The sequence below is a fragment of the Camelina sativa genome, chromosome 7 (genome assembly GCF_030686135.1).
Source record: "Camelina sativa cultivar CO46 ecotype springtype chromosome 7, ASM3068613v1".
Taxonomy (NCBI): domain Eukaryota; kingdom Viridiplantae; phylum Streptophyta; class Magnoliopsida; order Brassicales; family Brassicaceae; genus Camelina; species Camelina sativa.
The window spans coordinates 22,428,235-22,530,271 of record NC_141886.1 but is presented as its reverse complement, the minus strand read 5'-3'; the positions used below and the strand labels follow the sequence as shown (position 1 = coordinate 22,530,271).

The 102,037-nt window shown below is 36.9% G+C and overlaps 7 protein-coding genes, 3 long non-coding RNA genes, 2 other non-coding genes and 4 pseudogenes across 23 annotated transcripts; 7 read left to right on the top strand and 9 right to left on the bottom strand.

Moving 5' to 3' along the window:
• The first annotated feature begins 29,879 nt into the window (after positions 1-29,879).
• On the top strand, positions 29,880-30,846 carry LOC147941586 (uncharacterized). 2 transcript variants are annotated; one of them, XR_015561027.1, is made up of 2 exons: positions 29,880-30,544; positions 30,633-30,846. It is a non-coding gene; the product is annotated as an uncharacterized LOC147941586 (long non-coding RNA). The 2 variants fall into 2 exon arrangements; XR_015561026.1 differs by having other exon boundaries at positions 29,904-30,501.
• Positions 30,847-42,144: 11,298 nt separating this feature from the next.
• Positions 42,145-47,142, bottom strand: LOC104701649 (protein HEAT INTOLERANT 4). Its single transcript, XR_015562232.1, has 6 exons — positions 43,859-47,142; positions 43,475-43,510; positions 43,342-43,385; positions 43,176-43,239; positions 42,912-43,075; positions 42,145-42,681 (listed from the first exon to the last, which is right to left on the bottom strand). It is a non-coding gene; the product is annotated as a protein HEAT INTOLERANT 4 (transcript).
• Positions 45,470-47,137, top strand: LOC104704790 (putative L-type lectin-domain containing receptor kinase V.1; annotated as a pseudogene).
• Positions 47,143-47,149: 7 nt separating the features above from the next.
• On the bottom strand, positions 47,150-50,623 carry LOC104701651 (uncharacterized). 4 transcript variants are annotated; one of them, XM_010417380.3, is made up of 8 exons: positions 50,138-50,530; positions 49,659-49,721; positions 48,708-49,466; positions 48,188-48,625; positions 48,042-48,100; positions 47,840-47,939; positions 47,676-47,732; positions 47,150-47,565 (listed from the first exon to the last, which is right to left on the bottom strand). In XM_010417380.3, exons 2-8 carry the CDS (start codon positions 49,698-49,700, stop codon positions 47,464-47,466), a joined length of 1,557 nt encoding a protein of 518 aa, XP_010415682.1. In that variant the 5' UTR covers positions 49,701-49,721; positions 50,138-50,530; the 3' UTR covers positions 47,150-47,463. The 4 variants fall into 4 exon arrangements, with proteins under 4 accessions (XP_010415682.1, XP_010415683.1, XP_010415684.1 ...); XM_010417381.3 differs by having other exon boundaries at positions 49,822-50,139; XM_010417382.3 differs by lacking the exon at positions 50,138-50,530 and adding an exon at positions 49,818-50,065.
• A 676-nt stretch (positions 50,624-51,299) lies between these two features.
• On the bottom strand, positions 51,300-53,155 carry LOC104701652 (putative galacturonosyltransferase-like 9). The gene has a single exon (XM_010417384.3). The coding sequence runs from the start codon at positions 52,806-52,808 to the stop codon at positions 51,636-51,638; it is 1,173 nt and encodes a 390-aa protein (XP_010415686.1). The 5' UTR covers positions 52,809-53,155; the 3' UTR covers positions 51,300-51,635.
• Positions 53,156-54,797: 1,642 nt separating this feature from the next.
• LOC104701653 (uncharacterized) lies at positions 54,798-55,546 on the bottom strand. Its single transcript, XR_753858.3, has 3 exons — positions 55,355-55,546; positions 55,135-55,254; positions 54,798-55,029 (listed from the first exon to the last, which is right to left on the bottom strand). It is a non-coding gene; the product is annotated as an uncharacterized LOC104701653 (long non-coding RNA).
• Positions 55,547-60,930: 5,384 nt separating this feature from the next.
• On the top strand, positions 60,931-67,903 carry LOC104701654 (uncharacterized). 8 transcript variants are annotated; one of them, XR_015560709.1, is made up of 10 exons: positions 60,931-61,148; positions 61,454-61,487; positions 61,977-62,044; positions 65,185-65,281; positions 66,135-66,215; positions 66,308-66,383; positions 66,970-67,035; positions 67,118-67,206; positions 67,310-67,397; positions 67,547-67,903. It is a non-coding gene; the product is annotated as an uncharacterized LOC104701654 (long non-coding RNA). The 8 variants fall into 8 exon arrangements; XR_015560704.1 differs by lacking the exon at positions 67,547-67,903 and adding an exon at positions 62,285-62,463 and having other exon boundaries at positions 67,310-67,517; XR_015560705.1 differs by lacking the exon at positions 67,547-67,903 and adding an exon at positions 62,285-62,382 and having other exon boundaries at positions 67,310-67,450.
• Positions 67,904-68,673: 770 nt separating this feature from the next.
• LOC147941585 (uncharacterized) lies at positions 68,674-69,967 on the bottom strand (annotated as a pseudogene).
• A 1,605-nt stretch (positions 69,968-71,572) lies between these two features.
• On the bottom strand, positions 71,573-75,377 carry LOC147941584 (uncharacterized). Its single transcript, XM_087456404.1, has 8 exons — positions 73,548-75,377; positions 73,347-73,468; positions 73,168-73,249; positions 72,954-73,071; positions 72,643-72,806; positions 72,427-72,541; positions 72,133-72,318; positions 71,573-72,050 (listed from the first exon to the last, which is right to left on the bottom strand). Exons 5-8 carry the CDS (start codon positions 72,714-72,716, stop codon positions 71,865-71,867), a joined length of 561 nt encoding a protein of 186 aa, XP_087312530.1. The 5' UTR covers positions 72,717-72,806; positions 72,954-73,071; positions 73,168-73,249; positions 73,347-73,468; positions 73,548-75,377; the 3' UTR covers positions 71,573-71,864.
• LOC104704789 (dolabella-3,7-dien-18-ol synthase TPS06-like) lies at positions 73,625-75,419 on the top strand. Its single transcript, XM_010420820.2, has 5 exons — positions 73,625-73,701; positions 73,778-73,999; positions 74,223-74,361; positions 74,645-74,887; positions 74,993-75,419. Exons 1-5 carry the CDS (start codon positions 73,625-73,627, stop codon positions 75,287-75,289), a joined length of 978 nt encoding a protein of 325 aa, XP_010419122.2. The 3' UTR covers positions 75,290-75,419.
• Positions 75,420-75,581: 162 nt separating this feature from the next.
• Positions 75,582-80,130, top strand: LOC104704787 (DExH-box ATP-dependent RNA helicase DExH15 chloroplastic). The gene is made up of 7 exons (XM_087459138.1): positions 75,582-76,193; positions 76,277-76,566; positions 76,648-76,756; positions 76,853-76,939; positions 77,202-77,320; positions 77,414-77,594; positions 77,716-80,130. The coding sequence occupies exons 1-7, from the start codon at positions 75,693-75,695 to the stop codon at positions 79,966-79,968; spliced, it is 3,540 nt and encodes a 1,179-aa protein (XP_087315264.1). The 5' UTR covers positions 75,582-75,692; the 3' UTR covers positions 79,969-80,130.
• LOC104704786 (paired amphipathic helix protein Sin3-like 4) lies at positions 80,039-87,067 on the bottom strand. The gene is made up of 22 exons (XM_087459137.1): positions 86,791-87,067; positions 86,127-86,286; positions 85,846-86,032; positions 85,677-85,775; positions 85,433-85,594; positions 85,062-85,344; positions 84,809-84,939; positions 84,618-84,693; positions 84,502-84,531; positions 84,192-84,412; positions 83,943-84,097; positions 83,685-83,812; positions 83,325-83,579; positions 82,585-83,217; positions 82,402-82,493; positions 81,742-82,302; positions 81,553-81,653; positions 81,330-81,468; positions 81,104-81,256; positions 80,841-81,007; positions 80,653-80,752; positions 80,039-80,568 (listed from the first exon to the last, which is right to left on the bottom strand). The coding sequence occupies exons 2-22, from the start codon at positions 86,264-86,266 to the stop codon at positions 80,407-80,409; spliced, it is 3,975 nt and encodes a 1,324-aa protein (XP_087315263.1). The 5' UTR covers positions 86,267-86,286; positions 86,791-87,067; the 3' UTR covers positions 80,039-80,406.
• Positions 87,068-87,619: 552 nt separating this feature from the next.
• On the top strand, positions 87,620-87,691 carry TRNAP-AGG (transfer RNA proline (anticodon AGG)). Its single transcript has one exon. It is a non-coding gene; the product is annotated as a tRNA-Pro (tRNA).
• A 648-nt stretch (positions 87,692-88,339) lies between these two features.
• On the bottom strand, positions 88,340-88,925 carry LOC147941583 (uncharacterized; annotated as a pseudogene).
• Positions 88,926-88,987: 62 nt separating this feature from the next.
• LOC147941582 (uncharacterized) lies at positions 88,988-90,739 on the top strand (annotated as a pseudogene).
• Positions 90,740-93,167: 2,428 nt separating this feature from the next.
• LOC104704785 (uncharacterized) lies at positions 93,168-93,939 on the bottom strand. Its single transcript, XM_010420817.2, has 2 exons — positions 93,567-93,939; positions 93,168-93,450 (listed from the first exon to the last, which is right to left on the bottom strand). Exons 1-2 carry the CDS (start codon positions 93,878-93,880, stop codon positions 93,168-93,170), a joined length of 597 nt encoding a protein of 198 aa, XP_010419119.1. The 5' UTR covers positions 93,881-93,939.
• Positions 93,940-102,037: the final 8,098 nt, after the last annotated feature.

Below are 102,037 nucleotides of genomic sequence, written 5' to 3'. Positions count from 1 at the left end.
TGTAGGACTGTTAATTATTTGCATTAGGGATCTATGATGAGTTTTGCCTTGTTAGCTTGTTTAATTCACTAAACTAGGATCAATGCCCAAGTTAAAAGTACTTTGATGCTAGTTGAGTAGTTAGAAGCATAAGATTGAACCAAGCCTTGAATTCCTGCATTGCATTTGGTCTAAATTGAAGCATGTTGTGATTTGATGCCATTTCCTATTTATATGAACCTAATATTGACTTGTAATTATCAGTTTGTGCATTGCTTTAAACTCATGGATACCATATACATATTTGGATCATCTTTCTCCTTTTTACCACTCTTGTTGATCCAAGTAGCTGATTGAATCATTAAAATCAGTTTCCAATACCCTTAACCAACCCTTCTTTCAAGCCATGTTTATTCTTGAGTGTGTAAGGCCTATTTTGGGATTGAGTTTGGTAGAAAGTGTTAGGTTTGAACTGACAAGAATATTGCCTTGTGTAGTTCTAGTTTGCAATTTTCAAACTAGATAGGACTAGGTGGTTTAAATTGTTGGGTTTGGGACTTGGCTGTTGTAAAAAAGAAAAGAAGAGGAAAAAAAAAAAAGAAAAGATTAAAGTCTTTAGGAGGGAATGTGTTTCAGTAAAGTTCTAGTGAAAGAATGGAAAGTATAAGATTTGTGAAAAAATGGTTCTAGTCAAAGAAAAGAAAGAAAGAAAAGAGGAGTATAGCAAAATGCTTTTATGTCTTAAGAAATAAGAAGAAAAGGGAACCATAGCAATAAGAAAGAAAGCCCCATTCCACTAGTTGATTCAAATAAGAAACCTCTCCTAAGGCTTGAAAACAAAAGAGAAAAGAGTATTTGAGAAGAGAAGAAGATAAATGGTAGAACTAGGATCATTTGGGTTTAGAATGATAGGATCAAACACTTGGGTTACTTTTGGGTAGACAAGGTTTTGTTCTTGTATGTGTCTAAGTGTTCTTACCTTTAGCATTCTTCTAAAGCTCAATCCATTTTTTATGAGAGTGAAACTAACTCTTTTTGTGATTGGGTGAATGGTGTATGGAATGATGATGTATGGAATGAATAGATGTCAGGGTGTTTCAATTCCCCTTATGCAATTGTAGTATAAGAGGTGTCAATCCAATCTGAGTTCTTGTGAACAATCAAGATGTGCATATGAGTCTAAGTCAAGCCAATTGTAAAGATTGTTTGTCACTTACAATCCTATAATGAGATATGCAATGCAGAAAGTAAAACCAACTAGAACAAGATACTAAATGCAAACAGAACAGACAAATTAAAGCTATAATGAAACTAGAACAGTAATAGACACTATGCTGATGAACTAATGCAAGACAAGTAATGAACAGAAAACTAAGTGAATGCAATGGAAATGAAACAGGAATGAAACAAGACAATCACAAATCATAAACACAAGTTCTAGGGACGAACTCGAGCAGCACTCGACCGAGTGTAGGTCGAGTACAGGGTCGAGCTAGACTAAACGTGAAAACAGAGCAACACAAGAAAAACAGAGCAATGCAAAAACGAATCAAACAACAAGCAAGCAATGATATTTAGACTAAGATATTAATAAACAAAGAAGGCCTTGAGGAGGGATTCATGGGCTGAACTAATCATTGTGGTTATCTAACTTGGTCAACAAATCTCAAGCAAACTTTGAGCTGATCTCTAGACATACTATTCTAAGACATGTTTAATCCACTCTCATGGCAAGAAACAATCAAACCTATGCATTTCTAGACTTGTTCTCACAAAGTAAAGAATCTACACGCAGGCATTAAGCAATACATCTCAAACCAAACAAGACCTCTAATCTCTTAGCAAGCCTAATGGTAAGCTTTAGATCTAGCCTTATCTATGCTCCTTAGACATTGGTGTGATGCTAAGATGCTTGAAATCAAACCCTACCTTCTCAGATATAGGATCAGCATTAAGAACATCTAGCCTAGAAGAGATCTACAACAATCAAGCTTAACCAAATCAAATAAACCACAAGATCAACCCAGCCTAACCCATCCTCAAGGTCCTAAACAAACTACTCACAAGAACACATGGTGAAATAAGTCAAAAACCCAGAAAATATTGAAACTTGCATCATTAGAAAGATGAAACAGAGATCTACAATATTGATGAAGAAATAAAACTCAAAATCTTAATATTTTGAAAGTTGTGAAACAAAAAAAATACAAGAATCTAGTCTTTCTTTCTTAAACAAGTACAAAATCTAGAAATAAAAGAAAGTGCAAAATGAATAAATCTAAAAAAGGTAAAAACTAGGTTCTAGACTCTCTAAAAAGCTGGACTCTTTGGTGGCTGCAGGTACAATGGCCTTATATAGGAGGTGAGGTGGAAGCCCTAAAAATACAAAAAGTCAAAGCAGTCAACGGCTCGGTCAACTCGACCAGTGCTCGGTCGAGTGGCTGGTCGAGCTGGCTTCTCTCGTGCATTCTCCACTCGGTCGAGTCCTTCTCAGCACACGGTCGAGTGCCTGGTCGAGTGTGCGGTCGAGTTGGACTCCGGACCTTGATTCTACAGCCTTAACTCTCTTGTTTTCTCCTCTGGATTGCTTCACTTCTCCTCAGCATTGCTTCCATGCTCCTTAAGCTCCAAAATCACCTGTTTATGCATGAAAAGATGCAAATGCAATGCAACTATACTCTAATGCATGATTAGTCCTAAAGCTACACAATAATGGCCTAAATGGATAGCAAAAGATGCAAAAGTTGTGAATAAACTAAGGGAAAACAAGGTAAAATATATGAACATCAACACCCCCAAACTTAGTCTTTGCTTGCCCTCAAGCAAATAATCAAGACAAAAGAAGGTAGGTGAGGTTTGAAAGTGGGATCTCAGCTCCTAAAGCTTGCAAATAGACTATCTAGAATCAATGTCCAAGTTACTAGTACTATGATGCAAGTTGAATGAGCTATACTTAAAGACTTTAGACAAGCATATCACAACCTTTACTGATTTGAGCCTTAGATGTCCACATGCATTCAAATCAACCATTTCCTTTAACATTCATTAATCAAGAACATGAATCAATTATATGCAATGCTTAAACTCATTTGGCTTGGCAGTAAAAGGTTTAGAGACAATGATGGTCTCTTTTTAGGGTAGGGCTTATCAATACCAAGGTTCTCTCATGAAAATGGATTGAGCTTTAGAAGAATGCTAAAGGTAAGAACACCTAGACACATACAAGAACAAAACCTTGTCTACCCAAAGGCTCCCAAAGTGTTTATCCTATCAATCTAAACCCAATTGATCCTAGTGCTACCCTTTAACTTCTTATCTTCTCTTTCACCCTTTTCTCTTTTGATTTTCAAGTCTTAGGAGATGTTTCTTATTTGATCTTTCTAGTGGGATGGGGGATTCTTACTTATTTGCTATGATTCTCATTTCTTCTTATTCTTAAGACATATAAGCATTTTGCTAGACTTTCCTTTTCTTTCTTTTCTTTTCTTTAATTAGAACCATTCTCAACATTTTTTTACTTCCCATCCTTTCACTAGACTTTTACTTAAACAAATTCTCCTCTTAAAGACTCTACCCTCTTTTCTTTCTCTTTTTCCTCTTTTCTTTTCATAACAGCCAAGTCCCAAACCCAACAAGTGAACCACCTAGTCCTATCTAGTTTGAAAAATGCAAACTAGAACTACACAAGGCTTTACTCTCGTCAGTTCAAACCTAACACTTTCTACCAAGCTCAATCCCAAAAAATAGGCCTCACACACACAAGAACAAACAAGGCTTGAAAGAAGGTTTGGTTTAGGGGTAGGGGAACTGATTTTAATGTCTTAATCAGCTACTTGGATCAACAAGAGTGATAAAAAGAGAAAGATGATCCAAGTATATAGTATCCATGAGTTTAAAGCAATGCACATATTGATAATTGAAAGTCAATATTAGGTTCTTATAAATAGGAAATGGTTTCAAATCTCAACATGCTTCAATTTAGACCAAATGCAATGTAGGAATTCAAGGCTTGGTTCAATCTTATGCTTCTAACCACTCAACTAGCATCAAAGTACTATTAACTTGGGCATTGATCCTAGTCTAGTGAATAAACAAGCTAACAAGGGAATACTCATCATAGATCCCTAATGCAAATACTATACAATCCTACATGAAACATGCTAAACAAGATCCTAATGTGCAGTGCAAACTACATGAACACACTTTTTTTTTTATAAAGAATTTTGCAAAAAATTTCAAATTTTTAGGGTTTTTCTATGCCTTAGGTGCTATGCAAGTATTAACATGATGATGCTAAAAATTTGAAATAAGAATCACAAAACACAATGTCAAATGCTATCTCAAACCCTCCCCCAAACTTAAATCACACAGTCCCTGTGTGAAAGAAATTTGATTGAGGATTCAAGATTAAAAACACACAAAACACAAAACACAATGTCAAATGCAATGATATCTACAAGTGAAGGTGATAGTGGTACCTTCGGGATTGTGGAAGTAGTTGTCCACATCCATCTGCATGCTGTCATAGGAGTAGTTGGGGTCTTGCTGGTTACTTGGAGGTGGAGATTGGGGCAGCTCGACGATAGGAATCGACCGGGACTCGGTCGAGTACGTGCTCGAGTGGGGGGGTCGAGCTGGTTGCCGAGTCTTCTTTTCCTCTTCTATATGGCCTCCCTTGCTTCCCTGATCATGAAAATACCAAAACAAAAATCAAAATACCAAAAACCTTAAACAATATGTACATGGATACCTTAGGGACTTCCTCCCTAGTGAGCTTGTTTAGAGTCACTAAGCTTGACTTTTGATGCCTGTTCAGGCTTGGTTTGGATTCCAAGGTGGTGATGAAATCCCCCTGGTTCTATTTGATAACCTTAGTGCTGTTTCTTGATCACTACCTCCTTAACTTTTGAGCTTTGATTTTTCTTAAACTTGAGTCTTGGTCTTGCCTTCTTCAAAGACCTCTTGTTGAGCTGAACTTGAAGATCCTTCACCAGATCAGTCAGCTCTTGAACTGAACCCTTAAGATGTTGAACTGATTCCTCATGAGATGTGACCTTAGCTGTTGAAGTCTCTTCTTCTCTCAAAACCCCAAAATCAGCCTTATCTTCAATCTTAAATGGTTGACCTCCAATGGTTGGTAGGTTAGATGGATTTGTAATATCAAAGTTCATGGTCAAACCTTCAGATATGTTCAACCTTATCAGCCCCTCCTTAACATCAATGATTGCTCCTGCTGTGGCAAGGAAAGGTCTCCCAAGCAAGATTGGATCCTCTACCTCCTTGTCCATCTTTATTATGATGAAATCAGTGGGAATTCTTGCCTTGCCTATCTTGACTAGGAGGCTCTCCAATTTACCAACTACATCTTTGTGTGAACCATCAGCTAGACTTATGTAGAGATTGCTTGGCTTGAATTCACTGTGTCCAAGCTTTTCTGCTATAGAGTAGGGCATGATACTAACAGATGCTCCAAGATCACACAAGCATTTGTTGAAGTGAAGGTATCTGATGGAGCAAGGTAGATTGAATGGACCTGGATCTTCAAGTTTTGTTGGTACAATAGCTGTCCCAATCTCTTCTTGATCTCTCCTGCTTTGATTCTGAGCTTTCTGCTTGGATATGTCAAGTAACATGCCTTTGTAGAGAGGATATGGGGCATATTGTTCCAAAGCTGGTCCTCTCTCCTCTTCCTTCTCTTCAATGACAACCTCACTTCCTTCTTTTCAATCACAACCTCTTCCTTCAAAGCCATGACTTCTTCCTTCTCAATGACTTCCCCTTGTTGTAAAGCTAACTCCTTCTCTTGTTGCAAAGCCAACTTTTCCCTTTTCTCAATAATTTCTCTGAGTTCTTTCAGCTTTTGTGTTTTGAAACGTCCTGGGAATGGTAGAGGTGGTTTATAAGCAGGAGGAATGTACTTAGCAGGCTTAACAGCTTCTGGGACATCAACTCGACTGGAAACTCGATCAGTCACTCGATCGTGTGTGTGTTCGAGTGGGGGGTCGAGTTCTTTGTCAAGTTCAGCTTGTTTTGCACAATCTTCACTTTGAGCTTCAAGAAATGACCAATCCTCCCCAATTTTAACTTCACTGTCCTCAGTGACAACTGCCTCATTGAGATGAAGGGCCTTAGCAGTGCATTCCCTTGGGTGTTGAAGTTGGTTTGGTGTAGGAGATGAAGTAGAAGCCATGCAACTCTCCATGTTCGTGATTGTAGAGCTCAGTCTCTCCAACTGGTTATTCAGTCCAGTAGAATAAGAATTCAACGTTTGGTGCAGCTCAGCAAACTGCCTTGCTTCCTCAATCTGCTTAGTGGCTTGCCCAAGCAACATTTGTTGCAGCATAGCTCTTAAGTCAGGTTCTTGAGCTTGTGAGGTCTGGAACCATGGAGAGGGATACAATTCAGCCTGGTATACTGGTTGATGTTGCATGGGTATGTAATTGAACATACTGTTGTGGTACATCATTACTGACTCGAACAGGTACTTGGTCGAGCACAGGCTCGAGTTGAAGGTCGGGCTGACTGAGATGAGAAGACAAATGTATTCGAGTTGTGACTCGATCAGGTACTCGATCAGCACTCGGTCGAGTGCTAGCTCGAGTTGATGGTCGAGTTGGTACCTGAAACTCAACACAGACAAGCAGAAGAAGAATCAAGATTAGTAGTGATCAAGGTAGCAATAGAACTTAATCTTTGACTAATAATGACCCTAATTGTCACAAATAAACACTCAAATGGGCAACGACGCCAAATTGAAACTAACTCTTTTTGTGATTGGGTGAATGATGTATGGAATGATGATGTATGGAATGAATAGATGTCAGGGTGTTTCAATTCCCCTTATGCAATTGTATTATAAGAGGTGTCAATCCAATCTGAGTGCTTGTGAACAATCAAGATGTGCATATGAGTCTAAGTCAAGCCAATTGTAAAGATTGTTTGTCACTTACAATCCTATAATGAGATATGAAATGCAGAAAGTAAAACCAACTAGAACAAGATACTAAATGCAAACAGAACAGACAAATTAAAGCTATAATGAAACTAGAACAGTAATAGACACTATGCTGATGAACTAATGCAAGACAAGTAATGAACAGAAAACTAAGTGAATGCAATGGAAATGAAACAGGAATGAAACAAGACAATTACAAATCATAAACACAAGACAAGTAACGAACTCGAGCAGTACTCGACCGAGTGTAGGTCGAGTACAGGGTCGAGCTAGACTAAACGTGAAAACAGAGCAACACAAGAAAAACAGAGCAATGCAAAAACGAATCAAACAACAAGCAAGCAATGATATTTAGACTAAGATATTAATAAACAAAGAAGGCCTTGAGGAGGGATTCATGGGCTGAACTAATCATTGTGGTTATCTAACTTGGTCAACAAATCTCAAGCAAACTTTGAGCTGATCTCTAGACATACTATTCTAAGACATGTTTAATCCACTCTCATGGCAAGAAACAATCAAACCTATGCATTTCTAGACTTGTTCTCACAAAGTAAAGAATCTACACAAGCAGGCATTAAGCACTACATCTCAAACCAAACAAGACCTCTAATCTCTTAGCAAGCCTAATGGTAAGCTCTAGATCTAGCCTTATCTATGCTCCTTAGACATTGGTGTGATGCTAAGATGCTTGAAATCAAACCCTACCTTCTCAGATATAGGATCAGCATTAAGAACATCTAGCCTAGAAGAGATCTACAACAATCAAGCTTAACCAAATCAAATAAACCACAAGATCAATCCAGCCTAACCCATCCTCAAGGTCCTAAACAAACTACTCACAAGAACACATGGTGAAATAAGTCAAAAACCCAGAAAATATTGAAACTTGCATCATTAGAAAGATGAAACAGAGATCTACAATATTGATGAAGAAATAAAACTCGAAATCTTAATATTTTGAAAGTTGTGAAACAAACAAAATACAAGAATCTAGTCTTTCTTTCTTAAACAAGTACAAAATCTAGAAATAAAAGAAAGTGCAAAAGGAATAAATCTAAAAAAGGTAAAAACTAGGTTCTAGACTCTCTAAAAAGCTGGACTTTTTGGTGGCTGCAGGTACAAGGGCCTTATATAGGAGGTGAGGTAGAAGCCCTAAAAATACAAAAAGTCAAAGTAGTCAACGGCTCGGTCAACTCGACCAGTGCTCGGTCGAGTGGCTGGTCGAGCTGGCTTCTCTCGTGCATTCTCCACTCGGTCGAGTCCTTCTCAGCACACGGTCGAGTGCCTGGTCGAGTGTGCGGTCGAGTTGGACTCCGGACCTTGATTCTACAGCCTTAACTCTCTTGTTTTCTCCTCAGGATTGCTTCACTTCTCCTCAGCATTGCTTCCATGCTCCTTAAGCTCCAAAATCACCTGTTTATACATGAAAAGATGCAAATGCAATGCAACTATACTCTAATGCATGATTAGTCCTAAAGCTATACAATAATGGTCTAAATGGATAGCAAAAGATGCAAAAGTTGTGAATAAACTAAGGGAAAACAAGGTAAAATATATGAACATCAGAGAGAACCTTGATATTGATAAGCCCCACTCTAAACAGAGACCATCATTGTCTCTAAACCTTTATTTCCAAGCCAAATGAGTTTAAAGCATTGCATAAGATTGATCCATGTTCTTGATTAAATGAATGTTAAAGGAAATGGTTGATTTGAATGCATGTGGACATCGAAGGCTCAAATTAGTAAAGGTTGTGATAGGTTTGTCTAAAATCTTTAAGTACAGCTCATTCAACTTGCATCATAGTACTAGTAACTTGGACATTGATTCTAGCTGGTTTATTTGCAAGCTTTAGAAGCTGAGATCCCACTTTCAACCCTCACCTACCTTCTTATGTCTTGTTTATTTGCTTGAGGGCAAGCAAAGACTAAGTTTGGGGGTGTTGATGTTCATATATTTTACCCTGTTTTCCCTTAATATATTCACATCTTTTTCATCCTTTGCTATCCTTTTTGACCATTATTACATAGTTTTAGGATTGTTCTTGCATTAGAGTGTAGTTGCATTGCATTTGCATCTTTTCTTGCATAAACAGGTGATTTTGGAGCCTAAGGAGCATGGAAGCAATGATGAGGAGAAGTGAAGCAATCATGAGGAGAAAGCAAAGGAGTTAAGGCTGGAGAACCAAGGTCCGGAGTCCCACTCGACTGCCCACTCGACCAGACACTCGACCGTGTGCTGAGAGAGACTCGACCGAGTGGAAGGAGCACAAGAAAACCCAACTCAACCGGTCACTCGACCGAGCACCGGGTCGAGTTGGCCGAGCAGCCTGGCTATTTTGTCTTTTAGCATTTTTAGGGCTTCCCCTCCTTTTTCCTATTTAAGGACCTTGTACCCTGCAGCCACAAGGGGACAGCTTTTTTAGATATCTTCAAACCTAGTATTTTACCCTTTTTGGGAATTTATGCTTTTTGCACTTTTATTTTCTTAGATCTTGTACTTCTTTTGAAGGAAAAAAACACAAGATTCTTCATACTTGTTTGTTTCATAACTTTCAAAGTATCAAGAATTCGAGTTTGATTCCTTCTCCAATATTGTAGATTTCTGTTTTATCTTTCTAATCGTGCAAGTTTCGTGTTTTTCTGGGTTTATGACTTTGATGTTCATCATGTGTGATTGTGAGTAGTTTCCTTAGCTCTTAGGGATGGTTTAGGCTGGATGGATGTTGTGGTTATTTGATTTGGTCAAGCTTGATTGTTGTAGATCTCTTCTAGGCTAGATGTTCTTAATGCTGATCCTATAACTGAGAGGGTAGGGTTTGATCTCAAGCTTCTTAGAATCACACCAATGTCTAAGGTGCATAGATAAGGCTAGATCTAGAGATTATCATTAGGCTTGCTAAGAGATTAGAAGTCTTGTTTGATTCTTGACATATTGCTTAATGCTTGCTTGTATAGATTATTTACTTTGTGAGAACAAGTCTAGAAATATATTAGCTTGATTGTTTTTGCCATGAGAGTGGATTAACATGTTCTTAGAGATTATTGTCTAGAGATTAGCTCATATTGATTGAGGTTTATTGATCAAGTTAGATAACCACAATCTATGTTCAGCCCATGAATCCATCCCTAAGACCTTCCTTGTCTATTGATTTCCTAGTCTAAATCCTGTTGTTTGATCGTTGTTTGATTTACTTTTGTCTTGCTCTGTTTTACGTTTTTGTCCAGCTCGATCCTGCACTCGATCTACACTCGATCGAGTGCTTGCTCGAGTTCATTCCCAGAACTCTTGTTTATGATTTGTGTTTGTCCTGTCTCGTTTCTTATTTCATTCTAGTTGCATTTCTGTTGCATTCATTTAGTTTCTGTTCATTACTTTCCTTGCATTAGTTCATTACCTGCATTACTATAGTTTGATCTCTGTTCTAGTTTCATTATTGCCATAATCATTATGTTCCATTACATTTAGTATCTTGTCCATTCAGCTTTTACATTCTGCATTTTACATTCTGCAATAGGTTGTTAGTGACAAACACCCTCTATAATTGGCTTAACTTAGACAAGTATTGCACACCTTGATTGCTTGCATTCACTCATTTAGGATTGATACCTCTTATACTACAATTGCATAAGGGGAATTGAAACACCCTGCTTTCACCATTGTTCATCATCATCATCACATCATTCATTCACATTCCACATCATCACCCACCATAAAAAGCCTCGTTTCAATTTGGCGTCGTTGCCCATTTGAGTGTTTATTTGTGACAATTAGGGTCAATATTAGACTAAGATTAAGTTCTTTCAATCACTTGTTCATTACTAATCTCGAATTTTTCCTCTGCTTGTCTGTGTTGCATTTCAGGTACCACTCGACCATCAACTCGAGCTCACACCCGACCGAGTGCTGATCGAGTGATGGGAGGACCGCCTCACTGGGTATTTCTGGTGGTATTTCTGGTAATACTCACGCATCTCATTGTGTTTGTGGTACAGGTAATGTGTAGCGTGGAGTCATGTCGATGATTAGGAGGATGATCTAGGGTCTCTGTTTTGTGATGTTGGTTTTTAGTGTCTGTGTTGTTGGAACCTGGTTTATAAACATTTTAGGTTGATGGTTTTAATCGGTTATAATTGATATGATATTTATATTAAATTAGAGTTGGTTTGATATGTCTTCTGTTGTGTATGTTGGTTATTGATAGTTTGTTGGTTGGTTATAATTAAATATTATGGGATATTTAATTATATTTTTTATTATATATATTTTTATTAAAAAAAACGGATCGGGTTGTTTCAAAAGAAAGTTTGGTAAAGATGTTATAACGATATGATATATATCTACCTTTCACTAAGTAATGGTCATGAGATTCGGTATATTCAGATTTTATACAAAATAGTGTTATGTTAGTATCAACATCTAACCATAAATGGTATATACAATTAGGTCAATAATCGATAATCAATATCAAACCCTTTAAAGAATATTTTTCATGAAATATGAATAAGAAAGAAATTCTCTTAAAGATAAAAATCATGAGGTAGTCATCAATGCCCTTTATTCATCTTGCAAATTTTTAAGGTGATCTTTTTTTAACGTGATATATATCAAATTTTTTTTTGTCAAAAAAACGTTATCGTCAGCAACATATATGTTGTATCTATATTAACATTTAATCCTAGTACAAAAATAGGGTAAATATACTAGTTTGATACAAAATTTGCAATTAATTACTAGATTAACACTCCATCCTATCCAATAACTAGAATGACACAAATTTTAGATAAAATACTAAAAACCCAGATTTTTAAAAGTTTAAAAAAAAAAAACGAAAATACAATATATCATGTAATATTTGGATTTAAAAATATGATTAATGAAAAATATAAAATGATTAAAAATAGACTAAAACCACATAAAATTTGTTTTTTTTTTCGTTTTTTTTTTCAAAACGAAAATACAATATAGCACTTAATATTTTGATTTAAAAATATGATTAATGAAAATTATAAAATGATTAAAAAATATGATATTTATTTTTTCAATATAATTTTTAAAAATAAAGTATGATTTAAGGGGCATTCACAAAAATGGCCCTTTCTCCATGCCTCTTTTTTAAAATATCTCTCCATGTTGACCATTTTTGTACAAAATGACCAAATTATCTTTTTTTGAGTGACAGCAAGAATACAGTTATCAAAATAGAAAATATTTTCCCTCCAAAAATAAAAACAATTCCCGCCAAAAAAAAAATTTCCGTCAAAATCGAAAATTTTACAAGTCAAAATTATTTTTTCCCGCCAAAATCGAAAATTTTTCCCGCCAAATTTTTTGAAATTTATACCTTATAAAAACATTGTAAACACTTTTAAAAACCTTGTAAATGCTTTTAAAAAGCTTTTAAAAGCGTTTACAAGGTGTTTAAAAACCTTTTAAAAACCTTATAAAAACCTTGTTAAAATGTTTACAATGTGTTTAAAAACATTGTAAAAGCGTGTACAAGGTGTTTAAAAACCATTTGAAAACCTTTTAAAAACCTTATTAAAACCTTGTAAAAGTGTTTATAAGGTGTTTAAAAAACCTTATAAAACTCTTTAAAAAATCTTATAAAAGCCTTTACAAGGTGTTTATAAGGCTTTTATAAGGTTTCTACCTTATAAAACCTTTTAAAAACCTTGTAATTATTCCGCGCACATCCAATGTTCGGACTGATTGTCTTGCTCGCTCTTCGAGATTGTTAATTTATGCATCTTCTTTTGTAAACTCTTTCCCTACAGCTTGGGCAACCAACCTTGGAGTTATCTTTTAATTTAATGTTTGGTTGACAAAAAAAAAAAAAAAACCTTGTAATTTTTTTTGGCGGGAAAAATTTTGACGGGAAATTTGTTTTGTTGAAAAATTTGATAGAAATATTTTTTTGAAAATTTTTTGGCGGGACAATATGTCGGAAATTTTTTTTGGGCGAAAAATTTGTTTTTCTTTTTATTGATTAAAAATGTTTTTCATTTAAGGGTAAAATGGTTGTTATAAATTAAAGATGGGCAAAAATAATAATGGGCAAAAAAGAGGGTATTTTTGAAAGGGTATATCAAAAAGGGTATTTTTAACAAATTCTCATGATTTAAATATAATGTATAAAAATAATATTCAAAAAATTGTTTATAAAAATATTATGTATAAAAATATAAAGTTTAAGATATATAGGTTAAATAAGTTTTGTTTAAAAATATAATGTATGAAATTATAACTAAAAAATAATGCATATAAGAATTATTAAAATAAGATTTATGAAAATATAATATAATGTGATTTTAAAATATGATGTTAATTTTTTTAATATGATTTAGAAAAACTAAAATGTATAAAATATGCTTTAAAAATATGAGTTTAAAAATATGATTCATAATATGATTTATAAAAAATATGACTGAAAAAATATAACTTAAAACAAATCTGTTGTCACTATATTTACATTTTACATCTAAAAAATATGTTATCAAACACCATATTTTTGGAAGCAAATAAAAAAACTGTCATAGCGTAAAAAAACCTGCCATAATATATGGTATTCACATAGGTCATTTTAGCAATTTTTTTAAAATGTTATAATTCTGTTATCAAATGACAAATTTTTGGTTAAATTAAAAAAACTATCATAACTTAAAACAAATCTGTTATCACTAGAGGTCAACCTAATAATTATTTTTCTGTAAAAAAATATGTCATGTTACGACAGACTTTTAATCAAGAAAATAAATCTGAAATAACTGTGGAAAATAAACCTGCCAGACGTTTTATATTGTGAAAATCTGTGATGTCTTTATAAATAAGTCTGTCATGAAAAATAAATCTGTCATCAATTATAAATCTGTCATAAGTGTTGTTAAAAAAATTGTCATCCAAAATAAGTCTGTCATACAAAAACTGTCATACAAAAATAAATCGGTGGTGCCAAAACAAATCTGTCATACACAAATAAATCTGTCACAACTAGTCCAACAGTCTTTTGACAAAATTTAGATTTTCTTAAAAAAAATTCTGGGAGGGTAATTTTTTTTTCTTATCGTTTGGATTTATTATTGATTGCAAATTATGAGAACAATTACATATGATTCTACAATGGGCAATTCCTTCCGATACTATTAGATTCCCTACTAACACTCTTGCTCTCCTTTGCTCCATGCTGTTGATGGTCACCTTCCTTCTCTATGCTCACCTTCATGTGTACGTAGAATCATGGCGAACGACGATAATTGTGCATCATTGGAGATTGCCTGTAAATTTGCCTCCATTAATCTGCACAATTAATAAATCATATTATCTAGAGCTCGAACCCCATACCTCTTGGTGTAGAAGCATTAATGAATCCTAGGCCAACCACTGGGTCAAGAGGCTTCCACATGAGGGTAAATTTGACTTTATGTTTATTCCTAATAAAGAAAAAAATGGTATTTTAGACCAAAAAAAATAACTAATCTAACTCTCACATTTTATGAGTTAGTTTAGTAATTAAACTCTTAATTTGGATCAATCTAGTTTTTCTCCCATAAAAATAAAATGTCGTTTTGATCTATCTAGATAACTAGAATTGAGATGAACATTGTTAAAGGAGAGACGTTGGAGATTTTTTTTTTTTGAGTTTAAATTCAAGATACTAAACGCAATAATGGTTGAACAATTAAGAAATTAAGAGTTGAAGTGAATTTAGTGCGGTGATCAATGGTAAGTCCTAGAAGACACCATCACATCAGAGATCGAATCCGTTGTGGCGCAATGGTTAACAAAAAAAACTAAATATTTTGACAAAATATATACTGAATATTTGTGAGAAGATATATACATATATAAATGTATTTCTTGTTGCTAACGTGTTAAAAATTTGTGTGTGAATATCGATTTTAAGAGGGAAAAATTGGGTTGTGGATTTTAGGTACAGTTGATTTTGTAGAGATACATTACAGAGAGTTTAATAATTTTATTAAGATGATAGTGATTTTTTTAGGAAATCGGTTGTATCATTGATGTTGAGAGATTATAGCAAACTTACAGATATTATGGAGATTTTATGGCAGTAAACTTTAATGATTTTGGTCGATTTTATATATTTTACTAACTGAGTGTTATGGATTTTTTTAGGGATTAAAATTGTAAAGAAAATTTTAAATAACCATAAATAAAAGGGTAGAACTCAAAATATATTTAGAAAATGTTAATGTTAAAAAAAAAATTCAATTAACATAATAACTTAACCTTAAGAAAAAAATCAATATATATATATATATTTTTGAAGTACATTTTGGGTTCTACCCTTTTATTTGTACTTATTAAAAAACTTATTTACAAAGTTAATTCCATAAAATATTTCTAAAAATAGCATTATTTCAGATTTTTTTCCTAATTATTTTACGTACCATTCCAACTAATAAAAATACAGCATAATCAATATGAAAATTTTCCCTGGGCGTTCGGCGAATTCGGGTTTTTGGGGTCGGGTTGTTCGGTTAGCCCAATATTCGGTTATTGAAAATCTTAACCGAATAGAACCGAAATCGAAATCGGTTCGGGTCGGTCGGTAGTCGGGTTAAACTGGTCGGTTACCCGAATTTATTTGTCTTCCAAGAACAACCAAACCCTGTAGCAAATTCGGTTAATTTAACCCGAATAAGACATTTTCCTAAGTATAACCATACATAAACTGTTAAATTTCTGTACTGGTAGTTTAATGCTGTGTTGTGAGCTTAAAGCTACTAGTATAAACCAGTACAGACCATTACACACAATTATAGAAGTTGCTAAGCTAGTTTAATAATTAGCATTACATCAAGTCAACAACAAAAGGCTGTTAATCTGCATCAAAAGGTTCTCAAAAGGGCGGCTTTAAGGTCAATATTGTTACGGCTGCTTTCCGCATCAAAAAGGACAAAAACACAGCTTCAAAGTATGTACTATCCGATCCATTGTTATGGCTGCTTTCCACATCAAAAAGGACAAAAGTGCAGCTTCCTACCTACCTATGAACATCATAAGAAAGACTTGACAATATAAATCAAAAACAGAATCAAACCTTGACAATATAAATCAAAAACAGAATCAAACCTTGACAATATATAAATTTTTATGTAACAAATTATACCTGCCATGATATGAAGAATCATGAAGTTGCGACCATTGAATTTCGAGAATCTACACAAAAAAACAAAAGGGAAGAAATTAGTTATAGACTTATAGTTATGAAAAGATTTGAAATGAGTAATAAAGAGTAAAAAGAAAAGATAAGCTTACCAAGAGACTCAAAAAATTCAACTTCTTCCGACATTTGGGCCAAGGTTGCTACTGCTGCTTCAACTTTATAGGAACACTTTAACCATTGTTGGGTAAACAGCAAAACCTCAACCATCTAAGGAGTTAAAGAACTCCGATAAGAATCCAACACCCTCCCTGAAACGACCCGACCCGTTTTTTTAATTAATAAATAATAAATAATAAACTACAGCTAGTGGTCCCATATCCACTAGCCACCTAACCACAATCACAATCAACAGCGGAATTAACCAATAACAATATCCAATAATACTCCAATAATCATAGTATAACAATATCCAAAATTCAACCAACAAGAATCATAGAACCAGCAACCTAACAATGTTTCTAATGACCCAACTCTAGCAACCTAGCAATGTCAGACAACACCCAATCGAGTCCCTAGAACATCCTCCTCTTCATTGCCTTGATTCCACGGTCACATTTTGCATTTACCTGTACCACAAACACATATTGCAATGCATGAGTATTTAATAAACACTAAGTAAGGCAATCCTCCCATCTACTGGGCTATACACACAAGCAATAGAGACAACTCTAACCATCAACCAACAATCAACAAATAACAATAAACAAACAGGACTCTGCACCGACCGACACCACATGGGAATGCATCGAACGACACAAGGTTGCATCGACCGATACAAGTCACACTTGCATCGACCGACGCATGCTCGACATCACACGAAAACCCTAAGGTTTTACGTGTCGTCCTCACACTTGCATCGACCGATGCAACATGCCGAGCATCGTGTTTCCCCGAAGCTTCTCGCCGGATCTTTGTTCCTACAACCATAAAACTCGATCCCAAGCCACAAGAAAGATTTCTAACGTTCCAAATGACAATCTAACAAGCCTAACAATACATAAAAAAGCAGATCAAAGAAATCTCTAGCTTAGATAAGCCATGGTCTTGCAATTACCTTTGCCACAGAAGAATCTGAACCTCAAACAAGCAATAGAACACTCCTAGCAAGCTCCTACAACGTTCTAAGCCTCATATCTCACCAGGAAACGCCACAAATTCACAGAAATCACCAAGAACACCAAGAACACTCTTTCTCTCTTTTGTTTCTCTCAAAAACGGCCAAAGTCGACTAATGAGACAAAAGAATCGATTTAAGGGTTTTCCTTTTCCCTTTGCCCAAAATGCAGCGTTTCAATTAAGTCCAAACGCAGAAAGTCAACCCTGCATCGACCGATGCAATCCCTAAACCGGGATTCCGGTTTGCGGGTGTTATAATTCTCCCCCACCAATATAGATTTGTCCTCGAATCTCGAACAACCATCAGCCAAGGACTGTCGTGCAACCGTCTCCACGGCCCGCACTCCTCCGACTGATCTACAAAAAGTCACCTCTGGGCGATAGACTCATGCTCCAGGAATTATTTGCTCTCGACTTTTGGACTTTTCTTTATTCATAGGCCTAAACCTTGAGTTTTTTATTGGCTCTTCATCAGACCTAAGTCTGCATGCCATAATGTTGGCTCCTAATCAGGCCTAAGCCTGCATGCCATAACATATAAGGAAAATCCAATACTCGTCTCTCGGGTTGCCACCCTACAGCGCGCCCATGGATCGTCATCCGAAGTTGATATACCAACCATACTCCCAAGCCACAAAGTCTCAGAATATGGCAGTACTAGGACTCTAAAGTCTCAAAAGACCGCCACACACGGGCACAATGACTCTAAAGTCCGTCACTAAGGCCACACAAGCCTCTCCAAGGCTCTCCGCCATAAAAATGGACAAATTCTAACTCACATAAAACTTTCCATTTTTAGGACTTTCCATTTTTTGAAACTTCTTTTTGAGGAAACTTTCCTCCAAAACGCCGCTTCAAGGAAATTTTGTACCCCGAGCACCACCTCATCTTGTTACTGAGTCGCACAACCAACCACCCCAAGCGACCAAGTAAACAAGAGAGATGGGCTGGAATACTCCATTCCCGCTCCAGCCACAAATTACAGATGAAACCAGGCTAGACAAGCTCAAGTCGCGGCTTGCTTCTCATACCACTTCTTAAACCTTGCCTTCATCTTTGCCTCAGCCTCCAAAGTCTGCTCCTCAACACCATCAATGTCCCAAAGGACTCTCATCAAAGGAACCTTCTTCTTCCGAAGTTCCTTGATCCTCCTCTCGAGAACCCTCACTGGTCTCGCCTCCAAAGTCATGTTAGGCTAAAGATCTTCAAGAATCTTAGCCAACAACTGATCATCCTCACGGAAACACTTCCTCAACATAGAAACATGGAAAACCTTGTGGAACGCACGTATAACCTCAGGCAACTCCAGCCTATATGTTGCCGGTCCCACCCGCTCAATCACTCTAAACGAACCCATATACCTCGGACTCAACTTAGTCTTTGTCAATGACCTGTTCAGAATTCGAAACATGGCCATCTTGAGGTACACTCTGTCTCTAACCTGAAACTCAAGATCTCTTCTCGTCTTATCATCATAACACCTCTGCCTATCCTGAGTCTCCTTCATGTTCAGCTTGAGGACCCGAATCTTTGCTGAGGTCTCCTGAACAAAATCTGCCCCGAACATGCACCTCTCCCCCACCGAAGTCCAGCATAACGGTGTACGGCACGACCTCCCATACAAAGCATCATATGGAGCCATCTTAATACTCGCCTGATAGCTGTTGTTGTAAGCAAACTCTACCAGGTTCAGGTGATCTGCCCAATGGCCACCCCAATCCAACACACACATCCTCAAAATCGTTCTCTCTGACTGTCCATCTGTTTGGGGATGATAAGCTGTACTCATATGCACCTTAGTGCCCATCTCTGCTTGAAATGCCCTCCAGAACACCGAATTGAACTTAGAATCCCTATCAGACACAATACTCGCTGGTACCCCATGCAATCTGATTATCTCCCTCACATACTTCTTGGCCAAGACCGCTGCTCCATCAGTCTTCTTAATGGCTAGAAAATGTGCTGACTTGGTCAATTGGTCCACAATGACCCAAATAACATCAAACGTTCGCGACACTGGTAATCCTACCACGAAATCCATCGTGATCATATCCCACTTCCACTCTGGAATGGGTAAACTCCTCAGTAACCCGCCTGGAACTTGATGCTCAGCCTTCACTAGCTGACACACATCACACCTCGCGACCGAACTAGCTACATCCTTCTTCATCCCGACCCAGTGATAGTACATCTTAGTCGCTCCTGGATGAATAGAAAACTTGCTCACATGAGCCTCTTTCAGGATCTCCTGCCTCAACTCTTCATCTTTGGGCACACAAATTCGACCGTGCACCAAGATAGTACCATTATCTGAGACCTGATACTCTGAATCTACATCCTTTGAGGCATTCACCAGCCCCAAATCCTTCTCCTGAGCCAAACGCACCCTGCTCAGAAGATCTGCTCTATCAACCGCCTCCCTTCCCAACGGTTCCTGAGACACAACACACAAACTCAACGCATTGATCTCTCCTACCAGAGACTCCATCTTCTGCTCCTGAGCCGAAGCTACCCTCATCCGACTCAGAGCATCTGCAACCAAGTTAGCCTTACCAGGATGATAGGCTATCTCCAAATCATAGTCTGCCACAAGTTCCATCCACCGCCTCTGCCTCAAATTCAGCTCAGGCTGAGTGAATATATATTTCAGACTCTTATGATTTGTAAACACTTGTACCTTTGCACCATAAAGATAAGATCTGCAAATCTTCAGGGCAAAAACAACAGCACCCATCTCCAAATCATGAGTAGGATAGTTGTCCTCATGCTTCTGCAACTGCCGCGAAGCATAGGCAATCACCTTCCCATGCTGCATCAACACACATCCCAAACCAACTCTAGATGCATCAGTATAAACCACATAGGATTCTCCCTGCTCAGGCAAAGCCAACATTGGCATAGTAGACAACATCTCCTTGAGGCTTGCAAAGCCCTCCTCACATTCCTGTGACTACACAAAAGGAACATACTTCCCTGTCAACTCAGTCATAGGGCGTGCCTTACTCGCAAAATCCTGCTCAAATCTCCTGTAGTATCCTGCCAATCCAAGGAAACTCCTGATCTATGTGGCATTCTGCGGTCTAGGCTAATCCCTGATAGCCTGAAGCTTCTCCGGATCTACAGAAACCCCCTCTGCAGAAACAATGTGACCTAGAAAACCCTTCTCACGCTGCCAAAAAAACTGCACTTGCTCAACTTAGCAAACAATCTTGATCCTGCAGCTTCTCCAGAACTGCCCTCAAATGCACTGCATGTTCTTCAGGATTTTTAGAATATACCAGGATATCGTCGATGAAAATGATGACAGACACATACAGAACTCCTGAAACACGATGTTCATCAATCTCATAAACGCTGATGGCACGTTAGTCAACCCAAAAAGCCATTACCACGAACTCATAAACCCCCTACCTCGTCCATCAACTTGACAAACAACACTGACGCTCCCCAAGGTGAAATGATAAGTTGAATGAATCCCCTGCTCAACAAATCCTCTACTCACTTCCTCAACTATACTAGACTAATAATCAAGTATGCTGACATCAACTCGCCACCACCTTAATATCAACCCTCTTGTTCGTCCAAGAACCTCTAATAACTTGCCTCTTAGGGAAACTCCCACAAGATAGCTTATTCCAGAAATAGCTTTTCCGCTTGGCAATTCTTTACAGAAAATCATCAATACGAGTGTAATAAAACAAACAAATACCATATGTTAGCATATTCTGATTCACCACATCAAATGCTATGCAGGCCGCTAACTCAAACCACTTGACTTATTCCCTCCAACAAGCTTACCAGAACCTTGAATCTAGCAACCCTGTCCATTTCCAATGTACTTCATCCAACATCATCGCAACGATTAGTTTATCCTGCCATGAAGGCTTCTTGTGAACTTATGTATCTGGCAAACATGCTTTTCCCGGCTCATACCTGCTGCAACTCCCCTTCCCGGGACTCCAGCACCATCGGCTGCACAATCCTAGCACAATAGTCACACATTCATGACCGCTCCGGTCATAAAACCCTGACCCACTGGTCAACACATCCAAAACCCTAGATTAAACCACCAGCATTTCTCAAGGTCTACATTCAGTCGTTGTGTTTATACTCACGTCCTAGGCATTGCTTGCTCCCAACTCTTCCACCCTTAGGTCGCAACCTTCGAGTCATACCGATCTCACTCTCAAACCAGCGTCTTCAAGTTATATCGTCTCCCTCTTGGACCATAATACCCATGATCTCGGTATCATAGGAACTAATCATCCCCTCAGGAGAACATCATCCCCTCTGCCACTCTTGGAGCCCACAGACCCTCGAGCTATCGGTACTCTGGGAAAACCACCATCCCCTCAGCAACAACAATCCTTAAAAACTATAAACATCTTTCGAACAAAGATACTTCCCGTGGTACGAGTATAACATTACAACATTACACCTACCCACTCAACTTCTAATATTCAACTGGATTACCCACCAAATAGAGAAACATCTGCTCTAACTATAGATGTCCATTTATTCGCCTCTCTAGGCTCGGTACCTCTCGCGAAGAATCTCGCACCGGTCATCTACCACTGCTCCATCCTCCTAACATAAGATGGAAATTCCTCAACATCTGCAGCCCTCGGCTGCACCCCGCCTCATGCGGCACAACTGGAGCCTGCACTGGTACCCCTCTCGGTAACCGCTCCAATAGTACGCCAACAGATCCGCCAAGCGATCATCTCGATCCTGGGCTCCACCTGCTGCAAACCCACACATGGGTTCTCAGCACCCCCGGCACGCTCACCGGATAACCCTCTCTGGTCCCTCCTGATATGCTTGCGATTGCCTGACGTACCTCCTCGTGGAACTCTGAACCACACATTCGCTAGCCTCGGGACCCACCCGACAATGACCACGACCACGTCCCAGTCCACGACCAATAACTCAAACACCTTTATCCACTGCACTTCCAAAAACAGTGGCTAACAAGCAATCTTAACATAACACAAAAACACAAAAAGAACATAACTCACCATGGAATCACACAGTAGGCTCGAATAGGATGTTCTAGGACTCCATGCCACACACAATTAACTAACTCACATAATCAATCAAAGCATGCAAATCCCAAACATCTACAACAGAAACCTAGTGAACATAAACCTAGAACCGTAAGGGCTTTGATACCAAACTGAAACGATCCGACCCATTTTTTTATTTTAATTAATAAATAATAAATAATAAATTACAGCTAGTGGTCCCATACCCACTAGCCACCTAACCATAATCACAACCAACAGCGGAATTAACCAATAACAATATCTAATAATACTCCAATAATCATAGTATAACAATATCCATAATTCAACCAACATGAATCATAGAACCAGCAACCTAGCAATGTTTCTAATGACCCAACTCTCGCAACCTAGCAATGCCAGATAACACCCAATCGAGTCCCTAGAACATTCTCCTCTTCATTGTCTTGATTCCACGATCACACTTTACCTTTACCTGCACCACAAACACATATTACAATGCATGAGTATTTAATAAACACTTAGTAAGGCAATCCTCCCATCTACTGGGTTATACACACAAGCAATAGATACAACTCTAACCATCAACCAACAATCAACAAACAACAATAAACAAACCAGGACTCTGCATCGACCGACACCACATGGGAATGCATCGACCGACACAAGGTTGCATCGACTGATACAAGTCACACTTGCATCGACCGATACTTGCACTGCAACGACCGACGCATGCTCGACATAACACGAAACCCTAAGGTTTTACGTGTCGTCCTCGCACTTGCATCGACCGATGCAACATGCCAAGCATTGTGTTTCCCCAAAGCTTCTCGCCGGATCTTTGTTCCTTCAACCATAAAACTCGATCCCAAGCCACAAGAAAGCTTTCTAACGTTCCAAATGACAATCTAACAAGCCTAACAACACATAAACAAGCAGATCAAAGAAATCTCTAGCTTAGATAAGCCATGGTCTTGCACTTACCTTTGCCACAAAAGAATCTGAACCTCAAACAAGCAATAGAACACTCCTAGCAAGCTCCTACAACGTTCTAAGCCTCAGATCTCACCAGGAAACGCTGATAGACAAGTTTTCACCCAGGGTATCAATTCCCTATGCAGTTGTAGTACAAAGGGTTATCAATCCAAATGGTTGTCTATTGCTAGCAGGAAGGATATGATCAGAACGTTACAAGTCAAGCCAAGAAGATAGGGTTTTGATCTAACAGTCCTAGAATAAATGAAAGACAAGAATATAAACAAAGAAACCACACGACCTAAGCACTCGATGCAAGCAATCGAGTACAGGATTGTGTGGGGTGATCGAGTAAGCAATTAGGATATGAATAGCTCGAGGTATTACTCGATACAGGTTATCGTGTACCTGATCGGGTAAGTGCTCGAGTAATGAAAGAAAATGCAAACAATTAAAATACGAAAGCTTCTAAGGATGGGGTGATTGAATCCTAAGTATTCTTGACCAGTACAGATGCCTTACATGCCTCAAGCAGTTATTTCCTAGACAATGAATCTCTAAAACTTTGTCACCACACTCTCGCACTAGCAACAATCAACCTTGATCACTTCCCTACCCAACTCCCGTTGGAGAAACATGACCAAGCAGGCAATAAGATCGATTCATTATTGTCAGTAAACCCTAACTCATCTAATCTCTTAGTCAGAGCGAGTGAACCTCTAGCATTGGCTGATTCAAGCATCTCATCTACACCTCTCGGTGGTAAAACACCCTAGATCTAATCTCAACCTCTCAGTCTGTTAACAGCATTAAGAACACCAACCTAGAAGGAAATCTATCAAACATTTACAATCAAACTAAGGCATCCTAACCGATCAAGAACACAAAATCATCTATCCGATCCCTAGAAACTTTACTACACTACTGGGACCTAATAACAAGAAACATAACAACGAATAAGAATGAAAATTGCATTATATTAAACGGTAGAGTAAAATATAAAGAGTACAAGATAGAAATTTATGAAAAACGATAAAAACTATGAAAGAAAATGTAAAAACAAAAGGAAAAGTGTTTGAGTCGCTCAGTTCCCTCACAGAAGCTCTCCCTCTCTGGTTTGAGGGTCTGCGGCGTGCTCATTTGCGAGCTAGGAGAGGAGGGGGTTTATATATGGAAACCCTTTTGACCTAGCTTCCCAGACCTGCCCGATGGTCTACTCGATGGGGTACACGAGGATGAAGTCGGGTTAATCCTCGGGTGGATCTTCGGGTTGTTCTTCATGCTCTTGGATCCTCCTCGATCGTGTTGGGGTTCGGACTTGTTCTTCCAGCTCGATGGCTCCTTCGGGTACATGTTCGAGTTTGTCCTTGTCTTTCCCCATTTTAGGCTCTTTAGCACCTTTTTTCATCCAAAACATGCAAATGCAAAAATGCAACACCCTAAATGGTCTAAAAGTGAATTCCTACAGTTAATGACCTAAAAATGCTAAGTTAAGGTTATGAACAATGCAAAATAAGGACAAAAAAAGGATGCTAAAAACATGTAAATTAGAGAGTTATCAAACTTCATCTTGTTTCGAGGATCGAATACACTGGCCATAATCACTAAAGGATTCATGTTGTTTAGTCCATCCCAATACTTCTCAAACTTATCTCTCATGACATGAGCTTGCTTTTTGATCTCCTCGTCTGGACTGGTACACTTACTCATGAGATTCCTCTCAATGTCAACAATTTTATTGTAACATAAAGAGGAAGTTACTGAATTAGAAGCACTGAATGTCAGAGTACACCGGTAAAATATTTTTAAACTTCACTAACCGTGATATTTCCTTCCAGTCATAAGAAGTTGGTGGCCCAACTCGTTTCATCTTTGTCTTCTCATCCTCTTCTTCAAAGTAATCGCAATACAACTTATCCTCAGCTTCCATCTTTTCAAAAGCTTTCCTCAGCTTCAAAGCAGAATTCAACATCAGATATATTGAGTGCCAGCGTGTGAACATCTAATGGCACACTGCCTCTACACAAATTTCTTGTGTCACATCTCAATGCAAAAGATTTAAGCCTAGTGAAGGATGAGCGGACATACTTCATTGCATTTCTAACAGCAACAACATGATGCTTTACTTTCTTCAAACCACTCCAACAATCAGATTGAGGATATGTGCACAGCAACGCATATGTAAATACTCACCATCTGCAACTAATGATTCTCCTTCTCTTAGCCTAATGCATCCTTAAAGAACTCCAAAGCCTTGTCATTGTTCTTTGCATTATCAACAGTAACCGTAAATACCTTCTCAATTCCCCAATCATCTAAGCAGTCCATCAACTGCCCTGCAATGGTATCTCCTTTATGATATGTGATTGGTTTAAAGCTAAGGATTCTCTTCTGTAACTCCCACTCAGTATTGATCCAGTGACCTGTGAACACCATGTAGCTGTAGGAAGTTGTAAGACACGTCCATATATCTGTCGTTAGTGAAACCCTTTGTTTCTCTACAGCAAACAAGTGCTTCAACGCTGCCTTCTCTTCCAGATACATCCCAACAATGTCTTTACTGCAAGTCCTTCTAGAAAATGGCTTATACATCGGCAAGATATTGAAGCAAAACCGCTTCCAACCCTCAGATTCTACAAATGACAAAGGAAACTCATTGACGACTACCATCTCATTAACTGATTTCCTAAACAGATGCGGATCATAGTTAATCACCTTCAAGTTCCCCTTGTTATCACTACTTAGAACCTGCTGCTTCTCTTTTTCTACTCAATCTTTGTACTGTTTGCATCTACTAATATGGCCTATCATCGGGCTAGTACCCACTGTCTTTGAATCACAAGCAATCTCTGCTCCACAATACTTACAATAACTCTTAGTAAATTCTTCATCTCTTTGAATTAAATGTTCCCAAACTAGAGCTCTCTTTGCATACTTCTTCTGTGGCTTGGGTGTCTTATCAGCACTAGAGGGAGGTCTCAGACGTTTCTTCACAGTTTCAACATTTGTGCCATGTTGTTCATGTTGAAGTGTAGGTTCCCTCTCGTTGTACTCGTCATACATCTACAATTCATTACAAAAAACCTCACATTAGCTCAGCTTCACATTCAAGTATTCAACACTTGAAGTTTACAATTAAACCAAACCGTAACCTAGATAGTAAAATGTCCCAATATCGATTCAACTTAACTACTAAAACAACCAGTAAACCACACTAACCCTAAACGAATCAAACAAATTACAAGAACCCTAAACAAAGTATAACAATTGAAACCTAAACCCTAAATTTATGAAATCTCACATATTTTTGACTCCGAAATAGATTAATAAATAATCAAACAATTAGCATTAACCCTAAACAAAGTATAACAATTTGATTTCATAAATTTAGGGTTGAGGTTTCAATTTCTCTTCACATATTTTCGACTCCAAAACAGATTGAAAAAGAATCAAACAAATCCTAGAAGAACAGAGAAAGAGGAAAGAAAGATCTGACCTCTATGGTTGCGGTTAATTGAGGTTGTAATCGGTGAGTTTAAGCCTGAGAAGATGTAGAATTGAACAAGGAGAAGAAACGCAATGAGAAAATTGATCGGAAAAGATGGCTGAACTGATGAACTGTTACAACTTTGTCGGAATCGTCATTGTCGGGATCGAATGAGGCAGAGACGAAGGAGAAAAAGTGAGACAAAACACGGGTTAAACTTAGGGTTAGGTTATTTATATATGGCTGCGGTATAGCTGAGGATAAACCGATCGGTCCGATTACCAAACTGAACTGAACCGATATCCGAATCACCAAATCAATTGCGCCATTCGGTTTGACAAGATCACTTCGGTTCTCACCGATAACCGTAAAAGTCGGGTTAATCAATTCGGTTTGAACGGTTTCTGCCGTTAACCCAAGGCGAATGGAAACAGAAACTATGATATGTTTAACCACACTTTCTATTGTGTATTGAAATATTTTTTTTTTTCACACGTATTGAAGATATTCTATCTCTAAATCCTTTGCAAACAAAGAAAACAACAATTTTATTCATAGTTTGTTTTCCAAAACCTGTGAGCTTTGATTCTTAACATAAGAAGAACGTCAATTCACATTTATTTAAATATTATAATTAATATAGATAAACTTAATAAATTTTTAAAATATTACGAATATGTAAAATTAAAAAATAAAATACTATGTAATATGGTTATATAATAGATGGGTTATAAAGAGGACATGTTGATATTAATAAAATATCATTAAAGTTATCCTAATACGGGTTAAATCTCATTTTATTATTTGTCAACTCTATTAATATTAAAATATTTGACATATAAAAATTAAGTTGATTTAACTAAGATTGTATAAAATAATTAAATCATTAGGAAAAATGTGACTTAATCATAGCGTATAAATGACTTACTATGTATTTAGATCCCTTATTTTTTTTGAAAATCAATATTGAATCTCAAACACTAAACAAAATAAACTTAATATAACAAACAAATGGTCATGAAATATATTGCACAAACGATCGTGAATAATTAGTTATTTCTCTATTTGGAAAGTATACAATATTTAACAAACAAATCTATACTAATAAAAAGTATGAGTTATAAACTCCTAAGGCCGTCCACATAGGATTTTAAACAACCAATAAAAATTTGACATATCACTTATTAACATTTTATACAATTTCCAGAATTTTCTATATTAAGAATTATTTTAAACAACCTATCATGATTTGACATGTCATTCATTAACATTTTTTAAATTTACAGAATTTTTAGAAAAAGGAAATTTTTAAATTTATGGAAATCAAAAAACTAAGCACAATATCCCACATCGGCTAGAAAATTTTTTAGACAATGGTTCAGAACCAGTATAAATAAGATTAATATGCTTCCAACAACGAATGAGAAGGAAAGCTTGATTTATCAGGCTTCCAAGTTTAAAAGTTTTATTTGGTTTGATCTGGTTTTTTACTTGATCAAATTAAAACTTTAAACAGTTTCAAAAAAATATTATAATATTTAAAAAATTTAAAAGTTTTGAATATTATAAATATTGAAACTTTTAAAAGTTCTTAACTTTTAAAAAGTTTTTATATATTATAAGTTTTAAATTTTAAAAGTTTAAAATATTATAAATATTAAAAAAATTTAAAAGGTTCAAATTTTATATATCGAAACCTTTTAAAAGTTTAAAATATTATAAATATTGATGCAAAACATAAATTATCTTATTTATCTAGATTTGTGCTTTTTATTTCTTATAAGCTGTAAAACATATTTTTGTGTATGATTTTATAGATGAGTTGATATTCTTTCATTAATTTTTTATTTTTGGGTCTAAGGAGAAGGATTGACATTGCAAGAGTCAAATTTTGAGGTTTAAAGAAGAAAGATGGACGACAAACACACATGTTTTATTAGCTATACATAGGCATGACCAGGGTTACGGTTGTCACGGTTAAAGTTTATTAACCATCGGTTATGGTTAGAAATTTTTGTAATCTTAACCAGAACCGTTTAACAAACGGTTAAACGGTTACGTTTAAATACGGTTACAGTTCAAGCGGTTACTGTTATACGTATATGGTTACGGTTATTTGATTATATGATATGGTTGATATTATTTGATGATATAATATAATTGATATTATTTAGTTATAATTAATATGTTCTTATAGTGTACTCATATTTCTATATATCATATGATTCATATTAAATAAATAATTATTAGTATATTTTATTATGTTTTAAAAATATTATAAACCAAGTAAAGGTTTTGGTGTGAGAAGTTTCTAAACGCGTGGATCTAAAACCAAATAAGTATATGGATAAAATTGTCAATAATTGGGTGCATGTGTTGACTATCCTGGTAATCATGAATTTCAAAAATTTTATGAGAAAAAAAATGATTTTGTTCTTGGAGTTTGATGGGTTAACAAGTTGTGTGGTAATCTAAAAAAGGTTTTTCAATGGAAGAATATAAAGAAGTTGACGAGGAAGAAGAAGAAAAATAGTATAACGAAGAACCAAACGGTAAAAGTTACGATGACAATTAACACAAAATTTGACAATGAAAATGACAATAAAGAATATGAAGAATAAGAAAACATTGAATAAAAACACGAAAACATAGGTGGCAGCGATCAATTTAATATGAAAACGAATTAAATTCATGATTATAAAATTATTTCGTTTTTCTGGTGGTGAAAGAAAATGGTTTAGGATATGTGAGGTCATCAGTTTGATTTGCTTCGCCTCGACGTCAAGTTAAATTTATGACTTTTTTATCAGATTTGATTTTATAATATAACTAATTTTTATATTTAAAAAAATTGTGTATCTGAAATTTAATTTTTTTACTTAATAGTAATTTTCATTTTTTTATGAGTTAATATTTTATTACTATAATCAATCATATATAATTTTTATCAAAATATATTAAATAAACTCACATAGCTGAGTTCAAAACCTAATATAATATAAAATACCTTTGTAAATGACTTTTTCCCAATTGGCTCTCATAAACTAATTTGTTAAAAATAAAGAAATACCCTATAATACTATTTTAAGTTTTTAGGACACAATTAGCATACACGCTCAAAACTTCCAAAACTAGCACTTTTATTACATTAATAATATTACTCTAAAATTAATTATTAAATTTATGACATAAAGAAGAAGAAATTATAATCACAAGAATCTTACAATTTTGATTTATGTGAAGCTTTCAATCTCAGATCTTCAATTTCAGTCTCTCTTTTTCTTCTTCTTCTTCACAAATCATATTTGGAATTAACGACGAATATGTCGGAGATTCAGTTTAGGCTTGTGTTAAATCGACAAAATCTTCGACGAATCCACAAGCTCTGTTTTTGAGGAAAGGGCATGTGTTTGGAGCTCGGGTTTTCACAACGATAATGAATTTGATAAGCTCATTCTCTCTCGATCTCCTCTGTAATCAAATGGTGTGTGAGCATTCTGGATCGATAGATCGTGACGATGTGGAAGACAAAAAGATAAACGATTTTGAGCCACCGTTTATTAGATCAAGTGATGGATGAGGAGCTTATCAGATCTGGATTTGAATCAATGAAGGTGAGATTCAATAGCAAAGAGTGATTCAATAGATGAGGAGCTTGTCAGATGAGGCGTTGTTGACTTGTTTTACGAAGTGAGAGTGAGAATAACCACGTCGAGTACAAAAAGAAGTTATAGAGTTCATAGATCCTAATTTTTAACATCCTTCATTCCAGGTATGTTCCGTTGAAACGGAACCAAGTCGTAGTTCTGGGAAATGTGAGAGCATGGATAAGCTTGTAAAACATACCTATGTAAAACTTATCATTCTCTCTCTCACCTCTGTAAAACGTTTTTGGTGGTACAGGAGAAGAAACTAGAAGACTAGAAGATTCAGCTTTTGAAACTTCAACCATGGGTCTCAAGTTAATGGTAGAAGGATAAAGAAGCAACAGATTAACTCCGTAAGACGAGGTGGAGTTTACGAATACGACATGTAGCTAGAGTGTCTTGATGTAGAATTGGATCATCTTGTTTAGTATAGTTTATTTATCAATAAAACTTGCTTTGTTTATCAAAAATAATGATGTTAGTATTATAATTCCATATCAGTCAACTAAGACTCTTAAGCTAGTAACAAGACTTAAACTAGATTCAGATTCTGAAAAAAATGGTAAGAGAAAAGTGGGATCTGAGTGATGATCACCTTCTAGGCTTCTACTGCTTAGCTCTTCCAAGATTTATAACTTGTAGTGGATTTAGAGGAACGAGCGATTGTGGAGAATAATTGTCATAACAAACGTCTTTTAATGTTCCCTTCCTTACAACTCCTAGCTTTTGTAGCCACATTGGTTCTTTTTCCTCTGTCTTGTGTTGACGGATCACCTCCTGAATTGAAGTTACTGATGAGGTAAAAGTGGAGTTAACTGTGAAAGTCTACAACTTAAAATAGAACTTTTTTCTTTTATGAAAGGCAACCTGTTCCTTCCTAAACATCATTCAATCATTCCAAAATAATATTGTTTGCATCCAACCTTCTTTTACCTATATTAATGTTTATTGTTAACCAGTTTGACTTATTTGTTACACTCTTTTAGTGCCAAACAACTCATTTTCTTTTAATGAAAACCATCTTAAATTTCAAAGAATCATTCCTAAACATCACTGAATTTATGTTTATGAAAGCTACTTGGAATTTCAAGATGTCATTCATAAATATTATTGAATTCTTTCTAAATTTAAATAAATGTGTTTCTAACTCTCTTTTTTGGAGTTTGCCTTCATATGTCAAAAATTACTCCATTAGTAAGGAGATTTGTGCATATCTTGATGTTTACCGATATCCAGAACTTTTATGAAAGTCATCATGAAATCCGAACATTTTATGAAGGTTATCCTAAAGTTCAAGAAATATTTCCTGATTTTCCTGGAATCCTTCCTGAATTAAATTATTCTCAATTTGATCGACACATAGTGATGATTTGTTAGATCATCTATAGACCGAACATAATGTGAGATTAGAAGTCTTGTTTGATTTTTGACATATTGCTTAATGCCTGCTTGTGTAGATTATTTACTTTGTGAGAACAAGTCTAGAGATGCATGAGTTTGATTGTTTCTTGCCATGAGAGTGGATTAAACATGTCTTAGAAATATATGTCTAGAGATTAGCTCAAGTTGTTTGAGATTTGTTGACCAAGTTAGATGACCTCAATCATAGTCCAACCCATGAATCCCTCCTCAAGACCTTCCTTGTTTATTGATTTCTTAGCTTAAATCCCGTTGTTTGATTGTTGTTTGATTTGCTTTTGGTATTGCTCTGTTTTTCTTGTGTTGCTTTGTTTTGCATATTTGTCCAGCTCGACCCTGCACTCGATCAGCACTCGATCGAGTGCTTGCTCGAGTTCCAACCCAGAACTTGTGTTTATGATTTGTGTTTGTCATGTTTCACTCTAGTTGCATTTCTGTTGCATTCATTTAGTATCCTGTTCATAACTTACCTTGCATTAGTTCAATACTTGCATTATCATAGTTTCTATTTCTGTTTTAGCTTCATAATTGTCATAATCATTCTGTTCCATTTGCATTTAGCTCCTAATTCTTGTAGTTTTACTTTCTGCATTTTACATTTCATCATAGGATTGTTAGTGACAAACAACCTTTACATCTGGCTTGACTTAGACTCATATGCACATCTTGATTGATCACAAACACTCAGATTGGATTGACACCTCTTATACTACAATTGCATAAGGGGAATTGAAACACCCTGACAACCATTCATTCATAAGTCATCATTCCATACATTATTCACCACAACCACAAAAATAATGTGTTTCACTTACTCGACCACTTACCCGATCAGGTACACGATAACCTGCATCGAGTACTACCTCGAGTTGTTCATATCTCATTTGCTTACTCGATCACCCCACTCGATCCTGTACTCGATTGCTTGCTTCGAGTGCTTAGGTCGTGTGGTTTTTTTGTTTACATTCTTTTCTTTTATTTATTTTAGGACTGATAGAATAAAAACCCTATCTGTTTGGCTTGACTTGTATTGTTCTGATCATATCCTTCCTGCTAGCAATAGACAATCATTTGGATTGATAACCCTTTGTACTACAACTGCATAGGGAATTGATACCCTGGGTGAAAACTTGCTTATCAGCTATGTGCAACGGTAGACAAAGAAACTCTTCTCCCTTTTCATTCATTGTATAGCCATGTTACAGTGGAGGTGGGTTTCTCTTTAAAACCCTTGAACTGCTTTGTTGTGTCATCCTTTCAGAATTCTTAAATACTTATGTGCAAGATTGTTTTTTTTTACTTTGGTGGGTTTTTCTCATATCAAGTGTCAGCTATTTTGGTTGACTCTTGTATGGCTGGTTATGGTACATGTTAGTGTTTATTTGCCTTAGTCTCTTGTATCTTCAGACTCTTTAATTTTTGATGTGTTCATAAGGTTATTGGGGCAGTAGGTGGCTTAAAGAACTCAAGGCTCAACTCGGCTCTCCTTAGTGTCACCGCAGGTACTCAAAACAAGCTCTCTAAAAGCATATCACTTTGCTATATCATTTTATGTAAATTTAGACTATTAATACTTCTTTGGTCTTCATGTGTTTGTGTTGCTCTGTTTATGTATATTCTAATCTTCAAGAAGGCGAAGGAGAAGGTTATGTTCAAGAAAAAAGTTGGAGTTCCTGAAAGTTTTAACACGTCTTCTCATGAACTTTTCTTCTCTCTCTCACTTTTTGTGCATGTATTGTGTGTTTTGGTTATCTCTGCTTCGCGTTGCTTAAGGGTTGGGATTTGCAGGTCTGAGTTTTGATTGTGAAGTTAGGTTCTTTAATCCGTTGGTTTTGTCTGATTCTAATTCGAGCTCACCGTTGACCTTTAAATCTCAGTGTTTCGTTTAAAGATCAGTTCTTTATTGTTTGATTGCTTTGTATTTGCTATAACATGAGATGGGTTTTGACTTTTTGATCACTTTAGTTGATTTTTCATCTCTGTTTTTGAATCTGATCAAGTGATTAACTAATGTACTTGGATCTGCATTTGATTGCTCAAAGTGTCTGTTAAAGTTTTGATCACTTTGTTTCGTGCCTCCTACAGTTCAAGTCAATATTCTCATTCTTCGACCCTATGATGTCAAAGTGATCAAGTTTGACCCTATGATGATTATGGAGGCTGTAATTGATAGAGAAGAGTATAAGTCGCTTGTTGTGGTTGACTGATAAAAAAAATTGTACTTACTTTTAATAGTTTACTCAAACCCAAACGATTCGAAACATTAAGCAAAAACCAACAAAGAAATAATGTCAAATTACTTCATTATGCTAAATTCTTAATTGTTGAGCACAGCCCCGAGTAATCAGCGAAACAAACCCAAGTCTACTACGTTCATTGTTCAAGTAATCAGCAAAAAAAACAACCAATCAACACTTAAGTTGTTTTTATATTAAACAAATTTGCACTCAGATGACTCAGTTGTGATGCCTGCGAAAGCTTGCTTCATAACAGCTCTTATATATAGGATCCTTTTTTTCTCTTCGCCATCAATCATTTGGGGAGAAAAATCCAGTGAAAAATTGGTGAATCAAGGATGGTAGAACTTTTCTTACTTTTTTTGATAAATCAATTACACATTTTATAAAAAAACATATATACAAATTAAATTATTCAAACTCTAAAAATGTATTCAAACTCTAAAAATATAAAAAAAATTCAATTAAAGACTTTTTCAATTATACAGACTTCACACAGAACTCCAACACGTTGACTTCCAAAATAAGTCTAAGTTAATGACCTAACTACCTTCGAAAACCAAAAACTTGATTTCTCCATATGAATAATATATAATCATGTCAAAAACATATAGAAGCAAGTACATAACATATATCAAAAAATACAACAAAAAAATCTTAAAAATTATTTACCAATTTGCAATAAATTAGTTTACAAATTTTGCCGACTTCATGTTGATGTCAAACGAGTAGACATCAACAAGCCTCTACGCAGAGACTTTAACTCGAAGTCTATTTTATGTGGTCTATTTTTGCAATTACAATTTAATAAAGCAGACACCGGACGAAGTCTACTAGGATAGTTAACTTCTTTTGTTGTCTTCCTTTGTTAATTTTTTGGTCAGTTTTGCAATTAAAAACATAGAATAGAGTGGACTTCTTAGGAAGCTTCAACAAGTTAACTTCGATTACAGTCTACTCTGGTTATTTTTGCAATTGATCATACCATTGACTTGGTAGTAGACTTCTAGCTGACAAGTAGACTTCATCTATCCGTCAACTAGAAAAAGTAAACTTCGTTGTGGTTAGTTTTGCAATTGACCAAGTTTGACTTTCGCCAAGTAGACTACGTACGAAGTCTCCAGGAATGATGACTTCGTTTGCAGTCTGCCGTGGTCATTTTTGGGGTTGACCAACATTTTTATTTTTTTACTAGTAGACTTCTTTTGCAGTCAACTAATTATTTTAATATCAATAATATTACGGTCAATGCTTAAATATTTTGGTCAATGCCAAAAATAGTCACTATAGAAGTCTACTCGTTTATTATCGTAAGAAGACTTCGTCCGGCAGTCATAACTAAAAAGTCAAAAATTTGGTCAATTGCAAAAATACACCTTAGTAGACTGCAAATGAAGTATCTGACGGAAAGATTATAATGCAGTCTAAACCATATTTTTTGTTTTCAAATGAAATTAAGGAGACTGAAATTTCAGTCTACAGGCTCGAAACTCGATAAATTTTTAATTGCAAAATTGACCATAGAGTAGACTTTACATGATAATATGACGGTTAGACTAACAAATGAAGTCTAATTTCGTAAAAAAATCAAGGAAAATCATGAAATCTACCGGAAAATAACTTTATCGGTGGTTGTTTCGCAATGACAAGCACCGAGGACGTCGTCTTTAGTCACCACGGAAGAAACCCAGCACCAATTTAATCACTATCCAAGAATCATGACATATAACAAGATAAATGCACTTGCAAATTTTCTTGGATTAAAATAGAGAGAAGATGGAAGAAAATGAAGTTCTCATAGCATTGGGTGTTATTTAAGCTTACAAATTCAGGTTGTTGAAGCTTTAAGAGCTTCAAATTTGGTTGTACATGGTTGTTGGAAAATTGATGGCGGTGGCACAACCGTAAATAAAAAAGAAGATGAGGATATGGATGTAATAAACATTTTCGCAAGAAATTCAAATAAATCAGAAATAATGGCATTTTTGTGAATACAATGAATGACCAAAGATTTAATAGGGAGAAAGTAGCAAATGTTGGAGAGAGAAAAAGAGATAGTCAGTTTTACAATTGACTCAAGTTAGGGGTATAGTTTTGGAAGTACCCTTTTTTTTTCAGCAAAACTCATTTAACCTTTTTACCAAAAAAAAAAAAAACCCCTCATATGTTTGGGACTTTTTTTTTTAGTTCTTATGTGCTTAATGGACATTGAACGGTAACAATGGAATAGAATTATAACTAGAGAGACGAAAGGGTTTTTCTTAACCAAAAACAAAAGAGGTGAATTTTAAAGCTGCAACAAAATAAATCGAAAAATGTTGAATACATACCTTAATTTTAGTAGGAAATTTGAAATTTATATTAAATTGTATAAGTCTTTGAAATGTACCTTATATATTGCACAAAATAACTATTTTGTCCTTAGTTAAAAAATTAAAAATAAATCTAATATAACTAAATTAATTTATTTGACAAATTTATTTCTAATAACATTTCGTAAATTAGATATTCGAAATTTTTGTTAATCTTTTTTTAGAAAATGATGAATTATTTTATTATATATAATATTAATCAATAACTAAAATATTAAAATTCAGATAAAATAAATAAAATATGCCCCTAAGTAATAATTAAAATATCTGGTATTATTTAGTAATTTAATTTCAAAATTTATTATATAAAACTAAAATAAAATTAATTAAAATTATTTTTTTTGGATTTATATTTAGTAAAATTTCAGATAATAATAGTTTAAATATATATATATATATATATATAATTCACTAATATATTCTTTATTTTTTTCAATCAATAAAATTTTTTGAAAAATAAATATATTTTGATATATTAAATATGTTACTGAAATTTGAGTATAAGTTACATAATTTTAATTTATTTTAAAAATTATTAAGTTTAATAAAATAATCAAATATTGTGAGCTTTTAAAAAATAAATCAACAGTTCAAATAAATCGACTATGTAACAAATCAATTAATAGAAAAAAGAAGTCGGCTTTTTTAATATAAAGTCTTTTAAAAAAAAAAAAAACAGAACATAGCTTTCAGAATTTGTTTGTGAACCGGAACCAACACGTCCGTTGATTCTCAGATCATACATTAATGGGAACACAACACGTAACACTGCAAATAGAGTCGCTTGATTCTTCTCAAAACCATTGGTAAGTCATTGTAACTATTTGCTTATTGTGTACGTAAGAGAGTGAATAAAGTAATCTAAGAAAGGAAGATACAATATGCGCATTTGAAAGTTCTTAGAGGGATACTTCATACTTGATATAGAAAGAATGGTTCAATGGCAAATCGAAATTTTATACTGTTTTATAAAGCAATACCTTTGACTCTTTGCACTCCCTTTCAGTGTTGCTGGTTCAATGATATTAAATAGCATGATTTGACTATTCCATGATGTTTAACACCCTTATTGAATTCTTCTGTGTATTATTTGACTCACCTTATAGAATTATTCTTGGTAATTGGCATTGAAAATTTTGGTTGTGTTATCAGAATTAACCAATCATGTTTCAGCTAATCATGTTGTCCTTGCTGCTGTTCTTCTTGCCCAAGAACGTAGTAGGTGGAGGAAATGAGTTCTCGGTAGCGGTTTAGTCAGTGCATCCGCTAATTGATCTCTAGTGTTGACGTGAGCAACACGTAGTATCCCTTGCTGAACCTGTCCACGAATGAAGTGATAATCGATGGCGATGTGTTTCACCGGATTGGCACACAAGAATGTGGCTCCTACATTGTCACAGTAGACAACAGGAGCAGCGGGAAGAGGAATGCCTAGTTCAGTCAGTAAGCTGCAGATCCACCGTATCTCTTTGCTGCTTGCCAATGAGCTTCAATAGGACGGTGCATAAACTGTGATAACCGATTAACTGCATATGCAATGTCCAGTCTCGTGAACGCCAGATATTGGAGACTTCCCACAAGGCGACGGAACACGGTTGGATCAGGAAGGGGATTGCCGGATGTGAGAGTGAGTTTCGGAGAGGTTGCCATCGGTGTACAGACGGGATTGGCATTGATCATGTTATGACGATGGAGCAGGTCTAAAATGTATTTGCGTTGTGACAAGTGAAGACCATGTGACGTGCGATGAGCCTCAAGGCCTAAAAAATAATTGAGATCTTCTGGGTCCTTGATTGAAAAACGATCAGCAAGGAGACGGAGGATGTGTTGAATTGTGGAGCGTTGATTGCCTGTTATCAAGATATCATCGACATATACCAATAGATAGACCCAATCCATACCATGATGAAGAACAAACAATGATGTATCGGCCAATGAGTTTTTGAATCCAAGTGAGAGAAAAGGTCAGTCTTCAATTCAGTGTACCAGGCTCGTGGAGCTTGTTTGAGGCCATATATCGCCTTATTCAACCGACATACGTAATTTGGTTTGTCTGGATCAACAAACCCCGGAGGTTGCTCCATGTACACCTCTTCGTTTAATGTCCCCTGAAGAAACGCATTATTCACATCGAGTTGTTGGATTGGCCACGAACGTTGAACAGCAACATCAAGGACCAAGCGAAGTGTTGTAGATTTGATCACGGGGCTGAAAGTTTCGGTGTAGTCACGGCCAAACTGTTGGTTGTAGCCTTTGGCGACGAGACGAGACTTACACCTGCCAAGAGAACCATTAGGGAGAAATTTATTTTTATAGACCCACTTACATCCGACAATGTTCTTATTTGAAGGGCGAGGAACCAAATCAAGGGTTTGATTGCGAGCAAACGCATCAATTTCTTCAGACATAGACCCTCTCCATCGTTTGTCTTTTAGGGCCTGGTTCACGGTCAATGGTTGTGAGGGCAGCGGAAAGATTGAGCTTAGATTTGGGCTTGGTGATGTTATTTTTGGCACGGGTCGTCATAGTGTGGCGATTTTGAGGAGGTGGCTGTGGAGCAGGTTCCGGTGACAGGGAGGGAGACGGTTGCGGGGATTCAGTATGGTGAGAAGAATGAGGTGACGTGGATGGTGATGTTTGTTGGGCCTGGGAAGAAGAGGTTGAGTGTGGGCTTGTGCCTGTTTGGGCCTGACTAGAAGATAGTGGATTATGAATGGGTCGAATGGGAGATGTGTTTTGGGTTTCGCTATCGCGTGTGGTGCCAGCGCTCGAAGCAGCTTCAGGGGAATTGGAAGCTGTTCGAGGCGAGGAGTCGATTGAGTTTTCCGAGATCATACCTGGGCAAAGGTCGGAGCTCGGTGGTCCCGGTGGTAGTAGCTGTGGCGTTACGAGTGGCGGAGAGGAAGGAATAACGGAGACTGCTGGTGGATTGGATACATTTGGAGAAGGAATCGGGACTGCTGGTTGCGGGGTGGTGAGACTTGAATAAGGGAAACTCTTCTCATCAAAGATGACATGGCGTGATGCATATATTCGACCCGAGCTTGGTTGGAGGCAGAGGTAAGCGCTTTGAGTTAATGAGTAACCCAAAAACACACATGGAGTGGATCGGTTATCCAACTTGTGACTCGCATAGGGTCTAAGCCATGGAAAACAGAGACACCCGAAGATACGAAGCTTTGAGTAATTGGGAGGAGCACCAAAGAGAATGTGAGATGGAGACCACATGTCAAGAACTGGTGTGGGAAGGCGGTTGATGAGGTAAACCGCTGTGGCAAAGGCGTACGTCCAGTTTCCACAATATGTCGGTGCTTCCGTTCAGAGATGCCGTTGTGTTCTGGAGTATGCGGTGGAGACGTGAAGTGGGAGATGCCAGCGGAGGAGAGAAACGGCCGGAGCGCAATGAACTCGCCTCCGTTATCAGGATACAAGGTACCAATTCGTGTGTTGAATCGATTTTCTACGAGGGATTTGAACGGGATGAAGGTTTCACGAACTTGCGATTTGGTTTTAAGTGGATATAGCCAGGTATAACGTGTGTAGTGATCTATAAGAACGAGATAATATTTATAGTTGTCAATAGAGAGGACAGGAGAAGTCCAGACATCCGTAAAGATAAATTCAAGGGGACGAGTAGAAGTGATTGATGTTTGAGAAAAAGGAAGCTTACGGCTTTTATTGATAGCACAGTCATTGCAAAAATTATTAAGAGAGGGAGATTTAGAACAAGGAAGAGAAAAAGCTGAAATAAGAGATTGAAGAATTGAAGAAGACGGATGGCCTAAACGAGAGTGCCAATCAGCCATGGACGGTTTGGTGGAGGACGAAGCAAAAAATGAGGCTATGGGTGATGGAGAAGTAGGCCACTCGTAAAGCTCAGCTCTAGCCTTGCCTTGCAGCAACGGGACCCCGACCTCAGATCCTTCACCTGAAAATGAGCAGGGGCAAATTCAACCGTAACATTATTAGCATTACACAGGCGATAGACAGAAATGAGATTTTTATGAATTTGAGGAACACAGAGAACATTATTTAGAGTTAAGGGTCGGGAGGATGAAGGTAGAGAGAGTGAAATAGAGTTAAGGGTTGGGAGGATGAAGGTAGAGAGAGTGAACCAGTGTGTGTGATGGAGAGGGCTGAGCCATCACCAACAGTGACATTATCACCACCTTGATACGAATGATGGAGAGATAAGTTGTGGAGATCACTTGTCATATGGTGGGTGGCACCACTGTCCATGATCCAAGGGTCGGACGGTTGAGAAGGAGCAAGAGCGAGATTTGCACGAGGCTGCCACGGACGAAATGGAGAAGGGAGCAAACCATTGGAGGATCCAGACTGGTTTGCATGAAGCTGTGGACAGCGTTTGGCGCTGTGTCCAAAAATTCCACACAGCTGGCACTTACCTTGATATCCTTTGGTGCCACGATGGTCCTGTCGAGAGAAGTATTGATTGTTGTTGTTGTTCCAGTGTTGTTGCTGACGAGACTGGTGCTTGCCTTGATAGGATCGGGGACCAGAGGAAGCAACATTAGCAGAAATTGGGACAGGTCGAGAAGCAGAGTAGGAGGCAGCTAACAGCTTGGCTTCCTTGTTGAGAAGTTTCTCCACAATCTCAAGGAAAGAAGGAGGAGTTTCACGTCCTTCAGTTTGATCCACCACAGTCTTATAATCTTCGGGTAAGCCTTCAAGAATGTATTCGAGTTTTTCCTGATGATCGACAGGTTTGCCGAGAAGAGCGAGTTTGTCAAAGCGAACGAGGAAGCCTTGAATGTAGTCGTCAATGGTTTTGTCACCCTTGGTGGCTTGCTTTAGTTGGATCCGAAGTTGTTGAATATGCCCCCAGCTTGGACTAGCATAGGTAGCAGCAATCGTCTTCCACATGGCGTTGGAAGAAGTGGCGGAAGACACCAACGGCTGAATAGAGGAACAGAGAGTACCTAGTAAACCACTGTAAATGAGTTTGTCCTGACGGCGCCATGTTGCGTAGGATGGATTCGGTGTAACTTGATTCGCAGTTGTGGTGGTTTGAGGAGGTGCCGGAGTGGAACCATCGAGAAAACCGGCAAGATCATACCCGTCAAGCAACGAGTGGACCTGAACTTTCCATGTCAGGTAATTGGTAGAAGTGAGCTTTGTGATGTTGCTCATGTTAACGTGAAGAACAGATTGAGAGACGTTGACTGTTTCAGCAGCCATGAAGAGAAGAGATGGTTTAAAAAAAAAAAAAAAAACAGAGAGAAAGAAGAGAGAAAGAAAGCGGCTGCAAAAAAAAAAAAATTTAGGGTATCCACTAGTAAAAATAAGTTGTATAGTTACAAAAAAATGTGTAGAAATAACTTGTTTTCTGTAGCCAAAAAGAAATTGTCACAGATTTGTTACAAAAATAATTAGTAATTATTTACTCGTCACAAGCTGACCCCTTCATCGCAATTCGTCGCTATTTATTACAGATTAGATATAGCCAAACTTGTCACCATTTGCTACTAATTGAATCAATTATCGAACTTGTCACCATTTGCTACTAATTGATACAATTATCTACGCCAGTTTAAGACAATTATCATCAAACATATTAGTAGCAAATGGTTACGAAACGTGACAAAAATTGTTGTGGCTACATACTCACAAAAATCTTCAAGGGTGGTTGTCATTAACTTGTTACTAATTGGGACAAGAAGTTTGTCGCATATTTTTCACAGCTAGCTTCGGATATTCAGAAAGAGTTAGCTACTCGTTATTGTAACAATTAGTTTCGATTGCTACTTTGTAAACGGTAATAGAAAACAGAGTTTTAGACCACAGTACAGAGCAGAGATATAAACCAAAAGACTCTGCTCAGAGTATTATAACAAACGAGCAGGGGTTAAAGAAAGCTGCTATTGAGTGTTCATCAGAGGATGGCACTACCTTGAAATGCATCACCGTCATCGTCTTCTCGCTCATGAGTCTCATCAGGCACATTAGTGGGATGACTGAGATGGATGTCAGCATCTTCAGGATTGGCATCTCGGTTGTCCCTGTTGTTGGCTTGAGTTGGGCTGGTCACTGATGCACCCGTACCATTAGTTGGTTGAGCCGATGGGAAAGAGTGTGAGCCACCTTCAGGCATATATTGCTTCATAAATTCCACAACATTAGCCAGCTGCTCTTGAAGAGATGTGAGCTGATGTTCAAGAAAGATCTTTTCCACTGCACCAGCTGAGCTTTCTCCACGCTAGCGGATGTAGTTTCTGCCCCCGAGTCTGAAGATCCTCCCATTCTGAGATGGTACCACCTAATGAAAAAAGTGTTGTTAATATCTGATCTCATAAACATCAATATGTGTCTCATAAACACCCACTTGTAACTCGAGGAGACAAGCGAATATGTATTGATGTATATTGTTCATCATTTCTTACGTGTTCATGATAGATGAACAATATACATATGTAAGACAAATATAAATCGAAATCTTAGAGTAAGTTCGAAACTGATCCAAATAGATATTATAGGAGATCATGTTACCTTATAGAACAGCTCATCCTCCTGAAGCCGAGTCACCCCTGTGGCAGAGGAACCTCTTTGTGTTCTTCAAATGCTAAGTCAAGTCTTTCTTACTTGTAGTGAATCCAGTCTTTTCAGCTGCTCATTGTGCTCCTAATCCCCAATGAAGTTACTCCAATCACTAACTAATCTAGAAACCAAAACCAAGAACAGAACGATGCAGAGCTTTGGTTGTAGTTATTAAAAGATAAGATAAAAATCTCAAGACGTTAAAGCATATCTTACGTTCTGCAAAGCCAAAAACAAAGACTTTCTTGCCATAGAGAATTCCTCCTTCCTCTAACGTTTCCTGAAACATAAATTAAATACCAGAGTCTCTTGTCAAACCCCTGACAATAGACAACAACAACAAAAATGGAGAATGTACGTAATCCCAAACAACTTAACTTACTTCAAGACTTTCAAAATCCCAATTGAATTAATCATAAACTGCATCTAAACTATGCTAGTGCCATCACAATTTAAACAACAATAAGTAAAACGAATATCAGTGGTGGAGAGAGTAACTCAGAGAATATATATACCTCAATTCCCACTGGAAATGCAGCCTTCACACAAATCTTCGTGCAAACACACACATTACACAATAAGTAGAATGGCATACAACTGTACGTTCTCATAGAAATAAACCAAAATATCATTCTGATACCACTATATATAATATATTGTTTATTGCAACCAAGAACTCTTAAACAGCTCCGTAGTATAGGCTAAAGTTATATAAGAGAAACCCACCACCAAACAAATGAACAAAAAAATTCAAGTTTAAAACGTATCTCGATGTTGTTTTCATATATAAGCTTAAATCAACTCAAAATGCATATCACAAGCCCCAAATTATATTGAATCATACTACATAAGTAGTATAAATAATTATCCAGATCCGTACTGCAAATTATAAGTATTACCAGATTACGTATGTCCTCAAAGTACTCAGGCTCTTCCTGTGGTTTGGTTGTTGCTCGAGCTTTCTTAGCTCTTGGAGCAGGTTTCTTCTCAGTGGTCCTCTTTCGCTTATCACCACCACGACGAACAGGTTTCTTCTTCTTACCCTCATTCACTTGTTCCATTAAGAAAAGGTTCTAAAGTCAGTATAATAAATTTCAATTCAAGATACGACAACATAGGAATATATAAGATTTCACGTTTCGATCACCCCAATCATCATTAAAACAAAAGAAAGCCATCTCGAGATTCAGCATACAGTGAATGCATCCAATTTAAACAAACAGGGAAAGTGCCGAATCCAATTCGACAAAAACTAACTCATCAAACTACAAATTCTCAAACAACTATCAACATATAACCCTAATTTTGCTAATACAAATCTAATTCATCGCATCATTGAACCAAACAATTCGAGAATTGGCCAATTCAATCTCCGATTTGGTGAAGCAAAAACCCTCTCCAATTGATGAGCTGCCACCGTCGATGGTGATGATGATATCTCCGGTGAAAGACGCTTTGCTTTACCTCTCAATTCTACCAAGAACTCTCAAGCTTTTTCCATTAAAATCATCGATCTACCGAGAGAGAGACGAGAGACAGAAACGCGAGAGAGAGAAGAAAGAAGGTAAATCGGGAAACAAAACAAATTAAAAAAACTTTTAGTCTAAAGGTGAGGAAAATGCTACGAATTTGCTACATTTAGTGTTGTGTGTGTGATAGTGTTACAAAATTTTATGTCACTAAATATGTAGCATTTTTTCTACAAAGTATGTATGTTACTATTTGTCACTATATAGCTACACTTAGTAACTAATTAACTACAATAATTATAAACTTAAATTTTGTCACTAATTTGTAACAGTTTATAGATATTATTTGTTATTAATTTTTTTGTAGCAAAAATATGTAACTATATGATACAAATTTACTAGTGATGGTTATGGCTCTGATACCATGTAGAGAATGATCGTTATGGCATCAGAGTATATATACTAGAACAGAGGAGGAGACTCTAGGTTTGTACATGTTAGGAATGTTCCATATTAGATACAATCAGATATTATACGGTATTAAAGATGAATGATACTGCGTATCCTTGACACTTCAGACCCAACTGGTGGAGGTTTCGACTTTAACGGATTCCTATATGCTGCTGGATCGGCCAATCTAAACAGCAACGGCCTGTTCAGACTTACCAATTCTACAACACAAACAGCTGGTCAAGTTTTCTACAATTTTCCATTTCGATTCAAGGACAGTGTAAATGGTACCGTCTACTCTTTCTCCACCACTTTTGTCTTTGCTATAGTTTCACATTATGGAGCACTTTGGATTGGCCTTTGTCCTTTCTCCTACGAAAGGTTTGTCCAATGCTGATCCCACCCAATACCTTGGGCTCTTCAACAGTAGCAACATAGGAGATCCAAAAAACCATTTAGTAGCGGTTGAGCTCGATACCGTCGAGAGCGCTGAATTTGATGACATAAATGCCAACCATGTTGGTATTGACATAAAATAGCGTAGTTTCAGAAATAGCTACTTCAGCAGGTTATTACAAGGATGATGGTACATTTATAGATCTCTTGCTTGCCAGTGGAGACCCTATATATGCAAGTGTGGATTGAATATGATAGCAAACGGAGACAGCTTAATGTCACACTTCATCCTATTCGTGTCCCTAAGCCAAAAGTTCCACTTCTTTCTCTGCAAAAAGATCTTTCTCCCTTTTTGCTTGAGTATATGTATGTTGGCTTCTCTTCATCCACGGGTACACTAACTGCATCTCACGATATATTGGGTTGGACGTTCAAGATGAATGGGACGGCTCCAGTTATAGACCTTTCTCGCCTGCCAAAGGTTCCTCGTTTTAATCAGCCATGGATCCAGAGTCCAAAGGGGGTTTTAACAATCAGTTTGACTGTATCAGGCGTCATCTTACTCATTGTCTTGAGCCCTGGCTTATGGCTTTTCCTCAAGAGGAAGAAGCTACTTGAAGTTCTTGAAGACTGGGAGGTACAGTTTGGTCCCCTCATAGGTTTTCTTTTAAAGATCTACACACTGCAACAAAGGGTTTCAAGGATACTGAGATTCTCGGTAAAGGAGGATTTGGGAAAGTCTATAAGGGTACTTTACCAGTTTCCAACGTAGAGATTGCAGTGAAGATGGTTTCTCATGACTCAAGACAGGGAATGAGGGAATTTATTGCTGAGATCGCAATTGGGCAACTGAGACATCCTAACTTAGTTCGGCTCCAGGGTTATTGCAGACACAAAGGTGAACTCTACTTGGTGTATGATTGTATGCCAAAAGGAAACCTTGATAAGTTCCTCTACCACCAACCGATGATGAGTCTTGAATGGTCACAGAGATTCAAGATCATTAAAGACGTAGCTTCTGGACTTTGTTACTTGCACCAACAATGGGTGCAGGTGATTATCCACAGGGATATTAAACCAGCTAACATCCTTCTTGACGCTAATATGAAGACAAAACTTGGTGACTTTGGTCTCGCAAAGCTTTGTGATCATGGGATTGATCCTCAAACCTCTCATGTGGCAGGTACCTTCTTGTGTTCTTCTTATTTCTGTTGGAGACTTAGTCTCAAAAAGGATCTTTCATTCTCTATGTTTTTACTTCGAAGGTACACTTGGGTATATTTCACCTGTCAAGAACAGGAAAAAAGCAAGTACAAGTTCAGATGTATTTTCACTCGGAGTAGTGATGCTAGAGATTGCTTGCGGGCGAAAACCTATATTGCCACGAGCATCGCAAAGCGAGATGGTACTGACTGATTGGGTGCTAGAGTGTTGGGAGAATGGAGATATCATGCAGGTTCTTGATGATAATATTGGACAGGAGTATGTTGAGGAGCAAGCAGAACTTGTTCTGAAACTCGGCTTACTCTGTTCACATCCTGTAGCAGCCATCAGACCAAACATGTTCAGCGTCGTCAAGTTCTTGGACAGTGTGGCTCAGCTTCCTGATAACTTACTTAACATTGTCCAAGCTCGAGAAGTTTATCCAGGTCTTGAAATCTCAGGTGAAACAGCTGATTCTCCTGAGTCCAGTTCCATTGCTCCCTTGACATTCACTGAATCTTTCGTCTCTCACGGACGCTAAAAGAAACCCATATGGTCTCTATGGTCTCGTAGGTTCTTGATGTCTCTTGAAAATGTAAAGTCTTAAACTGATTGTAATAATTTTTCAAGTGTGTAAGACAGATATATACAAAAAAAAAAGAATAAGAAAACTCCCAGGAAAAATCATATGATTGGTATATAAGTATGTTAATAACATCATCCTCACGTTTATTATCTATAGACTCTATACAAATACATTGACAGAAGACTGTTTAGTACTTTTTACTCACATAACTAACACTGGAAACCTGGTGGCTTCTCTATATCACAAACATCATCTCATTGGAGATATTCAATCTTTTTGCTGGAAATTGTTGGTGGAGCCCTTGGCTTTGCACTTCAGCCTCAGTGCCATGGAACCCTCCAGGATATCAGACAACGTTCAGCTGTTACAGAATAAGGTTCTTGAAATGAGGACAGCCACATCATAGTACTTCGTGTAAAGAGTCTTTTGGGAAGGGTCCTTGCATGGATTTTGCTTTTGGATCTAAACTTTGTCTCCGAGTTTTGGCATTTGTTGCTTCTGCCTGATATTAGACAGTAATGCTCAGAGATCATACAAAGCAGTAATGAAAAGTACTGCAACAAGGTTTTCATCTGAGGCTTTATAAAATAGAAACTCCCTCATGAGTTATACCTTTGGTTTGGCCTGTAAGTGTATCCTCTCTACAGATCTTGCGCTTAACCTGGAAGGCTGCATTTGAAGAAGAAACATTAACTTTTAAGAAATTGTTAAACGGTCGCGTTATTATATCAGAGGAAAAAGGTGGAGACAGTTTGGTATGCTTATCAACATGTTACCTCCTTCTGTTTCTCTGTTGTCCCGTTGCTTTTTGATACAAATGATGAAGAACGGTGAGAGTTGGAACCTTTTCTTTCTGTGCCATCTGATTTTGCAAGTCTGTTTCAAGACAAGAACACAAATTTAGGACACAAAACAAGATATGATGAGTAATAGAAAAAACTCTAGATGCTGATGCATGAGCAAAGTGAGTTTCAATACCTGCTATTTTTCTGACTAGTAGTACCTATCCTCGAAACTGCAGTTGCCTTTGCAGGAACCTGGTTTAAGCATTGGCAGCGTTGATAAACGTTTAGTTACTAAGTAACAGAATCTTTATCACTTGGTGAAACACTATTAGACTATACCTGCTTTGGAGCTGTATCTTGCTCATCACCCGAAGGTTTCAATTGATCGAAACTCTTCTGAAAAGTCTTAAATGCACGTCTAACGATGTCTTTATCTCCCATACGTTCCATAATCAAGGACTCTCTGGTTGTTGCAAGAGCAGTAGGATCAGAGCCCGACTGATCTAGATTGAGAGAAATAGGCAATGACTTTGTAGCGGTGTGTTTCTTTTTCGGCAGAGTCGACACAGTTTCCTTCTTTACAGAAGAGCGAGAAGTAGATATTGAACTGATTGTTGAAGCTGGCTTGGATACTCTTGGAGTTGAAAACCCTGAAGCCTTTATGACAGGTGATGCTGCTTTATTTGCTTCCTTTGTCATGCTTTTCTCCTTGCTTGGTTGAGTTTTCCTAGTGGTTACAACCTTGCTCGTTCCTGGTTTCTTAGTCACCTGACTAGGCTGTAAGACACAGGACACAGTTATATGAAGAAAATATGATAAATCACACATTCAACTATATAAGGAAGCTTATAGTATTTACCTTAAGAGAGCTTCTCATATGGTTTGTTTGCACATTTTTATCTGTCTTCTTGATTGGATTCTGATCTTTCTGTTTCTTTGTCTCCTTCATTGGCGTTTCATTCTTTTCACGTGTATCCATTGATGAAACATCTTCTTTCACTTCTTTTACATCTTCCTTCATACAAACAACTTCTTCTGGTTTCTCTTTATCCTCCACTAGGACAATCAATTCTGTTTTTTCCTTCACGCAAACAATCTCTTCATGCTTCTTCAACTTTAAGGTATTCAGATCTTCCCCTGCTTCAGCCAAGCTTTGACGATCCTCGAAGTCCATAGTTTCTTCAAGAGGCTCATGGATACATGTTTCATTCACTTCAGTGGCAATGCTGGCAAAAAGCTTATCTTTTTCTGAAGTACTTTCACTGTTAGATTCATAACAAGCATTAGAGTCAATCATCATTGACTCGTCATTGTCACTATCATATGTTTTTCCCCGGTTCTGATTCTGAACACTCGGCCTGAAAGATGCATTCCTCTCCAATAATTTCTCCTGCTCCATGATTATATCAGCTCTCCTCTCAGCAATCTTCTTGTAATGTGATTCGAAATAAGCCTTCTTCTGAGCTACTGATCCAGCAGTTGCACACTTCTCCACTTCTTCCAAGTACTTATTGGGAGAAAAAGATGAAAATTTCTCCCATGAAAGTGAATCATTCTCAAACTTACCAAACGAAACAGACACTTGCAGTTCTTGATTCGATGAAGTTGCGGTCATTATCTGTTTATCCATCCACACAAAAAAAAACTCATTTAAAGACCTAACTCACCATAGCAAATCAAGAACCACATAAATACATAACAGATCATCATAGGACATTAAAAGTAATCTCAATAAACTTGTGTCATAACTAAAGCATAAATCTAAGAAACAACACAGCAAATCAAGTTGACATAGTCAAATGGGAATTACCTTATCTTCACCATTAGCAATACCAACTTCCATATCTATCATTAATGCTCACAAGCAAGAATCCTAATCCACACAAAACCAAAAAAAAAAACTCTTATCACTTTCAAACTTGAACAAGCTAAGAAACAAAATGGCATCATCAACTTGGAAAAACAATACCAACATCCAATAATTGCGGGTTCACTGTACACTCTGATGCAAATAGCAGAAGAATTGTAGCAAACAAAGAGGAAACGCAGATATATACACTCTTGGTTTAGTAATTTATAGACACTTTCAGTTTCAGCTTGTTTTATAATAATCTTTATCACAGAATCGAAAACCCTCTTTGGTGAGCAAACTCAGATTCTTCTGATTGAGTAAGCTTCAATAATTATATAAGCAAAGAATAGAACCAAATCCTTGTCAATGATTGACACTAAGCAAAGAAAATTTATCATTTTAAATCCAAAAAGAAAAACAAAACAAAAAAAGCTTACCTGAAAAAAGTGAAGATAGCCCACAAAAACTGTGTTAATTCCAAAATAGTGTAAACACTTGTAAAAGCAAAGATTTTCACCAATGCCTTTTCAAAGTTGGAAACTTTGGGAGAAAATAAAAAACAAAAGAAGACGAAGTGAAAGAGAAGAGATTAGAGATCAGACAGAAGAATGGAGCAATGAAGACAAGAGGAGGTGGGACCTTTGTCGGAAGCTAAGAAGTGTTTAGAAGTGAGAACTTAATGACCGAACCAAAAGGGATATATAAGATACAAGTACTTTTCTGACTATTAAGCGGACGACAAAAGAGATTTATTAACCATGTTAACTGGCTAGTTTTGGTAACAATCAAAGTCAAATAGTTTGGTAATAGTTTTCACATTCTTTATACTTGTGAAAACCTACCAAGCACAAAACTATAAATGAAGGGTTCGCTATTTTAGAATGTGATTCCACAGTTTAATCATCGTTTGTACTTTGTAGCTCAAATCATTTTATTTCAAAATCTCAAAACATAACAAAAAGTTGGTTTTTAATAGATGAGTAAAGTTATGCTTTTGAGTTTTGACTATTCTATTTTAACAATCAATATTCTATATTCGTCCTTTCGCAATGCCTTTTGACTATTCTATTTAAAGAACTGTTAGTTGTTACTTGTTGTTAGTCGATCATAATCAATATACTGATTAATGTACCACTTAATCAATGTTATCATCCCTACTTATGTCTCCCGTTTAATGGTGATGACCGAACGGAGTAAGTGGTCCGGACTCCGGAGTAGTTGTGGGAAACTCATTTCAAAAGGCATTGAGAAAGGACAAACATACAATACTACTTCACAGCCCAGCCCACTCATAACCCAAATCTTTCATTTGTTTTTTAAGATGAGTTCTTTTGTTAAGTATGACAAATGTTGACTATCATGGAGTAAGACTTAAAGATATGACAATTGTGTGTACAGTTTGAAAACTTGAGCCAAGCCTTTAATGGTCTAATAAAAGATCAGAGATTCAAATAAATGTAATGTACATCAACTTCATTCTTCTTCACTTTCACTCTGCTTCATTACTGCGAACAGATTCAACTAACTCTTTTCTTTACCTTAGCAAGTAACCATTCAGAGATACAGCCTTATTATATGTAGTAATCTACAATACATAGCTTAACAAATTTGGGTTTTTTTATTTCATGCTAAAACAACACTTGCTACATATTCTTGAAAAGTCTCTCAACACAGACAATTGAGATCAACATAACCATTAAGGGTAGCTAACATAACAAAATGCAATTTCAACAAAAAAAGAATTCTCCTATAGCTAGTCCTCATTAATGGCTTCTACTAACTCTGTCTATCACTCGTCAATTTTTTTACACCATCAACAGTCAAAACAAAAAATATCTCTCAAGTCTCAACTCAACAATGTATTTGTGATACCCCAAAACTACAAAAAAAAAAAAACAAGTAAAAGAATGTTGTTTTGACTTACACACACACTCTTCACAAGAAGCTTGAATCTTCTGTTAACTCCGACAAAGAAGAGAACCCAAGCAAAGCCTGATCTTTAGCTCTCTCAATCTTATGCTCATATAAATCATACGGTTCCCATAGATGATCCAACGGACAAGGTCTCTTCTCATCAAGCCTCACCCATGGCTTACCTTTACCACTCCAATGCAACAAACTCACTGGACCTTTATGCAAAGACCTACAGCTTCCTCTAACATTGTCTCCTCCTAAACCATGTTGGTTCCACCTATGATCAATTGCTTCAACGTTCCCTGCAAAGACTAGTAGAAACGGAGGCAACGAACCCAAATCGTAGATTCTCTTCTTCTTCTGTATTTGCATCCAAGTTTCAAGCTTTTCTCTGTAGTTACCTTCTCTCCATCTAACTAGATCCATCACCATCACACCCGTGTTGAAATAACAAGGCTTTCGACCCGAGAAGAACCCCGGTAAAGCCGGGTCCGACCAGAACCCTGAAGTGAAGTACTTTGTGAAGTTAGCGTGACAATACTCCGGAGCCCCGATGACACGTGACCCAGTTAAAGTCGTGTTCCAAAGCTTGGTAATATCGTCGACGACGATGATGTCCGAGTCGAGGTAAATGACTCGGTCTACGCATCGATCGAGTATATCTCCGAGGTAGTTCCGAGCGTAGTTCAACGGGTTCTCAAGGGCTTGTCGGATCGAAGAAGAAATGAGGTTGATCACCGTGTCTTCCCGAAAAATGTAGACTTTGAAGTTTAGCGAGGGAAACGTAGATCGGACGAGTTGACTCAAAACGCGTGGACTCGCCGGGTCAAACTCGGCAGCGATGAGATGGAAGAATATGCTCTCTGGACACGACGCGTGGCGGAGCATTGAATGAACGGCTGCGATTGAGCCACGTAAGTACTCTGAGTCGAGCGTCATAGCTACGTGAACTAACGAAGCGTCGCAAGACGACACGAAGTTTTCTCTGTTAGACGATTGAGACGCGCACTCCTTGCCGTTTCTGTACTCGGGAGCTTCTACGAACGGACCAAAATCAAATCCATTCCCCACGGCGGCTGACACGGCGGAGATTCTCCCCGGAATCATCCGTATCCCGACGGAGAACTGTGGAATGAACAACAAGAACACGACAAACGCTAAAACCGCGGATTTCATCGGAAAACGCAACCGCATTTTTAGGAAACGCGTTTTTTTACTCTGAATGGGGTAAAGATCTGTGCTTTATACCGCTAATGTTCTAGCATTTTCAAGAACTGTGAAGCTTCTTGAGATATAAATTACTCCAAGAGTTCCAAAGAAGATGAAGAAGAAGAAGAAGCCAAGTCTCTCTCTTTTATTTTGGCTTTTAAGAGGAGAGATTTGGTTGACACGCGTACTGAAAGCGCGTGGAAGTGATGTTTGGTTTTAGTCGTTAAATTTTACTCGTTTAGTGGTGAAGTGTGTGTTAATTGAGATCAATCCCAACGTAATTACCTATTCTAACTGATGGGATTAAAATATTTTGGTAATTACAAATTATCGTCTGTGTGTTGGTGTACCGTAAGAGTGAAATTTAATGTGTGTGGGGGGGGGGGGGGAGAGCTTTTGGAACTCGTGTTCGGTCTGTGCCAGCTGTGAACTCCATGGAACCAGCTGGATAATTTGTCTTAAAAGCTCTAGCCTCTATGGGTTCGATATACGGCTGAGATGTGACGATGAGAAGTCTTTTGATTGGTTTGATCAAACCCAGCTTTCTCACGTGCGCCCGCACGCTTGTTTTCTGAGCTGTAAAATATGTATCTTGACGGTAAAATGTGATTGGTAAGTAACAACGCATAGAATAATACCAAATAATGTTTGGGCAAGAACTGATTCTCGACCATAAAAAAAAAAAATATATATATATATATATATTTACACAGTTTACTAAAAATAATATATTTTGTATACGTAAACAAAATAAAAAAAACAAGTAAAATTAAGATTTCCAGATTCGAATTTCTAACAGATTAAAGTTTATCTAAATATTGGAAGAAAGTGAATCTAAAGAGTATTTTTATGTTTCAACATTATTGTTGTTGGAATAACGAGTAAGGAGCGTGTCTCACTACGAATATTCTCGTTATGTGGTGCCATTTAATAAATTTTTATTTTCCTGACTTGTCAACGTTTCCTAATGCCACTCAATAAAATTATCGCAATACATTGTTACATTCATTTTGTTTTATAGGTAAAACGAAAATTCATTTCGTTAGTGCTGCCGTATAATCATTTGATGAACTACTATCAAATTAGACATGTGTTAAGTTAACTAATGGTAGGTTTCAACTAGTCTATCGACTACGGACTACCAAGTAGCAAATATTGTGGTCACAAAAAAATAAAGAACCAACCTTCTTATTATGATTACTTTGAGTCCTTTGAATTTTATTACTATTAGCACTACAATTTGTCTGCCATGTTCATGCAAAGAAAAAAAAACCCAACCAAACAAATAGAAACACTAAACTTCGTGGTGAGAAGCTCAATCAAGCATAAACATTTCCCATCTGCTTTTTTTTATTTTTTTTATTTTATTTTTAATTTAATTTCTTAACATACAAATATCATTAACAAAGACTGTTATTGGTAGTAGCAGTAGCAGTCTTGGATACGAACGAAGAAAGCAGAATAAATTGAGTTAGGTGGTTAGTGGTAGAACAACGATGTCGTTATGGATACGGACGGAGAAGGTAAAGATAGAGATGCTTTTTCTCTTTATTTTGATGTTCTATTTTTTTGGGTATTATAAAAGCGTTGTTTGGTGTGTGACAGTTTATGATTTACTAATTTCAAAATTTTATGCCTTTGCGTGGCAAATACAACACGGGTTCATTGAGATTTTTGTCTTCACCCCTCCACTTGCTTCTTTATTTACTACATTCCGACAGCTAAGTAGAAGACAAAACAAAGCCACTAGTAGTAGTAAAGTAAACACAGCTCTTTGCCTTCTCTTCTCGTTTCTGCTGTTATACTAACTCCGAGGCATAGCAAATTTATTGCTTCATTTTTGTTCTAAATTAGACTTTTACAAAGATCCAAAGACTTTTTTAGTCTTTCAGATGACTAAAACCGTCCTCATTTTTATCTGTTTGTTGTCTGTGGGTGTTTAGAGATATATGTTACTAGAAAATAACATTTGGAGACAATAATTGTTCCTTCAATTTAAAGAATCAATGCTTAAATTTCAAAAAAAAAAGAGAACAATGCTTTTGACCTTTTTATTTGCGTCTAGACATCGTGAAGAGTTGTTAAAAAAAAGGAATTGATAAACTGATACAAGAAAGGCTATGCACTTGGAATTGAGTTGAAAAATCCAACATAATTAGAGCAAGTTTTTGTTGCACTGTCTTGAACTTTATTGAACCGGAAGCTCCTGCAGGAGTTTGCGGTTGTGATGAATGTAAGAGACGAGATATGTGATGCGAGTAACCACAACCAAAATTTATGTATAGTATTGACTAGAATGGTAATCACATACCTTTAGCTCACAGTTTAGCTTCAGCTCTTTCTCAGTAGATATGTGATTATCTTTAGCTCTTTCTCAGTATCTATGTCATGAGATGAACAACTTTCTCACTCTATCGATTGGATCTCGCACCTTAAGTCATAAGATACAAGTATACACAGTAACACAGATTAAAAAGTTGAAACTCTAATGATTGACCAGCATTACTAGGAAAGAAGATAGTAAAACTAACCTGCCTCACGCCTAAGTGACCATGGTAGCTATACGTGTCCATCTCAAGGATCTGCTCAAACAAAGGTAACGTATGATGGTCATTCCCCTTAAATGAAGACGTTTTGATACGAACAGAACACGTAGAACTTCATAAACAGCTACATGACAGAAAACTTTTTAGAGGATTCTAGAGACGTTGACGTTATCTTGTGAGTTGTGACAATTGATAGTAGCGTATTAATCATGTGCTGTCATTTTTACATGGAATAACACTCAACAATCACTAGACACTAGCGGCACTTGTTCACCTAATCAAAATCATCAAAGAAATAAAACAGATGCCCACGTTGTAACTCTGCGGGATAAACAGAGATACTACGGAAACAGTTTTCTTTCAAAACATAACCTCATTCAATCCAGAATCCCAGCTAATTCAAGCAATCAATGTTGCTAGCAAAGCAAAGTGGCCCAAAACAAAAATCCCACACATGTGTACACTTATTGATTGCAAATATAAATCAATTAATTAAATTTATTTTCGAAAAAATAATTAAGCATTTATTAATTATAAGAAGTTTTATTAAAATATGAACATAAAATGAATGGACTTTTAATTTAATTTTAGATTTTATAATAATACTAGCAATTGATCCGCGCTACGCGTGGTAGTTAGATGAAGGTGTATTCTGAGTTTTGTTGTGTATTTTATTTTTTTTGGTTACGTAAAACCATATTTATGTTTGTTGTTGTATTTGATTTTGGTTGTTTATGTTGTGTTGTTAGATATTTTATATACAAATAGGTTTTGCAGTAAGTATAATTTAGTATGCTATTTTTTCTTTAAAAAATGAGATCATTTTCTCTGTGTTTTTTGGTTTTGCAGATTTTTCAAGTAAAGGCTAGAAATCTCTAAAATTTGGTAGAATCACTTTCTCTCTTCCTTTTCTCTTTTTTTTTTTCACGCATTAGCACATCCTGCATTAGGACGAATATTGATATACCATGTTCTTACTTCTAGGGGCTATCTCGCGCTACGCGCGGTTTGATTTGATAAATAGTCTTGAAATTACATTTTTATAATATTTGTTATTTCAAAATGCAATATATTAGTTTGAGACTTTGAGTTTTAAAATATTCTGAATGTGATTCTAGTGAATGTAAGAGATGATAATATATCAATATGTGATGTAAGAAATACAATGATTTTGTTAAGAGTTTTAGGAGATTAAAATGGAGAAATTAAAATAATTAAAAAATCACAACTCATTCAAAATGGATATTATTTTGTTAAGGTTATTTTGTTTCTTTCATGTGTTTTTAATATTCTTGTTTTGTTTTGTGTTTCTTGTTTGTGGTTTTCTTGTTACATTCTACTGTGAAGTGTAAGAATATTGTTAATAATAAGTTCTGTTAATTTTGTTTTTTCCTTTTGTATTTCATGGTTTTTAATTTCCTAAGTATGGGTTTTGTTGTAAAATGTTGATGTGTGGTTGTAATTGTTTTTTGTTTTTTTTTTCACTTTGTTTGGTTAGTTTGATTGTTTATTGTCATCTGTGATTGTTTATTCTGTTTTATTTAATGTTTGTTGTGAACACAGAAATTTAGGGAATTGTTCTCTTGTTATTCATCTGTTTCATATGATATAACATATATATAGGGATACATATTAGGGTTTACAAGTCCACTAATGGGCCGATAATGGACATCCATACAATACTAGATATATTCATAACACTCCCCCTTGGATGACCATTATAAAAATGTAGTTCCAAATGCGCATGTGAGATGCTGCCTCATTAAAAACCTTACCAGGAAAACACATTGGGAAAAACCATGGTTAAGGAAAAAAGAGTGCAGCGCGCTTTTACTCCCCCTCTTGAGTAAATGGTTCGCCAAATCTTCACTTGAACGAATCTGTAGTAAACGTGTATCGTCATTCTTCTATTGGTCATGGGTCTCGCAAGTGACTCATCTTTCTCATTATCTTTGTTTCTCACAATCTCATTAATGTATTTCAAAGACTTTGAAGATGATAGTCTTTCACCATTAAAACATAATATTCCTCTTAAGGTGTTTATCTTTCGCGTGTTCTTTGTTGTCTTGTTAAAAACCTTTCATGCAAAAACCCAATGGGATAAAAACCATGATAAGGGAAAAAGAGTACAACCATGCAAAATAATCATATTTCTCCCCCTGAAAGCATCATCTCCAGGTTATACATTATAATCATATATATCATCTTTTCTGAACTGTTATAAACAGCACTTTCAAGTACAAACTCATATGATCATAATATATTCTACTGGGTCATTGAACTTCAAGTCATTTGAACCTCTTTCATATAGAAGATCTATTTGAACTTAAGCCCAAATATTTTATTACATACAATCTTCCAAACAATCTTATACATAAGAGTTATTCATAATCTCCTTGTAAAACTTTCTCTTTCAACTCTTTTTCTTTGTATGGTACTACAAGACCATTTATCTATGTAAGATGATGTAAGCATCCTGAGATAACATCTCTTTCATCAGATGCCAAATCTGTTACCTCAAGAAATTTCATGAAATATCTGCTCTTATACAATATGATTTCTCCATCTTTTAGGAGTAATATTTCATCACTGATTATTTCTCCAAATATTCCTTGGTATATGAAATCTCTACTGGAGATCAGATAATCTTTTCATGATCAACATATTTCTCACTTGTTCTTGTACCTTTCTTTTAACAAGAACCACTTGTAAGTGCTGAAGAGATAAGAGACACATATAATTTTTCTTTTAACGAGGTTCAGCAAATGCCTACATCCTCAAACTTTCTTGAAAATACTTCTTGAACACAATTACAATGAGTGTTCAATATCGGATTTACACAACCCTAAGATATTCACTTAGCTTGTTCCCAATTTATTTTCAACCCACTATGAGATCACTAAGATCAATAACAATGATCTACACACAGAATTCTCTCATAGAGATAAACTCTCACCCTTTTCTCTCAAAAGGTGTCAAAAGGTATCAAGACTTTTTCTTGCTTTTACAATATTCTTGAGAACTATAAGGTATTGCTTCTAGCAATATAATTAGCAAGATAATTACTTTAAGGGATATCTCTTATAGTTTGAAAACCTTCTAAATAGACTAAATCAAGTCTTGCCTTATTTTCAAACTCATAAGGGATCTACATAGTTGCTTCCACCATATGAGAGTGCATTTTTCATAATAAATATTAAGTATTTATGAGAATCATTGTAATATTACATGTACTTTATTTCTCATAAAGATCCCCTTATGTCCCACTCATTTTACACTTTCAAGTGTAAGGACAAGTCCAAATATTATCTCTTCAAGAGATTTGAACTATTTCATAGCTGTTTCTTTCAATGATTAACCAATCATTCTTTGTGTACACTTTTCAATATAACTTTCTATTAACTGTGGTTTATGATCCTCGATTTTTATCCATAACATCATCAACTGCAACACTGCATGCAAACATATTTACGACGTTGATTTGCCTTTTGGTTCTTTTTCTTTCTAGACATGACTCAACTTGTTGAGATTTCCTTTTATTATGATTCTCAGGTACCTGAATCTCTTTCTTACTCATGTCTACATCTCTTTTAGAGATTTTTCATAACTCTTTGCTTCCTCGGTGCCATATTAATTTCTGCTCTTTTTCTTTTCCGAGGATGCTTATATTTGGAACCATAAGTCTATCACACTTTATGTGATCTTTAGACTTACTAGCAGTTGATCTTATCCTTCTAGGATATTAATTTCAATTGGAGCACAACTGGTATATGTGACTTTCTCACTCAATCATGGTCAAAAAATGGTTCTTGCATGCTTTTAGCATCTTTGCAAACTTTGCCAATAAATTATCTTTTGAAATTATTGCGCACATTTCTCATTACGATGATCAAGATAATTTCTTCCAATATATTTCTTTACCAGCTGTTTATTTTCTCCCCCTCATGTTGGAAAAACTGACTCACTGAAACAACAGTCTCTGCATCTCGTGATATTCAATCATCAAGAGAGATTTCTATCCAACATATTTCCAACATTCTTTCAAATTCCATCATATATAATTGTGGTGGAGCAACCAACATGTATAACACATTTAGATGGAAGATATCTGGTTTCTGACCCAAACCAATTGTAATGGGAGTACTCATGACTATTCGTTGGCATGATGTGAATTACTTGACATATAGAGTCATTTATGTCAATTACTTGGCATGGTTTCACCACCATTGTCAATTAAGCAAATACTCTCGCAAACTCCATGTTGCAAGTTAATAACAAACATATATAATGGATGATCAGTCCACAATATCGCTTTGTATACACACCAGGGGTCGGTGAAAACCATATAATCGGCTTGCTTTGTAAAGCAGCACACAATATAAAAATCACTAAGAAAACTCTTCAGGTTCTCTAGTGAATGTTTTCAGAAATTTCTGATTATTCTTTTTGCATCAATACTAAACCGGAATGGCTTAACCGGTCATGCCAAACAGTGAGATTTTCACAAAGCATTTTATCTTCTAGATAATGCATGTAATCTCTAAATACTTTCATTGCCTTGGGTAATACTTATGATTTCAAAGTATTTTCTTCGCATATTGTCTTAACATGATTACTTTTCAAATCTTCAAGATTTGCTTTATCATATGAGTGACTAAACTCATTTTGGGTGTGAACATAATCTTAAATTTGTTCCATCACCTCAGTATGTGGGATTCATTAATTCTCTCCCTCGAGATGATGACACTTTATGTCTATCAATCTTGATTTGAATCCCACTTTGTAATCAATAACATTCTCAAATTGGGTTATGTATTATAACTTAGACCCTTTTAACTTTGAGACTAATTGGGAGATTATAACACATAATTATCAAATTATGTTCCCATAGGCAATAGTATATATACTCTTCAAGAGCTTTCAATACTTTTTCTACTACTTCTTATTATTGTAGTAGAATAGTGGAAATTACACTTGTTATAAAGATCAACGAATCTAAATTACACTTTAAGCAATAACGATTATAGTTTCGTTTCTCAAAAACAATAGGAATGATTAAAACAATAATGATCCCTATAAACAAGCATGAAACGAACGATGATAAAAGATGTTACTTATCTCAATAATGAAACCGTGGATTTAGAGGTGTTGGATATCTAGAACGAAGACACAACTCTTTGCTTGTCGGGCTAAGGTTTTTTTTTTCTTTTGTTTAAGACGACTAGGGTTTAGAGCGTACTGATAACGTGTTGTGAACACGGAGATTTAGGAAATTTTTCTCTTGTTATTCATCTGTTTCATATGATATAACATATATAGGAATACATATTAGGATTTACAAGTCCACTAATGGGCCGATAATGGACATCCATACAATACTAGATATATTCATAATAATGTTGAAGGATTGTTTGTATGTGAGTTTGTTAAAATTTTTAATAATGTTTTATAATTAGTTACATTTGGGTGTTTGTTGGGTTTCTTGTTTCTATAATTGGTTGGGCCCAAATATCCCTTGGGGTCTTAATATTTAGGGCCAAAAGTGGATTTTTTTTTAGGATGTGTTTATCTTTAATGATAATTGGATGTTTTTTCGAAATTGTTTTCTCGGCTTTGTCTCTACTGTTTTTTAAAACGGGAAGGTTTTTTTTTTCTTCTGATGTATAGCATAGTAGGAGGATTAAAGCTCTATATCTAAACCATCCATTTTATCGAAGGTGGACAGTTTTATTTTCTCGCCTGTTTGGGTGATTTCGCCTTCTCTGCGGATCGGTTCTGGGTAATTGGTTCTTCCCTGTATTTTTCGTTGATTAGAACTGTTAATTCGACTTCTCTTGTCAAATTATTTGAATGTGTTGTTTACCTTTGTTTGTCTATTTAATTGGGCGATGTTTTTTTGGAGGTTGGTCTTCTTGTTAATTTAGTAGTGCCGTCTGTGGTTTTATTTTGATTAACTGTGCTTTTCGTTCCCTATGATTTTTTCCGTTTAATTTATGTTGTCAGTTTTCGGTTTGGCTCTAATTGATTTTCGAATCGCATTTAGTTTGCAACTTTAGTTGACTTCCTGTTCTTGTGCTGTAACAGTGTTTGTATCAGCTGCATCTCTTTTGTTCCCCTGGTATGATCGTTCTTCTCTAATGTTCTTTTGTATTTTAGGTTTTCTTGGCTGTCTTTTTGGTTTGTAGTGCTTCTTAATATATTTAAATTTTTTCTCTTATAGGCGAGGACCATTTTGCTGACCTTTGTTGTTATCTTTGATTTTTCTCCAAAAAAATATGTTTCATGTCTTGCTTGTTATTGGTTTTTATTAAAAAAAACTTCTAAAGAAGTCGAACATTGGATATTTTTATAATTATTACATCATGATAAAACTTGGAAACCATATTGCCGACCGTTAAGTTAAATGAAGAATACAAACTTGATCATTTGTTTGTAGTAGTAGCATTGTTCGCATCTACCTTCCATGTTATTGAGGTTACAGTTAATGGTTGGGTGAACTGCTGCCAATGTTGTGTAGTAGCAGTGTAGTTTCTTGACATTCACTTTGTGTAATGACTTCTTGATTTTTTTCCAGCATTGATCCCCTTTTCCTTTGTTCTGTTTCCAGCCTAGTTTATCCAGCCACAATTGTCCTTCTTCTGTGTCACCTCTGCACAACTTGACAATTCCATAAAGGTACATACCGTGTTCATAACTACCTGCTGCTGCTTTTTTCAAGTGTTTCAAGCCTTCTTCTGTGTTGTTCTTGTGAAAATATTCCTGGATTCCTTTGATGTAGTGGGCCTTGGCATTCCCACTTGCTATGCATTTTTCCATCAGATCTTGGTATTTGTTTATTGCTGTTAGTGGATGCATTGCTAGTGGCCTTAGGTTGATATTCTTGTTGACTGGATGATCATGGGTTGCCTTTGCTAGGTTTGGCGATGTTAGCATAACATATCTGACTGTCGTTCGTGAAATCCGAGCAGCTCTTGAGATTATATCTCCAAGGTCGTCGTTTGGTAGTTCGTCAAGTGAGTAGGAGGTGTTTCATATCATTTTGGTGAAGTTGGAAAGTATATTTTTTTAGTGTTTTCCCTTGGGTGATTTATAAGGTGGGTGTTCCTTGCAGTTACGTTTGTTTTTGGTTAAAATATTATTCTCGGCATCCCATTTATTTGTTTAAACTGGACCTTTCATATTGAGGTGTTCATTAGAATTGTCTGTTACTCGTTATATACATTAATTTAGAACATTATTGTCTGAGTAATTTGCCTGAGTGGGTATTGATATTTATTTTGGTGTCCTATATTTTTTAACGTTTTAAAGGTATGTAAATTTAGTTGTTTTGTAATAAAATTAGAATGGTAAGACGTATGTTGTACATGTGGAACCCACTTTCCTGGGTCTATTGGTCTTTAGAATAGAATTTGTTTTCGTTATGTATGATATCGAAGGGGTGTGCATGGGAGAAAATTTCGAATGTTTTAAACAGTGTAGAAACCTATTTTTAATTGGTCCGTTTAGTATGCGTTTTAATTTGGTAGTCTGACTCGTACTATTCATTCTGTTAGTTAACGTATGTTTGTCTAATGTTTTTCCGATGTTTTGGTTTTACTGTTAGCGTACCTATTGTTGGCCTGTTGTTCCCTTTTTAATCTCATATATTAATCATGATTACGAAATTTCGAAGGTAATACTTTTGGAAAACATACTATATTGTAGTTTTAGACTGTGTAAACAAAGAAGTAAGTTAGAAAACGAAGTAAAAATTGACAACATTGTTCCTCGTTTATTCATTTCTTATAGATCTGTTGCCCTACATATTGGACAATTTCTAGTTTCATAGAGCCATGCAATAATACATTCATGGTGGTAGATATGGTTACATTTGAGTATGTTGATTTCAGCAACCCCTCTAAATGATTCCAAGCAAATAATGCAATCCTCATTTTCCTCTGCTTCGCTTGGTGGTTTTTTTGATGTCTCCAGATTGGCAATGAGCATCTCTGTTGTAACGATTTTGTTTGCCTGGAAGTGATAATCTGTAACTATGAAGTTTATAAGAATGGTCCTATCGGTTGGGATTTCTGCTATTAGTATTGTTGAGAAATTGTAGGAACCATCCTACCCTTACTCTTGCCTCGTTGACTGGTATTTGATGAGATGCTAGATGGTATAGTAGGTTACCTCTTAAGCTTACCAATGGTGATCCCTCGTCATTTCTGTGGTACGGGATGTGGATCTCGATTTGATGTTCACCTGTGTGTGGCCTTATGATTGTCAGGATGATTGTATTGACGCTCTGTATTGTAGTAGGCAGAGTTACATAGGAGAAGGTGTAATCTCTATTTTGGTAGTTGGCCATTTTTGCTCTCTGATTGTATTTTTTTAGCTTTGGTTATTGTTATTAGGGAAAACTATATCCAGGCAATATATATAGATGGCCTCGGGTTATATTAAAAGGTCCTCCATTAATGTTTTTATGCTGATGTAAAGTTTTACCACAAGGATTTTTTTTTTACTGGTTGTCGTTTCGTTTTTTCTGTAATGTATAGTGGGGCATTAAAGTTGTACTTCTATAGTTCTTCTCATATGTGAAACTGATCCGTCATATGTGTTGGAATTTCAATATATCATTTTATTTTATTATTTTTAGTATTGTTGACATATTTGTCTTGTAAATAGTTCAGCATGCTTCTACCAGATCATTCCTATTTAAAATTGGATATGGGCTGTCTTTTTTTTGAGCGTAGCGTTTTGTTAATAGGTCGTAGCCTAATTTGTGCGTCGATTTCTAGGTCCATTTCAGTGTGTTTTTATTAGTTTTTGTTATTGAAGTTGCCATCCTTGTATTTTTGTTCAATTTTTTTGCCGCCTCTTGACTCTTTAATTTGTAATGTTGTTTCTTGTTGTAAAATGTTAATTTTCCCCTTTACTGTTTTTCCCCTTTAGTGTTTTCAGTTTGTTGTTTTCTGTTTGTAGACCATTTGCATGATGTGGGTTGTTATTTTGCTCGTTACTTGTTACTATTTCGGCATTCTCAGTGTAGTTGCAGTAATAAAACATGGTAATGTTTACTTTGTTTTTGTTTGGATAATAATTAGTTGCCGACAGCTTCTTTAGTCACACTTAGGTGTGACTTCTACTTCGACCTGTCCATTCTTTTCCTTGTGGCAAACATTGATATGTATACATTTTGCTGTGAATCTGGCCATAGTTTAATTTAACCTTATGTTTTAAAATATAAGTACTGAGAAAGCAATATGAAAAAGAGCAGAGAAAGTTAAAATCACCGAAAGTAGTTCAGATACATAAATTTTTTTTATTGCTAATGGTGGTTTACAAACTTCCTCATCTGTTTGTAGTAGTAGCACTTCTTGCATCTTGTATCCATGTCGTTGAGCTTGCATATCTTGTTTGGTTTGTTGTTCCTTATGGATTGGAAGTAGCATGGTTTCTTGATTATTTGGATGCCTTGGAGAGATAGTTTGACGTTGCTCCAACAACGATCAGATCTTGAAATTGATTTTATCCATTCAACCTTATCCAAATATTGTTTACCTATCTCTATGTCTCCCCTGCATAACATGAGAATGCCATATAGGTAAATAACTTTTTCATACAAACCATCAGCAGATGTTTGGAGATGATGAAGGCCGATGTCTGTGTTGTCATGGTAGAAATACTGTTTGATGCCTTCGATGTAATGAGCTTCAGCGTTTCCAGTTTGTAGAAATCTCTCCATAAGTGCTTGATAGTTGTGTAATGTTGCTAATGGATGCATGTCCAGTGGCTTGAGGCTGAGATTTTTTGTAACTCTTTCATCTTCGCAGGCTTTTGCAAGTTCGTGAGAGACACGCATGCAATGAACCACTTCTTGACGGCCAGCTTTTGCAACTCTGGACATAATTTCGCCAAGAAGATCTTGTGGTAGGCTTTCTAAGACTGATATTTTTTTTTGGAGGCATTTTCGTTGTTGCTTATGTTGTATGAATCTGCCTTTTCGGTTGTGTTCACTATCTTGGTTATATAGTTGTGATCTCTTTGGCGTTTGAGATTTCCATTCCATCAATTAACTATGTTTTGCATTACTGGAGGTAGTGGCCATTGATTACAATTATGTTAGTGGGAGTGGTGGGCAGGCCGATCTTTATTGTTGTTGTATGTCCGTTTTTTAGTTTAATTGAGCGGATGTTGTGGGTCTCCGTTTGGTGTTCTGCTACTCTGTTTGAATTCGATGGATTTGGTTTCTTTTTGCAGGCCCTTTTCATAACTTTATTTCGGATTAGTGTTATTTCTTTTACTATTTTCTCATTGTATTATAGCACATTATTCTGGTCGTGTATAAGCAATAGGAGTTAGAAGTCTCATCATATGTAAAACAATGGTTCGTTAAAAAGATGTAAAATGCAGTATGTGATAATTTAAAAGGAACGTTAACGAATTTAGATTAAGCAAGTCTCATATTTGTAACTGTTCATTTGTCTGGACTCTTTTAAAAGTGTACGTAGTGCCTTCTGCTGCAATTTGGGGGTTGGAATAGAGGAGAACTGGCCAATGAGTTCTGTCCTCTCCCTTTACCTGAGATCTAATTGAAGATAGTTAGTTAAAGTTCCGTCAGTTTAAAATAGTAGCTCCTTTAAAAGAAATTTGTTTTTTCGACATATTTTTAGTGCTTAAGCAGTGTGAGTTAGCTTAGTACCTCTTTAAGTTGTTATGTTGGTGAATACTTCTTTGTAGACGATATTCATAACCCCTCCAGTACCATGTTTGTCTGCTATAGCGTCTAGGATTTTCAAACCTGAGTTTGAAGTTAAACGGGATAGAGCTACATACAACTGCCCGTGCGTGAAGACTGAATGTGGTAAATAGAGAGCAACTTGTTTCAAACTTTGTCCTTGACTTGTTGATGGTCATAGCGTAGCACACCCTAATTGGAAATTGCTTTCTTCTTAGGGTGAAAGGATGCTTGCTGTCATTAGGAGACAAAACAATTCTTGGAATGAGGACTTTTTCACCAACATGGGTGCCCGTGAGAATCTCTGCCTCGATTATCCTTTGCCCAAGTCGCGTGATAAGTAGCCGCGTTCCATTGCATAACCCTTTTCTCTGGTTTAGATTTCATAGGAGCATTACTGGTAGACCTTCTTTCAACCTTATCTGATGGTTTGGTAGGCCTGGAAACTCAAGTGAGTTAAAATATTTAACTGTGTATAAGTTGTTCCAGTCGCCTCCTGGTGCCAGCTCTGTTTGAATTGAATCTGAGCTTAAATACTCTGTAATGTCACCTGCCACTTTTGATAGCTGATAATCATTTATTTCGAGTACAGTCTCATTGCAAAGAGTCAGAATAGCCCTTTCGGTTAGATATTGTCGTTCCTTGTAGCTCTGAGGGAACCTTGGATACGCAGCTGCTGTAATCTCTTCTAGATGGTTCCCTGTGTTTGGTAGAATTAGAGATTAGTTTATTGCTATTCTGCGACCTCCTCCATCCTCATCAGGGGTAGTGCTTGCTGACATTGAGTTTCCATCCCCTACTGTTAAAATCCATGCTGCAAATTCTGCGTCTGATTTTTTCAGTCTGAGGTTTTTAGACAAATTGAATATTTGACATGCAGGCCATATATGTGAACGATTAATAGTAGCTTGGACGGTGTCTTGGCGGCTTCCTTGGGGAACAACAGGTAATATCTGTCTGAAGTCTCCCCCCAAGTAAAACAGTTTTCCCTCCAAATGGTTTGTTAAATGCTGACTCATCTTCTAAAGCCATCAGGTCTCTGATTGTTCGATCTACAGCCTCAAAGGCATGATGATGAGCCATGGGTGCCTCGTCCCATATTATTAAATCAGCCTTGGTAATTAAAGAAGCTAGCATTGTTCCTGACTTTATTTCACAAGTTGACCCTTCATTGACTGTTATTGGTATCTTGAATCGTGAGTGTGCCGTTCTTCCGCCAGGTAGGAGCAGAGCAGTTATACTTGCTGACGCAACTGGGATGACAACTTTGCTGATCGATCGCAGCTTAGCTATTATTGCCCTGTATAGGTAAGTTTTGCATGTACCTCCGGCTCCTTGGACAAAAAACAGTCTTCCTGATTTCTCTTCTACGGATTTAAGAACTGCATTGTAGACCTGTTTCTGCTCTACGGTAAGCGTTGGAAATAATTGGCTGTGTTTATCTCTTTCTTTGTCAGCGTCAAATTGCAGTTCTTCTGTGATGCAGCTTTGTTTCATTTTTTTCAAAATAGCCTTGTCGGGCAATGGCATGCCTTCGAAATTCGAGAGGCATTTTTCATTCTCTATAAGTAACTGCTCGATTTCAATCAAAGCATATTGCTCCAGCTCAATGTCTTTGAGTTCCAAACCTGACAATATTCAATAATACTTTGAAGTAAAACAAATCTCATGCTGATGGGTGGATATGGACAATCCTACCAATTGCGAGTCCTTGTTTCCTCCTACTCCAGGTCTTAGTAGTGTTCCACACATAATATTTTTGGAATTCCACATATGTAAGCTTAAATGCCTTCTTTTCTGAGCTATGTCTTTCGGTAGGTGACTTTTTCTCTCTTTTGTTAGCTGCCATCCATTCGATGAGCATTGTCTTCTCTACATCGTCTCTTGTAAGAATGCTCTCTAAACGTTGTCTCTGGTCAAAAAGCAGTCTTTGTTGATCTTGAAGATGTATCTGTAGTCGTATCACAGCTGGCTTGTGATAATGGATGTGGAAAGCGAATATTCTCCACACAGCTTCGCAAGGAGACACATAGCAGCAATCAAGGTACTCACTTATTTCATCCACAGCCTGAGGTTCTTCCTTAGTCGACCCTTGTTTTTGTTTCCCTTTTCTGGGTCTCACAATCACAAACGTAGCTTTATCCACACCTTTAGTGATATACTTGAAAAGATATTTTACTGCGCTTGTCTTGCAACACCATTCCACATTGATATGTCCATTATACTTTTTCAGAAAATGTAGGTTGTGTGGTACAACATGTTGATTATCTAATCTTGTTACACCTTTCAAAACAGATTTGGACTCATTGTTGCGTCGTCGGTAGACAACATAACCAGATTTGTCAATGGTTGTGTTCTCCACAAATTGTCGTGAAAATTTTTTACTTCAAACACCATTTTCCATGCATGGTGAGTACGCTCTATCTAGACCACAGGTCCATGCATCATATGTTGTTCTACCAGTTGAAACCCTTCCTTATCTGGTAATTCAGCTGATATGAATTTGTCTATCACAGTTGGTTATGGGTTTTTGCTTGTACCTTCTAGCCAGAGAAGAATGTGTGCATGTGGGAGACCTCTTTTTTGGAACTCTATTGTGTACACCATTGCATAATGTGAATTATAGTTCAGTTTAGATTCTTTATTTCATATGTGAGTGTATAAGAGTAAAAGACTAATACAATTATGTATACCTGCTACAGGAACTGGGAAAAAACTCCTTTGTTAAAATCTGCCAACATCTTATCTAGTTTCATCTTGAAGACTCTAGATTGGAGGTCAGGCCTTGTGTTTGAGCCTTCTGTAGTATATGTTTGTAGATGGTCTGTAAACTCTGACCATTTTGGATATGCTGTGAATGTGGTAAATAAATCTGGGTTACCAAACCATCTACATATGGCCATAGCATCATGGTACTTTTCTACCATATATCTTGGCCTTGCTGTGAAACTTGATGGTAATATTATTCTTTTCCCTACATGCACACATTCTTATACAAATACATTGTTATACAAATACATTCTTATACAAATACATTGTTTAGCATCTGTTTCTCCACTTTCAACAGCATCATATACATTGTTATACAAATCAGCTCTTAATTTTTTTTGATTAAGAGCTATGAAACGAAGTCTTTCTTGCTCTGTAGCTGTGTAGGCATCAACAATGTATTGATGAAATAATCTTCCTCCCTTAGTAATAGTCATGCCTTCAGATAATCGAGTCTGTATCTGGTAAGCATAATATTCCCTCATTGTCATATATGCCCTCCTTACTTGGCTCTTTACTGTTGAATGGTATGGAATTTCCTCATGATAGCTAGGTTCACCATAGGGAAACAGTAGAGGGTATTGAAGACTCATATATAGAGGATGCAGATCACTAATTCTTTGTAATTTTGAAGACTTAAATTGAAGAATCACATCTCGTCCTGCTGTTGCTGTACTGAAATCCCCAACTATCAAACCGGTAGTCTCATCTGCAGTAGGTAAGTCATACTGTTTTCCTTTCTTTGCTTGGCTATCCAATCTGATATTGAATTCACTGCTTAGCCCATCTTCATACCGATCCCTTGCTTTTCTAAAAACCTTTGCCAAGTCGTTAATTCTATCCAGCATCATGATCAAAATACGAACAACCTCTTCGTCTACAGGTTTCCCGTTACTTGGTCCAGCCATCTTCTGCATACAATTTCTTATTTCAATTGCAGTATCAAAAATGTAAAGCTGGCATGGTTGCTTTCCAACCTCTGGTAAGAGAGACCCAACAGAGTGATAATTTTGACCATGGATTCTATATGTATAAGGTCCTTTTTTTCCTGTTACGTTAGTATCAACTTTACCTCCGGTTGATGTGAAAGCTAGCATTGAGTTCAGCATCCGAATATTACGACAGAAATCTGATGATTCATTATACAGTTTCTCTAGTTCATGAGGTGTTGGCCGCACCTTTGGTAAGCTGACGCGACCTTCTTGACAACATATTGTTTGGTTTTGAGCTCAGTTTCCCATAGCAGAGCATCACAAAATTGGCAGGCCACAATACTGGAGGAGGAAGATTTCTTCCCTTTGTCGATACTTGTAAGTTTGTTCGTTTACATAAGGAGTTTGTGGGAGTGAAAGCTTAGTTTATTTTAAGAGGGTACATATAATATTTGCAAAAGGAGTTGGTAGTTGTGAGCTCTAAAAATAGTACTGCGGTAACTAAGTATGGTAATAAGAATATTTGTTTCTACCTTCTCGCCTTTTAGTTTTCATTTTTCCAAAAATGATTGCAAGTCGTAACCTCCGAGCTCTTCTACATATACATGTACATTGGACTTTCAAAATTAGAGGCTGAGTAAAACTTTGTGAATAAAGTAGCATACAGAATCATCATCTTAACTATCTTTGGCATTTGATTTCTGGGGATGTCTCCACAAATTTGGTGCTACAGTAATGTATTTTTCACTTAGCCATGGTCGGCTATGGTTAGCATCTGGAAAAAGGGGTCAGATTGCCTGTTTGTTAGGTTTGTGTAGCAATAATGACAGAGGAATAACAAAAAAAACATGAGCATAAAAAACCTTACTCTTCATGTTTTTTTTACTGGGTTTGATCAATATCTCTTTTCCTTTAGTCCATTTTCGTTTGCCTTTCCTGCTGCCATCACCAATAATTGTTTCTTTCATGTTGAGAAACGTTTAGGTAAGCTGTCAAATACACTTATATTTTTGCTAATATGGGGAAATGGAAAGGGAAGATCATATAAGCTTTTTCAAATTGTTAAAATTGGAAAAGGATTGTGAACACCATCAGAGGATACAATGACGATAATAACTGTTTCTATTTGTCACTATGAAATTAGAAAGACCTCTGTTATTACTTTGTAACGTCAATGTTAGTGACAAATGGTATGTAGTATGTGGGAGGTCTAATAACTATGACAATGTGAAGGGAATTTAGGGGTGAACATTAAAGAAACAATGATATAAATGTCATTTGATAAGTAATCATGTAGTTGAGGAAAAGAGGATTCAATGTGACAGTCATTCAGATTTCAGTAGACCAATTAGTAGTCTCTGAGCTAATATGTAAGTTTTCTTTTCCCATCGCTTATCGCATTATATGTAGAATCATGTTCATATTATGCTACTAATCATCTAACTCTTTTATAATGGAAGCTACGATCTTTGATCCCATCGTCCTACCTATTTCACTTTCAAGACAGCAGTGTACAGACTGAAGAGTGTTTTAGATGGAACAGAGACTTATCAAGAGACTTATAGGTTTTGCAAAAGGCTCTCAATGTCAGTTATGTTACCATTGTCTATTCTTATTGCGAGTAAATTTAAAAATTTTAACAGTGATCTTTAAATTCTTTATGCCTGCAGGATGCTGCAACTTTAGAGACTATCTCTGTTTATACTGCCACTGACAATGGGGCTACAGCTATAGCTGCCGTTTTAGACATACTGATTAGGACAGTTGGAAAGAAAATTCTCATGACGCAATATAGGCGAGCAGAGGATGTTATTGATCATAATACATTAAACTGTAACTGTGGTTTTGTGCATACATTGAACACCTACAATTAATTACTCTACCACAACATATTCAAATATTTTACAAACAGTCTCCCTTTCCAGTCGTGCTTAAATACGATTTAGATCATTGTTTTCCAAGTAACCACGGGTAAATAAAAGATAAGCAATTAAAGTTGGTTTAAAAGATGTGGACATGTGACGTGTAGAGGCATAGCAATTCGGGTTTGGGTAAAAGAGGGCCAGAAGATATACTAATTGCATTTTTGTTTCTTCTGCTTCCCCATGCCTCCAGACGATGCAGTAACCTCGACGTCTTCTCCAGAAACATTGGAAGGATCCTTTGATGTCTTTTTACCGGCTGACGGAGTGTTTTTAAGTGCCAGATGTGTTGGACTGGTTGCTGGTGTTTGAGCTGCGAAAACCACAAAACCTTCATCCTGCAAAAATGTTCGTAAATAGTTAACAAAACAATCAGGGCATACCTTTGGAAGGAAAACCAAATTTTTCCTGAACCTTTACCTCTCTGAAGTTAGGCCCAGGTGCCTCCTCGGAAGTCTCAAATATTCGAGATATTGTAAATGACTGGTGGTGAGGAGTGAAGTTGAAAGAAGTAAGCTTAATCTGGAATGTGAATTTCTTTCCAATAATATCATAGACTACTTTGGGAATTGATGCTTCAGAGTCAGAGTTTTGATGGGTGTCAACCTATTGGAAGGAGAAGTGCAAAGAGTAAGTAATAGATGGTAGACAAAGTACAAATATTCGTAGAATGAACTGTGTAAACGTTAAAAAAGTTGAGAATTCTACAAATACCATCTGCGAAGTTAGTGTCGTTGCTTGTATGTTGGTTAACTTCACCATGTCTTTATCAAAAGCGACAAAAACCTCGTTTGACATGCCGTTTTTAACGACCAGCTCAACACGGTATCTTCCAAATTATGACATTGTCAAAGGAGAGAATAGTTAGAAATCAAGTTAATAACTGATTAGAAAAACAATTGTAAACTGTGTTGGTGTTAGTAATGTTACTTGACATCTCCTATTGCCGATGTTGAACCGCACTTGTAGTTATTGCATGCTAAGCATGTCTCCTTCTTGACCATTTTTATCCCACACTCTCCACAGGAAATGAAACTCCACCCACGCTGAGTTTGGATGTCCGTGACTGTCGCCGTGCATAAAAATTCATCTTCCTATAATAAACCAGCAAGGAGTAAAATATGATGATATTCATGCCCAAGTTTTATGATAAAAAGGTTAAAGAGTGTTAATAAGATGTTAATCACAGTAATGTAGTTATTAAACAGAAAAATAGAGAAAGAAACTGCGATGGAAAACACCTCTGGATTTGCAGTGGCGAGAAACTGACCGAGTTCTTCAATGGATACATGTTCAATCTTCTTAACTCCATGATATAGTGCGATCGTATTGATCCCATCTTTATCTCTCCCCTTCAACCTGTTTGTCAGTGTAGTTAAGCGTTGGTGGAGGTTGAATATGAAAATTGAATGAGTTTGTCAAATATAGAGGATTTTAAAACAACCCTTTAAATACCTTTCAGCAAACTGTCGTGTCGTTGTGAAGTCTCCATCACCATAAAACTAAGTCCCAGATGTAGCATTAAGATAAAGTTCACCTGGAGAGTATGGGTGGGTTTAAAATTAGAGATTTTTTGAGTACTAGGTGCAACTATTTCTGACGACAAATATAATAAGTAAGATGAAGTGCTTCACCTCCGAAAATCTTTGGGTTTATATTGGTCACTAATAGAATGAAAGTTCCCTCCTCTTTCTTGCTGAAGAACTTCTCAAAGGTTGCTTGATCATCAAATGCACTTAAACGGACCTTCTCCCCACTTAAACAAAAGCCAACATCTGGTAAGTACACATATCACCCACACATCACTAAGTTCATACAAGCTGCTCTGTATATACCTCAGAATTTCAATTTGGAAGTCTTGGTGGCAAGGGAATATATTGGCTTCTACGAACTAGAAACTGATCATAATGAAATGTTACTAAAGTTGGCCAAGCTCAACTTTAGGTTCATGCAGCTTCATTACATTCAAGATCTGAAAACTCTAACGAGGTATGTATAATGCTATTCATATATAGTATATTATTTATGATAGTTTTACACGACTAAATTAGATGTATGTATGCAGATGGTGGAGGGATCTAGATTTAGTATCTAAGATACCAAATTACTTCAGAGAGAGATTGGCGGAGCCTTATTTCTGGGCGACTGGGATTTATTACGAGCCACAGTATTCAGCTGCGCGGATTATGCTGGCCAAAGCCCTCATTGTATTTGACATCGTGGACACCACATTTGATGTATATGGTACTCTTGACGAAGTTAAGAGCCTCGTTCAATCCGTTGACAGGTACGTAACAAATCATATACATGATACTATATAATTATACTATAAACGGAAATAAGGAAAAAAAAATAGTTACTAGGTATGAATTTAAAGTATATAATAAAAGGTCATTTCTTTCATACAAAAAAAAAAAAAAAAAAATTGTTGGTGTTTGACTGAATTCTAAATCGTTAACTTTGATCCCTAAAAAAAGTAAATTGTATTGATATACTACTATTAAATAAAGGTGGGATTATGACGGCCTAGATGTACTACCGGGCTATCTCAAAATTGTCTTCAGAACAATGGTTGACATGTTTAAAGAACTCAAAGAAAATGTGAGTTCAGAAAGAAGATGTTTTACTATGCAATACGCATACGAGCAGGTATTGTTTCATCTTTTAAATCTTATTTCCCAAACTATTGTCACTATAAACTAATGTCATAAAAAGTAACCAAACATGTAACACCAGTCTCTCATATGAATCACAAATTAATAAGGACATTTGGATGTTTGAAATGCTCATCTTCTATATGCTTTTCAATTTTCATGTGGGTTTTATCCTTAATTATTAAGCTCTAAAAGTTTACCCAAAAAACCTAATTTTCTACATGTAACTAAAAAAATTTGAAGGTTACATATAGTTTGTATTTATGTAACGTTTGCAGCTCAAGATAGTCATGAAAGCTTACCTGAAAGAAGCCGAATGGTCAAATACAGGGCATGTGCCAAGCTATGAAGAGTACATAGAGGTTGGGATGTCTTCGACCGCAGGTCAAGTGCTGCTAGCAATCACCTTCATTGCTATGGGTGATATTGCAGGAGACGAAATTTATGAATGGCTGAGGTCAAGACCAAAACTCACCCATATTGCTAAGTCTCGTCTCAGAGATGATATTTCTACCTTTAAGGTACCATATAATAATTACGTCTTATTAAAATGAAAATTATATGAGAAAATGTTATTGCCAATTATAAACATCATCGAACATATATATGTGTCATGCGTGTATCAGGAGGAGATGGAAAGAGGAGATATTGCGAATGGGACCAACTGTTATACGAAGCAATATAGAGTAACTGAGGAAGAAGCGTGTCTTGAGTTTGAGAAAAGAACTGATCAAATGTCTAAGGTCATGGACGAAGAGTTTATGAAGGCAGCCAGTTTTGTACCGCTTCATATCCTAAGGCCTGTTTTGAATTATGGACGCTTAGGAGATGTGATCTACAAGTACGGAGATGGGTACACCTTTGCTGGAGAGAAGATCAAAGACTATATCACCTCTTTGTATGTCGATCTCATCACTCCTTAACAAAATTGGCCAAAAACATAATTGATCGGTTTACAGACCAATCATCACAACTTCACAATCCGAGCAAACTATTTTTTTTTTTTTGGGCAAATTATAAACCTTATTTTACAGTAATAAAAATAAATAAAAATCATATTTCTAAACCAAAATTGTTAGTAATATATATATTTTTTTTGAACAAAAAATTGTTAGTAAGAATTATTCTTTTGACGTGTTTGACCAAAAAATCAAAGAGTTTTTATTTTGTAGCTAAACTTTTGAAAAGCCATGACTTTAAAAAAAAAAAAGAAGCAATTGTAATATTATTATGTAACCGGGAAAAAATAAAAATAAATAATTAATATGGGTGTAATATCCAAAAGGCGAAAAAAAATCAAATCTTGAAATGCCCTGAGAAGTGAACATGAACACTCTTCCCGTCGTCTCCCTCATCACACCTTCTTCTTCTTCATTCAAGTTCTTCCAGTTTCCTTCTCTCCATCGTTCTCTCTCTCATTCCCCAAGCTTCTGCTTCACCAAATCCCTAATCTTTAATCCAAAAAAACTCTCTTTCGAATCCTCCTTGAATTCTCTCTCACCGTCGCAGTCTCAGCTCTCCGAAGAGTACGAGGAAGAAGAAGAGGAGGAGGAAGAAGAAGAAGACGAAGACGAAGAAGACGATGATGACGACGACGAAGCAGCGGATGAATACGAAAATATCTCCGATGAATTTCGGAACATCGACGACGACGACGAAACCGAGTTCTCGGTGGATTTGCCGACGGAAGAATCGGCTCGGGAACGAGTTGAGCTTAGGTGGCAAAGAGTTGAGAAGCTTCGTAGTCTCGTTCGAGATTTTGGAGTTGAGATGATTGATATCAATGAACTCATCTCAATCTATGATTTTCGAATCGACAAGTTTCAGGTTTTCTAATAAAGTTTCAATCTTTGTAAATTTTATGTTTTTAAGCAAAAAAAAATCTGAAATTTCTTATTTTTGGGTGACAGAGATTGGCTATTGAAGCTTTTCTTAGAGGTTCGTCTGTTGTGGTCTCTGCTCCAACGAGTAGTGGGAAGACTTTAATTGCTGAAGCAGCAGCTGTTGCTACGGTGGCTCGAGGTCGACGGTTGTTCTACACTACACCTCTTAAAGCACTCTCTAATCAGAAGTTTCGTGAGTTTAGGGAGACGTTTGGAGACGATAACGTTGGTCTACTCACAGGTGACTCTGCTATTAACAAAGATGCTCAGATTGTGATCATGACTACAGAGATTCTTAGGAACATGTTGTATCAAAGGTATTTTTAAACTGTTGTAGTTCTCTTTGTGTGTATCTATCTGGCCTGTTGGGGAGCTCCTTTTAATCCTGGTATCTTTAGTGTTGGAATGGCTTCTTCAGGAACTGGACTTTTTCATGTTGATGCAATTGTTTTGGATGAGGTTCATTATTTAAGTGACATATCTAGGGGAACTGTGTGGGAAGAGATTGTGAGTTTCTTCTTCCTCTGTTTCTCTTCTTTCCTCCAAAAAAGGCTTTATCAGTTGAGTGTCTGACTCAGTTACTTTTATTTATTACGAGCTCAGGTTATTTATTGCCCAAAGGAGGTTCAACTTATATGCCTATCAGCTACAGTTGCAAACCCTGATGAATTAGCTGGTTGGATTGGTGAGGTGAGTTTGTACACATTTTCCTTAAGGGAATGCATTGCATTTTTCCATTATCATGTTCCTAGCATAAGCAGTTATAACAATGTACCTAATGCCATGTTCTTTATCTCATTTATCTCCTATTGTTAAGCAGTATATATATTGTGTTGCTGATGAAGTATCTCAGTTTCTTGTTAACTACTACTAATACAACGGTAGCAATACTTAGATTCTTTAGTCACTGGTTTATTAAGATGTGCTAGCCGCTTCTGTGTTTTGGTCTCAGATACATGGTAAAACTGAGTTGGTAACATCGACAAGACGTCCAGTTCCATTAACTTGGTACTTCTCAACAAAACGTTCTTTATTACCTCTGCTTGACGAGAGAGGGACAAACGTGAATAGGTAACTTGTTGAACTCTCTACTTTATCATCAACATGTATTATTGAATATTTATCTTTGATAATAAATGGAGGAGGATTTTTTAATTGGAGCAGGAAGCTGTCTCTCAGTTATTTGCAACTCTCTGCCTCAGAAGCTAGATTTCGTGATGATGATGACGCGTATAGGAAAAGGAGGTCAAAAAAACGAGGGGGTGATACCAGCTACAACAACCTTGTGAACGTTACTGATTATCCTCTTTCAAAGAATGAGATAAACAAGATTCGCCGATCACAGGTATTACATTATGCTTTTTAACAACCCTTACGAAGAAGACATTTGTGGTTTCTTATATATTCGAATAGGATTTTTAACTTCTCATGATAATATAATGACTGTGCTGCGTCTTGACTTCTAGGTACCTCAAATTAGCGACACATTATGGCATCTCCAGGGAAAAAATATGTTACCAGCGATATGGTTCATTTTTAACCGTAGAGGATGTGATGCAGCTGTACAGTATGTTGAAAATTTTCAGCTTTTAGATGATTGCGAGAAGAGTGAGGTTGAGTTGGCCTTGAAGAAGTTTCGCGTTCTTTATCCAGATGCAGTGAGAGAGAGTGCAGAGAAAGGACTGCTTAGGGGAATCGCTGCTCATCATGCTGGCTGTCTACCTCTTTGGAAATCTTTCATTGAGGAATTGTTTCAGCGAGGACTTGTTAAGGTGGTCTTTGCTACTGAGACACTTGCTGCTGGAATAAACATGCCAGCTAGAACGGCTGTTATTTCGTGTCTAACAAAAAAGGCTGGTAGTGAACGAATACAGTTGGGTCCTAACGAATTGTTCCAGATGGCTGGGCGTGCTGGACGTAGAGGCATTGATGAGAAGGGCTACACTGTGCTGGTTCAGACTGCTTTTGAAGGCGCTGAAGAGTGCTGCAAACTTGTTTTTGCTGGAGTTAAACCTCTCGTGTCACAGTTTACTGCTTCATATGGTATGGTGCTGAATCTGGTAGCTGGTTCAAAAGTTACTCGTAAATCAAGTGGAAATGAGGACGGGAAAGTCTTACAAGCAGGGAGAAGTCTGGAAGAAGCCAAGAAATTAGTTGAAAAGAGTTTTGGAAACTATGTGAGCAGCAATGTGATGGTTTCCGCAAAGGAGGAACTTGCTGAAATTGACAAGAAGATCGAGATTCTGTCATCCGAAATACGCGATGAAGCAATAGATAAGAAGAGTAAGAAACTTCTTTCAGCGAGGGACTACAAGGAGATCACTGAACTGAAGCAAGAGCTGCGGGAGGAGAAACGCAAGCGTGCTGAATCACGAAGAAGGATGGAACTCGAAAGGTTCTCCGCGCTAAAACCTCTTTTAAAAGGGATGGAAGAGGGTAACTTACCATTTATTTGTTTGGAGTTCAAGGATTCTGAAGGGAAGCAGCAGTCAGTCCCTGCTGTTTACTTAGGACATATCGATTCATTTCAAGGTTCCAAACTTCAGAAGATGATATCTTTGGATGAGTCTTTTGCGTCGAACGTAATTGAGGATGAGCTGGCGGCAAATGAACCTGGAAAGCCTATTGTTAACCCATCTTACTATGTGGCCCTTGGCTCTGATAACTCCTGGTATCTCTTTACTGAGAAGTGGATAAGGACTGTCTACAGAACTGGTTTCCCTAACATTGCTTTAGCGCTTGGAGATGCTTTGCCTCGAGAAATCATGAAGACTCTCCTGGATAAAGCAGATATGCAGTGGGATAAACTAGCTGAATCCGAACTTGGAAGTTTGTGGAGATTGGAAGGATCTCTAGAGACATGGTCATGGAGTTTAAACGTACCTGTCCTAAGCAGCCTTTCCAAAGAAGAAGAGGTCTTACATATATCCCAAGAGTATGATAATGCTGCGGAACAGTACAGGGAACAAAGGAGCAAAGTGTCTCGTTTGAAGAAGAAGATGTCTCGGTCATCAGGGTTCAGAGAGTACAAGAAAATTCTAGAGAACGCTAATCTGACGGTTGAGAAGATGAAACGGCTCAAGTCGAGATCCAGACGCCTCATAAACCGTTTAGAGCAGATTGAACCGTCTGGTTGGAAAGATTTCATGCGTATAAGCAATGTGATTCACGAAAGCAGAGCATTGGACATTAACACACACCTGATATTTCCTCTGGGAGAAACAGCTGCTGCAATCCGAGGAGAAAACGAGCTCTGGCTTGCAATGGTACTCCGGAACAAAGCCCTGGTGGATCTCAAGCCTCCTCAATTAGCTGGTGTATGTGCAAGTTTAGTTTCAGAGGGCATAAAAGTCCGACCTTGGAGAGACAACAACTATATTTACGAGCCATCTGATACAGTAGTAGACATGGTTAATTTCTTACAAGAACAGAGAAACTCTCTTATAAAGCTTCAAGAGAAGCACGAGGTTATGATTCCATGTTGTTTGGACGTTCAGTTCTCTGGTATGGTTGAAGCTTGGGCTTCTGGATTAAGTTGGAAAGAAATGATGATGGAATGTGCAATGGACGAAGGTGATCTTGCTCGTCTGTTACGACGCACCATTGATCTCTTGGCTCAGATTCCTAAGTTGCCTGATATTGACCCGGTCTTGCAACGTAGCGCAGCAGCTGCAGCAGACATCATGGACCGTCCACCAATCAGTGAGCTTGCCGGTTAAAAGAGGCTCCACATTAGCTCGGTCTTTAGTGACCCATTGGGAAGATAACATTAGATGTAAGAATTGGGGATACAAGAACAAATTTTTCATTAAGATGATAAATGTTGGAAAGAATAGGAGTAAAGAAAGAAGAAATTTGAGTTAATGTTACAACATACAAAATGCTTATATACACAATTAGGGGAACACAAGACTTTGAAGGCTTGGGCAGTTAAATCCTTTCAGTATTCCTTCGATTTTTCCCCTCCCTCCCTTTTTATTTTCTGTGAGAATACAACAGGGACCAGAGGCAGCAACAGAAGTAAGAGCCATCTCATATTTCTTCTCTTCTGACAAAGCTCAATGCTGAGTATAACAAGCAAAGAATGGGCAACCTTTCTCTCAAAAAGTGCGAAGTTACTCTATTCACGAGCGTTTTCTGGTGGTAAGTGACAAATGTCATTGGCTGGTGAGAAGTTTTTGGTATCTTTGTTTTCTCCTTTGCCCAATCAAAGAACCACCGCAAACAGATTCCTGTCCACGGGGTAAACCACTTTGCTTCAAAACTTTCCTCCTCTTAGTACGATGCAACACATCCTCTGTATCTAGTACATAGGATACCTGAAGGAAATACCAGACAATTCTTCTTAAAAAGACAAGCTTAAAGTGGAAACTCACAGTGGTAAGCAGGAAAAAAGACTGTACCTTTGAAGAACTACAGGTTATCTTACATTCCAAACCGTTAATAATGTTAACTTCATCCGTGGTGCATAGTTCACTGTAACCACCATTTTTACGCTTATTCCTGGGAGGATAAAAAAGAGTTCATCTGATTAGTGTCCCCTTTACTTTTAAGAAGATGAGATAGTACTTAGTTAATCTTCTTGACTTACCGTTTTAAATAGATACGAGGACTCTCTTTCGCATTAGGTTGATCGGAAAGGAATACATTCTGGAGGTAAGTTGCAAAAGTCGGGTCCATGGATATGGATGTCACATCTAGCTTATCATGTCCGTGGTCCAGAAGCTGAATAGAGAGTTTGGTTGGTGTTGATAGGTCCTGCAGAAATAAAAATGCAAGAAGATACATAACTTATGAAGTTCCTCGGTCATAAGCTTTCTTTGTCCAAACTGTGCAAGGGTAAAAAATACTTACACATTCAATGCGGTAAATATCCTCATCTGGAAGAAGAACACGAGCATTTTCATAATAAACAGCATCAAGAAACTTTTCAGGCTTTCTGGATTTCTCATAAGCATATAACTGTTGTAATCTGTTGTCCATCTCATCAGCTGCTACTACCTGGAGCTGGAGGATCACACTTAGTCAGTTAAACCACAAGTGAAGAATAAATAGAATGTCATCCAAAAGGAAAACATACATGCTTGATGAGCTTATAGATCAGTTTGTCCAATGTGAAAAGAATATATGACTGAGTCCCAATTATTGCTCGGCAATCATCTTCAAACTTGGAATTATCAGATGTACCATCGAGTAAATTGTAGAGAGCATTCATGAATCTGTTCCAAAAACGAAACTAGATGAGTAAGCAGCAACACATATTACTTTAGCAGTTGCTTAAAAGAATTGCAAGAGTTAGTCACCTGGCGTATGAATCAGCAGGGTTTGTTGAATTTGAGGTCTTCCACTTTCTTTCTGGAGATGATGAGTTGATTTTTGCTGATAACACTCTGTCATACAAAATCTGTATAGAGAGAGTAACCGCAAAAGTAAGCCTCACGAAAGATTCTAGCCTCATTGATTTGCAGATTGAAAAAATGATATGTTTTTACCTGATGAAGCCTGAAAAGAACATAGAAAGAATCATTCCCATAAAAGACTTTAGAGTTCTTTCGAGAATCATCTTTGTCCTTATCGCGTAAAGCTGGAGGGACATACTTTGCAAGAGGTTTCACATGCAGCAGGTTTCTTATTGACATGGACAGCACAGGCGTATCTCCTTCAGCACCATCATGGGCATCAGACATACCTTCTTCAGCTTCTCCTTCACTTTCTGCTTTATTATTATGATCCATATCATCTTCACGATAACAATCTTCACCATCACCTGAGTCAGTTCCAGAAACATCACCGTTCTGAGATGTGTTTCCACTGCCATCTGATGATCTTGGGGCACTTGCATCACCTTCATCATCTGCAGTAGCATCATCATTCTCCTTACTTTTGCTGAGAGTCTCCAATTCATTCTCTCCATGAACTGCAAAGTTATCTTCCTCAAACTCCCCTGTTGGAGAAAGTTCACCCTCCTCTCTTTCGACTTTGGTTTGCCCAGCGAACCCTTCGTTAGATCTTTCTGCCATTGTCCCATTTGGAATTACTCTGTTGTCACCAATCTGTGGAATGAGTAAGTAGAATATCATATATTTCAGATCAACATTTCATATATTTGCAAGATACAAGTATTACACAAGTTCTCCATTGCGCAACAATACCTCTAACCGTGGACCATTCACATGATTCGGCTTCAACTCCATCTCCATTCCACTGGTTAAAGCACTAGGCTTTGGGTTACTATTGCTAAGCCCTGGTCATGTAAAAGAGGTAAGGATACTATTCATCTTAAAACGTGAAAAATTCCAAGAGTACTCTTATCAAGCAAAATTAAAAGTGTTAACCTGTAACGGATAAAATGCTGGTTTTTCCATTCCTTTGAGGTAGCAATCCATCCACAGGCACTGCATTTGAGTTATGCGCACGTTCGATAGAAACAACTTGTTTGGTTTCGGGTCGTTCGTCAGGTTTGGTTAGACTCTTCGGCATTTTATCATTTTGAGTATTGTCACATGCATCAGAGGTCTTAGAAGAAGTGACATCTTTATCCAAATCACTAGCTTGCCGCACTTGATTAGTTTCTTTGACTTTTTGAGGGCCATTTGACCGCATAGAGTTGGCAACACTAGTTCCATTTTGAGGACTGCCCTCACTTGCACTACCACTTTTTGAATTCTGGTTCGTAGACTTGACAGCATCTTCTCGGTCTTCAGCACCTTGAGGGCGAGAAGGAACACCAAATAATGGTTCCAAAAACTCTGTCCATACCTTCATTACTTTGTCTAGCTGTTCTGTTGAACACATTTCTCCACATGAGTACTTGATCAGCTGATACAGATCTTCGTGAAGATCAGGATCTTGATAATCAAAACTCATATTGGAAGAAATTGTTCGTCTATTTCCAGCCGCAAGAGCAAGAAGTGCATCATCTTCAGTTCGATTCTTTTCAGAGATCTCTTTTATCTCTGCCAGCAACGCTGCAGTGAAAGATTGTAACACATAAAGAACTTCAAAACCACTTTGGAAGCAGATTTTACTAAGAGCATTTTCTCTTAAGATATAAATGGGTAACGAGAAAAAAAACCTTTTGTGCTCAGATTCTTTGAATCCTGCTGTTTGAAATAAAAGCTGCGATGATCAAGTGATCTGTGGTAGTTCTTTGTATATATGTCAGCCCAGACTTTGTTAAACTCAGTACGACACCTTGACCATTCTTCTTGCTTCTGTTTCAAACGTGTCAGTATTACGGGTAAAGCAAGATATGCATTCTTCCTTAGCAAATCCAACACATCAAGGCCGTGGTCACCGTATAACCGTTCTATGCATCTTAGGTTTAGCGCTACAATACGATTAACAAAACAAGATACATCAACTGGAAGAAGAAGAATTCAGAATATCACTCAATATTTAGGATGTTGTTGTCCACGTTAGCTTATATGTATACCTGTGAGGTGATCTTCGATACAGATGGGAGTGTCGGTTTTCAATTCATTACTGTTCATCTTTGCCAATAACTCTTCCACACGATTCGTAGCCGAGACCACAGACTCTAATAACATGTCAAGCTCAAACCTAAAGAACAGCAACAAACATATATATACCAAACCAAAACTATTCCAAGAAAGTACTCAACAGATAACAGAAGACAGTCAGATTTGAGATTACATACATAACATGACATTAATATACATTTATCACTAACCTGTCATCTTCACATTTAAATAGGCTCTCTTCATATTGGTTCTTGCGCATGTGTTTAAATGAATAGTCTTCACTTCCTGAAGTGACAGAGACCCAGTGATCATTAAGCACTTGGCTACCAATCTCCATTTTTTGGCTTGCGATAGGAATTGGGTACTGCAGGAAAACAATATATGCACATTTAACAAATGAAGCAACAAAAAATTAACCAAGAGGAGAATATTTGGCATGGTGAACTGTAGCACCATACATTCTTCGGAAGTAACCGATAGCTAGGTGTGCATTGTTCACAGTTTGAGAGATCTAGTTCACTGATAGGTTTAGCCCATTTTTGACTCGCTGCCGCCTTTTCAAGCCTCTCCTTTTCGCGGTCTCTTTCTCTATACCTTTGAATCTTCTCGCGTTCTCGGTCTGTTTCTATGTCCTGTGACTTGGTAGGTTGAGGACATTTGCCTTCACTCCACAAGGATTCTATAGTCACAGTAATCCAATGGTTAGAGTCAATTCAATACGTGTGGAGAGAAACATCAGATCTGTGTTACAAAAATAGCTAGACTTACTCTTAGACACAATACCAGAAAGTAATCCATCTGCAGAAAGAAATACCAAAAGGGTCAAATGTTAACCATTAACCGGCGAATGTAAGAAGAGAAAGAGCACAAGTTTAGCTAGTTACCATTCTTATCACACTGTGCCAAAAAGACTCTGAAGGCATCCATAAGGTCTGGATATACTCCTATTAAATTTCTCACCTAATACCAGTATATATATGCACGAGTCATTGGCAGGCAAATTCCAAAAGATTTCTCATAATCTTCCCCAATTTAACCATGTAGTAAGCAAATATAAGTCAACATAAAAGCATACCAAAGACTGCAGTTCTGGTTGGCTGATTATCTCCTTTGAATAGAGATTAAGACATCGCAAGAACTCCTGGTTGTCAGCAGTATCAAGCTTTGCCTTCACTCTATCAACAAAAGCAAGTTCTTGGCTATGACCTGTCATCACATAAGTCAATTTTAAGAACACAAGACTCGCATATCGATGTAGCATGAACTCACTCCTAACTAACTCAGAAGTATAAAATAGAGGAAAACGAGAGATCTGCTATTCGTAGCACCTTTCTCATCATAAGTAGATGAACTGGGAATGGCATGATTGGACATTTCAGCAGAATCATCATCCCTAAGTGTCAGCTTCTTTTTGTTGAGGAAATGATCTTTCTGGCTATCGTGTTCAAGACCTCTGTAATCTTTCCTGTCTCTGTCATCCATGTAATCATTCTTTTTGTCAATGCGTCGCACTTCTTCTTTACTTTCTTTCAACGAAGGCCTCTCATGGTCTACGTCCATATGTTCGGTTTTGAGTGGACGGTCAGGATGTGAAGTCATGATCCGCTCCTTCTGTAACAATATCCAAACAAGTAATGCCTCTAAGAATCGGAGTTTCGATTGCCTAGTAAGGCCTAGTGAAAACAACAGAGAGATGAACCTTATCAAGATCTATTTGACGCATGGTGGGAAGAGACTTAATGCCTCTATCACGTAATGGGATTTTTACAGAATCATTGGTAGAGGCAGTTGCTGAAGTATCAGGGAGAAAGTGAGTGAACTCCCCAAGCAAATCGTGATGGTCCCGGAAAAGGATAGCCACCTACAAGATAAACAATATCAAACTAAGACAAGAAGAAAAACCAAAACACTATTACCACAAATGGCTACAAACAAACACACACCTCATGGTAGACCTCCGTAATGGACTTGTTTTCTTTTCTATACATGTTCAAAATGTCTAAAAATGATTTGTATACACGATCATCGCCTTGAAACCTTGTCTGCAGATAAAACAATAGTTAAGAAGCAAGTAGCAAAGATAAATGCACCACAATCAAAAAATTAAACTACCTTAATCTTGTTGACAAAACTAATAGCTTCCTCAAACTCAACAGGCTTCTTAGGCGTAGGTTGGTCATCCTCAGGTAAGAGAGTTATCTCGAAACCCTTAGGCAAGAAAGTATTAAACCCCAAAATCAATTCCCTGTTCCCTTTGAAGAGTTCTTTCACCCTTACAATAACACCAGTGGTATCAACCCTAACAATGACAAAAATAACATCAGATTTCAAAATTGAACTTAAACCTCAACAGTGAGCCAAAAAAAAAAAAAAAAAAAAAAAAAAAACAATACCTCTGAGCTTTAAAATCTTTCATAACCTCAAGAAACTCATCATACTTCTCACGTTTATCTTGAAATTTATCCTTGACAGCTTTGAGATATGCAAGTGCATCATTCGTAGTTAGCTTCTGTGCACTACTTCCTCCAACCATGGTTTATAATTTTGCCAGAGCTTCATCAAACCCAACCCAAAAAAAAAAAAAAAAAAAAAAAAAAAAAAAAAAAAAAACTTAGCAGCTTAAATAGATCACCACACTGTGCATCTCGAAAGCAAACGCAATTTCACCAAAACTAAAAGGGTTTGAGAATTTGGGTAACACAAACAAGTCTACGAATTTGAGGATTCATGTTATAAAATTTAGCTACAGGGCAGAAATAAAAATAAATCCTTTTTTGATCTTTGTTAAAATCAAGAAACCACATCTTATTTCAAGAACACTTCAATCAAAGCAAACAAAAAGACAATCTCAAGTAAAAGAAGTAGATCTAAGCAAGTAGAGAACAATCAAAGCAAAAAAAAATCGAGAAAAAAAGAAACAATGAAGTCGATCTTAACTTAATCCTCAGATTAAATTCACATTACGGCGCTTCGAGATAAGAATTTTACAGAAGGAAAAAAAAAAAAAACGCTTCGAGAAAAATGAAAGAGAAAGAAGAAAGATGATCGTAGAGTTACCGAATTGCGCAGAGAGACACAAGTCTTCAAGCACAAGCCTTTCCTTCTCCTCCTTACCGCACACGGTAACACCACACCTCAAAGACAAGACTTTAAACCAAATTTTTCCAGACACAAACTAAAAAGAAAGAAAAACTTAATTATAAGAAGACTACAAAGTTAAAATAATTTTTCGATTGGTGAAGATGAGAGACGCCTCAAGGTTTTTTATTCATTTATTTATTTTTACGTGATGATGTAATGTAAATTTCTTTTTTATTGTTTTCGGTTATATTATATTATATTATAAGATATGGGTGTAATAATTATATTATTAAGTAATTAAGATCTGTTTTTTTATTAATCCTCTTATTGTTTATTGAGGGGATTAATTAGGGTGCATGAGAGAGTTAGGGGGATTGGATTTTTTCTTTTGGGTTATTTTAGGACCTTGCAATTTTGGGTGTTTGTGAAAGTGGCCATTTTGTGATTTTTGGTGTGATGGTTGAGGAAAATTTAACTATCAATGTCATGTGCTAGAATTAGTAAATCCAAGGGCTTTTTTATGAAATTTAGAATAGATTTTTTTGCCAGTTTCTTTAAGGTGGCTTTGTTTGTTTTGTAACCTTTTATTAAGGTTTTTTAGGTTAAACTTTTTTAACTTGCAAAGGATTATAGTTTTAGATGTTAGATTATTGATTATTCCAATGAAAAATATTATTGAATCTCGCATCGGTTCAATAATAAATTTACTAATACTCTTTGAATCATAATCATATAGTTTAGGTAAACAAAACAGATGTGGATGATTTTGTTTATGTAATATTACAGTGAAACTTCTGTCAAAATTGGGCATTTGGTCTAGTGGTATGATTCTCGCTTAGGGTGCGAGAGGTCCCGAGTTCAATTCTCGGAATGCCCCTTTTCTTCAAAAAGGTTTTTAATACTTGACTTTTATTACTTCTCCTATCCCACTTCATTATTTTTGGGCCAAAGTATTGAAATTTTGCACACATTCGGTTAAAGTAATTTGTTGTTAACGGCCCATATTGTACCTTCAAAAGGCCTAACTTACAAGCTACATCTCTCTCATTTTTCCAATAGAATTTCGAAATGATTTATACAAATACATAATATCCTTTTTTTTCACCTAAAGTTTGTATATTTAATATCAGATATTGCTAGTCTTCAGTGAATTTACTCTGTTACTCTTCTGTACTATCTTCTATGATTATAACTTTTAATTAATTCAAGGTTTTGGGAAAACATACATTAGTTTGATATTTGTTTTTTTGTTTTTTTTTTTGATATTAGTTAAGAGGAATAAGTTTTCACTTTCCGTAAACCTATATATCATTAGAGCTGAAAAAAATATAATTAAAATCGAAAGTCTAGAAACCAGTTTAATTAAATATTACCGCATATAAATCTTTAAAGAAAACCTTAGTAAAATTTTAACCAAAAAAAAAAAGCCTAATTAGTGAAGTTTGCAAACTTAACAATGAATTGGTGAAAGAAACAAAAAAACACGAAACAATGAACTTGTGATATAGACATGTAGTGGACTTGGTTAAAAATTGATGCATGTTGGGTGTTTCCCAAACATGGTCGCCTTCATCTCGGATCTAGGTTCGAACCGCAAGGTAGCTTCATGGCACCTAAAACCCATAACTTCTGGCATATTTTCTCTGCAATCCGTAAGAAAAACCCGCGACCCAAAAAGCACTTGCTTCTTCTCTTTGACATTTTCCATTATGTCTTTCCCAAATAATAGTGTATTTTGCTAATTACTTTTGTGGGGATGAGGTAGCAATAGTAACATTCTTGTAACGCAAGGCAACTTGAAGATCTCCATTAAGACATATATAGCTATCAGGAAGATAATAAGGGATCCTTATCGACAAGTCCCACTTTGCACTAAGACGTGTCCGTGTAATATTGTGCACCGTGAAATCCATAGAAGATAATTCTATTTCCGGTGGCACCGGCGGCGACGGCGGCAATTTTGACATGAAGTCCGAAAGTGAGCTACCAGGAAGGTTGGATCAATAAACCAGAAGGCCAATCCAAGCAGCTAACATGGCTACGGTTGAACTAGCGATGAACACGCTACCGACCTTTTCTCCTGTAGTTAGAGGTTCTTTTTCATGTTCCATTCTATCTATGGGCGATCAAATCGAAGAAAGATGAGGATATATTTTTAGAGAGCACGAAAAATATGAGAGAGCCTTTTGAAAGTGTTAGAGATCGTACGTAACTAATGTCTTTTGTAAACATGTTATTAGAGTATAGATGAAACTGGTTTATATTGATTAGAGTTAACCGGATTGTTAACTCTGGTTTAGTAAATGTGATACATATATAAGAAGAGGAAATGTAAAATGTACACATTAAGCTGACTGAGAATGAGTTATTTGATCCTCGTTTCCTAACTAACTTTCTCACTCTCTCGTTCATCTAACATGGTATCAAAGCGATGAATCAACTTCATCATCTTCGATCTTGTTCCCGATCTTCATCTTCTTCCGCTTTCTTTGACCTAAATTGATCGGATCTTTTCTCCGATTGATAATTTCTAACAAATTGAGTTCAAAATAGTTACGCTTCGTCGAACTTCAAAGCGATTAGCTCGCGGTTCTGGTTCTGCAGCAAAATCAGCAAATCCAGATCGATCGAAGACCACTCGACCTATTCCGGCGAGTTATTCGTCTTCTCCGATGATATCACCTTCACATTCACCTATTCCGGTGAGAAACTTCCAAGATTCATCTATTCCGGTGAGAAACTTCCAAGATTCATCTATTCCGGTGAGAAACTTCCAAGATCCATCTATTCTGGTGAATCACGTTACCTTTGGAGCTAATCCTGCTACTTTTGGAGCCAAACCTGCTTCCTTTGGAGTCAATCCTGCTTTCTCTTCAATTTCGATACAATCTTTCGGTGTTTCAAATCCTCTCTCATCTCAAATGTCACAAGAACAATTCACATTTGATGGAATTCAATACTCTCCTTACTTCTTGAACAGCGGCGACAATCCAGGATCTTCTATCATCTCTGAGGTACTTGATGGAACAAACTATAACACCTGGAATATAGCTATTACTACCGCCTTAGATGCTAAGAATAAGCTTGCGTTTGTGGATGGATCTCTTGATAGACCATTAGAAACACATCCACATTATCGTATATGGTCAAGATGTAATGCAATGGTGAAATTTTGGATTCTGAATTCTGTGACAAAAGAGATTTATGGGAGTATTCTACGATTCAAAGACGCTTCTGCGATGTGGCAAGACTTACTTGTGCGTTTTCACATCACAAACTTGCCAAGATCTTATCAACTTACACAACAAATCTGGTCTCTTCATTAAGGATCTACAGAGCTATCAACCTATTATACAAAGCTTAAAACACTATGGGATGATCTTGATGGAGCGGATTGTGTTAAAACTTGTCAAAACTGCAACTATTGTAGAGCTACGTCTGTCCAAGCTGAGCACACAAAGATCATCAAGTTCTTAGCTGGTCTAAATGAATCTTATTCAAGTGCTAGAAGTCTGATCATCATGAAGAAGAATGTACCTACTCTTGCTGAAGTGTACAACCTACTTGATCATGACTATAGTCAGCGAAGCATTACACCTGTCCAGAATGCTTCAGTCTTTCATGTGGCCAACCATGAAATCTCAACAAACCCTGTATCAGTCAACGCTACTTACACTCAGAAGACATGCATGCCCATTTGTTCTCGCTGCGGTTATGATGGTCACACTATAGACAAATGCTACAAAATACATGGTTATCCGGTGGGTTTCAAACATAAGGGAAAGGCTAATACTTCTTCTAACAAACCAGCAGTGGCCAGATGACTTTAACAGATTTAACTGTCAATGATAACACTTTATGCAATCAGTCAAGAGCACTTTCTCAAGATCAAATTCAGGGTGTTATAGCCTACTTCAACTCATAGCTCTCAACACCACTCGATCAGACTTCAATGCCATCTACCTCTGGTGGTCTTATCACTGCATTGCTTGGTATGGCTTTCTCGTCCTCTACTTTAAAATTTGTAGGGATCTTGAGAGTCACCGGTAATACATTGTCATCTAGGTCTATGATCATAGATAGTGGTGCTACTCATCATGTTTCACATGATAAGAGCTTGTTTGTGAATATGACTGATAGTGTTTGTGGTAAAACCGTGACCTTACCTACTAGACCAGATATACAGATTGCATGAATTGGTCAGATTAGACTAAATGAGTCTCTGATTTTGAACAATGTCCTCTATATCCCAGATTTTCGCCTCAATATCCTCAGTGTAAGCCAGTTAACCAGAGATTTAGGTTGTCGTGTTATGTTTGATCAAGAATCTTGCATGATACAGGATCCTATCAAGGGACTGATGATTGGGAGGGGTGAACAAATCTGCAATTTGTAAGTGCTTGATAGAGCTTCGATCACAGTTCCAGGGAATCAAGACTTATTTTGTATAATCAACATTGTTGTAGATACAGCTTTGTGGCACAATAGATGAGGTCATCCATCTGTTGCAAAGATAAAATCTATTGCAAAGATAGAATCTTTTGTATCCGTACACACTTTTAAGTGTACATGTGTCTGTACACATTATAATGTGTACAGATATCAAGTATACAAATGAATAATAATACACAAGTTTAACACGTATAATTCATTTAGTGTACTTATATATATATTAATATACATGTTTTTATTCGTACAGCTGATATATAATATATTCAATATGAATGAAATAAAAATATTTATATGTATGTAAGAAATGTGTACACTAAATAAGGAATTTTTATATATTTTCTATTAATTAGGATATATACTATTGTTAACAAATTATGAAATGAAGTTAGTTTAATCCAGTGGTTGGATGGACTGGTAACACTATAAATAGTCCACGGTTCGATTCTTCCAATCATATATTTTTTTTTTTAACTAAACAGAGAGGCAAAATAGTAATTAACTCGTTATGTCATCTTCTTCCCCGAACCTAATAGCCGAAGTCTGCGTTTTCTAAACATGGAGGAAGAGATGTTGAGCTTCAACCACACCACGGAGAATAGCTTCACCGACGATGGAACGAAAACCCGGACCCGTCATCTCAACCCTCTCAACTCGATACTGTCCCCAAATTTAGACCTTAAAACGGATCCTAAAACTATATTAAATTAAACCATTGTTGATGATTAATAATGATTCAACCCTAATTTTATGAAGGAAGAAGAGAGTTACGAGAGTAAATTTGTGGCACTGTAATATGAGAGTGGTTAGAGAGAGAAAGCGGAAAGGAAGAGAGAGAGAATGAGAAACGAGAGATTGGGCGGAAGCCCTTTTCCGTCATTTTCCAATTACAGACTCTACCCCACATTATTTTTATCTCACCCAAGTTTTATTACACAAACAGTCAAAACCGACTATTTTACCAATTTCAAATAGTAATTGTACTATCTTTTCTATTAACTTTCAAAAACGTACTAAAACACCAATATACCCTTCTATTTTCGGCACCATGGGGATTTCGCGAAAATCTTGTAGGAGTTCAAAAGCCATAAAAGCTGCTGGAAAAGCAAAGATACCAATAATAGTAATCATGATACAAAAGGGTAAGATCAGATCTTTTACCATAATTCACGTTCGATTGATCATTATAGAGAATAAAACAAAAAAAAGAACTAAAGGAAGACAAAGACGCTTATAGATATTATTTGAGACTGTAAGTGATTAGGAACGACATAAAGACGTATTATTTAGGATATAATACTTTTTCATTTTTCTTGTAATTCTCTCCTGACCTTACGACGCTTCCATAGAGATCTCCGGAAGTTGCAGATTCTGTCACCGCCGAAGGACCTTAACAAAACTCAAAACATCCCTACAAAATTGGTTTTACAATTTACATATTTTAGGTTAATTAACCTGCAGGCTGCAGGGTTTATTTATTATTTATGTCCCTGATAAAATACAGATTAATTTACATCTATGTATTCAATGCTATTATTTTTTCATAAACATTTGATAAACATATATAGAACCACTCTCTATGTCGCATTAACATGAACTGATCCTTCACTATATAAAACAGATTCTTTTGAACCATATCGTCTCCTTAACAAAAACAATAACATTCCTTTTTATTTTTTCCTTTTGTTGAGAGTGTGGCGCAACGTAAGAACTAAGATTTAGCTGGCAGGAAAGGCTCAACGGACTTTTACGACATGCTTCCTAAAAAAACAATATCATAGAGTTTTCTTGATTAATTAAAAGCTGATAATTAATATTCAAAAGTGAAGATAACAACTTGAATAACTAACTATAAAAAATTAGGTCACACGCCAAAAGAAAACAATGAACTGGCTTGGACTTGGTTAAAAACTGGTGCAGGTTGGATGTTTCCCAAACACAGTGGCCTTCATCTCAGACTCAGAGTCTGGCTCGAACCGCAAGGTGGCTTCATTGCACGCATAGCTCATAACTCCTGTCGATTTTTTTCTGCAATCAGTAAGAGAAAACTGTAATCCGAACTTTACTTCTTTCCTCTCTTTGACATCGTTTATAATATCTTTTCCAATCAAACCGCAAATATCTTCTTCCGTAACGTTTGCTGAAAGCTTAAGAATCTGAGGATTGTAGTATTTGAGATCGTTGTATCTAAATCATATAGAAGATTCAGTTAGTTACAAAATATGAACAAATTTTAAGAATTTTAAAACGGTTTTTAGTAGTAAATCAAAAAATAGTATGCGAGATCAAATAAAATTGCTTACTTTTGTGGGGTTGAGATAGCCAGAGTGACATTCTTGTAAAGCAAGGAAGCTTGAACATCTCCTTGAAGACATATATAATAACCAGGAAGATCACCAGGGATTCTTATGGACAAATCCCAATTTGCGCTAAGACGAGTCTCCGTAATATTGTGCACCGTGAAATCCATAGAAGCTAATTCTGTTGCCGGCACCCGGATTTTGCGATTACTTTCTTCGATTGTAAAAACGTAAAGAAAAATCAGAACGGCTGCCAAAATAACATACAAGACCACTGAACCGACCTTCTCACTTGTGATTTGTTCTTTCTGTGCCATTATGTGCGATTGATTGAAGAGAGACGAAGAGATTTTCTGGTGGGCAAGACAAAGACGAGAGAGCTTGACAATGTTAGAGATAAACACAAAGACCTAATTTAATAAACACAAATCCCATGTTATACCGCACTTATTGTTATATTTCTTTTTAAAAATTTATTTATTTAAGATAATATTTATTTTTAATATATCAGTTATTCAGTAAATCTATATTTATCTTTTAGAATACTAATTATTTTAAAATATTATAGTTTTTTTTAAAACTATATTACATTTTTATATTGTTTGTTTGTTGTATTTGCATCATTATCTTGTGAAATATTTTGAAGTGGTAATTATAATATTGTAATTGTGAGCAAATCAAGTTTTTAATTTATCAACCATTTAAGTTAAGAAGATGTATTCAACTTGACATTTTAAGTGATTTGTGTAAAATTTACAAATCCGACGTTTTTTGTTTTTTTTGGACAAACATATGTTATCATTTCTTAACGAAAGAGTAACATACAAAGTACATAGGATATCTTAAAAGAGAACATAAGTGGGGGCTTCCTAGAAATTAAAACATCAAGGCAACAAAGATAGATAGGGGAAACAGATACTTGGAGCTTGAGAGCTATGGACCAAAGGCTTGATAGCATTTTGGAACCTGTGAAACCAAGGTATATCGATGCATCTTCCATGAGCAGGTCAAGGAAAGAGATAATGGTCATTGTCGTGGAACAAAGACTAAGTGGCAAAGGAACGACCAAAGCTGATACTCTCGGAAAGGCTTCGCTAAAGGTGTGAGCAAGGTTGGTATTGCTCTGAAAACCGGTGTATACGCCCCAACCGCCACCTCTCAGTGGGCCCCATGTCAAATCCAGTCCATGGACCCATCTTCTTTAATGGGCCTCACGTCCTCTCACTAGGCCCGTGAGCCCATCCATATCCAACAGCCGGTTTGCTACGTCTGGGAGGGTTTAAAGACTTGTTACCGTACCTACAAATCACCACATTATCTTTCTCTGTGTTTTGTCCTCACTCGCACAGTTCCGACAGTTGCTTCCCGGAAGGTCACCCAAGCACGCTTAACTCTGGAGTTCTCTCAGGACTCCACAATCGTCTGGGTTCGGCTCTGATACCACTTGTAACGCCCCGACCACCACCTCTCAGTAGATCCCATGTCCACTCCCAGTCAATGGGCCTCACGTCCTCTCACTAGGCCCGTGAGCTAACCCATATCTGAAGGTTGGTTTGCTACGTTCGAGAGATTTTAAAGACTTGTTACCGTCCCTACAAATGACCATGTGATCTTTCTCTATGTTTTGTCCTCACTCACACAGTTTCGACAGTCACTTCCCGGAAGGTCACCCATCCTGAGACTACTCCAGGTCAAACACGCTTAACTCTAGAGTTCTCTCATGACCCTTGACCGAAAAGATAAGACTACAATGGTAGTTGCGATTATGGGTTTGGATGAGGGTAGCTTGAGGAGGTTGCGGTAACCGCTACTTCTTTGAGTAGAGATCATAATGTCGCTAGTTAACATGCTTAAATGAGGAAACTTCAAGAAGTTGATGAGTTGCAAAGTGGAAACCATAAACAGTAGGCGATGGAGATAGAGGAGGCTGGTGAAGCAGAGGTAACCCCCACTCAATAGAGGTGGGATCATAATGCCAATCTTCATCAAGTTATAACCTTCATCTAGAGGTTCATCCTTAAGTGGATCTAGTAACAAGGTTCTCAAAGGACTCTTAGACCAAAGTAGCAATAGGGGTTGGCTAAGGTTCACTAGCAGTCTTCGGACTAATGATATCCTTAAGCTAAACACATGTTGACTAGATAGGGGGAGAGTGGATTTTAGCCTAAACCTAGTTACAAGACGACACTAGAATATTTGAGCTCTTGGTGATATGGAGGATAAAGTTCAGAGAAAGCAAGCAATAGAGGTAATTCGATTGGCTCAGATTCACTAACAAAGAACAGCAGTGCAAACTTCCAAACCAAGCTATTCAACTGGCCTTGACACAAAGGAGATTCAAGCAAAATCAAAGTAACTAGGGATCTGCTACCGAGTATAACTCGACTTGACCAAGCAGGATACACTAATACTAGCCGATTTGGCCTTGATATGAAGTTAAAGCTCATGGATCTAAGGCTCTTCCAAGTCAGGAATGACTTATAGTGTATCCAAGGGAAACTATCTTCCAGGGTTTCGAGATAAGAATGGAGATTAAACCTGGAGCAAAGGGTTAACGAAAGAGAAGAAGAGGTCGTCAAGGATGAAGGTTTCGTCGTCAGAAAGTTCACCGGTTCCAGCGTCAAAACAGAGCTTCCGTCCAGCTGCATCCAAGCACAACACTTGGTGAGAGGATCTAGATCCAAGGAGCGGAAAGATGTTGACGTTGACGGCAAGAGGAGGCGGTGAGACAGACGGAAACTGGGCCTAGAGGGACTCTTATGGATCTTGGTAGCGGTACCTGGGGGTTGGGAACTCGATGGAATAAACTCAACGAGGAGACTTATTAGAAGCGGAGGAGAAGAGGGTGGTTGAAGCTGACGCATGGGCGGAGGTGAGATCTGGGATCACTGAAGACCTTCGATAGAGCTGAAACTAGACTAAACATACTACAAGGGAAAAGGAGGCAGCGGAGATGAAGAAAACAGGTCCCAGCGACGCCGATTGGACTCGGCGCCGCCGGAGAAGAGAACCTCGGTGGTTGTGCCAGAGAGGAGAGACGGCTAGGGCAAACAATGATATATAACGTTATATATTGCTATGATTATACAAATCCGATGTTATTTAATCATTGATTTTAAAAAGTCTATTAAAATCCACTGTTATTGAATTGATAATTTAAAAATCTATTGTTATTGAAGTGCTGATTTAAAAATTTACTTTAAAATCTACTGTTATTCAAAACACTTTGTGGATTGGATTTGAATGATTTTTAAGAATTCTAGAGGATTTGAGAGGATTTGTTTAGTTAAAAACTGAATATGCATAAATCCAAATATCATGGTTTTAGGTGGAATTTGAATTTTTTTTTACAATAAATAATAACAACTTCCCTAAAATCATCAAAATCATTTAAAATCTTATGAAAACTCAAATCTCTTGGAATATTAGATTGAATACACCCCCCCCCCCCAATTGTAACACCCCAATCCCAAAATACACCAAAAGAAAGTACCAACTTGCGTAGCTATTCACATTTCTCTCCTGACCTGAAGAAGAGAAAAGAGAAAGGGGTGAGTAAAAAGAGTTTACTTAGTGAGGAGATCGACTCTGCCCACCAGTCATACAATAAACACGTTTCAAACATAAACTCGACCATTACTTAGCATAGAATCAAAACTTCTAACTATCAACAATCATCACATCGAGGATATGCAACACGTACTTATTTATACTCTTCTTTATCTTGTTGTCATGCAATCATGCACCTTAAATATCACACTCAGAGAAAGGCCCTTGCGGCACAACTACTCCCACACTCAGAGCAAGGCCCTCATGGCACAACTAGTCCCACACTAACATTCTCATTCTCGTTCTCATGCATATGCTTATGCAATTCGCTAACTTGTTTTAACATGTATCCTTAAGCATTAACATCACACATTCAAGTTACTAACAACCTAACTTCATCATGTAATCACAAACAACCCAAAGACAATTCTCGAGCCTATACTTAGCAACTATCAAAAAATATATAAGGAAAGAGGCTACTGCATAACCGCAAATACCACCCTCACCTGACTTTGAGCTGGCAAGAACTGGAAAGAAAGACTGAAGCAACTGGCAACAATCTGAAACTTGCAGCAGAAGGAAAACAGTTCAACACGGATTAGGGTTCCTAGTTTTTGACAGAAGCAGATGATTTCTGTCTGACAAGCAATCAACATAGAAGCTAAGGTGTACCTTTTACGGTGATAACGAAGGCTCAGGTGGCTTCCCTAACACCCCTTTTATCTGTAACAAACGTCGAACAGACTTTATGTGCTCAGGTAACGCCGGAATTCTTCCACCAAAACCTTAGGTCGAAACTGCAAACTATATCTGACACTTTAGTTAATTTCTGGGCTCAGAAAACAATGATTTTTCACTAACTTTGATCATGTTTTACGGCTCGATCTTACCTCGGATCGAAATACCGTTTATTGCTGCTTCTTCCTTGTAGAAATATCTTTCCAACGACACCAAAAGCGTGATCTGGTTCCTTCAGATCCAACGGGAAACAGATCACCAAAACCACTACTTGACACTGTTTTTGAATTTCTCTTCTTCACTAAAACCAACTGTGGTGTCATAAATTACGAACTCAGTAACCAATAAAGGCATATCCATGATAGATTTGCCTTACTTAAATGAAGCCGGTGTTAAACGGTGAAAACGAGACGTTCAACTCTTCTCTCCGCTTAACGTGATCCCGAAAGGAAATAGAAAACACAACGTCAACTCTTGATCACTAATGATGGCGATGAAGGATTGAAACCAAGGAGATCTGATGCTTTAGGGTTTTGTCTTCGCTGTGCAAAGAAGCGGCTGGAGGTAGAGGGAGATATATACATATGTACACATGCGCACGTAGGTTTACGATCAAAACTGTTGGGCCCTTAGTGGGCTGGATTGGGTCTTACAGAAATTCCACTCCACTCTAACATAAGCTTTGCTAACATCTATTTTTAGTGCAATATATGCTTTAGAAACTCGTTTGCGAACCTTCAATGAATGCATAACTCCATGTGCAATCAAAACATTATCTTGAATTATTCTCTCCGAAATAAAATCAGCTTACACGTCCGAGACTATGCCATTGAGATGAGACTTAAGCCGTTTGACTAGACATTTTAAAATGATCTTATATAAAATATTGCAGAGCGCTATTGGGCGGTAATCTGATAGAGTTTCAGGGTGATCAATCTTTGGTATCATACAAATGTTTGTATGATTAATGCTCGGTTTCATGTTAGATGTTTCAAAGAAAGCTTTTACTTCATGTATCACATGGTTACCAACCGTTGCCCAACATTGTTTGTAGATTCTAGCCGTTAAACCATTTGGTCTAGGCGTTTTGTCCTCCCCGATTAAACATACAATTTCATATATTTCTTGATCAGTGAAATCCTTGGTCAAGTCGGCATTTGTTTCATAAGTTACAGTTGGAATAAAGTTAGCAAAATCGTGTGTAGAAACTTGATGTCCAGTTGATGTAAACATGCCAGTAAAATATTGCTGTGTGTGATCACTTATTTTAGTTGTACAGTTAAAGATGGTACCTGATACTAGGCTTTTTGTGTCTCCTAGTAGGTTCAATTAACCTTATGTGTTGTAGTACTTAAGGTGTCAATCCAAATGGGATGTTGCTAGCAATCAAGCAATCACAAGTCAAGCCAATTCAAAAGAGTGTTTGGCTAACAATCCTAGACTGATCAGAATGCAAAACGGAAATGAGTTACAAAACTAGAAACGAAAATGTATGACAAGAAGTAAATATGAGTAAAAAGCAAAAACGATTCTAAGCATGAACTAGATACCAAGATCAAAAATGGTTTCCGGATGTAATAAAAATCAGAAAGATAGAAGTCCTAAGGATGGGAGTAATTGATGTCGATGGAGTATCCTAGTGTACAGAGTGTTTAACATGCCACAAGCAAACTATCCCTAAACAATGAACATCACGACTTAGCTAATCCAATCTCTTGACAGAAGCTATTCAGACTCAACCACTTCCAAACCTAGCTCTCGCTAGAGAAACATGATCAAGCATGGCATGAAAAACAAGTTCATTCACGTCAACTAACATCCTAGACAACTAATCTCTTAGGCTAGGTATGTAAGTCTCTGGTACTAGTTGGTCAGACATTTCATCAAACACCTTTTGGGTGTGGAAATGTCTAAGACCTAGTTCCAATTGATCAGAGAGAAACTAGTATTTATAACTCTAGTCCAGATGGAAATCATACGAATCTAAGCTTAAACACCCTACATACTAAGATCCTCCACCTAATTTATCCCATCCTCAAGAACAATCACACTACTCAGATCCAGAAATCATCATCAAAGATACGAATTCGGAAAACATTGAATCAAGCATAGTAAGATAGATAAAAATGACATGAACAACTTTGCAGAAGAAATCAAATGCAAAAACTCAATAAACTCAAAAATGTCGGATTACAAAGTCTGAGAACGTTTTTGGTGGCTAGGTAAAACCTTAAGGAAAAGAACATAACAAGATAAAAGATGTCTGGGCAAAGACTTAACAAAATGTATATATAGTCCAACATGGAAAGTCCTAAAACCTAAAACGACAAGGTAAAAAGTCGGTTTGGGAATCTCCTGAAGCGTGTGAGACAGAGCATCTTCCTGACATGTGTGATCGAGTCGGTGCAGCAAGGTGGATCAAGCGAGGTCAAGTGATGCACGTGATGAGTGGCTCAAGACGTGGCTCGAAACGTGGCTCGAGCTTGATGTATATGCATCCACTAAAACAATGATAACTCTTGAACCACACCTCCGATTGGCTTGAAATAAACGGCATTGGAAAGAGGACTCAATTACCAACAACTTGGATGAAGATGTCGAAAGCTAAATCCCTCGACTGGTGGCTCGAGTGGTGGCTCGAGCGCGTGAGTGAAATTGGCTCGATTGAGTGCAGCAGCGTGAGTGGCTTGATTGAGTTCAGCAGTTGGCTTGATTGGTGAGGATCGAACGGGAGATGAATTCGGCTCGAGAGAGGGAGTTTGGAACTCGAACGGTGGATGAAGTCGGCTCAAGAGAGGGAGTTCGGAACGTCGGCTGTCGAGCGGCTCTAGTGAGGGAGTTCGGAAAGCGGCTCGAGCGTGGATGTTGGATCGTGGCTCGAGCGTGGATGTTGGGGCGTTGCTCGAGCGTTGATGTTGGAGCGTGGCTCGAGCGTTGATGTTGGAGCGTGGCTCGAGCGTTGATGACATTCATTCTAGGCATGATGGATCGAGTGGGATATTGGTGCTTCTTCCTGGGAGCGCGTCCAAGTCGCATGTCGGTCGAGTCAGATGACGTCCATTCCGGTCATGCTTGGTCGAGCCGCATGTCTCAACCTCCATTCGGTTCCAACAGTCTGGACATCTCCTAAACACCTGAAATAACTCCAATATGCAAGATGTATGCAGGACCAATGCAAAGACTACCTAGATATGCATATTATACAAAAGAAACTAAAAACAATGCAAAACAATGAGTTAAGAGAACAAAATGAATAACAAATGCATGAAGAAAGAGTGTAAAATATATACATATCAACTCCCCCAAACTTATCCTTTGCTTGCCCTCAAGCAAATAACAAGAACAAAGTATGGAAGAGAGGTTTGAAAATGGGGTCTCAGAACCTAAAACATGTTGAATGAAATAGTTAGAATCAAGGTCCTTGTTTTTAGTTCTATGAGGCATGGTGAAGGAACTTTATTTCTTTAATCTACACATGCAATCCTATCAATCACTCCCTTTAACATTCATTAACAGAGAACCGTGAATCAAGAAGCTATGCAATGTTGTCAAACTCATTTGGTTAAGGTAAAAGGTTAGAGAAATATGTGGTCTCCTTCTCAAGTGGTTCCATCAATACATAACAAGGTGCTCTCATGAAAAGGAGTTGAGCTTAAGAGAAGGCTAAAGGTTGAAACCAACTGATATATACAAGAGTAGTATCCTGTCTACCCAAAGGTCCCAAGGAAACTTAGCTCTAACATTCTAACCCCGGAGTTGGTCCTATCTCTACCCTTCATCAATATCTCTTCTCAAACTCATTCTCTTATACTTTGCACTTAGTCTTAGGAGGAGGTCACTTATTATCATTCTAGCAGATTGGGAAATCTTTTTTTTTTATCACTATGGTTCTCTTTCTTTTCTTTTCTGAATTCTAAACATCTTAAGTGTTTTACTTTCTCTTCCTTGTCTAAATTTTTCATTTTATGCCCTGAACCAATAAATCTTTTTTTATTTTTTAACGTTGCTCAACCCAAATCCTATACTAGACTTGTAAACCTCGAAAACGCATTTCCCTCCTAAAGACTCTTTACCCTTTTGCTTTCTCTTTTACTCTTCACTTTTCTGCAGAAATCCCATCCCAATACCCAAAATCGAGTTCTCACCTACTCCTACTAGTCTGGATAACGCGAACTTGAACTACACAG

Coding starts and splice junctions, on each gene's coding strand:
- LOC104704786 (XM_087459137.1), bottom strand. CDS start 86,266: ATGGTTGGAGGAAGTAGTGCACAGAAGCTAACTACGAATGATGCACTT. Junction 82,494..82,584: donor CAGCATTTTATCCGTTACAG/GTTAACACTTTT, acceptor TTACATGACCAG/GGCTTAGCAATAGTAACCCA. Junction 81,654..81,741: donor TTCTTTTCAGGCTTCATCAG/GTAAAAACATAT, acceptor CTCTCTATACAG/ATTTTGTATGACAGAGTGTT.
- LOC104701651 (XM_010417380.3), bottom strand. CDS start 49,700: ATGATAGATATGGAAGTTGGTATTGCTAATGGTGAAGATAAG. Junction 49,467..49,658: donor TTGCTAATGGTGAAGATAAG/GTAATTCCCATT, acceptor ATGGATAAACAG/ATAATGACCGCAACTTCATC. Junction 47,733..47,839: donor CAACAGAGAAACAGAAGGAG/GTAACATGTTGA, acceptor CTTCAAATGCAG/CCTTCCAGGTTAAGCGCAAG.
- LOC147941584 (XM_087456404.1), bottom strand. CDS start 72,716: ATGGTCAAGAAGGAGACATGCTTAGCATGCAATAACTACAAGTGCGGT. Junction 72,319..72,426: donor CGACACTAACTTCGCAGATG/GTATTTGTAGAA, acceptor TCCTTCCAATAG/GTTGACACCCATCAAAACTC. Junction 72,051..72,132: donor CTGGGCCTAACTTCAGAGAG/GTAAAGGTTCAG, acceptor ACATTTTTGCAG/GATGAAGGTTTTGTGGTTTT.
- LOC104704787 (XM_087459138.1), top strand. CDS start 75,693: ATGAACACTCTTCCCGTCGTCTCCCTCATCACACCTTCTTCTTCTTCA. Junction 77,321..77,413: donor AGAGGGACAAACGTGAATAG/GTAACTTGTTGA, acceptor TAATTGGAGCAG/GAAGCTGTCTCTCAGTTATT. Junction 77,595..77,715: donor ACAAGATTCGCCGATCACAG/GTATTACATTAT, acceptor CTTGACTTCTAG/GTACCTCAAATTAGCGACAC.
- LOC104704789 (XM_010420820.2), top strand. CDS start 73,625: ATGTTACTAAAGTTGGCCAAGCTCAACTTTAGGTTCATGCAGCTTCAT. Junction 73,702..73,777: donor GATCTGAAAACTCTAACGAG/GTATGTATAATG, acceptor GTATGTATGCAG/ATGGTGGAGGGATCTAGATT. Junction 74,000..74,222: donor CTCGTTCAATCCGTTGACAG/GTACGTAACAAA, acceptor TATTAAATAAAG/GTGGGATTATGACGGCCTAG.
- LOC104701652 (XM_010417384.3), bottom strand. CDS start 52,808: ATGCGGTTGCGTTTTCCGATGAAATCCGCGGTTTTAGCGTTTGTCGTG.
- LOC104704785 (XM_010420817.2), bottom strand. CDS start 93,880: ATGGCACAGAAAGAACAAATCACAAGTGAGAAGGTCGGTTCAGTGGTC. Junction 93,451..93,566: donor GCTATCTCAACCCCACAAAA/GTAAGCAATTTT, acceptor TATATGATTTAG/ATACAACGATCTCAAATACT.